Genomic DNA, 131,917 nt, shown 5'->3' with positions numbered 1-131,917 from the left:
AATATTGCCTTGAGGCTGGGCTGTGATAAACAGTCACCAACAAAGCCCATCAACAATTCCCTGGGAGTAAAAGTAGAATCTGGGTAATAAAATAGAGTGTTACCTTTTATCTCTCCCTTTGTGCTGAGTTGAGTTTCACTTGCTCACAGGGTGCCTCTGCAGAGGCCTCTCACCTGGCCCTTGAGACAAGACTCCCTGGAGTGAAATAGCTCTGCCAACACCTCAGCTGGGATGGCTGTGTGTAAAATCGATGCAGTCAGGACTGTGATTCTAGATGGCAGTCAGGGGCCATGTGCAGAGACGCTGCTCCCGGCACTGTGGTCTGGAGCCACAGGCAGCACAGCTGAGCCTGTTCTTTGAGAACCCTGCCTCTTCCACCAGCCCCGCTGACAGGAATCACATATAGCAGCCCCATGGAGGACTTTTGAGGGACAGCATGTACTCTAAAGCACATTCTATTGGCACGAGCCACACCTTGGAGAGGGACTTCCCATGTGGCTCTGCGGTAAATATCCCATCTGCCAATGCAGGAAACTTGAGTTGATCCTGGGTCAGGAAGATTCCCTGGAGAAGGAGTTCTCCAGTATTCTTGCCTGAAGAATTCCATGGTATTCTGATGGGCAGCAGTCCATGGATCTGCAAAGACTCAGACATGACTGAGTGACTTACACTTTTTCACACTTGCTAACAATGAAAGCAGCTGCCATTTGGGAACAAATGAGATCTTTTGCTTCCAACATAGGTTCTCAGTTGGCTGCAGGGTGGAATCACCTGAGGGGTTTTTAAAAGTGTTGACTCCTCCTGCCTCCCCTCCTCTGAGATTCTGATTTAAGTGAGATGAGGATTCAGCACTGGTATTTGACAGAGGTCTCCTGGTGTTCTGAATTTATAGCCAAGTTTGCAAAACACTGACCTTTGGCATATTTAAAATATAAAGGATTATACCTGGATGAGGAAACAGTGATTCTGCAGGAGCAGAAGTGTGCGTTTCTGGGTGAAAGTGTAGATGTGGTGGATGAGGTCGGGGCCTGCGACCCTTCTTGCTTATCCTGCTGCCTTCCTGGCCTCTCATTCCGTGGCCTTTCCACGATGCTTACCTGGACGCCTGGAGTCTGCTGCCCCCTCGTGGTGGTTTTCAGAATGGCACAGCTGTCCCTGGAAATTTCATACAAGCCCAGCCTTACTTCAGTTGTGTCAGACTCTTTGCCACCCAACGGACTGCCGCACACCAGGCCTCGCTGTCCTCCACCAATTTCCAGAGCTTACTCAAACTCATGTCTATTGACTGGATAATGCCATCCAACCATCTCATCCTCTGTTGTCCCCTTCTCTCGCCTTCAATCTTTCCCAGCATCAGGGTCTTTTCCAATAGGTCAGTTCTTCACATCAGGTGGCCAAAGTATTGGAGTTTCAGCTTCAGCATCTGTCCTTCCAATGAATATTCAGGACTGATTTCCTTTAGGATGGACTGGTTTGATCTCTTTGCAGTCCAAAGGACTCTCAAGAGTCTTCTCCAAAACCACAGTTCAAAAGCATCAATTCTTTGGTGCTCAGCTTTCTTTATAGTCCAACTCTCACATCCCTACATGACTACTAGAAAAACCATAGCTTTAACTAGACAGACCTTTGTCAGCAAAGTAATGTGCTTTTTAATATTCTATCTAGGTTGGACACAGCTTTTCTTCTAAGGAGCAAGTGCCTTTTAATTCATGGCTGCAGTCACCGTATGCAGTGATTTTGGAGCCCCAAGATGTAAAGTCTCTCACTGTTTCCATTGTTTCCCCACCTATATGCCATGAAGTGATGGGGCCGGATGCCATGATCTTCGATTTTTGAATGTTGAGTTCTAAGCCAGCTTTTTCACTCTCTTCTTTCACTTTCATTAAGAGGCTTTTTAGTTTCTCTTTGATTTCTGCCATAAGTGTGGTGTCATCTGTGTATCTAAGGTTACTGATACTTCTCCCGGCAATCTCAATTCCCGCTTGTGCTTCATCCAGCCCAGCATTTCTCATGATGTACTCTGCATAAGTTAAATAAGCAGGGTGACAATATACAGCCTTGACGTACCCCTTTCCCGATTTGGAACCAGTCTGTTGTTCCAAGTCCGGTTCTAACTGTTTCTTCTTGACCTGCATACAGATTTCTCAGGAGGCACATCAGATGGCCTGGTATTCCCATCTCTTTCAGAATTTTCCACAGTTTTTTGTGATCCACACAGTCAAAGGCTTTGGTGTAGTCAATAAGACAGAAGTAGATAGTCAATAAGACAGAAGTAGATGTTTTTCTGAAACTCTCTTGCTTTTTTGATCATCCAATAGATGTTGGCAATTTGATATCTGGTTCCTTTGCCTTTTCTAAATCCAGCTTAAACATCTGGGACTTCACCGTTTTTGTAGTCTTGAAGCCTCACTTGGAGAATTTTGAGCATTACTTGTGTGTGAGATGAGTGCAGTTATGCGGTAGTTTGAACATTCTTTGACATTGCTTTTCTTTGAGATTGGAATGCAAACAGACCTTTTCCAGTCTAGTGGCTGCTACTGATTTTTCCATGTTTGCTGGCATATGGAATGGAGCACTTTCACAGTATCATCTTTCAGGATTTGAAATAGCTCAACTGGATTTCCATCACCTCCACTAACTTTGTTCCTAGTGATACTTCCTAAGGCCCACTTGACTTCACATTCCAGGATGTCTGGGTCTAGGTGAGTGAGCACACCATCGTGGTTATCTGGGTCATGAAGATCTTTTTTTACATAGTTCTTCTGTGTATTCTTGCCACCTCTTAATATCTTCTGCTTCTGTTAGGTCCATAAAATTTCTGTCCTTTATTGAGCCCATCTTTGCATGAAATGTTTCCTTGTTATCTCTCATTTTCTTGAAGAGATCTCTAGTCTTTCCCATTCTATTGTTTTCCTCTATTTCTTTGCATTGATCACAGAGGAAGACTTTCTCATCTCTCCTTGCTATTCTTTGGAACTCTGCATTCAAGTGGGCATATCTTTCCTTTCCTCTTTTGCCTTTAGTTTCCCTTCTTTTCTCAGCTATTTGTAGGGCCTCCTCAGACAACTATTTGCCTTTTTGCATGTCTTTTTTTGGGGATGGTCTTGATCACTGCCTCCTGTACAATGTCACGATCCTCTGCCCATAGTTCTTCACATACTCTATCAGATCTAATCCCTTGAGTCTATTTGTCACTTACACTGTATAATCATAAGGGATTTGATTTGAGCCTTAGTTCATCACAAACCTATAGCAGTATTCCCAAGGTGTGGTTTGCTGGGAGAGAAATCCTAGGAACTATACATGATAAGCAGCTCGGCGGTAACTTCAGAAGTTGCTCCAGCAAAGGGAAGCTCAGGAAGCCCCAGGCTGCTGGCCAAGCACGGGTGTGTCACACGGCTGTGACTGGAGCCTTCCTGTGCCTGGTGTCTGAGGGGTGTGCGTGTGTGCTCAGTCGTGATGACTCTTTGGGGCCCCATGGACAGAGGAGTGGGATTCTCCAGGCAGTAATGCTGGAGTGGGTTGCCATTTCCTCCTCCAGGGGGACCTTCCAATCCAGGGATCGAAGTTGTGTCTCTTGGGTCTCCTGAACTGGCAGGTGGGTTCCTTACCACTAGCACCCCCTAGGGGTTTGAGGAAATTGGTCTTATCAGCCAGGTGCTTCCCAGGTGGCTCAGTGGTTTAAAAAAAAAATAAATCTGCCTGCCAATGCAGGAGAAACAGGAGATGCAAGTCCAATCCCTGGGTCAGGAAGACCCCCTGGAGGAAGAAATGGCAACCCATTCCAATATTGCCTGGAGAATCCCTTGGACAGAGGAGCCTAGCAGGCTATAGTCACAGAGTCGCAAAGAGTCAAACATGACTGAGCACAGACAGTGACAAGGGCCTATGATATCGAGCATCAAGAAGTGCAGAGGTGTAATGTAATGAGCGTCCCCATAAACAGCAACCGCCCCTTATTCTGCTCTGCATGGTAGGATGTGTTTTTATTTAACTATCACGTTTAATTTTTTAGTATATAAAAATTTATTACTATCATGCTTTCATCATCAAAATTCATGATCTTGGTCTTTCCTTTTTGTCTTTGTATAAGGCCAAAAGAGAGATACTGGCTACTTTGACAACCTTAAAGTGAACTCCAGGAATGTCACCATCAGCACGACCTTGGTGACTACATCCAGTGACCAGAACTTCATCGTTTTCCTCAATGAAATTTAAACAACTATCATTGGGTACAAAGGATGTGATTTTTTGTCATTCTTGATGAGCTGAACCCTGATGGCAGAATTTGGTTGTTTGGCTTCAAACTCTACTTTTTCAAGTGCAATTCCCTTCTCATGAGAAGAACCTCCAAAGGGGTTGGCCCTCAGGGCTGTGCCCAAATGGGCTTTCTTGTACTGTTTATCATGACCAGAAGTGTCTGGTCTCGTCAATGGCTACAGAGCTTCCTGGCAGTATGAAGATCGTGACACTTGCCCATCCTACCGGTGCCATGGGCCTAAGTGAAAGACTATCACGTTTAACTTTAATGCAAGCTCAGAGGGTATTAGGACCCCTATCTTACAGACAAGGAAACAAGCCTACAGAGCTTAAGGACCTTGATCAACATCATACAACTCCTAACAGATGACTCTGAGCCCAGGCTTGTGGGACCACAGTCTGTCCCCACTCCTCCTGTGTCCTGTGGGACCAGGAGGTCTCCCTGCCCAAAGACCTGCTCAGTGGCTTCAGCATGACCCCCTGGTGGGTCTGTGTGGTCCGTTCAGGTGCCAGCAGTCCCTTTGCTCCTACTGCCCCTGACTCGGGTTCTTCCTTCTGCAGAGCAGCCCTAGAGCCCCACGGTCGGCAGGAGGACACCCTTGCCCCATTCTGGCAGCTTCTCCCTGCAGCCAACTCCCAGGGTGGGGTCAGGCCAGGTTGTGAGGAGAATCAGGAGAGAAGCAGGAAGATGTGAGCTCATGGTCAGCACTTTCCTCTGACCTGGAACCTCCCTCTCTTCTCCGTGACGCTTCCTGCCCCTCGGGGCAGCTCCTCTCCACGCCCCCCTCCCCCAATTACAAGTGCTCCTGTAGCTCTGCTGTGGGTCAGAGTCACCAGGGGAGGGTCAGAATGCAGAGTCCTGGGCTCCAGCCCCAGTGGATTCTGATGCAGGGGGTCCTCTGAGCATATTCTGAGAAGATTCTAACAGATCTGCCACTCGCATCTGTGGGCCCTGGGTCAAGAGTATAATGAAGCCCATCCTATATGTTTAAATATTTTAAAGTTATAAATCAAGCTAACACACTATCAAGTACACCTTTGTAACCACCTGGCAGGCTGGGATTCCTGGACCCTGGAGTTTGGAGCCAGAAGGCAGGAGAGCAGAGCGACGGGCTGCCCCAGCCCCCAGCCCCCAGCCCCCAGCCCTCAGCCCCCAGCCCTCCCCCTGCTCTTCTCACCTCTGGCTGTGACCCTTTCTGTGCCCTGAGCAATCTGCTGCTCAAGCAAAAGCATCACAGCCTTCAACTTCAAGCTCAGACTACCCTCTTCCACTCCACAAACAGCTGTATCTTGACCACCTGTCGGGCTGGGAAATGGGCCCCAGAAGGGGGCTGGCATGGGCTCTGAGAGCAGGGATTCTAGGGTCCAGGTGCTCAGAGCAGGGTCTGGGGGTGGGGGGCTCCAGGTGGACACACCCCCTTGTCCTCTCTGGCAGCCTGCACCTGGGGGAGGGTGCAACCACAGGATGACCCGAGCAGGGCCTCTAAATCAGTTCTTCTCTAACTGTGCTGTGAGCAGAACTCACCTGGAATCTGGAGATTCTTGAGTCTGTAGGTCTGGGTTAGAGACACAATTCCATGTTCCTAACAGCCACCCAGGCCAAGCCGACTCTGCTGATATACAGGTCACACTTAGAACAACAGAGCTCTAGGGCAGGGTGGGCAAAGTGTTTCTACAAAGGACTAAGTACATTTCCAGGTGTTGTGGGCCCCACAGTCTCTGCAACCCCTCAGCTCTGCTGATGGAGCACAAACGAGGCCACAGACAAATGTCAGTGAATGAGTGTGAAGTGAAAGTCATTCAGTTGTGTCCGACTCTTTGCGACCCCATGGACTATACAGTCCATGAAATTCTCTAGGCCAGAATACTGGAGTGGGTAGTCTTTCCCTTCTCCAGGAATTCTTCCCAACCCAGGGACTGAACCTAGGTCTCCAGCATTATAGGCAGATCCTTTACCAGCTGAGCCACAAGCGAAGTCCAAGAATACTAGAATGGGTAGCCTATCTCTTCTCCAGCGGATCTTCCCGACCAAGGAATCAAACCTGGGTCTCCTGAATTGCAGACAGATCCTTTACCAACTGAGCTATCAGGGAATGAGTGTGGCTTGAATACTGAAAATAGAATTTCATACCATTTTACTATAAAACAAAATATTCTTCTTTGGAATCCTTCAACCATTTAAAATATAAAAACAATTCTTGACTCATGAGACATAAGAAACAGATCATGGGTCAGGCTTAGCCCCAAATCTTTAAAATATAAGGATGTTTTAACAAAACCACAATACCAACATCACACCTAAAAATACTTAGCAATAATTCTGTAATATCATCAAATACTTTCAATGCTTGCGTTTCTAATTGTCTCATGGTAGATTCACCCCTGTTCTTAATAGAGAATCACTGTCTAATATGTCCTTTTATTCCCTTCCCTGCCCCCCAGTAGCTCAGTGTCTCATAACCTGTAAACGTTGTCATACTACAATTCACCAGTAGATTGCTCTAGTAACCATGACATTTGCTAACTTCACTTGGCATTTACACACAACACCAGTTGTATACAATTTGCAATTATATATGAATATCTGAACACAGAAATTGAAAATAGATTATTTGCTCTGCATAACATGCATAAAACATCACTACATCCCAATTTCAAGGAAAAATTATTGATGTCAAACAAATTCCAATTTATTTTTTTAAAACAATGAACATGGGAAGTTCATGTCACTATGTTGAGCTTTACATTTATTATGTCAACATTTTTAGTGTTAATGGAGGCCCTTATGTATTTATATTCTTCTGCTTAAGAAAAGAACAAATTGAATCTATTTGCATAATTGATCTGTGTTAAATACTGATTGCAAATGTATAGTCTGAATTGTTGCAGTTTATGGGGTTTGCAAAGAGTTGGATATGACTTAGTGACTGAACAACAACAAAGATGTTCAATGTCACTAGTCATTGAAAGTGAAAGTGAAGTTGCTCAGTCGTGTCTGACTCTTTGCAACCCCATGGACTGTAGCCCACCAGGCTCCTCAGTCCATGGAATTTTTCAGGCAAGATTACTGGAGTGGGTTGCCATTTCCTTCTCCAGCGGATCTTCCCAACCCAGGGATTGAACCCAGATCTCCCACAGGCAGGCAGACGCTTTACCGTTGGCCAGCAAGGAGATCCCACTAGCCATTAATAACATGCAAATAAAAACCAAATGAGATGCCATTACACATCCATTAGAGTAGCTAGAATTAAAAAAAAAAAAAACTGTTAATACCATTGGTGAGGATGTGAAGGAGATGGAATTTTCACTCAGTTCTTAACACAAGAGAGATTTATTTTCTCACAGTTCTGAAGGCCAGAAATTCCAAATCAGGCTGCAGACTTCTATGTTTACTATACACACCAGCCATGATGAGAAGGCAATGGCACCCCACTCCTGTACTCTTGCCTGGAAAATTCCATGGATAGAGGAGGCTGGTAGGCTGCGGTCCATGGGTCACTAAGAGTTGGACACGACTGAGGGTCTTCACTTTCACTTTTCATTTTCATGCATTGGAAAAGGAAATGGCAACCCACTCCAGTGTTCTTGCCTGGAGAATCCCAGGGACGGGGGAGCTTGGTGGGCTGCCATCTATGGGGTCGCACAGAGTCGGACACGACTGAAGTGACTTAGCAGCAGCAACAGCAGCAGCCAGCCATGATGCTTCCTTATAAAGTTCACTAGTGGCAGAGTCAGAGCAATTCAACCAGCTCATTAAGAAAACTAATGAACGGGAGTTAATTGATCTTCATATCAAAAAAGGACATACTGGAAAGAAATTTGATTAGCACATCTCCAGGTAGAAATACATATGTATCACAGAGAAAAGAGAGAGGCTTCTGGAGAAAATAAACTTACACCAGAGCACACAGTCTGGGGGCATCTACAGCACTTCTGAGCAGCAATAAACCACGATTTGTGTTTCAAATGCCCATGGAGCCTCAAGCATCCAGTCCTCACTGCAACTCCACTATTGACAGAACCTCTACTCAGAACACAGGGGGATCCCACCGGGGCCCCTCCCTCCAACAACAGTGAAGTGAATGGCAGTCCTGGGAATCTGGCTCACAAGTGAGTCTGCATTTGGCATTGTTACACCTTTAAAAAAATCACCTAATGCTGTATCCCATTTGTGTGAAAACTAATTTTGCTAGCAGTAAGCACTTTGGGTCCACATGTTCCCAGGCATGGTTGTGCATGTTTCCGTGCTTTCACCCCAGGCTAGACCAGAGCCATGGAGCTTGCAGGGAGCTGTGCACATGACATTCACAAAATTAAAACTCGTCTAATGAGCTAAAACTTGCCTCCGTCTTTGTCACCAACATTTTTAAAGAGTACAGGCCCATTGTTTTGCAGAGTGTCCTCTATTTGGGTTGTCTGTTGATTTGACTCAGGCTGCTTCTTTCTTCTTTGGAGTGGGGGTAAGAACATCATAGAAATGATGTATTGTTGTCACATTGAGAGCCAAATGATGTATTGTGTCAGTAGGTCCATTACTGGTAATGTTAACTTTGGTCACTTACATAGCCTATTGTCTGCCAGATTTTTCCACTTTAAAAATACCATTCTCCCCTAAGAATTAATCTAGGAAGATACTTTGAGTCTATGAAAATTCCATTTCCCTCAACCCCCCAAACACTCAGCCTATATTCATTTATCAGGCAATGACAAATTTTGTCTGAATTATTTTATGACAACTATGGCTGCCATGTGGTACTTTTCTATCAATCTTTCTACACTTGTAAGTTAGCATTCCACTGCAAACAAGTTTAGCCTTCTTCCTATCTATCTTATGTCTTATCAGAAGTAGTATAAACTCATGGATTTTTTTAATCCATTGTTATAAAATATAAGGTTTAAAATCCTCAGTTCTCTATTGACTGTTACTTTCTTACTTACAACATTTCTACCTGATATATAAACTCTTTCTCAGAGACACACTTTTTGCCTAGGTAGTCTTCAAAATTTAATTAAATTTTTTTTCACATAATATCCTCCAAAACTAAATATGATTACCTTTTGGATCAAACACTGGTTTGGAATACCCAAAGCTTCCACCTATTAGGATGGATAATTGTAACTTGGCTTGTTTTACAAGCATGATTGCTGAGTGAAAGAGATAATTTAGTCAAAATTGTCTGATGAAAGCTTCCTGCAAATCTTAATGTATCTAAATCTTAATCTTGGTTCTCCTTTAAAAAAATCATACAATCTCAATTTGACCCCCAAGACAGGTTAGCTGATCCTGGGGTAGTATAAATGAAGGTTTCATAGGGCTGGGGCATGGTATTCCTTCTATTAATGTTATTTTTCACTTGTAAATTCAAACAAATTGTCTATTTCTCCCAGCTTTTCAACATACATTGCCATTTTAGTTTTTGGGGAAAATGAGTTTATTGTTCCTGGACTATTAGGCTTAAAGATAAAAATCTCAGCTAATTCATATTCTTTCTGTTTTTTAAAGAAAATTAAAAAACTTGCACAAAAACACTGTTTTAAAAACCTCTGAAGGGTTTTAAAGTGGCCTATTGTGTTTCCAGGTACCTTCTTCAACATTAGGACCATGCTGCTGATTCAAAACCAAGAATGAGTATAAATACACGCACAGTATTGTTTCCAGACATGAGGGGGAAAAAGCCCTCTAAACTTGAATAAGAACCTAATTATTTCTAAGTTTTAATGCTATTAACAATAGTGTTAATGTATAGTAAGGCATTTTGAAGCCTGTATGGTCTAATTTTAAACATAAATATCATGGTAAGTCCTCCTCAGACAACCACTTTGTCTTATTGTATTTCTTTTTCTTGGGGATGGTTTTGGACACCATCTCCTGTACAGTGTTACGAACCTCCCTCTACAGTTCTTCAGGCACTCTGTCTACCAGATCTAGTCCCTTGAATGTTCATCACCTCCACTGTATAATCATAAGGGATTTGATTTAAATCATATTCGAATGGCCTAGTGGTTTTCCCTACTTTCTTCAATTTGAGCCTGAATTTTGCAGTAAGAAGCTGATGACCTGAACCACAATCAGCTCCAGGTCTGGTTTTTGCTGCCTGTGTAGAACTTTTCCATCTTCAGCTGCAAGAGAATCTAACAAGCAGAAGAGATTAAGAAGAGGTGGCAAGAATACACAGAAGAAATGTATAAAAAAGGTCTTAATGACCCAGATAAGCACAATGGTGTGATCACTCACCTAGAGCCAGACATACTGCAATGTCAAGCCAAGTGGGTCTTAGGAAGCATTACTAATGCATGCACGCTTAGTCATGTCCTACTCTTTGCAACTCCATGGACTGTAGCCCACCAGGCTCCTCTGTAAATGGAATTTCCCAGGCAAAAATATTAGAGTGTGTTGCCATTTCCTCCTTCAAAGGGTCTTCTCAACTCAGGGATCAAACCCTAGTCTCCTGCATTGCAGGCAAATTCTTTCCCACCTAACCCACTGCAAACTAATCAATGATCCCACTGTGCTCGGCTAATGTGCATCTCAATCATGTGTATCTTCCCTTTCAAGTACAGCACTCACACTGGTCTCTGGCCTGTTCGGGATCCCAGCCATCATGAGTGCGTGGGTGTCACTGCTATAGCAGATTGCTGCACATGTCTATCTTTCTTGAATTTCCTGTATTTATTGCAGACCTAGTTACAAATAGTTCATGGACCAGCACTAATGCACAAACTACATTGTGTCACTGTCCTATTTAATCTTTGCAACAATCCTCCAAGATTGTGCTGTTCTTATCTCAACTTTCAGACAAAGAAACTGAAGCACAGTGGGCTTTTCAAACTTAAGAGCTCATGATTAACAGGTAGCAGTACTTGTATCCAAACCCAACCCACAGTGCTGTTATTGTTCAGTCTATCAGCCATGTCCAGTTCTTTGTGACCTCATAGACGGCAGCATGTTATGCTTCCCTGTCCTTCAATATCTCCTAGAGTTTGCTCAAACTCGTTCATTGAGTTGGTGATGCCATCCAACCATCTGGTCCTCTGTCATCCACTTCTCCTGACTTCAATCTTTCCCAGCATCAGAGTCTTTTCCAATGAACCGGCTCTTCGCATCAGGTGGCCAAAGTATTGGAGCTTCAGCTTCAGCATCAGTCCTTCCAGTGAATATTCAGGGTTGATTTCCTTTAGGATGGACTGGTTTGATTCCCTTGCAATACAAGGGACTCTCAAGAGTCTTCTTCAACTCCACAGTTCAAAAGCATCAATTCTTCAGCACTCAGTCTTTTTTATTGTCCAGCTCTCACACCCATACATGACTACTGTAAAACACATAGCTTTGACTATATAGATTTTTGTTGGCAATGTCTCCAATTCTTAATATGCTGTCCAGGAGCCAGTATTTGTCCCTGGAAGGCTGATTCTAGAGCTTGTCCTCCTCCCTCTGTGCTTATGTTAACTACATATGAAGGAAGAACAGTTTGGTTTAGGCCATCAGATGACGACTGTCTCAAATACACCTTCCTGGTCTCCAACCTACTTTCATCCACACATATCCTGCTCTCCTCCAGTAGAGACTAACAATCAGTGTAGTCAAAGACTCCACTCTGTGTCTTTGGATGCTGTTGGTCCATCTACCATCCCAACCAAAGAAATGATTCAAGGGCAGGAACTGTATTCATTTTCCTGGTGAAGAAGCTAAAATTCAGAGGTTGAGACACTTACCCAAGCATGTACCTAAGGTTATATGGCTATAGGGTGACCAGAGCCCATTTTGCCAAGGATGGTGCTAGCTTATTGACCTGATATCTTGGCTGGTTACTGCTTTCCTTTCACTCTCAGGTGTCCCACTTTGGACAATACATTCTTTGGACACCCACACTGCTAGCAAGCGACAGAGAAACAACTAACATGCAGATCTGTATGACTGACTCCAAAACCAGGGCTTTCTGTTATCCCAGGCTACCTCTTAAAATTTAAAAATCATAAAGTTTAGAAGGAAGGATTGTTCTTAGTTAATAGTCATTCAGCAAACATTTATTGATCACGCCCAGTGTGACAGACACTGTGCTGCAACATGTAGTTAAAAAGTGAAAAGGTTTCAAGTCTTTATTTAGAAGCTCATGGTTTATGGAGAAAATGGACCACCTAAGAACTCATAGTCAGGACAGACTACATAATTTAAAGGGCCCAGTACAAAATGGAAAGAATAGGGTCCCTTGTTTAAAAGTTAAGTATCATAAGATAGCAGTAACAGGCCACCAAATCAAGTATAGTTCTTTTAAACAAAAGACATATGGTAAGGTATAACAAAAATACAAACTACCTAGGATGAGGACTGATCTTCAGGTGACTTCCTAGAAGAGGTGACACCTGGACTTACACTAGACAATGAGGCTATCTCTCCTATATGGGTCTCCTGCTCTTTTTTAGACCACAGGGTATTGAAGAGAATCACTCAGTCATCATTTTGACTTAAACATCAATCACTAAGTGTTTCCCACCACAGTAGATTCTAATCACCTACCTCTGGAGCTGTGATACATGGCATGGGGAGACATGGAGACATGCTGTCCAGACTCCCCTTCAAGGATTCATTGTTCAACTGCTCTGGAAGCGCTGCCAGTGGGCAACCTTAAACTACTAGCCCCTCTGGGGGCAGACCGCGTTCAATGACCTATCCAGGTGGAGGCATAAAGGCCTGGCCAGTGGACATGTCAGGACAACCCTGAAGGCCATCTTCACTCCAGACACCACATGGAGTCCGCTAAGGTCAGCTGGTCAGTGATTCAGCTTGATGTTTTCCTCTGCCCTAATCTGTCCTCCCTGATTCTACAAATGCTGAGTCTAAGGGCACCTCTAATACACATCCCAACACTAAAGTCTGTCTGAGTCTGCATCCCAGAGAACCAGTCTGCAGTACATTAACAACAACAACAAAATCCTAGTATTTGAGAAGTTTTATTTGAAAATTACTGGTTATATACATATAACATTTCAACCCCCCAAATAGAATAGAAAATGGTAGAAACAAGGACTTCATTGTGAATGTGGTTACCTTTGGTTTAAAATCCTTAATCTAAACCTCAATTTAATGTTCTCTGGTCAAAATGAAATTGTTATATATTAATAACAAAAGAAATCAATTATGTTGAACTATATTAAACTGCCTTTTTATAGGTTACAAAAAAAAAGATTGAATGTAAACAATTCACTTGGTTAAGTCTAATAGAAAAAAGTCATTGAAATTAGGTTTAGAGAGCATTATACTTATGAATAATTCATGGGTAAAAGATGTATTTAATTAAATTAGAAATTAGAAATACACAAAATTATGATTATTAGTTCTAAGTACCAAGACTTATAGATTACAGCTACAAGACTTAGACTGTATGTACTCATATAGGAAAAAAATTAAGTTAAAAATTAATGTTTCCAATTCAAAAATTTAGAGAAAAAAATCTCAAAGAAAAGCTGAAGGAAAGAAAACATAATATGATGAGTTAGAAAATAGAAAACCATAAAAGGTCAATCAAGCCAAAAAAATGGATACTATGAAAATTAATAAGAAAATGTCATGCAAGCTTATTCAAGAAAAAAAGAAAACCATTTAAAAGAAAATGAAAAAGCAAAAAAGAACACAATTATAGATGCTATAGAAATAAAACACATAATATAAGTAATATACCAATCAAGCTCAAGACTCACAGGGTATAGATTAATTCCTAGAGAAATAAAACCAAAAATGACTGCTGAAATAACAAACTGAATACTCCTAGAATAATTACCAAACACAAACTAGATGGTAATGGTTGCATAGCAGTATGAATGTGATTAATGTACCTGAATTATATGTTTTAAAAGGTTATAATGGCAAATTTTATGTTATATATATTTTACCACAGTAAAAAATATAAAAAAATAAAATATAATAAAATCTTCCATCCAGAAGATGATCAATGATCATATAAATGTCCATTACCAAATCACTTATAAGGCTCCTGATAGCACATTTCTCTATTTTCTATTCTGGAACATATAACCAATTATTGTTCTTCTGTATTTTAACTACATCTTTTAATTTGGTGGAGAGAACCTCTCTCCTCTCTTACTTAAACTAAACCATAATTATTCTTTTTCATATTAGTTTTATCTCTACTATTTTATTTAGAGGTCTTTGGATAGAATAACACAGCCTAATTCTGTTAAAGAAAATGATGAGACAAGATGGCAATTTTATAGTCTTCTAATAAACATAATTCCTGATACAGTTGGAAAGTAATGTATAATTTTGGAAAGAATAAAAATATCTGTGATAACTATGTATTATACCTTAGAAAGTGAGTTTTGGTTATAAAGTCTCTCACAGTACAAAACCTGGTAGACAGCTGAACTGGTAGCCTGAATATCTGATTTGGGTAAGAAAACAAATAGGTTAACATGTAAATAAAAGGCTAGAAATAATTGAGTGAAGTTGGAGCAAAAGGTCCAAACAAACATTTTTTTGTGTAACTATTTGTTACTGTTTTTTTTTTTTTTAATAAGTACAATATAGCTTATGAAGTGCAAAAACTATTGGGAAAATGTCTTTGAAATAAACTTGACATCATGGTAGGATCATGGTGCTGACGTGAAAATTGTTGTGGTTAAGGGTCATCCACTGGAAGCATTCATAGCCACAAGTTCACTATGATATCTGGCAATTTTTTTTTTTGAAGTGTATCTGAAGGGGGAAAAGACAAATAAAAACAACATGTTTAAAAGTTTTAAAATCCTCCATCCTAAGGCAACGCACATCTATCTCCATGTCTTCATGTGAAGCACATACCACTAGTGGAGGCATAATTGAAAAAACCAGGCATTTATTTATTCTGTGGAGGAAGAAGCTCCATTAAAAACGTCAGTGGGGCTGAGCTTAATGTCAAACAACCTGTAGACTGACTAGAGTTCTGATTGTTCTGATTCACAGATATGCTTTGTTACTAGATTAATTAAAAAGCAAAATCATTTTACTGACTCAAAACCTGGAGATAAGTTATAAACAGGGTGATAAAGAGGCTGGGAAAGCTGCATAAAAGTTTGTCATTTTCACACAAAAATGAGCAATAATCGATTTGGATGTTAACATCAGAATGCAATCCTGTATTTTGTAAAAAAATCTGATTGATAAGCATTGAAATGCTGGCAAATATGTATGAAATATCCTGGCATTTAATTTCCATTGAAAACAGGTATGGGGCCTTCAGAATGTGATCTGTGGATAGTGGGTCCCAAGAATGAAAAGAGAATCAAAATCTTTAACAATGACTCTACCAAACAACTTCTCTAAAACGGAAGATGATACCAAATAACAGGGCAGGTCCTTGCCAGGCCTCTGAGTTCTTGAATTCTACCAAATTACTAGCTGAACTGGAAGAGATATGGGTTTTCTGACAAATGCATCACCAGAACATAAAGGAAATGAAATGTTGTCAAGTTTCTCTGCTCACAATCATCAGATTTTAGTAACTGTATCATATCTCAGTTTCTTGACAGATGTACTGAACAAAATGAAATGATGTCAAGGTTTGTGAGCTCTTTCTTATCTCAAAGTGTGTTTGGTTGTAAAAGCACTTCAATAGTCATTTTATTCCCCCAAACAAGAATGTGAAAAGCTTTGAGTCTTTAAAATGTCCTGTCTATCTGAGGCTGACTCACATACCAAGCTGGGTCGCTTGGACATAATGATTCTAGATTTATTTGATAAAATCTGGCTCCAAATACATTAGTAAGTCCTATCAACAAAGTTATCATGAGAGACAGTGGATATCATACATGAAACAGAATAGCACTAAGACATCCACCTTCATAATAAGTATACTTTCTTTTTCTCTTGTTGCTTGCATATTTGCTACTGCCCAAGCAACACTGTATATGAAATGTTAAATATTAAAATGTCATTTAAAGAGAAAAATCAGAAATTCTGCAAAATTTCTTTTACCTACTGGATGATCTGAGGCTATTTCCATTATAATGCAAGGGTTTAAAAATAAGGTCTTCTGGTGGCTCATTGCATATTATCTCCCTCCTCCTCCTTTTTTTTTTTTTTTTTTTTTTTTAAGCTAGCCGCATTTTGTGTTGTTATATATTCATGTACTCTCTTGGTGAAACTAAGACCAGCCAAAAGAACAAAAGGAAATACATTTCACTTTCTACTGTTTGAAAGTACTCCCTAAATCAGTTGATTCTTTTCCCCATAGCCCTTCTCAATGTAATTTTTTATAAAGAAAATGCTATTCTTAGCAACTTCTAACCAAAATGGCCCTTACTTGGCAGTCTGAAATACTTGAAACTGAATGCTGAGACCTAGCTTCCTGTTTGTAGAGCCATTGTTCTGACCTTTCTTTCTCTCATCTGTTGCCAAGGTGTAGACCACACTGGCTGACAACACAAGTGAGAGAAGACATTTTTTCCCCACAGGGCAAGTTATGAAGGGAGTTGAGACATCTGAATGGTTACTAGCAGAGTTCTTGTGGATGGGCTGAGCCTGGGATGGACCAGCCCAGTCTCACCTCTCTCTCCTGGGACCACTGCTGACCCTGGAAAAAATCACTTAAATTCTCTCTGCATCAGCTGCCTTATTTGTGAAATGAGACAATGAAACCTCACAGGAATTAACTGATGCTACAAACTGCAGGTTGAAAGCTCACTGAGCTAAGTGTTGGACATGATTATGTAATGCTGCCCAGAGATGTGGTCCCTTAGTAGCAGCACCACCCTGCTTGAAAGATGAAAACAAAACCTCTTGGAGTCCCGTTTGTGAATCTTCTGATTTTATCTTTAAAGAAGCCCAGGGTCGAAGATGCTGCTGCTGCTGCTAAGTCACTTCAGTTGTGTTCAACTCTGTGCAACCCCATAGATGGCAGCCCACCAGGCTCCAAAATCCCTGGGATATTCTAGGCAAGAACACTGGAGTGGGTTGCCATTTCCTTCTCCAATGCATGAAAGTGAAAAGGGAAAGTGAAGTCGCTCAGTCGTGTCCAACTCTTAGCAACCCCATAGACTGCAGCCCACTAGGCTCCTCTGTCCATGGGATTTTCGAGGCACATTTAATTCAGTGAATATGGTAACTCAGGAGGCAGAGAGGTTATTAATTAAAAGATTACTAACATTTTCTAACCTGGGACTCTGAGAAGTTACTTAGGTTCTTCTGCCTCACTTTCTCAGATCCCTTCCACCTGGGACCTATTAAAACCCAGTCATGAGGCTTTTGTTTCTGGAGGCTTCTGATTGAAAGGGCACAGAGTCCTTGTTATCAGACCCCTAGTGGAGATTGTGAGAAGTGAACCCTGGAGACAAACTTCAACCACAACTCCCTGCAGCAGGCTCACCTGTTCTGCTCTTTCAGTAAGAGCAGCGGCCTCGGCCTCACCCAGTTGTTGCACCATCTTATAAAACAGACTGTTTGTGTTTTGTAGCAAATCATACGGACGGCCATATTCTTTCATTCTCCCTGAATCCAAAACCTGTTAGTCAGCAGAAAGAAACTTATTAGTGTACAATGTTTTGCAGTAATATAGTTCAGACAATATTTTGCAAAGGGGCAGGAGAGGAAGAATTAGAATCAATTTTGGTGGTAGGCCTAGCTGGTGTTTAAATGGTTTGCTTACCCAGTTTTACTAAGCAGACCTAATCTAATCTTTTGTGTTATAATGTTACAGGAAAAGGACGAAAATGAAAGTTTTAGACTATGGTTACAGGCCCTCAGAAGTCTGTAGTATTTTATATTCTGCCCAGGGTATCTGGGGTTGTAATTATTAGTGCTTTTAGCTCAGACTCTGAGCTCTATTTATATAGACATTCAGAGTTGGGAAATTTCTTGATTTAAAAATATCAGACAATTTAGCTAAAAAGTAGGTTGATGTCATACAACCAGATGGCAGTGACTTGATAGCAAATTAATTGTCAAGTTGGTCTGACAGAACCTGAGCAACATTAGGGGTAAAAGTAAATGCTCCTGGAATTTCTTTAGAGTCCTCGATTATGTTAGCTGCCAAGAGAGCCAGAATCCCTAGAGAGATTAAGATGCTTCTTGAAGTTGGCTGTGGTTGTAGTTTATTCTTCTGAAAGTGAAAAGTTGGCAAAAAAAAAAAAGAACTGCTATCTAAGAAGCTTTAGCAGAATTTCTTTACACAGAAGAAATCTCTAGAAATCCAGTTTTCTCTTTGGATAAGGCTAAAGACACAGTTAAGAAATTGAGTTTCAAATTTAGTGATCACGGCCTGCAGAGCACACAGGTGCAGCCCAATCTGAGCTCCGGAGGATCTGAATCATTTTCAAAAATTGTCTTTCTTTGTTTCTGTTCTTTTCTTCAGTTGCCTGCCTTTCACTTATATTATTGCTCATTAATCTGTCCACTAATTGGAGGAAAAGGAAGAGACTCATAACTCTGCTTTTCTACTAATTAGTGGCTTTGGTTCACAGTTTCAGAGGGAAGAAAGAATTTGAAACAATTGGCCCAAATGATGTACCTACGAAAACAGTTCTGATATTAAGTGCTACTCCATTAAGATCATCTTTAGAGTAAATGCACCTTAAGAGAAAAACGTGAAACTGTAAGCAAGACACAGGTTGTTTTCTACATCTAGGTATTTAAATTAGTTCTGTCTCAGGGCAGTTAGAAATGTTTATTAAGTGTCATAAAGGACATTTTCTTGTTATTTATTTGTTTACTACTGTGAATCACTGCTAACAGTGACTTTCTCAAAGGAATCCAAGAATAATTGAATCTGCCACATCCACATAATATTTTAAATGTCCTATAATTTACTGCATCAGTTTAGATGTCCTGAATATGCAATTTACTTAAGCATAGCATGACCATCCAGGAGTTGGTGGTGGACAGGGAAGCCTGGAGTGCTGCAGTTCATGGGGTCGCAAAGAGTCAGACACGACTAAGTGACTGAACTATACTAGTATGACCAAACATAACTACTCCTCCAGACGATGAAGAAGAAGAAATGCAATTTTAAAACATAGGTCTCTCTCATGCTGAAGACTAAGTAGCAATAAATAAGTAAATTGAATTATTTCATACAGTGAACAAATTTACCTTCAGCAAAAGTAACAACTTTAAAAAATCTCGTATTGAGAGTTGGTGGAAAAGAGTTTTCTGACCATAAAGATTTTATATATATCTTAATGGAAGCATTACTCATATATTATCTCTGTCCAACTTTTTATTTATTTAAATTTGAATGAATACAAATTTTTCCATTTCTCTCATATTGTCTAAATCACATGAATGCCACTGAGATGAGTAGTTCTCATCATCTCAACTAGTTATTTAAAAAATCAAAGCCAGAAAAAAGTTAATACTCTCAAAAAGCAATAGGACTAACAACATAATGGCAGAAAGATCATTTGGTCAAAATAGTTTGAGCTTTATAAACCTTAGTAACTTAAAGGCCTGCATTATATTTTCAAGGGGAGTTTTCAACATTGGAGGGGAGTGGCAAAATTGTTATAATCTATTATAGGGCTTGAAAATTTGTTAGAACTTAAATTTTAACTTCTAAAAGATAACACTTTAGAATGTAAAACACAATATACCTCATTGATACTCTTTTGATATGCAGTGAAACAAATATAGTACTTTAAAGTGAACTGCATTATGGATACACCCCAAATGGACAGACTCAAAAGTAACAAACACCATGGTGACTATAAGGTCAAGGAAAGCACCCCATTATTAAAATAGCAGTCTTTGGATTTGAAAAGCAAGATAAAATTAGCTGTGAACTGAGGATTTATCATGTAACATGCTTTATAACTGTTACTGTTAGTTCTCAAGATAGAGTAGACAAACAATGTACAAAATTTCCATGAATCCACTCTTCCATTTATTATTCCTTCCTTATTTCCTTTCATCCTCCTCATCCATCCATCCTGTAAGTACTGAGTATCTATCACTAGAGCACTGCTCTAGAAATGGGAGACTCAAAGGTGAACAAGGCAGTCTATTAGGAAGTTCACAGCCAAAAATGAAGACTGAGTAACTCAGCCAAGGCGACAGAATCAGTCGATGGCATAGCTGGGATTTGAATGCAGGTCTGAACTTTCATTCCTTCTTTCCCATGTAAACTACCAGTGAAAGATATCATTAGATAACTTATTATCAGAAGTAAAAGAAGGGGCATGAAAATTTTAACGTTCAATTTTCTAAGATAGCCTTCTAAATAAATACTGTATAGTATTCTAAGATATCCATATATTATAAGGTATCCCTACTTCAGGGAATCTTCCAACCCAGGGATTGGACCCAGGTCTCCTGCATTGTAGGCAGATTCTTTACCATCTGAGCCACCAGGGAAGCCCTATATTATTATATACCTTATAAATAAATATAGTTTTTTTAAGAAAATATGCCTACAATCGTAAACATTTCCTCTGTCTACTTTCCAGTGCAATTTTATTATATTCAGGCTCAAATTATTTATTGAGTGCCTTGTATATACTCACAGAAAGAGAAAACCAATTTTATTTAACTTTTAAGATTATTAAAGAGCAAGTTACATAGTATTTTGGATGTAATGTAAGTAAATTTTCATTAATCTCTGAATTTATTCAGTAAACATTTTATATTTAACTGCATTGATGGCATTACACACGGTGCTGTGGAAGAGACAAACACAAGTAAGTCACAGCCCCTGCCTTCAGGAAGCCTGTACTGAGAGGAGAGCAAGAAGCAAATCTTCAAGTGTCTATAATGCAAGATAAAAAGCACCACAAGGAGGAATCTTGTAGTAAATGTGATTACTTCTGGCCAGAGGCTGTGAGAATGAGCTTCAAGAAAGACAGAGGTCAGTGAACTGGGCCTTGAAGAATGTGTAGATATGAACATGCAGAAAGGAGGGTAAGTGACTGAACAGAGCTCATTCCAGACAGGGAACAACAAGGACCTACAGAAATGGAGGTGAGCCTGGCAGATCCTCAAGGGCAGGGTTATATGGCTTCCCTTGCTCACTGTTGCAGCTCAGGGCCCTGGCATTGTACATGGGAGGCAATAGGCATATAATATATGCTGGTTAAAAGTTAAATATAAAAGAAACTAAATTCAGGGCATGACTGGGTAAGCGCCCAGTGCTGTGGTTTGTCAAGACTACAGGGTGAGCTCAAGGAGGGAATGAGTCCAGCTATCACAGGAAACAGTTAAGGCAGGGGATACAGGGATTACAGGATGAGGGATGTGGACCTGGATGACCACATGCCTCAGGTTGATGGCTGAGGACAACAGGGAGAGAGGGGAAAAGAAGGAGGGTCAAACCAGGGCTGGAGATGGAGGCTTCAAACTCATTTATGGAAAATACCAGAAAATAGAAAGGAGAAAAGGGACAGTCAGAGAGGAAGGGGAGTTAAAGCAATAGAGTGCAGTGTGGTCAAGTCTCATCTCAGGGGATACAAGAGCTGCACTGAAATACAGACTTTACAAAAGGCCAGGAATAGAATTTTACCAACTCAGCCTATACATTTACTTGTTTGATCAAAGATTCTAGATATTTCAGAACAAGTAAACATAAAGCAATTTCAAATTATCTTTATGTACAGAAAGATATATAACTTTGAATTTTAGCATCCTTTATACCTATAAAAAGTGAAAGTCATTCAGTCACGTCTGACTCTTTGCAACCCCGAGGACTATAGTCCACAGAGTTCTCCAGGCCAGAATACTGGAGTGGATAGCCGTTCCCTTTTCCAGGGGATCTTCCCAACCCAAAGATCGAACCCAGGTCTCCTGCATTGCAGGCAGATTCTTTACCAGCTAAGTCACCAGGGAAGCCCACCTGTAAGAAAATTTCCTGTAATCTCCCCCTGTGTTCCCAACTCTTCTTGTAACACAAGTTAAACTATAAACTAAAGCACACACTCACATTGTTGTTATAGCAATCCCTCAACCCCAAGATCTCTCTGGAAATGCCAACCTCAAATTCCTTGTCACTCTCCAGTAGGTTAAAACACACACACACACACACACACACACACACACACACACACACACACACATTCTATTGGATGAGTCAGCCAGTTATATAAACTCGGTGGAGATGCGTTTACCATATCTGTGGATCTGCAGATATTCCAGGTCCTAGACATAAAAATTAAATAAACCCACTGCAAAATAATTTAATCCATTTTCATTGGCAGAATGCCATCAGTGATAATGGGGTGGCTGAAGGGTGATGTGGTGAGGAGGACAGGGTGGAGGAAAATCCTGATAAGAAAGAGATGTCAGGCACAGTTTTCAATATGGCAACAGGCAATAAAGGGAAGTCCCACTTAGGGATAGGTAGAATGGAGACAAGAAGATCTGCGCCTCAGATCTCTGATTTTGGCTGCCAGATGACACAGGGAGAGTTATCCAATCTTGGAAGCTGGGCCCCTCATTGGTAAAATGTGTGACTGTGGTCTTCGCAGTGACTGCAGAGTGTGGCAAGTATTAATTTAAAATCCTCTCTTAGGTCTTGAAATAATAAATCATTCTTCTCTACCAGGAAATGATGAAGACTGGGTCACAGTCACCTCCACAGCCACTCTCTCAAAGTTGTTGTGTTTGCACATTAGCAAAAGTATTTTTTCTCCCTGACTGGGATTTCTACCTCCACGTTAGGTATTGTTCCCTCTGAAAACCTGAGTGAAATCTCTTGGCCTGTTTTTGAAGGAGCTTTTCTCTTCTGAAATGTTCTAACTTGGCTCAGCTGGTAAAAAATCTGCCTGCAATGCAGGAGAACCCAGTTCAATTCCCAGGTCGGGAAGATCCTCTGGAGCAGTGATAGGCTATCCACTCCAGTATTCCTGCCTGGAGAACCATCATGGACAGAGGAGCCTGATGGGCTACAGTCTACAGCGTGCAAAGAGTTGGACACGACTGAATGACTAAGCACAGCACACAGGCTTATGAAAGCAAAGTTCCTTGCAGGTGAAAAAATAGAGTTCAAGTAAACCTCTGGGTAGGTAATAACTGTTTTGTGCATTTCCAGGTGGGTATGCTACAACAGCTTCTGGCTTTGATTCCTCTGGAAAAAACTATACTAAGAAGAGGTTTCACTTGAGCAGGAAAGTAGAGATTACAAAACCATAAGATTGCCTATGAACAGAAGAGTGGGATCTGAGTTTCCTGGCCCTGCTTTTGGTTCTTTGACCACAGGCAAGGATACTGATAGAGCAATTGCAGATTGTCACGTGCTTCCTTTGCTCACACTTCTAGAGACTCTGCAATGTTACAAAGACTGTAGTGAGCAGGGACTGGAGGGAAGACCTATGCTACTGGCTGAAGAGAAAACAGGTCACAAGCCACCAGCTAACCCTAAAGAGCACAGGAAGAAGCCCTTAATGTAGACACAGTAGCAAGTCTTAGAAGAAAGAGGACTTCTAATTTGTCTTGTTCCACTGTTTTGTGGCAGTGGAGCCAGTAAAATTAAATTAGCTATCATTGTGACTTTAATTATTAAACACATCCTATTTAATAAAATTGAAAGAACATCCTTGTAAAATAGAATTCTACACCTGACACATTAATGGTGCTTAATGAATCAAAATTGGGTAAATCCCTCTAGAGAGCCAGCACATAAACAAAGTCACAGTTGTTTCCCAATAAATCTTTTGCTTGATTTGGTAGTGCTAGTGGTAAAAAAAAAAAAAAAAATCTGCCTGCCAATGCAGGAGAAGCAACAGACGTGGGTTTGATCCCTAGGTAGGGAAGATCCTCTGGAGGAGAAAATGGCAATCTATTCCAGTATTCTTGTCTGGAAAACTCTGTGGGCAGAGGATCCTAGAGGGCTACAGTCCTCCTCCCCGTATCACCTTTCAGAGTCAGACACGACTGAGCACAGCACAGCAACAACACACAAAATTACATCCATCTATCTTTGCACAGAAGTATTCACCAGTGCAACAAAATGTTATTATGTTATTATTACTCTTTAAGCACTTGTAGTTACATGATTCTATGAGGATAACACTGTTGGTTATGCCCTTCATCAGCATTTGTCACTTCACAGCCCCTTCCCAATTCTGACCATTCATCCTCTGAAGCATTAGACTTTGTAGCAGATTGACTTTTCTTTCTGTCCTTAAAGCTTTGAGAACAATTTTTTGGTATCGAAAGATGTATAGGCATCCCTCAGAGGCTTGGGGAATTCAGTTTCAGCACACCACAAGGATGTCACTATCACAATAAACTGAGTCGTGCAAACTCTCTGGCTTCCCAAGGCATACAACAATTATGTTTACACTATACTATAGCCTGTCAAGTGTGCAATAGCATTATTTTTGGAAAAACGAAGTACAGACCTTAACAATAATTAATTGCCAAAAATGCTAATCATCATTTTAGCCTTCATCAAGTCACAATAGTAACAACAAAGATCACTGATCACATCACCAATATTGATAGCTGATTGTGAAAAAGTTTGAAATACTGTGAGAATTTTCAAACTAGCAAATGCTATTGTAAAAATGGCCCTGAAAGACCTTCAACACTGGGTTGCAATCAACCTTTAGTTTGTTTAAAATAAAGAAAGCAGTATATGCAAAACACAGTAAAACAGGGTATAACTGTATTTCTAAAGTAAACAAGAAAAATGCCTTAAAAAAATCAAAGGTTTGACACAGAACATTACTTCCAAGTGATAATCAGAAAATCTAGAATAACATATAAGGTTTACACCTGGGGAAGATGGATCACAGAGGATAAATCCCCAACTCAAGCTGGGAGATGCATGCCTGTTGGGCCCCTTATGTCTAATCCTGCTGTTTCTACCAGAGGAGTCAGCAACTACAACCAGCTCAGACCAAGATGTAAACAAGTGACCTAGTTTATATCTCCTGGTGGGACTTCCCCATGACCTCACTGATGACCTCAAACAGGGAGCCCTAAACTGAAGCCTCCCAACAGGAGTGGGAAGGGCAGCCCCACAGTGAAGGGCAAGGTCCACCATGGAAAACAAGGTTGGTCGTCGAAAAATCGACAGGCTCCAAAGAAAACCCTTACCTCTTCCTTCTCCATCAGTCTTCCCTGTTCACCCAGATGCTCAGTCTCCAGACCTAGAAACCAGCATTGACTCCTCTCTCTTCCCTCAGAAAAGTGAAAGTGAAAGTCATTCAGTCATGTCTGACTCTTTGTGACCTCATGGACTGTATGATCCATGGAATTCTCCAGTACAGAATACTGGAGTGGGTAGCCTTGCCCTTTTCCAGGGGATCTTCCCAACCCAGGGACTGAACCCAGGTCTCCCATATTGCAGGTGGATTCTTTACCAGCTGAGCCACAAGGGAATCCCTCTTCCCTCAGGTCCCATGTTCAATCCATCACACAGTCCACTTGGTTCCATTTCCTTATCTATCCCAAATACAACCATTTTACCATTTCCACTGCTTTTTGTTGTTCAGTTGCTAGGTTGTGTCTGACTCTGTTACCCTATGAACTGTAGACATCAGGCTTCCCTGTCCTTCACCATCTCCCAGAGTTTGCTCAGGTTCATGTCCATTGAGTCAGTGATGCTCTCTAACCATCTCATTCTCTGCTGCCCTCTTCTCCATTTGCCTTCAATATTTCCCAGCATCAGGGTCTTTTTCAATGAGTTGGCTCTTTGCATCAGTAGCCAAAGTATTAGAGATTCACCTTCAGCATCAGTCCTTCCAATGAATATTCAGGGTTGATTTCCTTTAGGACTAACCATTTTGATCTCCTTGCTGTCCAAGGGAATCTCAAGAGTCTTCTCCAGCACCACAATTTGAAGCCATCAGTTCTTCAGTGCTCAGCCTTCTTTATGATTCAGCTCACATCTATACATGACTACTGGAAAAACCATAGCTTTGACTACACAGATCTTTGTTATCACCTTAGTCTAAGGCATCAACAGTCTAGAAAGAAGGCACAGTTGCAAGAAAGAGTGAACACTGCATTTGGAGAACTGAAAGACCATCAGTGTGGTTTTAGCTGTAAAGGAAGGAGGGAGAGCAGAGTGGGAGAAAACTAAAATGGTTGGGAGGGGCTGGGTTGTAAATTGCTTTGTAAAGCAACTTTAAGGTTTTATTCAAAGACACTGACCAAGAGGGAAAAATTTCAGGCTACAGAAATTTACCAGGAGATACTGGTGGTAATGCATTAAACAAATGACATATTTTGATGATAGCAACAGAGCTGATTGGTTAAGGGGATAGATACAAACTTTTACATCTGTGGATCAAATGCTGAGTGATAAGACTTAGGCATGGCTGACACATCTGCCAACTTCTGTCCTTTTTCACTGTTTCCTTAACCAATTATACACTCCAAGGTGACAGCATTTCAAAGAATTGGATAATAAAAGGAAGCTGCTACCATCAATGTAGTAATACCCAAAACCAAACATTATCTCTGGCATACACTTAGTCCTATTTGAACAGACCCCGAATGAGTTGGAGATAAAGCCATCTGTGTTCTGCTGCCTCTAAAGCCTGACAAAGGACTCAAAAAAGGTAAACTTCACAACATCACTCATTTTTTGTGAAAGAAGGATGCTTCTGGGACAATCTGTGAAATAAAATGCTGAGAGGTGAGGGCAAGAAAACAACAGCTAAAAAGTAGAAATAAAGGTTACTTTTCCAGTAAGCATTCAAGAACACAAAAGGGAGTAAGGATGTTCAATGCTGAACATTTCTGGAATTTGAGTTTCTGTCCTGCAATCTTGAAATGTCACCCCATCCCTCATGAAAATAAGTTTGTTTCCTATTGAAATGCTCTAGTCCAGCTGACCAGACACATTGCTTGGAGCCTAGAGCATCTCTTTGGTTAGGGATGTCCCATTCTTGTTGTCTGTCTCCCCAGAGCTCACTCCAGTGAACGTCCAGCTTAGAGGAGTGAGGCTACAGGCACTGTCTCAGTGCTGACAGTCTGGTATCTACTCAGTGTCCCCACTGATGATTACATCTGACAACACATGAAAAGTAGGGTAGTAGATGATATTCCAGAAATTGCCTAAATCAAAAGAGGCAGTGGATATAAGGACATTTAGGTAATTCTGACTGTTTATTTTGGATTATTACCTACTTAGTATGGACTATAAAAATCCCTGTTTAACTCTATCTTTTGCTTTTTATGCATTTTGCAGATCTCTATATATTTGCTTCATCACTAATCAGCATCGCTGGATATGGTGATAATAGCATTTGTAAGATTGTCAGGAGCCACGTTAGGCATTACTGACAAAATGGAGGCACGGCCCCCAACCCCCTCTCCTTGTCCCGCAGGCATGGACCTGGGTTGAAGGAGTTAGCTCTTGTGATTCTGACTTGTTCTTTCTTTTCTTCAGTTGAGTTGGCTGGAAAGAATGTTAGGGTGTTTATTGTTCTTGAGAGAAGCATGAGAAAGCAAAAAGCCTTCTGCAGTTGTGCCCAGAAAATAATCTAAAAAGAAACCATTGACATTTGTTCAAGGATCTTTACAAAGAACGTTCCAGGATAGGCACATAGGCCACAACTTGAGGCCATGGGAAGGATTGTTATCTGAGACCTGTTTGTGAGGAAAGTATTTATGGAAAAAGAAGTTTGCTGAGTTTAGGGTTTAGGACTAATTAAGAATAGCTAGAAGCCTTTTTGGAGAAGGCAATGGCACCCCACTCCATTACTCTTGCCTGGAAAATCCCATGGATGGAGGAGCCTGGTAGGCTGCAGTCCATGGGGTCGAGAAGAGTCAGGCACGACTGAGCGACTTCACTTTCGCTCTTCACTTTCATGCATTGGAGAAGGAAATGGCACCCCACTCCAGTACTCTTGCCTGGAGAATTCCAGGGACAGGGGAGCCTAGTGGATTGACGTCTATGGGGTAGCACAGAGTCAGACACGACTGAAGCGACTTAGCAGCAGCAGCAGCAGTAGAAGCCTTTTTAGGAGATAGTGATCTTAAGATACTAGGAGCAAACAGGATTTAGAAAGACAAGAAATAAACTGAGGAATTCGGCATGAGTTACAATGTAATCACAAGTTAAGTATAGTACACATAAGAGAAAGTAAATAATAGATAGTAAAGCTGATTTTGAGAGAATCGCTGAAGCAGGAACTCTGTTTGAAGGGCAACAATGATTTCTGGAGACAATAAATTTGGGTGGGGGGAACTGAAAATGTCACACTTCTGACCTAATGCTTTTGTAAAAGTATAAAAGAAAACCCGAAGCTTGAAATAAACATGTAGTCCCATACTTTGAGTCAGAGGCTATATCATTTTTCTGCCGACACCACCAACCCTTTCAGGCTGATTCCCTGGCTGCCAGAGCTGGACTCTGGCATAAGATGAGTGAAATCAGCTCATTGTCACAGGCTGAAGATTATCTTGAAAATACCTTGCATTCCTTTGGGATTATTTGCAGCCAAAGGTTTTTACTTTAATGGATGACTTCCTTAGCATTGCATAAAGCCACACCCTAAGTTTTATTGAAACTCAGCAGGTATTAGAGGGAAAGGACAAAAGGACAGAGAAAAAAATATAGAAAAGAAAAGGATGGACAAAGAAAGGGAATTAAGCTAAGGAGGAAATATTAAATTACTAAGAAGAAAGAGCCAATTAAGCCAGGAAGAAAGATACTAGACTAAAATCAGAGACTGAAGCTTAGAGCCTGCTCTCTGTGCAGAGTCCAGATTTACTGTGTGAGATATTTGCTAATTGCTTATCTACAGTGTCTCAGCCCCTCATCTACTTTTCTTTCTGCACTTTCATTTGTGATGCTGAGACTAATCTCTGCAAATCACATTTCAGAGGTTCTTTGGCCAGCTTCCCTTTGTTAGGTTCTGCCAGTAGAGAGTACTAGAAGGAGATTCAAAGTGAGAAGCAGAGCAAAGGGTCCATGTGATATCTGCTACTCCTGCAGCATCACCCTAGCAATGGGACCTGACTCCAACTCCCAGCTTTTATCAGCTCAGGAATAACTAGCCTCATCATGCTCCCTCACAAATATAACCAGCAACTGGGCAGTGACCTCCTCCTGGAGGTCTGAGCACTAGCTCTTTAAAGCCTTGCTTCTAAGTTCTTAGTATTGGAAATCCTAGGACGTGGTAGCTATGTCCTAAAATTACTACCCTGATGTTTCCTTTCACTTTCCTAGCCCTCTGATTCCTATGTAGCAAGTTCCCTATATTAAATCCCTTCTGCTGAAATACCTTGTTTTTCTCACTAGTTTTTTTTTTTTTTTGTATCGGCCCCTACAGCAACAAATATGAAATCCTATAACCTCAGCCAACAACCTCGTGGCAGTCTAATTTTTGATTAAGGGAATCCAAAAATGCTGAAACAACCATGACATAAAGAAAATGACTATGTCCTACCACTCTGAAATATGGAGATGTATCTTGGATTTGCAATATTTTCATGGTTGGCCATCTTAAAGTATAATGACAATTCAAATAAACTTTCAATATGACAATATGAAATTACTGAATATATTATTTAGTAGCACATTCTTAAAGCATAAATAAGTACCTGAGTTATTATCAGGAATGAGAGGAAAAATTAAGAGAAAATTAACTTATTGGAGATTCCTATCAAGTTTTACAATGATAGATACTTTGAAAAATTGAACATAAATGGAAATAAACTGAAATTCCACAGATGAGGGTCTTACCATTATCCATTCACTGTCAATAATGGTACTCAACCTGTGTGCAATGGTCAGTACAGTGCACTGGGCAAATTTCTCACGGATTTTTTTTATTAACTCATCAGTTCTAGAAACAAAGAAGATGAATTTAGTTCAGTAAATAAGAGTAGACTTAAGGCTTAAAAATATCACATGATATTTTTGCAATGCTTTTTATTAAAATCAATACATTAAGATATAATCACATTCTTCAAAAACAAAGTATAAAACGTCTCCTTAGAAATTTACTATTTTTCACCAAAAAATGGGAAATTAATTGAAGCTATCAGGAATTATCCAGTTCCTGATCTAGCTCTCTTAGGATGCCTCATAATAACATTGACATGATGTTTTGGTTTCTTCCTTTGTTTTCTGGAATTAATGTTATTAAGAGTCTGTGGGGGCAAAGAGAGTACTTAGAAACTTCTCTCAGAATCACTAAGTGTTTCATTTTTATCATATTTAAAATCCAGATTCCAAGTTTTATCGATCTCAGTTCTATACCTTGGATCCATGTGTGATGTTGCTTTGTCAATAATCAATATCCGATTTTTCCTGAGAATAGCCCTGGCAAGGCACACCAGTTGTTGCTGTCCAACGCTAAAGTTCGATCCATATTCTGCTAATTTAGTATCCATTTTACCAGGAAGATCTCTGATGGCTTCTTTCAGTTGTACCTGTGGATACAGAAAGAATGACGTTTTCCTAAGCTAACTACTACTGAAGTAGACAAGCTTTTTAGACATTAGACCTTTGAAGTCTTCAGGACTTATATGTCTTACATATACAGTCAAGTGATGGGGAGAGCTCCTTCAAATTAGTGTTCACTGAGAAAGATGGTGTAAGCAGCTTTTGACAGGAAAGAGTTCTCTGTGGGTGGTTCCTCTGTCTTATCACTAACCTTGAACCAGGAACCCCCATGCTAGCATATTTTTCAAACTTTTTGATCACAGGATACTTTCCCTAACTTGTTGGTTCTTTCCATAGATCAAAGAGGTAGGACAAGTAATTAACAAGTAAAGAACAAGTAATTAACAGATGACCAGATCTCTTTCCTAGCTTCCCATTCAGTAATCTCACTAAGAAATTGTGTGAACAAGATAACATCTTTAAAAAGATCCCAAGAAGTTCACAAGCCTGCACACAAACCTGTAAACAGTGGAGAATGGAATGACTTTGACTCTCATCTCAATGATTAACTGGCATTACTTTTCTTTTTAAAAATAGATTTAAGCTGAAAAGAATCTTCAGAAGTGGCTTTAGGGGGCCAATGAGTCAACCATCTCCCCAGATTGCCAGGATTCCAATTAAAACCAACTTTCCTTTCTACCAACAATAGTCACTCTTTCAAGTATTGATTTTTGAGTGGTGAGCAGCTGGACCTGATTAGGTAAAAATGGTAGAGTCAACTCAGGACAGAAAAATCCAAGTGTCCCTCATTCCTGCCACCTGAAATCCACCAGAAACTCCACTAAGGAATTAGTTAAGGAAGTCTCTCAAAATAATAAAGCTATTTCTCCCAGTGTGGTCTAAACAAAAGAGTTGAAAAGGATCTTCGTGGTTGAGTCACACTTCCCAAAGTACATTCTGCATAGGAGTTGTTACAATAAAGGGGGAAATTTTCTTTTTAATTATTGTAAAAAGTGTGGTTCTCTAAAGATACAATTTATCAGCATTTTTTTTCCCTTTTGGAAGATCTAAAGGTCTTTAAAAAACAAATACAAACAAGGCAAAGTGCATCTCATACATTAGTGAACCTGGGGCTTATTTTGGCAATGGTTCTTTCCCAAGTTTAATCTAATAACTACTGGACCACTCAAGTGCATTTTATTCAATGTCATAAATGTTTTGCAGTGAATGAAAACTCAGGAAAAACAGGACACAACATAACATCCTATTCCCCCAAGACTACAGGTATAGATGGTGTTTATATTAATCTATCTTCATAAAGTTGTCACCACAAGATCTAAATAAACTAAACTTAATTGCCAAAAATAATCTGAAATTACATTGGGTGGCAGGGATCAATTCAATGAATATCTTTTTTGAGAAATATTATACAGCAAGAACCAAACTCAGGATATACTTGAAGTTAAAGAACAAAAGGTAAATAAACTTCAAATTAAGAGTTTAACAGGCTTCTGGTTCAAGATGGCAGAGTAGAAGGACATGGGCTCATCTCCTCCTGTGAGAATACCAAAATTGCAACAAATTGTTGAACAACCATCAACAGGAGGACACTGGAGCCCACCAAAAAAAAAAGATGTCTCATGTCCAAAAACAAAGAGGAAGCCACAGCAAGACCGTGATCAAATCAAATACCATACCCACTGGGTGCGTGACCGATAGACTGGACAAAAATAATATCAAAGAAGTTTTCAAACTATTGTAAAGGTTCTGAACCCCATGTCAGGCTTCTCAGCCTGGGGACCTGATAAAGGAACTGGGAATCTAGTCTTGAAAGTCAGTGGAATTTGATTATAGGCCTTCCAGAGGACTGGGGGAAAAAGAGACTCCAGTCTTGGAAAGCACAAACAAAATTTTGGGCACACCAAGACTCAGAGGAGAGGATCAGTGGCCCAACACGAGACTGAACAAAAACTACCTGCTAGTGTTAGAGGGCCTCCCATTGGGGAATGGGTCAGCAGGAGCTTACCACAAGGATGGGCACACTGGAAGGTTCCCTTGGTGTAAAAACTCTTAGAGGTAGCCATTAACCCTAGCATAGAGCCCAAAGAACCCAGGGCTGAGGAGCCTTGGGCCAAACAACTACCAGGGAGGGAGTGCAACCCTACCCATCAGCAAATAATTGGATTAAAGCTTAACCTAGCAAGGCCCTGCCCACCAGAGCAAGACCCAGTTTTTCCATATCAGTCCCTCCCATCAAGAAGTTTACACAAGCCTCTTAGTGTCATCCATCAGAGGGCAGACAGAAGGAGCAAAAAAAAAAAAAAAAGAAAGAAAGAAAGAAAGAAAAAAAGCACAGTCTTATAGCAGCTAAAATAAAAGCCATATTACAGAAAATCAATCATGATGCAAAAGCAGACAGTTATGTCCCACATGAAGGGACAAGATAAAGTCCCAGAAAAACAACTAAATGAAGTGGAGATAAGTAACCTTCCAGAGAAGGAATTCAGAATGATAGTGAAGATGATCCAGGATGTCAGGAAAAGAATGAGAAGGGCAAAAGACTTCTCAGGCAAAGACTGAGAAGATGCAAGAAATGTTTACCAAGACCTAAAAGAACTAAAGAACAAACAAACATAGATGAGTAATACACTAGAAGGAATTCATAGCAGAATAACTGAGGCAGAAGAATGGATAAGTGACCTGGGAAACAAAATGGTGGATATCACTGCCACAGCACAGAATATAGAAAAAAGAATGAAAATAAATGAAGACAGTCTAAAAGACCTCTGGGACAGCATTAAAGGCACCAATATTTGCATTATAGGGGTCTCAGAAGGAGAAAAGAGAGAGAAAAGACCTGAGAAAATATTTGAGGAAATAATAGCTGAGAACTTCTCAAAAATGGGAAAGAAAACAGTCAGCCAAATCCAGGAAGCACAGAGAGTCTCAGGAAGAATAAACCCAAGAAGGAACACACCGAGACACATAGTAATCAAACTGACATATATTAAAGACAGAGATAAAATATTAAAATCAACAAGGGAAAAATGACAAATAACATACAAGGGAACCCTTATCAGGCTATCAGCTGATTTCTCAACAGAACTCTACAAGCCAGAAGGGAATGGCATGATATACCTGAAGTGATGAAAGGGAAGAACATAAAATCAACAAGAATACCCTACCCAGCAAGCCTCTTCCTCGGATTTTATGGAGAAATTAAAAGCTTTCCAGACAAGCAAAAGTTAAGAGAATTCAGCACCACCAAGCCAGCTTTACAACAAATGCTAAAGGAACTTCTGTAGGCTGGAAACAAAAGAGAAGGAAAAGTAGACAAAATAAACCCAAAACAATTAAGAAAATGGTAATAGGATCATACATATTGATAATTACCTTAAATGTAAATGGACTAAATGCACCAACCAAAAGACATAAACTGGCTGAGAAGATGAGAACATGTATGAACGCACTTCCACTTACTATGACACTCTGCTTGATCCCCTCAAAGTGTATGTAATTATTTCATATTGTTAAGTTCATCATGTTCTCATTATGGCTTACAATTGTAATTATTTCTTATTTTTGTCTGGCTATTGATTGTGAAAACTGATAAACATCTTTTACTCTTGTGATTATGTAACTATTCCTCACTTAATACCATTGTATCATGATTGGTCAAGGAAACATAATAGAACTTTGTATCACCAAAACTGGGATTGAATAGAAAAACCTAGAATCACTTTTTAAAATCCAGATGCATATCAGAATTATCTTGGAATTTTTTAAAAAATTGAATGCTCAGTTCGGTTCAGTTCAGTTGCTCAGTCATGTCCGACACTTTGCGACCCCAAGGTCCACAGCACGCCAGGCCTCCTTGTCCATCACCAACTCCTGAAGTATACCCAAACTCATGTCCATTGAGTCAGTGATGCCATCCACCCACCTCATCCTCTGTCGTCCCCTTCTCTGGCCCTCAATCTTTCCCAGCATCAGGGTCTTTTCAAATGAGTCAGCTCTTTGCATCAGGTGGCCAAAGTATTGGAGTTTCAGCTTCAACATCAGTCCTTCCAATGAACATTCAGGGCTGATCTCCTTTAGGATGGATTGGTTGGATTTCTTGCAGTCCAAGGGACTCTCAAGAGTAATCTCCAAAATCAAAGTTCAAAAGCATCAATTCTTCAGTGCTCAGCTTTCTTTATGATCCAAATCTTACATCCATACATGACTACTGGAGAAACCACAGCTTTGACAAGATGGAATTTTGTTGGCAAAGTAATGTCTCTACTTTTGAATATGCTGTCTAGGTTGGTCATACTTTCCTTCCAAGGAGCAACCGTCTTTTAATTTCACGGCAGCAATCACCATCTGCAGTGTTCTTGGAGCCCCCCAAAACAAAGTCTCTCACTGTTTCCACTGTTTCCCCATCGATTTCCCATGAAGTGTTGGGACCAGATGCCATGATCTTAGTTTTCTGAATGTTGAGTTTAAGCCAACTTTTTCACTCTCCTCTTTCACTTTCATCAAGAGGCTCTTTATTTCTTCTTCACTTTTGCCATAAGTGTGGTGTCATCTGCATATCTGAGGTTATTGATATTTCTCCCGGCAATCTTGATTCCAGCTTGTGCTTCTTCCAGCCCAGCGTTTCTCATGATGCACTCTGCATGTTAGTTAAATAAGCAGGGTGACAATATACAGCCTTGATGTACTGCTTTCCCAATTTGAAACCAGTCTGTTGTTCCATGTCCAGGTCTAACTCTTGCTTCTTGACCTGCATACAGATTTCTCAAGAGGCAGGTCAGGTGGTCCGATATTCCCATCTCTTTCAAAATTGTCCACTTTATTGTGATCCACACAGTCAAAGGCTTTGGCATAGTCCATAAAGCAGTAATAGATGTTTTTCTGGAAGTTTCTTGCCTTTTTGATGATCCAGCAGATGTTGGCAATTTGATCTCTGGTCCCTTGGCCTTTTTTAAATCCAGCTTGAACATCTGGAAGTTCACAGTTCACGTACTGTTGAAGCCTGGCTTGGAGAATTTTGAACATTACTTTACTAGCATGTGAGATGAGTGCAATTGTGCAGTAGTTTGAGCATTCTTTGGCATTACCTTTCTTTGGCATTGGAATGAAAACTGACCTTTTCCAGTCCTGTGTCCACTGCTGAGTTTTCCAAATTTGCTAGCATATTGCATACTGCAGCACTTTCACAGTATCATCTTCCAGGATTTGAAATAGCTCAACTGGAATTCCATCACCTCCACTAGCTGTATTCATAGTGATGCTTCCTAAGGCCCACTTGACTTCACATTCCAGGATGTCTGGCTCTAGGTGAGTGATCACACCATTGTGATTATCTGCGTCATGAAGATCTTTTTTGTACAGTTCTGTGTATTCTTGCCACCTCTTCTTATTATCTTTTGCTTCTCTTGGGTCTATACCATTTCTGTTCTTTATTGAGCCCATCTTTGCATGAAATGTTCCCTTGGCATCTCTAATTTTCTTGAAGAAATCTCTAGTCTTTCCCATTCTGTTCTTTTCCTCTATTGCTTTGCACTGATCACTGAAGAAGGCTTTCTTATCTCTTCTATTCTAACACATATATATGGAATTTAGAAAGATGGTGGCGGCGGCGGTGTGCCAGTGCACTAAGCGCAGCTGAGAGTTACCCCACGTCTGAGGTCAGGGCAGCGGCCTAGAGTGCCAGGCTGCGATCGCACATGAGCGGCCAAGAGGAGCTACCCCATGTCCAAGGTCAGGCGCGGCGGCTGAGAGGAGCTACCCCACGTCAGAGGTCAGGGGCAATGGCCAGGAGGAGATACCCCATGTCTGAGGTCGGGGGCAGCGGCCAGGATGAGCCACCCCACGTCAGAGATTGGGGCAATGGCCGAGGCCAAGGGTGGCAGCAGGAAGGAGCAGCCCCACTCCCGAGGCCTAGGTGGCCACCGGAAGCAGAAACCCCTCGCTCAAGGCTAGGGGCAGCGGCCAGGAGGGGCAACCCCATATCCAAGGAGTGGTGGCTGTACAGGCACAGGAGGGCCTAGAGAAGCCATCCCACGTTGAAGGTCAGGAAGGGTGGCAGGAGGAGATACCCCTCATCCAAGGTAAGGAACAGCAGCTGTGCTTTGCTGGAGCAGCTGTGAAGAGATACCCCACGCCCAAGGTAAGAGAAACCCAAGTAAGATGAGAGATGTTGCAAGAGGGCATCAGAGGGCAGACACACTGAAACCATACTCACAGAAATCTAGTCAATCTAATCACACTAGGAACACAGCCTTGTCTAACTCAATGAAACTAAGCCATGCCCGTGGGGAAACCCAAGATGGGCAGGTCATGGTGGAGAGGTCTGACAGATTGTGGTCTAATGGAGAAGGGAATGGCAAACCACTTCAGTATTCTTGCCTTGAGAACCCCATGAACAGTATGAAAAGGCAAAATGATAGGATACTGAAAGAGGTACTCCCCAGGTCATTAGGTGCCCAATATGCTACTGGAGATCAGTGGAGAAATAACTCCAGAAAGAATGAAGGGAGGGAGCCAAAGCAAAAACAGTACCCAGCTGTGGATGTGACTGGTGATAGAAGCAAGGTCCGATGCTGTAAAGAGCAATATTGCATAGGAACCTGGAATGTCAGGCCCATGAATCAAGGCAAATTGGAAGTGGTCAAACAAGAGATGGCAAGAGAGAACATCGACTTTCTACGAATCAGTGAACTAAAATGGACTGGAATGGGTGGATTTAACTCAGACGACCATTATATCTACTACTGTGGGCAGGAATCCCTCAGAAGAAATGGAGTAGCCATCATGGTCAACAAAAGAGTCCGAAATGCAGTACTTGGATGCAATCTCAAAAACTACAGAGTGATCTCTGTTCGTTTCAAAGGCAAACCATTCAATATCACAGTAATCAAAGTCTATGCCCCAAAGAGTAATGCTGAAGAAACTGTAGTTGAATGGTTCTATGAAGACCTACAAGACCTTTTAGAACTATCACCCAAAAAAGATGTCCTTCTCATTATAGGGGACTGGAATGCAAAAGTAGGAAGTCAAGAAACACCTGGAGTAACAGGCAAATTCGGCCTTGGAATGTGGAATGAAGCAGGGCAAAGACTAATAGAGTTTTGCCAAGAAAATGCACTGGTCATAGCAAACACCCTCTTCCAACAACACAAGAGAAGACTCTACACATGGACATCACCAAATGGTCAACACCGAAATCAGATTGATTAACTTCTTTGCAGCCAAAGATGGAGAAGCTCTATACAGTCAAAAACAAGACCAGGAGCTGACTGTGGCTCAGATCATGAACTCCTTATTACCTAATTCAGACTGAAATTTAAGAAAACAGGGAAAACTGCTAGACCATTCAGGTATGACCTAAATCAAATCCCATATGATTATACAGTGGAAGTGAGAAATAGATTTAAAAGCCTAGATCTTATAGATAGAGTGCCTGATGAACTATGGAATCAGGTTCGTGACATTGTACAGGAGACAGGGATCAAGATCATCCCCATGGAAAAGAAATACAAAAAAGGAAAATGGCCGTCTGCAGAAGCCTTACAAATAGCTGTGAAAGGAAGAGAAGCGAAAAGTCAAGGAGAAAAGGAAAGATATAAGCATCTGAATGCAGAGTTCCAAAGAGTAGCAAGAAGAGATAAGATAGCCTTTTTCAGCTATCAATGCAAAGAAATAGAGGAACACAACAGAATGGGAAAGACTAGAGATTTATTCAAGAAAATTAGAGATACCAAGGGAATATTTCATGCAAAGATGGGCTCGATGAAGGACAGAAATGGTATGGACCTAACATAAGCAGAAGATATTAAGAAGAGATGGCAAGAATATACAGAAGAACTGTACAAAAAGGATCTTCATGACCCGGATAATCACGATGGTGTGATCACTCATCTAGAGCCAGACATCCTGGAATGTGAAGTCAAGTGGGTCTTAGAAAGCATCACTATGAACAAAGCTAGTGGAGGTGATGGAATTCCAGTAGAGCTGTTTCAAATCCTGAAAGATGATGCTGTGAAAGTGCTGCACTCAATATGCCAGCAAATTTGGAAAACTCAGCAGTGGCCACAGGACTGGAAAAGGTCAGTTTTCATTCCAATCCCAAAGAAAGGCAATGCCAAGGAATGCTCCAACTACCGCACAACTGTACTCATCTCACACGCTAGTAAAGTAATGCTCAAAATTCTCCAAGTCAGGCTTCAGCAATACGTGAACCGTGAATTTCCTGATGTTCAAGCTGGTTTTAGAAAAGGCAGAGGAACCAGAGATCAAATTGCCCACATCTGATGGATCATCAAAAAAGCAAGAGAGTTCCAGAAAAACATCTATTTCTGCTTTATTGACTATGCCAAAGCCTTTGACTGTGTAGATCACAATAAACTGTGGAAAATTCTGAAAGAGATGGGAATACCAGACCACCTAACCTGCCTCTTGAGAAATCTGTATGCAGGCCAGGAAGCAATAGCTAGATCTGGACATGGAACAGCAGACTGGTTCCAAATAGGAAAAGGAGTACACCAAGGCTGTATATTGTCACCCTGTTTATTTAACTTATATGCAGAGTACATCATGAGAAACGATGGGCTGGAAGAAACACAAGCTGGAATCAAGATTGCTGGGAGAAATATCAATAACCTCAGATATGCAGATGACACCACCCTTATGGCAGAAAGTGAAGAGGAACGAAAAAGCCTCTTGATGAAAGTGAAAGAGGAGAGTGAAAAAGTTGGCTTAAAGCTCAACATTCAGAAAACAAAGATCATGGCATCTGATCCTATCACTCCATGGGAAATAGATGGGGAAACAGTGGAAAGAGTGTCAGAGTTTATTTTTTTGGGCTCCAAAATCACTGCAGATGGTGACTGCCGCCGTGAAATTAAAAGACGCTTAATCCTTGGAAGAAAAGTTATGACCAACCTAGATAGTATATTCAAAAGCAGAGACATTACTCTGTCGACTAAGGTCCGTCTAGCTAAGGCTTTGGTTTTTCCAGTAGTCATGTATGGATGTGAGAGTTGGGCTGTGAAGAAGGCTGAGCGCCGAATAATTGATGCTTTTGAACTGTGGTGTTAGAGAAGACTCTTGAGAGTCCTTTGTACTGCAGGGATTTCCAACAAGTCCATTCTGAAGGAGATCAGCCCTGGGATTTCTTTGGAAGGAATGATGCTACAGCTGAAACTCCAGTACTTTGGCCACCTCATGCGAAGAGTTGACTCACTGGAAAATACTCTGATGCTGGGAGGGGCTGGGGGCAGAAGAAGAAGGGGAAGACAGAGGATGAGATAGCTGGATGGCATCATGGACTCGATGGACGTGATCTGAGTGAACTCCGGGAGTTGGTGATGGACAGGGAGGGAGGCCTGGCGTGCTGCATTTCATGGGGTCGCAAAGAGTCAGACACAACTGAACGACTGAACTGAACTGAACTGAACTGAATGATAACCCTGTGTGTGAGACAGCAAACGAGACACAGATGTATAGAACAGTCTTTTAGACTCTGTGGGAGCGGGAAAGCGTGGGATGATTTGGGAGAATGGCATTGAAACATGTATATTTTCATATACGAAGCGAATCGCCAGTCCTGGTTTAATAATACATGATACAGTAGGTTCTGGGCTGGTGCACTGTGATGACCTAGAGGGATGGTATGGAAGCAGATGGGAGGGTGGTTCAGGATGGGGAACACATGTACTCCCATGGGAGATTCATATCAGCATATGGCAAAACCAATACAACATTGTAAAGCAATTAGCCTCCAATTAAATTAAATAAATTTATATTTTTTTACAAACATATTTTAAGTGTCTAATGCTACATATATTCTAAGCACTCCTGTAAAAACACAGAGAGCTATGTTAATATTAGCCTGGCAAGCCAGTTGTTAATCACATAGTTGAGGACACAATAACATTGTGATCTCAAGGTAAGAAAGAGAAGAAATTCTAATTTCTAGACACTGGATTTCTCCCTGCTTAACTTCTCTCAAGTAGTAAGTAAAGCCCAAGAGAAGAGCAGTGTGGCAAAGGAGAATTTGCATACCTGCGAGGGAATAACTATTCGGGACACTTGCTGCCAAAGGATTTCATTCAGGCTCAATAAAAGACACAGTTTATTCAGAAAGAATTGGAAAGCAGGATGAGGATCCATTTCTAATCCCCTTGCCCATTCATATAATGATGTAAGTTTTAGCTAAAACCACCTATTATAACAGACAATAGCACATATTTCCAGTGCCTGATTTTCTCAATGTGGAATTCTGGTTTAACTACCAAAATCCAGTATAGAACAAATTAAGAATCTTCATGCACCCTCTTTCTTCTAGTAGATTCTAAATATAATCATTCTAATTAATTCACAGAGTAAATGCAACTCAGACTCTTCATCTGTTAAGACATTACATTACTGAATTACTCCTGGGAGCTCTAGTTGTTCACACAGGCTACTAGTAAATACCTCATACTCTAGTATAACAGACTAGATGATTTACCTGAGTAAGCGTTAAGTACCAGTCAGGATCAGGTATCTCATTCATCCTTCCATTTCCAGATACCAGGACATATAGAGTACTCTGTCCATTTGCCCTAAGGAATAGGGAAGAAAAAGAAAAAATATTATGCTCTAGATAGAATTTAGGTAAATCAGAAAAATTAACCTTGATTTAGGACACATGTTTTATGGTGGAAAATGGTTCCCAGCTCACCTGGCCCTATGTCCAACTACCTTATAAAAATTCCATTTGAATCACAGCTCTCAGCTCTCAAGACTGTGAGGAAGCTTCTGATGGCCAAATATGGGGAAAGTTGCACTCCACCAGCCAGAACTTTACTTCTTTTTCAGAGAAACTGTGAGGGTCAGAAGAGGAGGCTGAACAAGTTCCACCTATCCCCTCTGCTGTGGGAAAGTGAGGCTTCATGTAAATTTCACAGCACTTTGGCTCAGACCAGGAATCACTCACCAATATGCAAGCCACCAGTCCTGCAGGAAGTAGGCAACCTGGAGCAGGAAACAACAGTCACTAACACACTGACATCACTAAGCTTCACACCCTGCTCACCAAGATGGGGGATGGAAAGGCTCCAGAGCACAGAGATGGTCCTTCTGGCTCAGGTCTGCACCAAGTCCCACACCCCAGATGACCATAGGTCAGGGGAGGGCATGATACATTTTAATATCTTTCAAAGACATTCTTTTTCTTCCTAGACTCTCTCTGTATATAACACCAGTAAGCCTCACTTATTTTCCTCACAGATTTCATTCAATGCAAACCAAAATGGACTGCAAAGCATAATAAAAACAGCATAAAAGTCAGGACTTTTCAAGGAAAAAAAATTTGATAGAAACTCTGATAATCAAGTTTCTGTGTCAGCTTGGCCAGGCCAGTCTCTAGTGGTTCAACCAAACACTGGTCTAGATGTGGCTGTGAAGGTATTCTGTGGATGTGGTTCACATCATCCTCAGAACTGAAGTAGAGAAGATCACCCTCAATACTGTGGTGGCCTCATCCAGTCAGTTAAAGGCCTGACGAGCAAAACCTGAGGCTTCCTGGAGGAGGAAGAAATTCTGTCTCAAGACAGCAGGGTCAGCTCCTGCCTGAGGTTCCAGCTTTCAGGCCTGCCTTTCTGATTTCACATTCACCCAGCTAGATCCCACAACCTCACGAGCCAGTTCTCAGAAATAAATCTTGTAATATATATATTGAACAAGATAATATTAATAAATTAGATAAATACAGTATAAACAATATGTAAATACCAAGAAGAGGGCACAAATCAAAACAAATGTTCCTATTTACTGAGCTACAATGTTCACTAGAATAAGAAAAATGATGATAAACCAGTGAGCACCAGCTGTGAAGTAATTCTCATAGCTCTTAAAACCAACTCTTCCAACCAAACGGTCCTCCAGTGGTCATGTAACCTGTATATTCTCAGTCTTGGGGAGAAAATGGCAGTGAAAACAAAATTTTAAGTAGGGAATGCCCAAATTTCAAAAGTTTATAATGCCCTCCATTGCAAAGCTGTGGGGAAACAGACACATCTCACATACTCGTAGAAGTGCAGGATTGTCTATTTCCTACAGAAAAGGCTGTGAAAATGTCTAGCCAGACCACATATGCATTTACCCTTGGACCCAGCCATCCTACTGTCAGAAATCTATTAGAAATAAGGACATAATTTGCACGAAATTATTCACTGTTGGGTGGTTTTGCTTAAAGTTGATCATGACTCTTGGCACAAGTACAATTACTTGTACAAGCACAAATGCAGAAGCTTCTTGCAAAATAATATACAAAATAATATGGCACTAACATATCCCTCTAAATGACTTGTATCACTTCCAATGATAGAAATATAAAACATACTTGGTGCTCAAAATCCTAGACAAATACAGTAAAATGAGTTCACATAGGAAGTTGAAATAATCTGGATAGCACAGGACAGCATATGACCCAACCTATTTAGTTCCTGAATTTCAGGGAGTGATTCCTGAGTGTAGAATGTGAAGGACTAATCTGAATATTTATCAGAATCATCCAGGTTCTTAGGTCTGGATATTGTGGGCTTGGATATCAAGTAGTACCTGTGTATGTTTTTAAGAGAGAGCTAATGCTTTTCTTCATTTCTGTCTGTAGGGCCTAGAATGCATTATAGACTCATATGAGCCAAAGATGTACCTAACTCTATGCTGACCATTGGGCATTCAAGGTGAATAAGATGTGGCTCTAGGTCTCAAAGGGTAATAAAAAAGGAAAACAAGAACTAACTCTAAAGTGTCTGGCCTACAACAAACGATCTGACAAAGGAGCAAAATATTACCATCATTCACCTGCACTGCCAGAACATTCCAACATATAGGAAAAGTAGCTGATTTAATGTGGTCACAAAAAGACTCAGTCTAAGGGGGTCTTCATATTAAACCTCTGGATGCATACGGGAAGTTGGGAGCCACCAGAGCACGTAGGATGCAACTATGCTGAACTGACAAGTCTGCATATCAGGGTAAGCCACAAACAGCTGAAAATTCATAGCAGTGCACCCACTACTGAGCTCCATAAGATTCTCCATCCTACACCCAAAGGAGAACACCAAGCAGGCTTGCTCCTAATGCTCTTCTAATTCTACCAATTCCATGGAATGAGGCTTGAAATCTTAGGATACACTTTCAGATAAACAAAGAAGTCATGAGAGAAGCAGACTGAAGGTCCACAAGGCCACCAAGAGCAGACAGATAAGGGCATGTTGCAGGATGAGAAACTCACATCTTGGTCCTCTAGAGCTGCATCTTTCAAAGAGGGCCTGGAAGACGGTTGAGATTGAACCGAAGACTCAGAGATCAGAGTGAGTGTTCCTGGACCTGGAGATGGTTCAGCCTCCTCTATCTCCTTCCTTAAAATAATATCTTCAAAATCTACCCCAGATTTTGAAAACTCAGCAAAAGTACCCTTTAACATAACTTTGCCCTAAAGTAAAGAATTTGAGAGAAATTCATTTATATTTGATAATATTAATCCAATCACATACTAATTAAGAAAAGTTAACTAGTCTTAAATTATTATTTTCATAAGAAAATTATCTCTAGGTTCAGAATTCTGGTGAAAATATCTAGTTCAGTTCAGTTCAGTCACTCAGTCATGTCTGACTCTTTGCAACCCCATGGACTACAACACGCCAGGCCTCACTGTCCATCACCAACTCCCGGAGCTTGCTCAAACTCATGTCTATCAAGTCAGTAATGCCATCCAACCATCTCATCCTCTGTCATCCCCTTCTCCTGCCTTCAATCTTTCCCAGCATCAGGGTCTTTTCCAAGGAATCTGTTCTTCGCATCAGGTGGCCAAAGTATTGGGGTTTCAGCTTCAGCATCAGTCCTTCCAATGAATATTCAGGACTGATTTCCTTCAGGATTGACTGGTTTAATCTCATTGCAGTCCAGGGGACTCGCAAGGTTCTTCTCCAACACCACAGTTCAAAAGCATCAATAGTCAGACATGACTGAAGCGACTTAGCAGCAGCAGCAGCAGCTTTCCTTATGGTCCAACTCTCATATCCATACATGACTACTGGAAAAACCATAGCTCTGACTAGTTGGACCTTTGTTGGCAACGTAATGTCTCTGCTTTTTAATATGCTGTCTAGGTTGGTCATAGCTTTTCTTCCAAGGAGCAAAATGACATGGTGTTCACTGTCAAACCCTATGCTAGGTGCTGGGGGATATGAAAGAAATGTATGTTCACATTTTTAAAATGTAGGCCATTGACATAACTACCATGGGAACTCAGGGATGCTAAAACTACAGATGTGGGTAGAAGTATCAATACAATATCTTTGGACAACATGGAAATTGAGAGAAGCATCATGTTAAAATGCAAACAAACAGTTAATTGGGGAAGATATTCCAGGAAAGAAACTTAAGGCTGACCCAGATGTGGCCACAGGCACATCTCCAGAGGTAATGGTCTCTCATCAAATCTTCACAGACCATTGTTATAGTATGTGCTCCACTGGGAGAAAGACATGTAGGAACCAGCCATAAACAGAGAACCCATGAGAGACCCATCTTCATGGTCTTTACCACTTCCCCACAAATGCAGGAAGTTCCCAATTGAAAATTCAATATTCTACCTGTCAAAGTATTGAAGTAAAGAGGCCATGAGACTGGGGTGGCCCTAAATCCTTGACCTCCCATACCAGTAAATCAACACCTAAGAACCAATGCACTCAGATCTAACAAAAAAAAAATTAAAAATAAAAATTTAAGAACAACCAGTTAACAAGCAGTCAACAAGCTATAATCTACTCAGGCAACTGTTTAAGCTACAGTCAATCTAATAATTTTCTTTGAACACATGTGACACATCATTGTAGTTTCCTTCCTTTTGTTGTTGTTCTGTTGCTCAGTCATGTCCAACTCTTTGTGACCCCATGGACTGCAGCACACTAGGCTTCCCTGTTCTTCACTATCTCTCTGAGTTTGCTCATACTCATGTCCATCGAGTCGGTGATGCCATCAAGCCATCTCATCCTCATCCCTCTCTTACAAAGTCCTATAAAATAATGTGCAGATATCTTCACTATATTCTGACCCCACGAAATAAGGCTCAGCTCATTCACCCAGTGTCAAACAAAATATAGGGAAAAATCACAGGATGCAAAACTAAACAGAGGAGGGCATCTCTGGTTACGGCAGGTCAGATGGAAGAAGTTGCCCCAGGACCCTACCTGGGACCTATCTCCTGAGGTGGTCCATTGTGAGAAACTCAATGAAGCATTTGGGTACTGTCTATACTACAGAATTAGAAAATTATTCAGGATATACTGTGCCTTGTTCCACTTGGGAAGCAAAACTCAAGGGCTCTATTTAATGAAATTACCATTTCCTACATAGTACCTATAAGACACATGAGGAAACAAGTAGTGTGGTACAAGGATAGGAATTTCACTGAGCAGCCAAGCACAGACAACTCTGAGAGGTTGAGAGGGGAACCATTCCCTTTCTGCTGTTAGAGAGGAACCAGACAAACAGTAAGGATGGACCCCAACTCATCCATGGTTGCTCATTAGTGGACAAATAGTTGTTCTGATAGTACTAAAATCAGGGGTAGTGTCCTCAAAAGAAGCAATAAGGGACCCTAAAAGATATAGGGACAGACTAAATAAGTTACTCTGTCTCCCATTGATCCTGTGCTCATAATACTGTCATCATTGGGGTTTTAAACACTAGTATCACTCTCTTCCAAATATGAAATTAACTGCTATCAAATCTGAGAAACCTGAACTCCCCATTCCTGAAAGAGTGGTTAATAGTTGACACAAGATATTGCTTCTAGAGAAGCAGAGGTTCTGCATTTAATAATCTTTCTTAGGACAGAAGTTCATTTGATAAATGGGGGATCTGACCAACCGAGACAGCATATTAAAAAGCAGAGACATTACTTTGCCAACAAAGGTCTGTATAGTCAAAGCTATGCTTTTTCCAGTAGTCATGTATGGTTGTGAGAGTTGGACCATAAAGAAAGCTGAGCACCAAAGAATTGATACTTTTGAACTGTGGTGCTGGAGAAGATTCTTGAGAGTCCCTTGGACTGCAAGGAGATCCAACCAGTCCATCCTAAAGGAGATCAGTCCTGGGTGTTCATTGGAAGGGCTGATGTTGAAGCTGAAACTCCAATACTTTGGCCACCTTATACAAAGAACTGACTCCTTGGAAAAGACCCTGATGCTGGGAAAGATTGAAGGCAGGAGGAGAAGGGGACGACAGAGGATGAGATGGTTGGATGGCATCACCAACTCAATGGACATGACTTTGAGTAGATTCTGGGAGCTGGCAATGGACAGGGAGGCCTGGTGTGCTGCAGTCTATGGGGTCATAAAGAGTCAGACAACTGAGCAACTAAACTGACTGACCAAGGGCCTGTGGAACATACAAGGGTTAATGACGGAGGTGCTGAGGCCCAGAGACAAAGAAGCCAAAGTCTGAAGCATCAAACAACCAGTAAGCCTGAAATATTCTCACTAATCTCCACCCCATCCCCAGCCATACTAGGAGTTGGGGTTGATTGGTAGCCCCCCAAAAAGTAAGTTCAAGCCCTAAACATGATGCCTGTGAATATGATCTTGTTTGCATTCAGTGTCTTTGTAGATGTAATGAAGTTAAGATTAGGTCACACTGAACAGGGTGACCTTAAATCCTATATGAGTGATATCCTTATGAGAAGAGACTCAGACATGGGGACAACGGCCATGTGACATCAGAGGCAGAGACCACAGTGCTGCAGCTGGAAGCCAAGGAACACAAGGAAGGTCCATGAACACCACCAGCTGGAAGGAAGGATTCTCCCCTGGAGCCTTCATAGAGAGCATGGCCCTGCCAGCACCTGGATCTGGGATCTATAACCTCCAGAACAGGGAGATGATAAACTTCTGTTGTTTTAAGTCACCCAGTTTGCAGTGCTTTGTTGCAGCAGCTCTAGAAACTGATACCCTATCCTGAGCCCACACTTCTGTCTCCTCAGCTTTACTAAGACTTGTAACTGCTTCTGCTGTCGCCACTCCGGTGACCATAAGAAGACTCTCTTAACTCCCACATCAGACCACATCACTTCTCTGCTCTGGACTATCCAAGGCTTCCATCCCACTTCCAGGCTCACTGCCTACTGCTCAGAGACCAGCTCCCTCCATGTCCCCCTGCTCACTCTCCTCAGACACACTGGTCTTCCTGCTGTTCCTCCAACCTGCCAGGTCAGCTCCTTTCTTAGGACCTCCTGCCTCAAAACCCCTCCCCCAGGTGTTGCATGGCCCCCACCTTCATGTCATTCAGACCCCATGAGGCACCAGCTCCTCAAGGAGACAGCCAGGATGTCACCCTCTTTGTCACATCCTCCCCATAAGAACAGGAGTCCTGTGAAGGCAGGGCCTTGTCTTCCTGCTGCACAGCCTCCCACACATATTGAGCACATAGAGACCTGGGCAGGGAGACACGCAGAGTGGGAGTCTCTGACCCAGGTGCTTGGCTACCCAACCTCGCTTCTAGTGTTAATGGAAGATGCTCTTTAGGCAAATTGTGCTTGACAATCATATGGATACAAACAGGTCTCAGTAGCTCTAATTTCCAAGTAAAAAAACTTTGACTTAAGTTGTATAAGGGGAAAACACAAGTTATAAATAAAATAGCATCATATCCTTAACAAATTTCAATAGAACAGTAATATTTCAGTAGTCCTGTGGTAGCACTCCTATATGCTTTAGTGTTTATGTGGCTTCAAGTTTAATAGTGACACTTTACAGGTCTTTGGATTGATCCTCAAAGACATGAATAGCATCAGCTCTGAGAAAAAGAGAGAGTTAAATTGAGGAGAAGAGGACATTTACCATGAATCCAAGGAGAGTGACCTGCTGGGAGGTCTGGCCTTCAACACACCTGAGTGCTAGCAATTTCATAGGCTTCTAGAAACTACTTACATCTTTCATTATCAGAATCTGACTTGCATCCTTTAGGTACTGCAGCTGATGAGTCATTAAGATTGTGATCTTCTCCTTCAAGGCCTGACAAATACACCTACAAATGTAAAAGGTACAGTATGCAAATACACATTAGCGGGGGTGCTCCAAACTGAAAACACATATTCTGAAAACATAATGAGACAAAAACAACACAGCAAAGGTCTATAGTTTAAATAAAACATAAATAATACAAATTAAATCCAAATATGTCAATGACCCTGAGTAGGTCCTCAAATTTATATAGCAGCAAATGTGAACCCAGCTCTGCTAAAAAAAATTCTAAAAAACAGTCCAGTGAAGGAGGCACTTGCTAAACTTTTTCTAAAAACTCAGCTTAACAGTAATTTACATTTCATAATGAAAAATAATTGAGCAATACTGAGATTCCAAAACTTGACTGAACTTAATATTTTATCACTATGTGGGAAGGGGAAAAGAGGCATCTATGTTATATAAAATGATTTATGGTATATACATTAACAACAAAAAAAGTAATAGAATCTTGGTAACCTTTGCTAGAATGCCTTTTCTTGACACTTCTTCCCAAATAATATTAAACAGAAAATGAATGCCAACGTGGCCTCCATCAGTCTCCACAACAGTCCCAGTCCCATCCAGGAAGCCAGTCTTCTATCATAAGGACTGAACACCTTTCAAATATGAAAATTAAATAACAGAATTCAGATGGCCCAAATCACAATGGGAATCATCCAATGGCCAAAAGACACACCGGTTCTCTTAACAAAGACCCTTATGTGATCAGGCCACCCAAAATGACTCTTCTCTTGCTCTCTATACATCCCCTGCTAGACCAGTATCTGCTTCACTTACACCTGCTTACATGACTGACCTTCCTATATGTCTGTCCCAGGGTCCAGCTAATGATGGCTCTAGCTTCAGATCACAACCCTCCACGATGCTTGTCAAAGGGGCAAGAGGGACATGACCCTCTGCTGGTTTTCACGGTGACCAGTGGCCCACCCTGACATCAACTTCCCCTATAACAGGTAATGTCCCCCCTCTCCTGCCCCCTTTCTCTGGGAGCAAAGACTACCACCATGTCCTGTTCCAATGTGGGCCTCAAATGATAGGATGCTCTTCCAGGATTTCCTTTACACGTGAAAGTTGGCCCTAATCATTAAACCATATGTGTGTCTGTCACTGATTCTGGGCTCTTTTTTAAGTCTAACCTGGGCAAGTAACAGGCCTGGCAGGTCTGGAAGGCCAACAACCTCTCTCAGTATCCAACCTTAAGTGTGTTTTTACAGTAACTTCTCCAACTGCTTCACATTTTTAAGGCAGACCCCTAGGAACTCAGCCCCAGTCTCATCCCACAAGGTCCACAATCCCTCCAAGGAAGCAAGTAGTTGGATTTGGGGTCCTGGTGACCATAGTCAGGGCTGCAAGCAGGTATTCTGGGTGCCCAAGTCCCTCACAGAGCAAATCTCAGGAACCTGGGCCAGAGCTCAGCCTGTGAGTGAGTCAGATAAAGAGTGTGAAGGCAGAAGACTGCAGCTCAGTCCCTCTCACGAGCTTGATGTCAGATGAATGACAAAACCTCAGTTTCTTCATCTCAAAACAAGGCCAAGGACAACTCACCCACGGGTTCTGAGCACTCAAACCACCAGTCCACTCAGTAACTGTCAACCCCCTTCTTCACTCCTCTCTAACCATGAGCACTCATGTGCTTTGGACTCATGACAGAAAAGTCCTAAGGGGACACTCTGGACACTGGGTCTGTGATCAGAAGCAAGACCCCAGGATGTAGATATATACACCATTGCTTCATTAAGTCCAAAGGGATTCATTTTTCCCTTTGATATGTCTTAGTTCAGCATTTGTATCTAAGATTCCTGAGTGAATAAACCTCTTCAGACTTAGTACTAAAGCTTTTAATGGAACTGTTTCTCCTTAATTCGTAATTACTTGCCAACAGTCCCTGAAGGCAGATGTTAACCAAATAAGATGGGTTTCTATGTCCAAGTTGGAGCAATCCAAAAGTGGTAAAATGTTTGCTTCCTAACATTCCATCAGTTCAGTTCAGTTCAGTTCAGTTCAGTCGCTTAGTCATGTACGACTCTTTGCAACCCCATGAATTGCAGCACGCCAGGCCTCCCTGTCCATCACCAACTCCCAGAGTTCACTCAGACTCACTCCATAGAGTCAGTGATGCCATCCAGCCATCTCATCCTCTGTCGTCCCCTTCTCCTCCTGCCCCCAATCCCTCCCAGCATCACAGTCTTTTCCAATGAGTCAACTCTTCGCATAAGGTGGCCAAAGTACTGGAGTTTCAGCTGTAGCATCATTCCTTCCAAAGAAATCTCAGGATTGATCTCCTTCAGAATGGACTGGTTGGATCTCCTTGAAGTCCAAGGGACTCTCAAGAGTCTTCTCCAACATCACAGTTCAAAAGCATCAATTCTTAGGCACTCAGCCGTCTTCACAGTCCAACTCTCACATCCATACATGACCACAGGAAAAACCATAGCCTTGACTAGATGGACCTTTGTTGGCAAAGTAATGTCTCTGCTTTTGAATATGCTATCTAGGTTGGTCATAATTTTCTCCCAAGGAGTAAGCATCTTTTAATTTCATGGATGCAGTCACCACCTGCAGTGATTTTGGAGTCCCCAAAAATGAAGTCTGACACTGTTTCCACTGTTTGTTTCCCCATCTATTTGCCATCAAGTGATGGGACCAGATGCCATGATCTTCGTTTTCTGAATGTTGAGCTTTAAGCCAACTTTTTCCTCTCCACTTTCACTTTCATCAAGTGGCTTTTTAGTTCCTCTTTACTTTCTGCCATAAGGGTGGTGTCATCTGCATATCTGAGGTTATTGATATTTCTCCTGGAAATCTTGATTCCAGCTTGCCGGAAGCCAGCAAGGGAGATCCTATCCATGGCAAGGTCATGAGAAAGTGGCCTGATGGGCAAAGGCGGGTCAGGACTCAAGGGACTCCCTGACTCCACCCATGACAAGGTCATGCGGAAGAGGCCTGACAGGCAAGGCGATCAAGACTCAAGGTGTCCCCTAGATCTGCTCGAGCATCTACCCCTGAAACCAAAATCTGTCTGTTATACTACACTCTTCTGCTATTAACAGGGGCTATCCCCAACCACCTTTCTCTGGAAAATTAACTTAGAGCTCCAGTTAATAGTCTCCTGCATATAAAAGGAGTGTCTCAGCTGAAACCTCTATGCTGGAGTCTAGCTTGTGTGACAAGTTGATCTACACTCCTGCTACTTCGCACATGATTGTTTACAACCTCTCAACCATAAACAGCACAGAGAGTTTGGAGTAGTTTGAAAGTCTTAGTTAGCATAGGGTTTTTCTAAAGATAAAAATCATTGGTGAAGGGTTCCATTGCTGAGTTAATGATTGCCGCCAGGCCTCCATATCCTTAGGCATCTGGGAGTATGTTAATCAACGTAATTGGAACGTAGAAAAAGAAATATAGTAGTTTTGATGTTAGAAATACTAGACTTTTGAGTTAATGATTTTCTCTTTGTTATAAATCACTGTACTCCTCTTTCTTTGTTATAAATCATTGTTTCCTTGCTATGTAAGAATGTAACTTTATCACTATATTAAGACTAAGTAGATCTTAAGGGAAAACAAGTTTTCTGATTGACTAACCTTTATCAATAGAAAGAAAGATGGGGCTATAAAATGTTAATCGGTCTCCAGACCAGAAGATATTGTAAACAAATGTAAGACCCTGTAAGAACAAAGGTATGCAAAGAACACTCTGTCTTTAGATAAGGGTCAGAGCAGCTGACCCTGCATGACTCTATTTCTTACATTTATCTCTATGTACAACTTAAAGTATAAAAGCTTCCCTGAAAAATAAAGAGATGGACCAGGATCAGTTCCACTAAAGCCTGGTTCCCCCGTGTCATCTTTCCTTTCTTACTCTCCTTTTCAGGTTAATTCCCATCTGGAGCACAGAGGTCTGCCATGTTTACTTATTTGCCTGGGCTTCTAAGACCTGAACAGGAAGGCGCCCTCTGTCTTCACTCCCTCGGGAGACCAGGAGGGCGCCTGCGGCCTACGTAAATGCTGCAAGTCTCTTGTCTCGAGGCTTTATTGACTTTCTGTGTAAACCAAGGAATATAAGCCTCTTTCTCTCCTCTATTCTCTTAACTGCAAATTCTTTCCTTATCTCTCTCTAAATTTATATATCTCTCTTGCCTTGCCATACACGTTTCGGATACCATGGATCCAAACGGGGCGGGACCCCGGTACCAGCTTGTGCCTCTTCCAGCCCAGCGTTTCTCATGATGTACTCTGCATAGAAGTTAAATAAGCAGGGTGACAGTATACAGCCTTGACTTTCTCCTTTTCCTATTTGGAACCAGTCTGTTGTTCCATGTCCAGTTCTAACTGTTGCTTCCTGACCTCCATATAGGTTTTTCAAGAGGCAGGTCGGGTGGTCTGGTATTCTGATCTCTCTCAGAATTTTCCACAGTTTATTGTGATCCACACAGTAGTCAATAAAGCAGAAATAGATGTTTTTCTGGAACTCTCTTGCTTTTTTGATGATCCAGCAGATGTTGGCAATTTGATCTCTGGTTCCTCTGCCTTTTCTAAAACCAGCTTGAACATCTGGAAGTTCATGGTTCACGTATTGCTGATGAAGTAACATAAATAATTACAACAAAGTGGCCAATTAATGACTTGAGATTTTCCTAAATACTGCTTTTTATTCATCTCTAAGAAGATAGTCTATTTTTCAAGTTTCAGAGTAAAGATTTCCAAGTTATGTCATAAAAATGATTGATTCAGAAACAAGTTAACTGTTAGTGTTATATAAGAGCTGTGTTAATTCTATTTTTTGGGTTGGCCACAAAATTCCTTTGGGTTTTTCCATAACATCTTAGAGAAAAACCCAACTGAACTTTTTGGCCAATCCAGTATCTTTCTCTATAGGAGCTGTGTTAAGAGGAGACACATTCCATGGTAGAGGTGATACAAATAATTCAGAATCTGCACCTTCTTCCATTCAATCAGCAGAGATTTACTGAGGTGCCACTCCCTTGTACGTTTCAGGTCAAGAAAGCAGACATTACTTTGCACCATGTAAAAGGGGGATACACTGAACGAGTATAGGACATGTACTATCAGGCCATGATGTGTGCTCTGAAGAAAAAGCAAAGATGCTGCTGTCTTAGTTGGGGAGACACGGGAGCCCTGGGATTCTCTGGGGAAACATCCCTGGAAGAAGACACAGCAGGTGCAGGGGTCTGGGACAGAAAATGCTGGGCTGAGGTGCTTTCATGCATTCACAGGTTCTAGGGGGTGGGGAGACTCATAAATGGTCAAGTGCACCCACTGAGGGCAGTGAGAAGACAGAGGGCATGGGCACCCCCTGGAGGAGTGGGAGGGAATGGCAGCTCCCATCTTCCATCTTCCTTCTGTGTCCTGGCACACGGCTTCCTGGCTCTGGGACAGAGGGGCCAGTAGGTATAGACAGACAAGGGTGAGAAAGGACCCCCACAAAGCCCGCACAGTGGATTACTAAATAGGTGTGGGGAAGAGCTAGAAAGGCTGATGGGGGCAGACAGCAAAGAAGCCTGTTCTCTGAGGACCTAGAGCTGCTTCCTGAACATGGGAGGAATGGGAGGGAAGGGCAGGGGGAGGTCTATGAAGGGCCAGAGCAGGAGGGTGAGCTGTGTAGACAGCAGCATGGGAGTCTGATCAAGACAGACCTGAAAAGCTGATGACGTAGGAGGCAGGGGTCTGATGATGTGGGGCTGAACCAGGAGAGGATCCATGGCTGGAGACAAGTGAGACTGCATCAGTTCATCTAAGGACTCTCATCTTCTATAGGTAATAGAACCCACTTAATCATCACAAAATATAGTTATAAAAACCACAAACATTAGTAACCTGGTATATATTAATATACTCATGACTAAAGAAAGCTGATAATGGCAAGTAGTAGAAGTGTGATTCATTCACTTTTAATAGAAAATATTCACCACGACTAAGCTTCAACACGACCACCATCTCTCATAGCATATTGTTCTGTCCAATTGCCTAACTCATTGAGAACACTCTCAGTCGCTGTTGAGTGATTTCCTAAATTGCCTTTGTGATCCCTGCCCTAAGTTTCCCTAGAGAATGTGATTCTGATTAGCATACAAATCTTAACAAGCTTGCTTCTATTAAGTGTACATCTAAGGTCATTAAACCAAAAGGTTGGAGAGTACTTTATAAACATGTTATAAACACCTCACATTTATAAACACCTGAGAGAGGTTTTGTGTTCAGCACACTGATACATGGCAATCAGTAAACTTTCCCTTCCCCTCCCTGTGACACAGACACAAGAGCCAGCAGAAACTGCTCTTGTAGCAATGGGGAACTTTTGCAGATAGCAGACATTTGCAAGTTCAGAATGGAGTGCTGGGAACAGGGAGGCTGAGCTACTCATGATGCCAGGAGAGTGGGGGATGGAAATTCATGTCTCAGTATTAGTATCCCATCATTGAACTCATGACAAGCCACAAGGCACTTCCTAAGGGAAAAGTCATCAGTGAAAGTGTTGGTCACTCAGTCATGTCTGACTCTTTGCAACCCCATGGCCTATAGCCCGCAAGGACCTTCTGTCCATGAGGATTCTCCAGGCAAGAATAGTGCCGTGCCCTCCTCCAGGGGATCTTCTTGACCCAGGGATTGAACCCAGGTCTCTTGCATTGCAGGCAGATTCTTTACCATCTGAGCCACTAGGTGCCTTAAATAAGAGAAAATTTATCAAATCACAATCAAAAGAGGGTAGGAAAGGAGAGGGTGTCAGATCGGAGAGTGGGAGGCCATGCCACATGTCAGCTGCCCTGCTCTCTTTTGTTCTGAAAGATTCAATGCTAATGTGTAATTTTTGTGTGTGGTAAAATATATATAACATGAAATCTACCATTTAACTATTTTTTATGCATACAGCTCAATGGCATTAAGTACATTCACATCATTGTGTAACCATCACCACCATCCATCTCCAGAGCTCTTTCATCGCCCCAACACTAAGCGCCGTTCACATACAGCCTTCAGTGGTACCTGCCTCATGACCCCTGCTTAATGGATTTTGAATCCCAGCTCCTCATATCCAGAGCTCAGAGCTCCTCACATATCTCTCTCACTCATTCCACTGATCTGCTTAAGTCTCTTTACTTTGCTATTTAGGACTTGCTGTGAATGAATTCTGTTCCCCCAAAATTCATATAATGGCGTATTGACGACCAAAACCTTAGAATCTGGTGACAGAACCTTTAAAGAGCTAACTGTTACCCTTAATTACAGTGGACCTAATCCAATCTGACTGGTGTCCTGAGAAGAGGAGACTAAGACATAAGGACAGAAACACAGGCATGTGCATGAATGGAGGGAGGACCATGTCCGAGGACACAGTGAGGAAGCTGTCATCGGAAAGTAAGGAGAAGGTCTAAGGAGAAACCAAACTGCCCACACCTTGATCATGAGAGTCTACCCGACTGTGAGAGAATGAATTTCTATTATTTTCACACTGCTCCCCCAGCACTGTCATCTCTAACAACCTGCTGTGACTGAATGTTTGTGTCCTCAAAATACATACATTGAAACCTAATCCCCACTGTGAAAGTACTGGAGATGGGGCCATTGGGAGGTGAGGTCGTGAGGGTGGAGTCTGCCTGAATGGGACTAGTGCCCTTATAGAAGGGACCCACATGGCTCCTTCACCCCTTCCACCACATGAGGAGACACGAATTGGGTCCTCACCAGACACCAACTCTGCCAACACCCTCACATGGACTTTCCCAGGCTCTGGCCTCTGTGAGAGCAGCCTGGACAGACACAGCCCCAGCAAACTAACACAGGACCTGACAGCAAGAATTCCCAAACAGCTTCTCTCTGCTGTACAACCCGCCTCCTGCAGGCGAGGATGTGCTTTCTGTTCTCACAGCCTCGCTTCCTGTGCTTCTACTCATCCTCCAGCAAAGGGAACTGGGTCCTATTTTCAGCCTCTACATACACACCCAGCCTGCACACCCCCAGGGCACTTCCCGCCCAGCCCGGGGCATAGGGAGCTTTCCAACATCCACTTCCATTCAGCACTTACTATCCTGTACGGAAACCTCTAAACCCTGACTCAGCTGACCTTTTCCCAGGCATCTGTCTTAACAAGCTCCACATTAAGACAGGTTCCTCAGAGACAGAAATGAGAGCTGAGCATCCTAGTCTCCCTTATGCTGCCTAGTGTGGGGCCTTCCTCTCTCCTGGCTCTCCATCCTCCTTGTAAACTAAGAGGTTTTGTGCAGCGACATCTGTAAGGGCATTGATCTCAGTGTACACAGCAGGGCATTAATAAGTGCAGCTGGAAGGCTCATTGGCCTTAACAAGGTGGACAACAGCAAGGTAAGCAACCATGGGGTAGATGAGGACGCTATTTTAGCAAAAGCAAGCTCATGCGGCTTTCAAAAAGGCCAGTCTAGACTCCATCAGAGGCTTCAGTCAGCGTGTATTAGGACACGTTATTCACAGAAAAGCATAAGAGTTGTTCTACTTCAGTCATTCTGTGGCCAGCCAAGAGCAATATGTATTCCAGAAACACAAAACTGAGAGTCAAGATTTCCATCAGATTCTAGATCTCTAGTTCCACATTCAGGCTAACCCTACATCATGGGTCTAAGTATTAATTCAAATAAGCATCCGTGAAGCAATGCTAAACGATTAAATTCATACTTAGATGTGGAATAAGTTAGTATTAATTCTAGGCCTTATTAAGAATTTCCAAACCTACAGAATAATAAGCATAAACCAACAGGGCCTTTAGACAGACGCCCTGTGTCAGTACCAAAAATTTTGCTTCTAATTTGCCTTAAACACATGATGGAGGAAAAAGACTGGCACTAAGTACTAGATTATGGGGTCCAACTCTATGATTTAAAAACCATTCATCATCTTTCTTATTTAAGGGTATGGATCCATCACAGTTATCTGGTTATCAATTGCAGGTCACAGGGAAATCTCCCATCTATTCCTCACTCCTTAAAGCACAGATCCCACTGTCCTTCACACATTGGACGCACCTTCTGTATTTTCCTGTCCTGACCTCATTGTGATGCAAAATTTCTCTACAATGGATCTTCTGTTGGGGGGAAGGGAGGGAAGAGAGAGACACCAGGGCAGACCAAGCTGAGTCTCCTGAAGCACAAAAGCTTTCCTGAGCTCTCTTCCCCAATCTCTACAGGGTTCCTGGAAAGCAGAGATGATAGAAAACAGGAGAAAACTCACTGTTCAAACAAGTGTCTGCTGACTCCTGCATCCACTGCACTGAGCGGATCATCCAGGAGGTAGACGTCTGCGTCCTGATACATGGCTCTAGAAAACACATAGAGACGTTAGGAGAGGACACTTCACACTCCCTGGTTCTCATCCCTGAATCATGATGGCATCCAACAACCCCAGGTTCATTCCAAGAGCCCAGGGAAAGAGGCAAGACCCTGCTTCACACAGGCCTACCTTGTGAGCGGGGTCTGTGTGCTCACATCCACTAGGAGCTGTGGAGGACGAAGGGCAGGATGGCAACTGAAACCCCATTTACCTGGCGAGGCTGACCCGGGCTTTCTGTCCTTCACTCAGTGGGGTTCCCCAGTCTCCTATCTCAGTTATATCATTTTCCTTCAAAAGCTGTAAATCCTACGTGGAGATAGAAAAGGAGAAGAAAAAAGAAAAAACAGATCTAAAATATGTTCTCCTCCTACCATCCTAACTATTTAGCATCAGTTCTCCCCACAGTGTTTGATCAACAACAATGAGTATATTTCATAGTGGCTAAACCACACACTGAGCAATTTAAAAAATCCTCAGTTTCTTTTTGTTTGTTTGTTTTCATTCTGTAGTTTTTTACAACATTTATGCATCTGACCATTCTAACAGATATTTATTGTGGATCAATATACACCAGGCATTGTTCTAGGCACAATGAATTCAGCCATGAGGAAACAAAGCGCCTAGAATTTCTCTCCACAGTGGGGGGTGAACAATAAGGGAAATTAACCTGAGTGCACTTACTGAGGATGAGAAGGAAAAGAAAGCCGGCTCAGGGGGGTGGAGAGTAAAGGAGGGAAGTGAGTCCACACTGGCGCCTGAGGGCTCTGCTCAGAGTCGGGGGTGAGCAGATCTGGGTAAGTGGGAGGGGCTCCGGCAGACCTGGAGAGGCTGCTCCACACAGAGGGAGGGCCGAGTGCAGGGGCCACGGGGAGGTGCCCAAGGGGTTCAGGACAAGCAAGGAGGCAGGAGACCAGAGCTGAGTAAGAATGAGGGGAGTGAGGGCAGAGACAGCAGGAGGAGCCTGGGGTCACTCCAGTAACAGGAGGAGAGGGAGAAGGGAGGACTGACCTGGTCTGAGATTTTTACAGACTCACTCCTGTGCTTTGCAGAAAACAAGCAGTAAGGGAGAATGAGTGAGAGTAGATACAAGTATGGAGGCTACTTGCCAGGGTCCAGACCCAGTGAATCCAGGGAATTCAAAGAGGGGATGGAGTCGGTGAGGAGAGACTTATTTATTAGAGATATAAAGAGAGATTAGCAAAGAATAGTGTAGAAGCAAAATTAGTTGAGAAAAGAGGCTGAATAACTTTGTTTAGGGGGAAAACCAATAAAACTCTGAGACAAGGAGTTTGCATCATCTACATAGGCCACCGGCGCCCACTTGAATAGCAGAGGGTGCCCTGCCTTGGGCTCTGTCTCATGTGGGTCTTAGAAGCCAGGGAAAATAAGTAGACTTTGTGAGCCTCCACACTCCAGATGGGAATTCAGCCAGTAAAACGAGAAAAGACGACACAGGGGAGCCAAGCATCAGTTCCAGACCCACAACTTTATTTTCGAAAACAGCTTATATACCCCAAGTTGTACATAAAGAAATAATGGAATATGCAGAGTTAGGCAGGGGCAGCAGTCCTGACCCTTATTGAGACCAGGCTTCCTTTTTGCATACCTTCCCATATACAAAAGGTCTTAGGTGGTTTTACATCATCTTCTGGCCAGGGGGCCTGTTAACATTTTTATGGCTCTTTTCCTAGATAAATGTCTATCAACCAGAAAACTCTTTTTCCCTTGAAGGGTTTTTTCTTTAATCTGCATCACCCTCAAAGTACTAAATAAAGTTACATTCCTGTAGAACAAAGGTGCAGTGGGTTATAACAAAGAAAGTACTTAACTCAAAGATCTAATGTTGCTAATACCAGGGCTACTACCTGTTTTTTCTACATGCCAACTATATCAACAAATAAAAGATATGAAAACTTGGCAGCAAGTATTGGCTCAACAGTGAAACCCTTAATCAGTCCTATTCTAATGATTTTGACTCCTTGGAAGCCCCTACATTCCTAGAATGTTTTAAGCTTCCCATGCCTCTCACAGTCGGGAGGCCACAAACAATCACATGCACAGCTGTAAGCGTCCAGCAGGCAGGCTAGAAAGCCATCAGAGGGGTTTTTGGATTGAAACACTCTTATTATGCCCAGGAGACTTATTATCTAAAAGCTCTGGATTAACTTTTTCCAGAAAAAGGTGGTGGGGGGACAGCCCCCTGTAATGTCAGAAGAGTAGGTGAAAGGCATAATATAGTAAGGCAGACAGACTCTAGTTTTGGGGCAGATGCATGAGCAGATCCAGCGAGGCTCCCTTAAGGCCCAACTCGGCTTTGCCTGTTAAGCCCCTTAACCTCATGACCTTTGCCATAGGCGGGACTCCACGTGCTGGCAGCTACTAGAATAATCTAAGTGAGAGATGACAGTGGCCAGGACCACAGTGGGAGCAGCAGGGATGGAGAGATGGAGCACACTCCAGACACATTCTGAAGGCAGAGTCTGTAAGACCTACTGATAGGATGCGTGTGGGTTGTAAGAAGAGAACTATGGTGTTTGGAGCATGAGGAAGAACAGGGTCATCGTTTACTGAGTTGTTACTGATGAAAGTCAAAGTGAAAGTCGTTTAGTCATGTCTGACTCTTTGTGACCCCATGGAATTCTCCAGGCCAGAACACTGGATTGGGTAGCCTTTCCCTTCTCCAGGTGAACTTCCCAACCCAGGGATCAAACCCAGGTCTCCCACATGGCAAGCGGATTCTTTATCAACCGAGCTATCAGGGAAGCTCTGCTACTGATGACTGATGCCAATTTTCTCATTAATCCAACAGGGGGACCCCATTCACAGTGTGAATCACAACATGCAAAGTTTGTGACCATACCATGAGGACAAGAAAGAGAGTGTCTCCATCATAACCCTCCCTGACAGCCACAAAGACATACAGACACACACAGGTTCCCTGCTCACTCAAAGCTTAACAAGGGAGGATCAAATGAAAAGCAGCAATTGTTCTGTCATGAAAATTCATTATTTCATCTCATTTCCTCATCAAGCTCAGAGGTTAATACCATCTCTCCCTCCTGGTTTTCATACCATTTTAAGATAGGCTCCAGCCATACATACACACACACTGTTTTCTGGATTTCCGTTTCACTGTTGACAGTCCTTGCAAACTGTTATTAGTTTTTTGTTTTTGTTTTTTTTTTAAGATGTTAAATTTTCTTTTTTATATTTATTTTTATATATTTTTTATAATTTTTTATTTTTACTTTATTTTACTTTACAATACTGTATTGGTTTTGCCATACATTGACATGAATCCACCACGGGTATACATGCGTTCCCAAACATGAACCCCCCTCCCACCTCCCTCAATATCCTTTAATTTTATTAATGTATTTTTCTGGTTTCCTTCCCCAAATAGCATTGCATTATAGCACAGCAATCGCAACATGCTCTAGAAAAGGCACTGACGTTCACTCTTTCACTTAGCACAGTTCGAGCATAAGAAATGGGCTCTCTTCAACTCTGGTGGTAGGACTTTGAGTGTGTTGCTGACTTTGTAAATTATTAATGGACAAGTCCCAGATGGGAAGAACATTTTAAAGGATTTGAGGTAAAATCTAAGTCAGGCTAATTTCCCAGCCAGGATTTTCTGATTAGGTTAAAGGGAAAAGCCTGACTTGAGCATATATTACAGTTCTTCCCACTGACAGGAAAGTGTTCTTGTTCATGTTATTTTCCTCTAAGTTAAATTTAACCTGAATTTCACTGAATTTTAACCTCAATTTTAACCTCAATTTTCACTGAACAGCCGATACACAAACTAGAGGCAAACTAGGAAATGAAGAAGCTGGTTTGATACCATCTACCAGAAACATACCAAGGACCCTTCCGCAATGGTGGAGACTTAACAGTAGAAACGCTATGGTGCAGAGGTTGAAACCGTTGATGAGCGCCCTGGCAGAGGAGGCTGGATTCCGGAGTCAAACAATGGAAGGCCATACCTTCCTTTACCGCTTGTCTTCGGTTTGGAATTGCCCCTCCTCTCATGGCCTGTCAATATCCTGTCCATCCTTCCAGGCTCAGCCCAAACACACTCTCCCATGAAACCATCCTGGACTCAATCTCTTCCTGCTGGGTTCCTAAGGCTTTGCATACATTTCTTCTGAAGGACCTGTCCTATTCTGCTCAATAATTTGTATGCATGCACATAGCTTCTCTCAGCTCCTGGTGGGTAAGATCTGTGCACCAAGCACTGCGTTGCACCCTAACACTGATTATCTTTAATCTTTGCAACAAGCTACCTGATAAGTACTGACCCCATTTCCTAGACGAGGAAACTGAGACTAAATGAGGTTACATCACTGTTCTGGGGGTCAGTTGAGTTCAGCTGCTCAGTCGTGTCCAACTCTTTGCACCTCATTGACTGCAGCAGGCCAGGCCTCCCTGTCCATTGCCCACTCCTGGAGTTTACTCAAACTTATGTCCACTGAGTCGGTGATGCCATCCAACCATCTCATCCTCTGTCATCCTCTTTTCCTCCTGCCTTCAGTCTTTCCCAGCATCACAGTCTTTTCTAATGAGTCAATTCTTCATATCAGGTTGCCAAAGTATTGGAGTTTCAGCTTCAGCATCAGTCCATCCAATGAACATTCCGGACTGATTTCCTTTAGGATGGACTTGTTGGATCTCCTTGCAGTCCAAGGGACTCTCAAGAGTCTTCTCCAATGCACAGTTCAAAACCATCAATTCTTCAGGGCTCACCTTTCTTTATAGTCCAACTCTCACAGCCATACATGACTATTGGAAAAACCATAGCTTTAACTAGATGGACCTTTGTTGGCAAGTAATGCCTCTGATGCTAGAGCTGAAACTCTAGTACTTTGGCCACCTCATGAGAAGAGTTGACTCATTGGAAAAGACTCTGATGCTGGGAGGGATTGTGGGCAGGAGGAGTAGGGGACGACCGAGGATGAGATGGCTGGATGGCATCACTGACTCGATGGACGTGAGTCTGAGTGAACTCCAGGAGGTGGTGATGACCAGGGAGGCCTAGCGTGCTGCAATTCATGGGGTCACAGAGAGTTGGACATGACTGAGCGACTGAACTGAACTGAACTGAACTGAATTTCATGGCTGCAATAACCAACTGCAGTGATTTTGGAGCCCCTCAAGTAAAGTCTGTCCCTGTTTCTACTGTTTCCCCATCTACTTGCCATGAAGTGAGGGGACCAGATGCCATGATCTTAGTTTTCTGAATGTTGAGTTTTAAGCCAACTTTTTCACTCTCCTCTTTCACTTTCATAACAGGCTCTTTAGTTCTTCACCTTCTACCATAAGGGTGGTGTCATCTGCATATCTGTTTTTCATATTTCTCCCAGCAATCTTGATTCTAGCTTGTGCTTCATCCAGCCCAGCATTTCTCATGATGTAGTCTGCATATAAGTTAAATAAACATGGTGATAATATACAGCCTTGACGTACTCCTTTCCTGATTTGGAACTAGTCTGTTGATCCATGTCCAGTTCAAGCTGTTGCTTCCTGACTTGCATACAGATTTCTCAAGAGGCAGGTCAGGTGGTCTGGTGTTTCTACCTCTTGAAGAATTTTCCAGAGTTTCCTGAGGTCCACACAGTCAAAGGTTTTGGCATAGTCAATAAAACAGAAATAGATGCTTTTCTGGAACTCTCTTGCTTTTTTAATGATCCAGCAGATGTTGGCAATTTGATCTCTGGTTCCTCTGCCTTTTCTAAAACCAGCTTAAGCATCTGGAAATTCACAATTCACGTACTGTTGAAGCCTGACTTGGAGAATTTTGAGCATTACTTTGCTAGCGTGTGAGATGAGTGCAATTTGTGTGGTAGTTTGAGCATTCTTTGGCATTGCCTTTCCTTGGGGTTGGAATGAAAACTGACCTTTTCCAGTCCTGTGGCCACTGCTGAGTTTTCCAAATTTGCTGGCATATTGAGTGCAGCACTTTCACAGCATCATCTCTTAGGATTTGAAATAGCTTCACTGGAATTCCATCACCTCCACTAACTTTGTTCATAATAACACGTCTTAAGGCCCACTTGACTTTGCATTCCAGGATGTCTGGCTCTAGGTGAGTGATCACACCATCATGATTATCTGGGTGGTGAAGATCTTTTTTGTATAGTTCTTCCATGTATTCTTGCCACCTCTTAATATCTTCTGCTTCTGTTAGGTCCATACCATTTCTGTCCTTTATTGGCCCCGTCTTTGCATGAAATGTTCCCTTGGTATCTCTAACTTTCTTGAAGAGATCTCTAGTCTTTCCCATTCTATTGTTTTCCTCTTTTTCTTTGCACTGATCACTGAGGAAGGCTTTCTTATCTCTCCTTGCTATTCTTTGGAACTCTGCATTCAACAGGTATATCTTTCCTTTTTGGCTATTGAACAGAAGAGCTAGAATCTGACCCAGCTCAAGTCAGTTCAGAGACTTCTGCTCTTTCACATCATACTGCCTCTAGTTTCCATGCTTATCCATGGTGTTGTGCTGCCTCTCAATTGAGGAAGTTTAGAAGTAAGAATTTCTTAAAAAGTGAGCAATGGATGAAGGTGTAAGGGGCATGTAAGCAGAGACCCTGACCAGGGTGTGCCTCTTTCTTCACCAGAAAAGCAAGGTCACGAAAGAAACAGGCACACCCTGGCTGGGTCTCTGGAATTTGTTTTTTTCCCAGCTTTATTATTTATTGAAGGTTTTTCATGTTAATAAAGTCACATACATTAGATGATAAGACTAGAAAAAACAGTAATTAACAGATTCATAATTAGCCATGTGCACATATGCATGTGGTCATTCTTCAATGAAGCTCTAAAGCTCTTTTTTTTTTTTTTTTAGGGATTATCACTTTATTATTTATTTTTTTATTTTTTCACTTTACAATATTGTATTGGTTTTCCCATAAACCCTGTAGTTAGCACCGACTACATAGGAAAGGGCTTATAGACCTTGAGAAGTACAAGCTGGACCAACGAACTATCTGAAAATGAACTGACCCCACACTGTCCACAACAGCTCCAGAGAAAGTTCTAGATATATTTTTGCTATTATAATTTTTTAAATTTGAACACATTTTTTTATTATTTTTAAGCCCCCCATTACTCCTTTAATTTTCATTTTTATAACGTTCTCAGTTCAGTTCAGTCACTCATTTGTGTCCAACTCTTTGCAACCCCATGAATTGCAGCATGCCAGGCCTCCCTGTCCACACCAACTCCCGGAGTTCATGCAGACTCATGTCCATCGAGTCAGTGATGCCATCCAGCCATCTCATCCTCTGTCGTCCCCTTCTTCTCCTGCCCCCAATCCCTCCCACCATCAGAGTCTTTTCCAATGAGTCAACTCTTCTCATAAGGTGTCCAAAGTACTGGAGTTTCAGCTTTAGCATCATACCTTCCAAAGAAATCCCAGGGTTGATCTCCTTCAGAATGGACTGGCTGGATCTCCTTGCAGTCCAAGGAACTCTCAAGAGTCTTCTCCAACACCACAGCTCAAAAGCATCAATTCTTCAGCTCTCAGCCTTCTTCACAGTCCAACTCTCACATCCATACATGACTACTGGAAAAACCATAGCCTTGACTAGACAGACCTTAGTCAGCAAAGTAATGTCTCTGCTTTTGAATATGGTATCTAGGTTGGTGATAGCTTTTCTTCCAAGGAGTAAGCATCTTTTAATTTCATGGCTGCAATCACCATTGACCTTGAAAAAAAAAAAGACCCTATTTTTAAAGCAAACTTCATATATATATATATATATATATATATTTTATAATTTTTGTGACTCTTTTTTTTTTCTTTAATATTGTATTTTTAAGAATCTAACTTCTACTCTAGATTTTTAATCTTTGCTTTTTGGTATTTGTTATCAACTTTGTATCCTTAAGAACCCAATCTTCAGTATCCATTTTTACTTGGGAGAGAGAACACCGGTCTCTGGAATTTGATCTGGGTGTCAGGAGCTGGAAGTGATTAAGGTAAAGAGGAAATGCCCAAAATCTGTTTACTCCATACCCTACCTTCCATGGAATCTAGGGTTATGCAGAAACAGATCTGAACTTGAGCTGCAAATGCAGAGATGAGCTGTTTGACCCCCTCAAGTCTCAGTTTCTCCTACTATAAAATGAAGATAGGAACATCAAGGACATAAAGAATTAATAAATCATATCCCTGTTTATGTGTGTGCATGTGCATGTGTGAGAGACAGATACAAAAATGATTTGCACATGGACTCTGAATAAATAGAAGCTATTGTCTCACTGTTTCACGTTTGTTTCTCCTCTTCTTCTCTTATGCAGTCTATGCACCATTTAATAAAAATCCTAACTTCACATCATTTCTGCAAAAGCACAATCTCCCATTAATACAAGCCCAGGAGAAAGAAATAGCAGCCATTAAATGAATAATTCTGTTCTGTCCATATTATCATTAAATGCTGCTCACCTGATACCATCTATGATGTTCAAGCCATCGTTCAAGCAGAATTACTATTTCGTCACAAAGAGAGTTTGGAGCCTTTAACACCAAACCTTTGGAAGTCTGTCCCAGCCTTTTCCTCACAGTATAAAAGAATAGTCAGATGTCCAAACTGCCCTGAAGAGACCATCAGGAGCCCTTTGAAACTGTTTTTCACTGATGTTTATAACCCAAGAGAATAACAAACTATCGATTGGTATTTACATTATTCTTTCTTTCTGCCAAATTATATTCTATCAGATAAGTTTAGTTTTCCTCATTCATTCACTAATTTCATCTAAATCCTAATATAGAGTTAAACATTTCACTTTGCCATTTTCTGTGAAAATTGATGCACTTTCTAAAAACAATCTCTTCTCCAACAAAATGATGCAGTATTAAGAAGAAACATAAGTATTCTATTTTCTTTAAATAATAAATTATAAATAAAAAATGAAGTAAAGAGGGAAACCTACAGACTGAAAGGGATCAAGGAGGCAACAACTAAGGAATCTGATTCCAACAATAGTGAACAAGATTTCTCAGTGAGATGTCTAACAACATGTAAACTCAGATTAAAAGGTTGATGACATTCAGGAATTCGGGTTATTTTTCAGGTGAAATAATGTGGTGATTTTTTTCCAAAGAGAAAAGATTTTTTCTCTTAGACAAAACTAATGAAATGTAGACAGATGAACTAATATGATCTCTAGGATCTGCCCCAGAATAATCTAGGTTGGGGGTGGGGCAGGCAAAGCCCAGGGGTAGAGATGCAGCAAGACCGGCCACCAGCTGATCCTGGCTGAAGCTGGGAGTGGTGCATGAGGATTCATTACACCGTGCTTGCTATTTTAGAAATTTCTATTAATTGTTAAAAGTGAATGAAACTTCATAGAATGGACTGATCCCCTCAAGGGGGAAAAAACAAAACAAAACAAAACAAAAAACAAAAAACGGCGTTCTGTAAGTGTTATCACATCAAGATTAAAACATCAATGTGTATACCTGCATGTTTACCCAGAAGATCAGCTTCAAATAATCAGCAACAATCAAAGATATTTTTCAAATAAAAATAAATAAATAAATAAAAACTCTCAACAAATCTTGTAGGTTAAACCAATACTATCATTATTTAAAATTCAAGTATATCCAACTTAGGAGTCATTACCTCTTCCAAAGCACAAGCCTTTATTACTTTTTCATATCGTTCTTCTTCATATTTCTTCCCAAATAAAATGTTACTCCTCACAGTTCCTGAGAACACCCAAGGCTGCTGAGAAACATACACGATCCTTCCATGCACGCTGACCTGTCCCTGGCTCGGGGGCAGCTCCCCCAGCAGAGCACGTAACAGTGACGACTGAAACAGACGGCAACACACACATGTGAACAGGCAGCAACTCAGGACGGAACAATGCCTCAGCACAGCTGACCCCACCCTGGCACTTGATACATGATAGAACGCTTGTGTTTAGAACAGGATAAAGTATGGTTCTGGCTGCTGCTGCTGCTAAGTCGCTTCAGTCGTGTCCGACTCTGTGCGACTCCATAGATGGCAGCCCATCAGGCTCCCCCATCCCTGGGATTCTCCAGGCAAGAACACTGGAGTGGGTTGCCATTTCCTTCTCCAGTGCATGAAAGTGAAGTCGCTCAGTCGTGTCCAACTCTTAGCGACCCTGTGGACTGCTGCCCACCAGGCTCCTCTGTCCATGGGATTTTCCAGGCAAGAGTACTGGAGTGGGGTGCCATTGCCTTCTCCAGTTGCAACCAAAAAGTTGAAAATAACACTGTTGGTCAACATAAACCCACAGTTGACAAGAAATACTAATAAAATGATATAACAATCTACTGTGCCCAAGAATTTCCCCCAAATGAAGCGCTATACTCAACAAAGACTAAATAAGAATGTTTAATATTCTTAACTAGCAGAGCAGCCCAACAGGATGCGTATTTCTTGCATCTGATGCTTATGCAGCTGTTCCTACATCTGGGTGTCCTTCACTTGACAAATACTTACATGTGAACACTATATCTAAAGATGATTATTAAAAGAACTCTGAAGTGAGTTGTGTCCAAAGAGCAATAGTCCATCACAGAAAAAATCATCAACCTCTCATGTACACACTTAATGTTTAGATTTCTGTATTTTGTTGTACAGAACACAAGAGACTAAGTGCATGTACACATGTCCTGCAAATCTTGTACACCACACAGATGTGGTGTGTCTGTGTCCCCACATAACAGTGCTAGGGCACTAGGCTAAAATAATCTGCCTGCATATCTGTCTCACCCCAGAACCTGGTTGTCTCTGGATGGCAGAGGTGTCAGGGCCTTGCTCACATCTATTCCTTTAGCTCCAGCACGTGGCTGCACATTCACTACATGTGCACTGAGAGGATCAAGTCAAGTCATGTGAGAAAACACTCAAAGCTTCCTGGAAGAGCCTTCACAACCTCCAGACTTCCTGGAGGGATCACCATCACAAAAAGAAGTCCCCACTGTCTCATTCTGTCCTGAATAGATGTCATAAATAATTTCCTTCACTGAGATGTCCAAACATCCGAAAAGCTGTTCCCAACTCTGCAACGTGAAACACGAAGAAGGAAAACACAGTGTGCATTTACCCAGATTCATGTGGCCACGAAACCTTCTTGCAAAACGAATGTCCCATGGAACACACTTAGAGGAAAGCGATTCTAGATTTGCCCAGTTCAAACTGTGTTATACACGGCTTTATGCTCAACTATTAAGAATTTTTAAAAATATTTATTTATTTATTTTTGGCTGAGTTGGGTCATAGTTGCAATACTTAAGATCTTTCCTTGCAGCACATAGGTTTAGTTGCCCCGAGGCATGTGGGATCTTAGTTCCCCAACCCATGTCCCCTGCATTGGAGGGCAGATTCTTAACCACTGGACCACCAGGGAAGTCCCTCAACTCTGAGAATTTAACAGGGGCTGTGGCGTTGCAGCAAGCTGACCAAGGTATCATGACTTACCTTTCCTGCTCCCACAGGTCCAACCACAGCTAACAGTTCACCAGGTCTGACAGTAAATGAAAGGCCTTGTAGGGTTGGGGTTTCTGATTCCTGCAAATTAAAGCTTATAAAGATCTGCCCATTTCAATAAAGTAACACATATTACTTCAGAAAGTGGAAAAAATAACAAAATAGTCATTGATATGCTAAATATAACCCACATTTTTCTCCTTCCTATTTTAAGTTAATGTGTTCTACAGGACTTTTCATCCAATTTTTTCTCTTCCAGGGTCTGAAACAACTTCAGTTGCTTTTAGAAGGCTCCTTTTACCAACTATCCATATGGACACAATATTAGATAGTCACAGAATTTAGCAGTTGAAATGACAAGCTGAAATTTCAAATGCGAATTTTATGATGTATACTAACTTATTAAAATAACATACTGATATATTGGAAATGTTTGCTTAAACAGCAACAAAAATCTTGACTTGGTGCAAATAGCAAGTTTCTCAAATAAAGTATAAATGATCACAGTTACAAAATTTTTAGTTTACAGAGAACTTTCCCAAAATGTTCCTGATGTTTCAGGGGAGGTACACACCATGGTACCGAGTGACACTCACCTTGCGGTAGATCATATGACACACGGCTACTCTCAGCCTCATCCCTACACGCTGAATGTGATAGAAGTACAAGTGGTGCAGAACAGCCCACACCAGCACACTGGTGCTCAGCCCTGCCGCGTAGCCGTAGGCTTCATGCAAAGCAGCAGAATCTGTGCGATTGGAGTTTTCAACATAATTAATCATTTTCCCCAAAAATATGGGCTGAACTACTCTGGTGCCTTCCTAAAAGGAAAAAAACCCTTAATTAGAAATGCAAGCTCTACCAGTTTTCTTAACACAAGCTTTACTTTTACCATTAGCATATTAAAAGGGCATTTTTGGCAAAACACTACATTTATGATTCACCTGAAAGAAAATATCTATCTCCTATTATACAAGCAGACAATAGTTTTAACCTTAAGCCAAAATTTTACATTCAAAGACAATGAAGCCTTAGTACTTCGTAGTCACTACACTCTAGAAGTTCAATAAATACTACAACCAGCCTTAGAATCCATTTGGCAAAATACCAAGTGATTCTCAGGGCGCTGGTGCTAAGTAGCTTCAGTCACGTCCAAGTCTTTGTGACCCTGTGGACTGTAGCCCACCAGGCTCCTCTGTCCATGGGATTTCCCAGGCAAGAATACTGGAGTGGGACCATTTCCTTCTTCAGGGAATGTTTCTCACCCAGGGATCGAACCCATGTCTCTTTATGACTCCTGCATTGGCAGGCGGGTTCTTTATCAGTAGCACCATAAAAAGGGTAAGAAATTTGCTTTCATACGAAGCGATGGCAGTCCATCCTTGTCCCCCTGTTCTTTCAACATCTCAGCCTAACAGAAATTCAAAATGGTTCATGTATGGGAGACACACTCTTATCACCATCTTAAGAATCTTTATGAACTGAGACACTGGGACAAACGCATTCACTTGTACCCACCCCAAACTTCACACATCAGTACAACAAGAAAACAGAGCCCAGACTCTGTTGGAACATCACAACGAAACCAGGCTGGGGAGGTTCTCAGGGTCTCAGCCCCGAGGGACACTGTGTCAATATGTCTCTACCCTCTAGAAGCTGGGCTGTTCCTTGGAATCAAGCTAAAAAACAATTTTTGTCCACAGTTTGCCATCAGCCACTTATTGAAGGTGCTGGTTTGGAAGAAATGTTACCAATCATCTCTTCCCTAAGGCAAAAGTTAAAATCCTAAACCAGTGAGGTGGGGGACACTGAGCCTTCTCCCTTGAGTAAGACTTAGGGAAAGCAATTTTCTTTCCCCAAACTAAAGGTAGAAAACTGCAACACTTGCTCACCCTGCCAAATGGCCACTCCACGCCACAACCTACTCCTTCCCTCTAGTCACCCCTTGAAGGTCCCCTTCTCTCCCATCAAAGAAAACCAAACACTCAACACAAATCCAAGTCATCAAAAGTAAACGCCATGACCCTCAACATCATGTCCTCCACAGACTTCTCAAAAGACAAAATGTCAAAACTTTGGAAATCTTTCAGGAGCTTGACTTTGGAGCAAGCTTTTCCTTTTAAGCAATCCTTCCTTATTAACACAGACAGGATAAGCCACTGACAGGTTTTCCCTGATAGCACTCTTCTGTCTGTCTGAAGTTGTGGAAAGGATATGCAAGAGGAAGGGAAGGAGAATCCCAAACAACAAACACAAACAAAACTAACAAACATTTTGTGCTCAACAAACTAGTGCCTGGTGAAGATATATAGAGAAAGTCGTCCCCATTCCTCAAATGTCTATAACATTAAACCCCGACACCCCTGTCTTGATATGCACCCACAGGTTCACGGGCTAACCCAACTGCCTCACCTTCCTCAGGGTAATAGAAAGCTTCATCTATTACAGAGAAGAAATCACTGTTAAGCTGAAGAATTATGCATAGGATGATCAGATCAGAGTAAGAGGATTCATTCTCAAGAACACAAAGTTTCACTGCTACATTTCCAGCAAGCCCTATCATTCACCCCTAGAGATTCTAAGAGCTTATAGAAAAGCCCCTCAGATTGTACACTGTAAAACAGGCTTTGTATAGACTTCACTGAGATAGAAATATGTAGGCTCACACAGAGAAACAAGAATATCAGCCCAGGTATGACCAAGTGCAGTCCGGTGCTGCAGCCTGCAAACCTGGGGCTCTCCATCAGAAGCCCAGCACTAACACCTGCCATCCCAAATGGTCCTAAAACTTATGATTTTCTTAGGAAATCATTGTTGCCTGTTGCTCAGCTCTCCTTTTGAACCTGATACTGTTCTAATTACAGTAAGAGTAATGTCACCCACCAAAGAGAATACTGATAGATGCAACAAATTCACCAAAAAGTAGTATAAAATAAAGGTACCTCATTACTATCTGATCGGATTTTTTCTGCTGCAAGATAGTATTTAATAACCCAGTTGAGCAGATAGCCTCATTAAGGAGTAATGCCATGAACTTCCCTAGTGGTCCAGTTGTTAAGAATCTGCCTGCAAATGCAGGGGATACAGGTTCCATCTCTGGTCAGGGAAGATCCCACATGCCGTGAAACAACTAAGCCTGTGGACCACAACTACTGAGCCCATGCGTGCTGACTACTGGAGCCATCACACCTACAGCCTGTGCTCCGCAACGAGAGAAGCCACTGCAGTGAGAAGCCCACACACTGTAACCAGAGAAAAGCCCTTGCTTAGCAGTGAAGACTCAGTGCAATCAAATTTAATTAAAAAAAAAAAAAAAGAGTAAGTCCAGTGGTGAAAGACAGGGAAGCCTGGCATGCTGCAGTCCCTGGGGTGGCAGACACCAACACGACTGAGCAACTGAACAACAAATGCCAGTCCTGGCTCAGAGCTTCCACTCCTCTGTCTGCTCTTTTTAAAATTCTTGTTTATTTATTTATCTTTGACTCTGCTGGCTCTTCCTTGCTGTGTGAGCCTTCTCTCGTTGCAGTGAGTGAGGGCTACTCTGGTTGTAGTGGTCGTGCTTCTGGTTTTGCTGGCTTCTGTTTTTGCAGAGCAGAGGCTCTAGAACACACAGGCTTCGGTAGTTGCACCAAGTGGGCTCCGTAGTTGCAATTGATGGGCCCCAAGGCATGTTCCTGGGATCTTAGTTCCTGGACTAAGGATCAAACCCATGTCCATTGCACTGGCAGGAAAATTCTTAACCACTGACCACTAGGGAAGTCCCTCCTCTGTCTATTCTTGATCCTAATCTTCAATGAGTAAGAAATAAAACAACTGAGAAAGTGTTCATTAGCAAACTTGAAACTAACCAAATGAAATCCTCCTGGATAGCAGGAACAATATCAAAAATTGTTCCCATAAAGCCTTCATCTTTGACACGAACCTATAACCCAGTGAATAGCCTTCCCACAAAACAACTGGAAACATAGTACTTCTTTCACAAGAATTCTGCATGACTGTGAAACTGTAAACGATATTTTTAATAGTCCATTATAATACCACAACAATCATTTCAAAGTTCTACGAGAGTCTCAGAGTCTCTGAGGCAGACATCTCTTGGTGGAGTCCTTGTTAGTTAATCTCCTGCAAGCACTTGACATTCCGGCTCACCTCTTGCTTCTGTTCAGTTCAGCTGCTTAGTCCTGTCCGACTCTTTGCAACCCCATGAATCGCAGCATGCCAGGCCTCCCTGTCCATCACCAACTCCCAGAGTTCACCCAAACTCACGTCCATCAAGTCAGTGATGCTATCCAGCTGTCTCATCCTCTGTTGTCCCCTTCTCCTCCTGCCCACAATCCCTCCCAGCATCAGTCTTTTCCAATGAGTCAACTCTTCTCATGAGGTGACCAAAGTACTGGAGTTTCAGCTCTAGCATCAGTCCTTCCAAAGAAATCCCAGGGTTGATCTCCTTCAGAATGGACTGGCTGGATCTCCTTGCAGTCCAAGGGACTCTCAAGAGTCTTATCCAACACCACAGTTCAAAAGCATCAATTCTTCAGCTCTCAGCCTTCTTCACAGTCCAACTCTCACATCCATACATGACTACAGGAAAAACCATAGCCTTGACTAGACGGACCTTAGTCGGCAAGGTAATGTCTCTGTTTTTGAATATACTATCTAGGTTGGTCATAACTTTTCTCCCAAGGAGCAAGCATCTTTTAATTTCATGGCTGCAGTCACCATCTGCAGTGATTTTGGAGCCCGAAAAATAAAGTCTGATACTGTTTCCACTGTTTCCCCATCTATTTCCCATGAAGTGATGGGACCAGATGCCATGATCTTCGTTTTCTGAATGTTGAGCTTTAAGCCAACTTTTTCATTCTCCTTTTTCACTTTCATCAAGAAGCTTTTTAGTTCCTCTTCACTTTCTGCCATAAGGGTGGTGTCATCTGCATATCGGAGGTTATTGATATTTCTCCTGGCAATTTTGATTCCAGCTTGTGTTTCTTCCAGCCCAGCGTTTCTCATGATGTACTCTGCATATAAGTTAAATAAGCAGGGTGACAATATACAGCCTTGACATACTCCTTTTCCTATTTGGAACCACTCTGTTATTCCATGTCCAGTTCTAACTGTTGCTTCCTGACCTGCATACAGATTTTTCAAGAGGCAGGTTAGGTGGTTTGGTATTCCCATCTATTTCAGAATTTTCCACAATTTATTGTGATACACACAGTCAAAGGCTTTGTTTCTCTGCTATATTTCCACACTATGTGAAGTGTTTCTGGCCCAATTCTACAATCTTCAAGAAAAACTAAGTAACTCCCTGAGATGGCCTAAGCCACCACCTTAAATACCATCTCCAGCTAAAGAAAGGTTGGTAGGGACACATATGAGAAGTTAATAGGAGAAGCAGCTAAAATTAAATTGGCTGGGTTTGTTACAGAAATTTAAGTATTCTCCATTGACAAGATTCTTCTCTGATTTAGAGACATCCTTCTCTTTTTGGTACTGGGAGGAAGACACCTTCACAAATGGAGATTTCCCTCATCAGTGTAAATGTCCCTCACAGAAGGGCGACTTCTGCTCTGTCTTTACAATTTCTCCTGTAAAATACAGTTTCTCAAATAAAATTTTAAAAATCAGCTAAAAATAATCTTTGTGTCAAAAATACACATTCTCAGGTGACACTTGCTACTACCCTTCAATCATATTCAATGTTTGTGGTTTTGAAATATTTGTAACACCTACAGGAGAAAAGAAAAAAAAAAAAAAAACCCACCTCTGCAGGAAGCAGGTAACAGAGGAGCACAGAGCTATTGTCAGAAAAACATCTCTTGACTCTGAGTCTCAGTGGAGGCTGTGAGAGGAGAGGAAGCCTCAGGAGAAAATGCAGAGAACACTGGCCTGGGAGTCCGAACACTGGGCTTCAGAAACCAGGTCAGCCACCTGAGAGTCACATGACCCTAAGCCCATCATGTGCCCACCTGACCTACATGTCTTTGTTTACCTCGAGGAATTGTGGGACAACTAAGAGGCACAACAGCTCAAAGTACTCAAAAACCAACACTAAAAAACAAGTGTAAGCTATGACCATTTTTATGATACAGAAGTCCTGGGAAGAGACCTGCTCTATTAAGGGCAGAGGCTGGTTTCACAAAGGGCTGGGAAAACTCAGTGCTGCTCACAGGCCACCATGCAGAACAACTCTTGGGAAAAGTCATTTATAAAAGCCAACATTTCTGGGTAGCAATTAAAAGTTTCACTGCTAAGCAGAATTTTTTTTAAAATTTTTAACCATTATGAATGCAACCTTTAAAAAAGAGGCACCTACTTCCCTGACTTCTAAAACAAAATGGAATAAGGGAGGAGTGGGGAGAATGAGTGAAATAGGTGATAGAGATTAGAATGTACAATCTTTTAGTTAAAAAATAAATAGTGAGATGTGATGTACAACATAGGTAATACAGTCAATAATATTGGAATAACTTTGTATGGTGACAGAGGGCAACTAGACAGGGAGTGATCATTTTATAATGTATACAAATATTGAATCACTATGCTATATACATAAAACTAATATGTCAATTGTACTACATTTTTAAATTTTTAATGGGAATAAAATTTTTTTATGCTTTTTAAAAAATGAATTAAAAAGCATTTCCATAATTTATGACTCAAGGTCATCACTGTGGATATCACTAACAACTAATGGCTAATGCTATGCTCTCAAGATCCAGCAGAGTGCACACAGCAGGTCTGCTCTGCAGGTCCCTTTCTGCTTGGCTCAGTGCCCCCTCCTCCTCTCCCTTGCTGTGTAGACTTCGGTGGTTGCTCTCAGCCCACAGTAACTTTGCCACCAAAGCTTCCACTTTGCCACTTTTCAGCCTCCTACGTTGAGCAGACTCAAGGGACACTTGGAAGAAAGGGTTGGGAAATAAAGGCAAAAGCCCAATATAGCTCTTGAGGAACCAGCCCTGAGTCAAGGCACAAAACCCACTGTAGGACTCAGAGGATTCTTTTTACCTCCTACCCATAAGCTGAGCTCCAAAGTGAATATTTACACAAACGTGTGCCTCCTTCAGCCTCCACCTAGGCCAGAGACCATCAGCAAAAGTGGCCTTGGACAAACAACAAATGACTGGATAAGGCCAGGCCCTTTCTAATGTTCCTGGGAACAGGACATAAACCCTGGTCACTCTGCTCCTCTCAGGAGAAGGGACTGGGTGAACCCACTCTGGTTCTCTGAGGTCACCCACTTACACACCAGCAGGTGGAGACCTCCTCTCAGAGAGAAACCCTAACGACCTGGGAGGGTGGTGTTCTCTGTGTCTCTGGTCCAGGCAGAGACTTCAGGCTCCTCTTCCCCACTCTGAGGGCCCTGGGCAGGCAGAGACCTGTCCTCTCCCCCCACATTCCCCTTGGAGGTGTACAAAGGGGCGGGGCCAGACATGCTGAGAACTCACTGCCTGTTCTATTCTAATTAGGGGTGACCTGTAAATGCCCCAGGCTCAATATCAGCCTGGTACTTGTTTACCCAAGCATTACTGTCACTCCTCAATTCTCATGGGACAGAGGTTCACATACCTTGAAATTCTAACCCCAAAATCCTCACCCTAGACTGGCATGGCCCTGTTTCTTCCCACTGGTACTGCCAGGAATACCTGTGTTGTGGTTGGTCAGAGCACTGTCTGGGAACCACAGATAATCCATGAGTCATCCTGTGCACCAGAGGAATTTTAAAAGGGCTGGAGGTCACAAAATAAATGTGTTCATGTTTTAGAGAATCCTGAGCTGAGTTTAGATCTTCCACCACATAAAATAAAAAGCCACTTAGGGATGGTAATGAGGAGAAATGTGGTTTCTTAAAGGGCTCCTGGGTCCATCTGAACATAGCATGATGCTACTGCTAATGTCAACATCCTAGTCACTTCTGGCACCCAAGGTACATGGTCACCTGGAATCTACCCTCAGTTACAATCCCCAATCTGACTTCCTGCTCTAGGAAGTTCTTTGCATCCTATTTATTAACTTCAGGCCAAGTTCAGGATGCATGTGTGTTGAGACCGTAGACAAAGCTCTCAAGATGAGTTTTCCTGGGAATTCCCTGATGGTCCAGTGGTTAAGATGTTTGCTTTTATTCCATGGTTGAAGTTAAATCCCTGGTTGCAGAACTAAGATCCCATAATCCACACAGTCAAAAAGAATTTTTAAATAATTTTTTAAAATGAGCATTTCTGACACTGGACAAGCTATAAGTCATTGAGATGATCAGAATGGTAAGTCAGAGTGCCTGAGACATAATGTCCCTCTGTCCTTTATGCTTTGTGAGACCATGGGCACATTATGGAATTACTTGGCACTCAGTGTCCTCTACTCTAAAACCAGGATAATATTAAGTCAGGAAAGTGGATTCCTCCAGCTCCATTTCTTCTTTCTCAAGACTTCTTTGGCTATTCAGGGTCTTTTGTGTTTCCATATTAATTGTGAAAATTTTTGTTCTAGTTCTGTGAAAAATGTCAGTGGTAATTTGATAGGGATCACATTGAATCTGTAGATTGCAATTGGTAGTATAGTCATTTTCACAATATTGATTCTTCCTACCCAGAAACATGGAATATCTCTCCAGCTGTTTAAGTCATCTTTGATTTCTTTCATTAATGTCTTACAATTTTCTGTGTACAGTTCTTTCATCTCCTTAGGTAAATTTATTTCTAGATATTTCTCTCTCTCTCTTTTTTTTTTTGCAATGGTAAATGGGATTGATTCTGTAATTTTTCTGATTTTTCATTGTTAGTATATAGAAATGCAAGTGATTTCTGTGTATCAATTTTGTATCCTGCAACTTGGCTAAATTCACTCATTAGCTCTAGTAATTTTCTGATACTATTTTTAGGGTTTTCTATACAGTGTCATGTCATCTGCAGTGAGAGCTTTACTTTTTCTTTTCTGATCTGAATTATTTTTCATTTTTCTTTTCTGATTGCTGTAGCTAGGATTTCCAGAACTATGTTGAATAATAATAATAACAAAACACCCTTGTCTTGTTCCTGATCTTAGGGGGAATGCTTTTCAGTTTTTCACCATTGAGAATAATGTTTGCTTTAGGCTTATCATATATGGCCTTTACTATGTTTATGTAGGTTCCTTCTATGCCCATGTTTTGAAGAGTTTTAATCATAAATAGGTGCTGAATTTTGTCAAAGGCTTTTTCTGCATTTATTGAGATGATCATATGGTTTTTATTTTTCAATTTGTTTATATGGTGTGAGTCTTCCCTGGTGGCTCAGATGGTAAAGCGTCTGCCTGCAATGCGGGAGACCTGGGTTCGATCCCTGGGTTAGGGGAGCCTGGAGAAGAAAATGGCAACCCACTCCAGTACTCTTGCCTGGAAAATCCCATGGACAGAGGAGCCTGGTAGGCTACAGTCCATGGGGTCGCAAAGAGTCGGACACGACTGAGCGACTTCACTTTTCACTTTATATGGTGTATCACATTGATTGATTTTCATATATTGAAGAATCCTTGCATTCCTGAAATAAACTCAACTTGATCATGGTGTATGAGCTTTTTGATGTGTTGCTGAATTCTGTTTGCTAAAATTTTGTTGAGGATTTTTTGCATCTATGTTCATCAGAGATATTGGCCTGTAGTTTTCTTTTTTGTTGTTGTTTTTGTCTGGTTTTTGAATACCAGGGTGATGGTGGCCTCATAGAATGAGTTTGGAAGTTTTCCTTCCTCTGTAATTTTTAAAAAGAGTTTTAGAAGGATAGGCATTAGCTTTTCTCTAAATGTTGATAGAATTCTCTTGTGGAGTCATCTGGTCCTGGGCTTTTGTTTTTTGGGAGATTTTTGATCACAGCTTCAATTTCAGTGCTTGTAATTGGGTTGTTCATAATTTCTATTTCTTCCTGGTTCAGTCTTGGAAGATTGAACTTTTCTAAGGATCTGTCCATTTCTTCCAAGTTATCCACTTTATTGTCATATTATTCATATTATTCATATTCATAATAGTCTCTTATAATCCTTTGTATCTCTGCATCCTCTGTTGTAACCTCTCCTTTTTCATTTCTAATTTTGTTGATTTGATTCTTTTTTTCTTGATGATTCTGGCTAAAGGCTTGTCAATTTTGTTTATCTTCTCAAACAACTAGCTTTTAGTTTTATTAATCTTTACTATTGTTTCTTTCATTTCTTTTTCATGTATTTCTGCTCAGATCTTTATGATTTCTTTCCTTCTACTAATTTGGGGGTTTTATTGTTCTTTTTCCAGTTGTTTTAGGTGTAAAGTTATATTGTCTACTCAATGTTTCTCGAGGTGGGATTATATTGCTATAAACTTCTCTCTTGGAACTGCTTTTGATGCATCCCATAGGTTTCAGGTTATTGTGTTTTCATTGTTATTTGTTTCTAGAAATTTTTGATTTCCCTTTTGATTTCTTCAGTAACTTGTTTGTTATTTAGAAATGTATCGTTTAATCTCCATGTGTTTGTGTTTCTTAGAGTTTTTTTCTTTTTTTGTTTTCTTGTAATTGATATCTAGTCTCATAGCGTTGTGGTCAGAGAAAATGCTTGATATGATTTCAATTTTCTTAAATTTACTGAGGTTTGATTTGTGACGCAAGACGTGATCTATCCTGGAGAATATTCCATGTGCACTTGAGAAGAAGGTGTATTCTTCTGCATTGAGATGGCATGCCCTGAAGATATCAATGACACCCATCTCATCTAATGTATCATTTAAGACTTGTGCTTCTTATTAATTTTGTGTTTTGATTATCTGTCCATTGATGTGAGTGGGGGGTTAAAGTCTCCTACTATGGTTGTGTTAGTGTCAATTTCTCCTATTGTGTCTGTTAGCATTTGTCTCATGTATTGAGGTACTCCCATGTTGGGTGCAGATATTCACAATTATGTCTTTCTCTTGGATTGATCCCTTGATCATTATGTAGTAACCTTCCTTATCTATTGTAATCTTCCTTTTAAGGCCTATTTTGTCTGATATGAGGATTGCTACTCCTGCTTTCTTTTGCTTCTCATTTGCATGGAACATATTTTTCCATCATCTCACTTTCAGTCTATATGTGTCTTTAGGGCTGAAGTGGGTTTCTTGTAGACAGCATATATATGGGTCTTGTTTTTGTATCCATTCAGCCAGTCTGTGTCTTGGTTGGAACATATAATCCATTTACATTTAAAGTAATTATTGATATATATGTTCTTATTGCTATTTTCTTAACTGTTTGGGGATGAGTTTGTAGATCTTTTTTCTTCTCTTGTATTTCTTGACTATATAAGTTCCTTTAACATTTGTTGTAAAGCTGGTTTGGTGGTACAGAATTCTCTTAACTTTTGCTTGTCTGAAAAGCTTTTGATTTCTCCATCAGTTTTGAATGAGATTCTTGCTGGGTACAGTAATCTTGCCTGTAGATTTTTCCCTTTCAGTACTTTAAATATAGCCTGCCATTCCCTTCTGGCCTGCAGAGTTTCTGCTGAAAGATCAGCTGTTAAGTGTATGGGGTTTCCCTTGTATGTTACTTGCTGCTTCTCCCTTGTTGCTTTTAATAGTCTTTATTTGTGTTTAGTCTTTGTTAGTTTGATTAATGTGTCTTGGCATGTTTCTCCTTGGATTTACCCTCTATGGGACTCTTTGTGCCTCTTGGACTTGATTGACTGTTTCCTTTTCCATGTTTGGGAAATTTTCAAGTATAATCTCTTCAAAAACATTTTCATGCCCTTTCTTTTTCTCTTATTCTTCTGGGACCCCTATAATTTGAATGTTCGTGGGTTTGATATCGAACCAGTGGTCTCTGAGGCTATTCTCAGTTCTTTTCATTCTTTTTACTTTATTCTGCTCTTCAGAAGTTATTGCCACCATTTTATCTTCCAGCTCACAGATTCATTCTTCTGCTTCATATATATATTCCTTCTAGACTATTTTTAATTTCAGTATTTGTGTTGTTTGTCTCTCTATGTTTATTCTTCAATTCTTCTGGGTCTTTGTTAATTGATTCTTGCAGTTTCTCCATTTTGTTTTCAAGGTTTTTGATCATCTTTACTATCATTATTCTGAATTCTTTTTCAGGTAGCTTGCTTATTTCCTCTTCATTTATTTGGACTTCTGTTTTTTCTAGTTTGTTCCTTCATTTGTGTAGTATTTTCCGGCATTTTCATTTTTTTTTTAAACTTATTGTGTTTGAGGTTTCCTTTTCCCGGGCTTCAAGGATGAATTATTCCTTCCTTTTGTTCTCTGTCCTCCTAAGGTTGGTCCAGTGGTTTGTGTAAGCTTCATATAGGGTGAGATTTCTGCTGATTTTTTGTTTGTTTGTTTTCCTCTGATGGGCAAGGATGAATGAGGTGTTAATCTTGTCTGATGATGATTGTGTTTGTATGCTTATTTTGTTTGTTGTTTAAATGAGGCATCCTGCACATGGAGCTACTGGTGGTTGGGTGATGCTGGGTCTTATATTCAAGTAATTTCCTTTGTGTGAGTTCTCACTATTTGATACTCCCTAGGGTTAGTTCTCTGGTAGACAAGGGTCATGGAGTCAGTGCACCCACTCCAAAGGCTCAGGGCTTGATCTCGAGTTTTGCATGGGTATATATATTCTTATTCACTGGTCAGGTACTCCTGTCCACTCTCAGCTGGTATTCTGCATACACTTCTGTGTCTGAAGGTGTATTCCTGATGTATCGTGGAAAGAGATGTACTCCAGGCCCACCTACACCTCCACTGTCTTGTTATCCACTACTAGTACTTCTAATACTACAGAAGATGAGCCCCCACATCTACCAGGTCCGAAACTTCCCACTTCTCTGCCATGACTGCCCAACAACCAACCTCCTGAAGGAGGGGCCAGGGCTCTACCAGTTTCACCTTCCTAGATCGCCAGCAGGCAGTATTACTGGGGCTGGACAACTTTGAAATCAACACTCCACCCTGCCCTCACAAGGCACTGCAGTATCTCAGTGGTCAATGCCCTCTCAAAGGTGGCACTCCACCCCACAAACCTGTCCCCACTCTCTGACACAATGGTCAACCCACCTTTGTCATCAAGGACTCCATCTCCCAGGACCACTCAGTCTCCTGTGAGTGGACAGACTCTCTGGTCTCTCCAACTGTGTTGGGCAGACTTCACCTACTCTGCTGCCTGCTGCCCACAGTGCCCTTTGGTACAACACAACCTTTAAACAAGAGCCACACCCCCCAACTCTAAACCACCTTGCCCACCCACTTTATCCCCAACACAATGGACTTATGACAATTCACTACATTCTCCACCTCTCTCATAGCACCTGCATCTTCCATCCCTTCTGCTCTCACACACTCACAGGCCACCCATGTCCCTATGGCAGCACTAAGGGACCACTGAGAGCACAACCCACCCAAGTGGGTCTGCAGCAGACATTGAGCAGGCTCAGCCAGAACAGATGGGCTGATGGCACTGTGTCCCCAGGTTGGAACTGTCTCTCTGGGGGATCTTGACCTGGGATCTTCAGACTCATGAAGGTCACTGACCTCACCACTTTCTGTCTCTGGTTTTCTACTGCACATCCCCTCCTACACCTTCTGCCAATGCCAGGCTACCAGGATCTCCCTTTAAACAGGAAACCACCCCACATCCAGGGACAGAAACCAGCATGGATGGTGCATGGAGTCTCTGCAATTCAATGATGAAGCTGGAGGTCCTCATCACAGGGAGCTCTGGCCTGGGTGACCCAGCCTACAAGGAAGGAGGCAGCCCAGGGAAGGGTGTACTCTTGGGAGCTCTGGTAGCTCCAGCCCAAATGCAGGGCCATGGGTTCGGTGTCACAGGAAGGGGAGAGGTGACGATCCCTTCTTAGGAAAGTGCTTATCAGATGTGAATTGGACAATTTAACAATTACTTGCTGAGCACCTGTAAAACGTCTTATGTTATCCAGGCTCTGGTCCAAGTTTACTTCGTCCAAACCACATTTCTTGAGTTTGTAGTATATTCTTTTGGTCAAGGATCACTTTCAGCATTTATGTTATTTACTGAGCTTCAGTAATATCCTAATATGGTATAAAATGTCTTTTCCACCGTACTAGGTATATGGTATAAAATGTCTTTTCCTTCCACAACACTATGTTTTAACCTGTTAAAAGGAAAAGAGTTAATCTCCGGAGGTCCAGTCCTTTAAGCATCTATCCATTCTAAAGATAAACACAACTGCTAGGCTACATCATGATCTCTAGACATTTTATCCTCTAATCTTAAAATACTGGCCTCTCTCCCCACAGGTCCCATCCATCTCAGTACTGACCTGCATATAGTAAAAAGCAATGCACAGTATATAAAAGCTTTTACCTCAAGAAGTAAAAAATTCCCAAAACTAAATAGGATTTCCTGTGACACTTTAAGATTGCTTTCATTAAAGAAGGCTCCCGTGCATCTTTCTCACCTCTCAGAACTTCTTGATGCCAGTACCTGTGATGAGAAACAAAGTACAGTAAAGAACAATGTGTTCACCAGACAAAACAGGGAGGTGGCAGACTGGAGGAAAAGCCTTTACTACAGGGCACTCTGTCGATGCCCCATAAATGCTAACTAATTGCTCATTGGATGCCTGAAAGATGAGTGGTACAGACCCTGAAGCACCAGAAAAACAGGCCTTGAGGGAAAAGTTTCAGTCTCAGGAAACAAGTTCCTGCCAACCCTTTGCTGGATTCACAGGGTCATGAGCAGCTCAGTAAAGCAGACACCTTCCTCCAGGGACCCCACCTCAAGGGACAGAGTTCAGCTTCCAAGTTCTTGGCTGCAGGTTCTCTCTACTTCCACAAATACACAGAGAATATAGGCTCCCCAGCTTCCCAAGTGTGTTAAGCCCAGGGTCAGCCTGAGGGGGGTGAGTGTACCATGTCAGGGGAAGGAGGCTCAGGAGAACCCAGAGGAAGGCAAAGCTCCCCACAACACAACGTTAGCCACACGTGGAAATTCTCAGTCTTCCTCCCCTTCTCCCTGCTGCCTGCACTCACCCTTGTAGTTCTTCTCTAAGGTGCTGGGAGCGATCTTCCAGAAGCACAGAGTACATGTCATCTTCTTCTAATTTTCGTTTGTAACCAATTTTAAACAAGGGGTTTAGCCAACTGTTAAAAATTAAGAGAAATGGAGAGTCACAGATATACAAATTACACATATCTAATTAAGTTCTAACTCTTGAGCTGTGTAAAAAAAGAAGAAAGAGAGAAATGGAAGAGGAAGAATCAATATAGTGAAATGAGTATACTACCCAAAGCAATCCACAGATTCAGCACAACCCCTATTAAACGACCAATGGTATTTTTCACAGAACTAGGACAAATAATTTCAGAATATGTATGGAAACACAAAATACCTCAAATAGCCAAGTCAATCTTAAGAAAGAAGAATGGAACTGGAGGAATCAGCCTGCCTGACTTCATACTACACTACAAAGCTACAGTCATCAAGACAGTATGATACTGACATAAAGACAGAATTATAGATCAATGGAACAAAATAGAAAGCCCAGAGATAAATCCATGCATCTATGGACACTTTATCTTTGATAAACGAGGCAAAAATACACAATAGAGAAAAGACAGTCTCTTCAACAAGTGGTGCTAGGAAAACTGGTAAACTACATGTAAAAGAATGAAACCAGAACACTATCGAACACCATACATAAAAATAAACTCAAAATGAATTAAAGGCCTAAATGCAAGACCAGAAAGTATAAAATTCTTGGAGGAAAACATAGACAGACTCTCTTTGACATAAATTACAGCAATATCCTCTATGACCCGCCTCCCAAAGTAACAAAAATAAACAAAAAGGACCTAATTACACTTTAAAAATTTTGCACAGCAAAGTAAACTATAAGCAAGGTGAAATGACAGCCTGCAGAGTGGGAGAAGATAACAGCAAACAAAACAACTGACAAAGAATTAATCTTTACGGTATACAAGCAGCTCATGCAGCTCAATATCAGAAAAACTAACAACCCAACCAAAAAGTGAGCAAAAAGACCTAAACAGACTTTTCTCCAAAGAAGACATACAGATGGTTAATAAACACATGAAAAGATGCTCAACATTACTCACTGTTAGAAAAAGACAAATCAAAACCACAATGAGGTATCATCTCACACAGGTCAGAATGGCCATCATCAAAATATTCTACAAACAATAAATGCCGGAGAGAGTGTGGAGAAAAGGGAACCTTCTTACACTGTTGGTGGGAATGCAAACTGGTATAGCCACTGTTTGTGGAGAACAGTGTGGAGATTCCTTTAAAAACTGGAAATAGAACTGCCATTTTGAGTGAGTTAAATTGAGTGAAGTTTCTCGGTTGTGTCTGACTCTTTGCGACCCTGTGGACTATAGCCCACCAGGCTTCTCCATCCATGGGATTCTCCAGGCAAGAATACTGGAGTGAGTTGCCATTTCTTTCTCCAGGGGATCTTCCTGACCCAGGGATCGAACTCAGGTCTCCTGCATTGCAGGCAGACACTTTAAACTCTGAGTCACCAGGGAAGCCCAGCAAACTGCCATATGACCCAGCAAATCCCACCGCTGGGCATACAACTCAAGGAAACCAGAACTGAAAGAGACCCATGTATCCCAATGTTCATTGCAACACTGTTTACAATAGCTAGGACATGGAAGCAACCTAGATCTCCATCAGCAGATGAACAAATAAGGAAGTTATGGTACATATATACAGTGGAATATTACTCAGCTATAAAAAGGAACACATTTAAGTCAGTTCTAATGAGGTAGATGAACCTGAAGCCTATTATACAGAGTGAAGTAAGTCAGAAACAGAAAGCCAAATCCTGTGTATTAACACATATATATGGAACTTAGATGGTACCAATGATCCTACATACTGGGCAGCAAGGGAGACACAGATGTAAAGAACAGACTTTTGGCCTCAGAGGGAAAAGGCAAGGGTAGGATGACTTGAGAGAATAGCATTGAAACATGTATACTATCATATGTAAAACAGATGGCCAGTGCAAGTTCGATGTATGAAACAGAGACCCAAAGCCAGTGCTCTGGGACAACCCAGAGGGATAGGGTGGGAAAAAAAGTGGGAGGTGGGTTCAGGATGAGGGGGACACATGTATACCTGTGGCCAATTCACGTTGATGTATGGCAAAAACCATTATAATATTATAAATCAATTATCCTAAAATAAAAAATAATTAGGCATGTGTTTACACACACACACACACACATATGTATACACCCTAATTCTATACAATGAGCGGCCCTAGAGTAATGACATACCGGTAGCAAAGAGCATTCTAGTCCTTAGATCTTGGGGTTCTGTTTTTTTTAACATACACAATTACATTTCCTTTCTTGTGGTGAGAATTTTTAGGGTCTAATCTCTTAGCAGCTTTCAAATATGCATAGAGTATTACTAACTATAGTCACCACACCAGACATTACATCTCCATAGCTCATTTATTTTATTACTGAAAGTCTGCATATTTTAAGCCCCTTCACCCAGATCGTAACTTTCTGATACCCTTCTTCTCTTAAAGGAGCCAAAGCTCCTTGAAGAAATAGCTGGTTCCAAGGTTGGGGCAGTTTATGTAAGCACCTGATAATTAGCTTTTTTGATTATAATATAAATGCCAGACATTACGCTTTGGAGACATCCTTGTCGAAGACAGCCACCTCCAATGAACACGTGCCAGCTACACAACTAGATAAAGAGCCAGGCCACCCCACCCATGATGTTCCCACTTGGAGAAAGCTCTGGTTGACCTGATAACAGAATATCTTCCTGACTGCTTGGTTCTCCCTTTTCACATTTTATTTCCCACTCTTGTGTTTTAAATTCACCAATAAAGAGTGAACCTTCAAAATCCTAGACATCCCACCTTCAACCCCCAAAAGGCAGAATCTCAAGTCCAGACTTATTCATGTGCCCTCTCTCTATTCAGGACCTGGCTGTGTCACCCCAGGTATGTCTGGTACCCTCCACGACAAGTGAATGAGTGATAAACTTCATCATTTCAAAGTCCCCGGATGGTTGCTGCTGACACGTATCTAACAATCATAAGAACCACAAGAGCCAGTCAAGTCTCAACACTGGCTCCAAAAGGAGAATTTCTGTGGGGGCTGCTCATAACTAGTATGAGCCCTGGTAAGCAGAGCCCCAGACAATCCCAGCAAAAGCCTCACTGTCTACAGCCTAAGAACTACAGGCAGAGAAAGTCCAAGAAGGAATAACTTGCACCATAAAATAAGGAAGCCCTGAAAGAATCATGAGGTTGTATAGAAAGCACGGAGAAGCCAGCTTGAATGACTCTTGCTAGACAAATCTAGGATACATTGAGAATCAAAGCAAATAAATGGCAATGAATAACAACAAATTAAATAAAGAAAGGATCTCTGAATCCATGTTGTTACACTAACAGGAAAGAAAGGAATGCTCTTAAAAACAGAGGCAAACAAACACAAAAGGAGTGATGGAGTCAGAAAATTATCAATGGAACTTAAAACCAGTGGGTGAAAGTTTGATGTGGAAGATGGTATCCATATAATCTCAAATTCTCTCTCTGTAAATTGCTTATTATAAAGGGAAAAAAGCAGTTAACTGTACACAGGATACCCCTCCAACCCTGTTCAAATCAATTAGGCATTAATTTAAATGATAATAAAATGTAGTGATAGCTCAGAGATTAATACCATTAACCTGACCTTGCCAGGGTAAGGAAATTTTCAAGGTCAGACAATAATAACCAGTGAAAGCAGAGATCATACTTCTTTTATTTCATTATTCCAAGGAGAGTATGTGAACAGAGGTGATGCTTAAGAATTATTTATTGCATGTATGAATGTCCATGAATCATTAAGCAATAAGAGAAGCTGAGCTTCAGCTTTTACAAACTCTAATGGGTTGTCACCTCAAAAGAACCCCAATCCAGGAGACAGAAGACTGGATCCTAATCAAAACAGGGGCATTAAGGACCCAGGGCCTTAACTGTACTCTCTCCTCCACTCCAGGTCAGCATCTCAATGACCCTTAATATGTTTTCAGTTTGGTTCAATTGCTCAGTCATGTCTGACTCTTTGCGACCCTATGAATCACAACATATCAGGCCTCCCTATCCATCACCAACTCTCAGAATCTACTCAAACTCACATCCATCGAGTTGGTAATGCCATCCAGCCACCTCATCCTCTGGTGTCCCCTTCTCCTCCTGCCCCCAATCCCTCCCACCATCAGAGTCTTTTCCAATGAGTCAACTCCTCGCATGAGGTGGCCAAAGTACTGGAGTTTCAGCTTTAGCATTAGTCATTCCAATGAACACCCAAGACTGATCTCCTTTAGGATGGACTGGTTGGATCTGTTTGCAGTCCAAGGGACTCTCAAGAATCTTCTCCAACACTACAGTTCAAAAGCATCAATTCTTCGGTGCTCAGATTTCTTCACAGTCCAACTCTCACATCCATACATGACCACTGGAAAAACCATAGCCTTGACTAGACGGACCTTTGTGGCAAAGTAATGTCTCTGCTTTTTAATATGCTGTCTAGGTTGGTCATAACTTTCCTTCCAAGGAGTAAGCATCTTTTAATTTCATGGCTGCAATCACCATCTGCAGTGATTTTGGAGCCCCCCAAAAATAAAGTCTGACACTGTTTCCACTGTTTCCCTATCTATTTCCCATAAAGTGATGGGACCAAATGCCATGATCTTCGTTTTCTGAATGTTGAGCTTTAAGCCAACTTTTTCACTCTCCTCTTTTACTTTCCTCAAGAGGCTTTTTAATTCCTCTTCACTTTCTTCTATAAGGGTGGTGTCCTCTGCATATCTGAGGTTATTGATATTTCTCCTGGCAATCTTGATTCCAGCTTGTGTTTCTTCCAGTCCAGCATTTCTCATGATATACTCTGCATATAAGTTAAATAAGCAGGGTGACAATATACAGGGTGATATACTACTTTTCCTATTTGGAACCACTCTGTTATTACATGTCCAGTTCTAACTGTTGCTTCCTGACCTACATACAGGTTTCTCAAGAGGCAGGTCAGGTGGTCTGGTATTCCCATCTCTCAGAATTTTCCACAGTTTATTGTGATCTACACAGTCAAAGTTTTTGGCATAGTCAATAAAGCAGAAGCAGATGGAACTCTCTTGCTTTTTCTTTGATCCAGCGCATGTTGGCAATTTGATCTCTGGTTCCTCTGCCTTTTCTAAAACCAGCTTGAATATCTGGAAGTTCATGGTTCACGTATTGCTGAAGCCTGACTTGCAGAATTTTGAGCATTACTTTACTTGCGTGTGAGATGAGTGCAATTGTGTGGTAGTTTAAGCATTCTTTGGCATTGCCTTTCTTTGGGATTGGAATGAAAACTGACCTTTTCCAGTCCTGTGGCCACCTCTGTGTTTTCCAAATTTGCTGGACTATTGAGTGCAGCACTTTTGCAGCATCATCTTTCAGGATTTGAAATAGCTCAACTGGAATTCCATCACCTCCACTAGCTTTCTTCGTAGTGATGCTTCCTAAGGCCCACTTACTTCACATTCCAGGATGTCTGGCTCTAGGTGAGTGATCACACCATCATGATTATCTGGGTCGTGAAGCTCTTTTTTTGTACAGTACTTCTGTGTATTCTTGCCACCTCTGTCTTGCTATGCCTTAATTTCCTTCCAAAACAAAAGTATAAGTCTGTGAGCTTTACCACTAAACAGGTTTGAAACATGTTAAACCATTTATCCTACAGTCATTCCTCATAGAAAACACTCAGGGAATTAGCACTGGAACATGCCAAGATGATGACACTCTGTCCCCACACTAGTGCAGGATGAAAAGAGTTCTGGAAATTGTTTGCAAAATAAGGTGAATGTACTTAACAATGCTAAACCATATGCTTAAAAAGGGTCAAGATGGTAAATTTTATGTTGTGTGCTTTTTTCCACAATTCTAAAAAAATGTAATGAGAAAAAAAATTGCACATGATATGCCTCAGTTGGAAATCTTCCTGTGCTAGAGTCTAGACTTTGTCACTTTCTGGTTGTACGACGACAAACTAACAACATACTACCTCAGTGCTGGCCCCTGGAAACTGAGGAGAACATGTGGACATAATGCCTCCCAAGGCTCTTGAGGTGTCACCAGAGAAGATGGTGCTCTAAACAGAACAACATCTCACTAGACAAAGAGTAGCCATCACCATGACAGACCTCCTTAGTAATCCCATTGGGCCCCAGTAGAAAACCTCTGATAATTTTGATATATGCAGTTACAATGGCAGAGACTGACAGGAAGAACAAAGACTCTGCTTCTTTCCTGGCAAGAACTCAGGCAGTGAAACGCCATGAACTCATTGCTTAACAAACCTGCCAATTTCTTTTCCCCTCTATAATAATGATCTCTTTCCCTTGCTCTTCGAGGACTTGCAAGTAGCTCCCCGCAGTTGTAAACATTGAACTACAATTCTCCGCTGATCCCATGAGCCTATATTTGCCAGAGAAATGTCTAATACCCTATTTGTTTCATGCCAACAGAGAGGAAGGGGGTTAACATGATCGGGAGACCTCTGGAAGACTCAGAAAGGCAAATTATTCCCTTGTCACATCTGAAAGGACTCTAATTGACACCTCTCAGGGTGATGAGGTAGCATGACCAAGATCCAAACAAAATCAAGAAAGAACTACAAGTGACAAATTTGTTAGGCAGTTTAGTTTTCCACAAGGACACACCACACCTCTGGGATGTTATACATCTAGCTTGAGGCTTTAGTTATTATATAAAATTACCAAAGCTCGTCAAACTAAATGCTTACAGGGAACAGATCAAGGCCAGAGAAAGAGCCCTGCAGAGGTCACCCAGCCTCAATCTACAACATGGGGATCTCTGATTGTTAATGAAGAACAAGTGGTATTCTGAAAATGTTGAAAAGAATCCTAGTTTGAAATTAAACATTTCTATGTAACCGTGAACTTCCAGATGTTCAAGCTGGTTTTAGAAAAGGCAGAGGAACCAGAGATCAAATTGCCAACATGTGCTGGATCAAAGAAAAAGCAAGCGAGTTCCAGAAAAACATCTACTTTTGCTTTATTGACTATGCCAAAGCCCTTGACTGTGTAGATCACAATAAACTGCGGAAAATTCTGAAAGAGATGGGAATACCAGACCACCTGACCTGCCTCTTGAGAAACCTATATGCAGGTCAGGAAGCAACAGTTAGAACTGGACATGGAACAACAGACTGGTTCTAAATAGGAAAAGGAGTACGTCAAGGTTGTATATTGTCACCCTGCTTATTTAACTTATATGCAGAGTACATTATGAGAAGCACTGGGCTGGAAGAAGCACAAGCTGGAAGCAAGATTGCCAGGAGAAATATCAATAATCTCAGATATGCAGATGACACCACCCTAATGGCAGAAAGTGAAGAGGAACTAAAAAGCCTCTTGAGGAAAGTAAAAGAGGAGAGTGAAAAAGTTGGCTTAAAGCTCAACATTCAGAAAACGAAGATCATGGCATTTGGACCCATCACTTCATGGGAAATAGATGCGGAAACAGTGGAAACAGTGTCAGACTTTATTTTTCTGGGCTCCACTGCAGATGGTGATTGCAGCCATGAAATTAAAAGATGCTTACTCCTTGGAAGGAAAGTTATGACCAACCTAGACAGCATATTAAAAAGCAGAGACATTACTCTGCCAACAAAGATAAGTCTAGTCAAGGCTATGGTTTTTCCAGTGGTCATATATGGATGTGAGAGTTGGACTGTGAAGAAATCTAAGTGCTGAAGAATCGATGATTTTAAACTGTGGTGTTGGAGAAAACTCTTGAGAGTCCCTTGGACTGCAAGGAGATCCAACCAGTCCATCCTAAAGGAGATCAGTCCTGGGTGTACATTTTAAGTACAGATGCTGAAGCTGAAACTCCAGTACTTGCCAAACTTGACTCATTGGAAAAGACCCTGATTCTGGGAGGGATTGGGGGCAAGAGGAGAAGGGGACAGCAGAGGATGAGATGGCTGGATGGCATCACCGACTCGATGGACATGAGTTTGAGTAGACTCCGGGAGTTGGTGATGGACAGGGAGGCCCTGCATGCTGTGATTCATGGGGTCACAGAGTCGGACACGACTGAGTGAATGAACTGACTGACTGACTGATGCATTCATAATCATTAGTTACTGAGGGCCTAATAGCACCAACCTCCCTGAACCATCTCAACAATCGACTAGTTCACATCCACCCCTCACGCCATCAGCTTCTCTGATCAGAGTCCCTGGAGAGTCTGACTTGACACCAGTGGCAGTTTCCACATCCGCACTCACTTTTCCAGGGGACAGTTCATTGACTGAGACATGGCCAGTGTCAGTGGAATGAGGATGTAACCATTCCCTGATGGGTCAAGTGCAGCTAATCTAAGACCCTGCCCCACGCTCATCTCTAGGGACAGGCCCTGCACCAACCCCCAACCTGCTGACTTCTGGAATGAGGGGGGAAAGAAATGCAGAGCTCATCTCCAAGGCTGCAGTGCAGGGCAGCAGGGACATTGCCAGGGAAAGTCTCAGCAGACTGGACATGGTTCAAAAATTGTGCCACTGATTTCCAGTAATGGGAAAAAGGAAGAATCAGTCAATAAACCATGATAGGAATATGGGCTATTTGGGAAAATGGGATCTATCTTATGTCAAATAAAAAAAAAAAAATTCTAGTTGTCTTTTTTGTTAGAAACTAAAAAAGAAAAGAGAGCCAAAACAGAATGCTTACAGAGATTTAGAGGATGTTAGGATTTTAAAAAAACATTATGAAAGCAATAGGAGAAACCAAAAAGAAAAGTTCAATTAATGATATTTAATTTAAAACCTCTAAAGAACAAATGAAAATCTGAAAAAGTATTATATGCACTATTGCAAATTATTCAAATATAAAAATGCCTCATGAGAAAAAATGTCTACGAAGAGACAATTCAAAGAAAGACAAATAGTCAATAGACATAAAGTTACAAATTTAAAAATCAAATAAATTCTTATTAAAACTGATACTGGACTTCCTTGATGGTCCAGTAGTTAAGAATCCATCTGCTAATGCAGGGACACAGGTTTGATTCCTGGTCCAGAAAGATTTGGAGAAGGCAATGGCACCCCACTCCACATGGCATGGAACAACTAAGCCCATGAGCCACAACTATTGAAGCCCACCTGCCCTGGAGCCTATGCTCCATAACAAGAGAGGCCCATGCACCACAACTAGAGAGTAGCTGCCGGTCACCACACAACTAGAGAAAAGCACGAGAGAGGCAATGATGGTCCAGCGTGGACAGCAATAAATAAATAACTGCTTGACATTTTTAACCTCAGGCCTATAAGAAATGTAATTCAGGCACTCACAAATAGCAATGAAATAAGCACACAAGCAGTTTTTAAGCAGGCAAACATGATGGAACAGAATTCAGCTTTCACGAGTTATTCTACTTCTAAGAAACAACCAAATTATCAATAAGTGTACATGACTATCAGAAATAAACTTTTATTCATTTCTCCTTCTGTAGTTTTAATTTTATTAGAGAAATAGTAAAGCATATATTATTTTCTAAAATCCACAATAAATATGTATAGCCATAATGCATGCCTTTTTTTGACCCTAAGTCCCATCTGTGCTTTGAAAACACAAAAACTCCAGTGAGATCATTTGTATAAACACAATAAGCTAGTTACTGACATTATTTACAAGTTTAGAAAGCAGGTGAAATACGAGAAGAAAAGCAAACACCCAATGAGAAGATGAAAACTCAGTTTTTCTCTACAAGGTGGACTTTGTCTCTGGGCAGTACTTCCTGCCTGGGCTCATGTCAGCTTTCCCCAGGGCAGCAAGTGGGGGACACAAGGAAATCACGAGGGTACCTCAGACTTTACGTACAGGCTGGAAATTGTGGTCAACAACTAACTTCACAAAGTCCAGGCCCCTTTTAAAAATTAACATTGAAGTAGTAATGGCAGTGGGAGGGGTGGCTGAAAGCAGAAGCCAGTCTTAACCTTCCATCAGAATCACCTGGAGCTTATTTAACCCCCACCCCCAGAATTTCTAACTTTACACAATTGGTCTACAAAGATCTTGTGCAGGAGGATTTGCATTTCTAACAAACTCCCAGGTGACGAGGATGAGCAGGTCTGAGAATAGTCACCCTAAAGGTTGATTATAGAGATGTTTCACATGCATCATCTCCAACAGCAAGAACTTTAAGAACTTCCCTTGAGTGACTCCTGCCAATAAGACCAAAGGTGTGTCTGGAATCAGCTTCTCTGTGCATTTACAAACAAGTACACAAATAGAACCTACTCGATACAGCAGTTACATACACAGGGAGCCAGACTGCCTGGTTTGGGATCCAACTCTTTCACTTTCTAGCTATGTGCTCATAGACAACTCACTCAACCTCTCTGCTTCAGCAACTTCAAGTGTGAAATAAGAGGTAATAGCTTCTCTCCTTCCAGTAGGAAAACTGGAAATGGGTGTCTACCAAAATCAATGAGAAATCTTTATCTTCCCATTTCCACACACACATTTTGAAAATCCACAGACAGAAAGTGACTGGAGAGTTGCTTGCCCTGCCTTAAGCAGATGATTGACTGTTTCAGTATTATTTAGACTAACCACACCCACATTCCTTCTTCTAAGCCCCTCTTTCCTTAAGGGCCACCAAATGACCAAGAGATGTAACTACACACTGAATACACTACCATCAGAACAAGCATAGGAGCTTCCATTCCCTGGGAATCCCTTCAGTTCAGTTCAGTTCAGTCGCTCAGTCCTGTCCGAGTCTTTGCAACCCCATGGACTGTAGCCCCCCCAGACTCCTCTGTCCATGGGATTGTCTAGGCAAGAATACTGGAGTGGGTTGCCATTTCCTCCTCCAGGGAATCTTCCTGAACCATGGATCTAACCTGCATCCTGCTTCACTTTGCATTGGCAGGTGGATTCTTTACCACTGAACCACCTGGGAAGCCCCTCTTACTTGGAGAAAAGCTTTAATCTCCCAGGCCTCCTCTGAGCCACAGAAGGCTGGCTCAAGAATTAATGATTGAAAGAATGTGAATGTGTAGTAACAACAACAACAAAATATGAAACAATAGATCAGCCATATAGCAATCACAAAATCTTTAGTCCTTCCCTGAAGGATTTAGATCATATAGATGACAGTGTCTGATGCACATTCCTAGGCTGTTCTGCAGATACTAAAAGCCTCACCAGATGGAAGAAGTTAACTGCATGATGACCATGAGCAGGGAGCCCCCACACCAGCTGGAACCTGGGACTTAAGATGTTAAACCCCATGACACAACCCTGTTACCTCATCATCAACCAACCAGAGAATAATGCTGAAGGTGATCACCTACACTGCACTTTCTCCCTCACCTTCCCTGTAAAAACTCTCCCCTGAAATCCATCAGGGAGATTGGATTTTTTTTAAGCATGAACTCTTTGCTTGACTCTTGCAATAAACCTTTCTTTGCTCCAAACTCCAACAGTTTTTTTGACCTCGGACAACAACAGGGTCTAGCACAGATTATGTTTGTAGAGCTGCAAGACCTAATGAAAAGTAACAGAAAGTTAGAGGAAATCAGATGATTTTTGGGAGATAAATGCATGGTGTTAATGGGGACAGGTTTCTGACATCTTACATGCTGCATTGTTCAGGGAACCTCTGTGAGCTTGTTGCTGCCCTCTTAGACTAGGAAATGGAAATCTGAGGGGAGGGATACTGTCTGATGATTTCTTTCATCATGAGTTCAGGGCCTAGACAAGTAACAGTGGCATATGTTACAGAACACAGGTAATCTATTCCTGGTGAACTTCCCTCACCTTTAACTCTAACAACACCCTATTCAGCAAGGTATTATCCCTGTTTTATGGATGAGAAAGATGAGGCTCAAGGACAGCACTTGTCCAGGGTCTTTGAATCAGTAAATGATGAATCCTGATTTGGACTCAAGTCCAAGTCCAGCATGACTATCTCACTGGTGGATGGACAGTGTGCATCAAAACTGCCTAGAATGTGCTGTTTAAAAGAATGAATGACTGTAGGACTGAATGAAAAAAATGCTGGGCTCCCACCCAGAAGTATGTAGCTGTTTGTGTGTCCATCTTATCAGCTCAGCAATTTTCTTCCCTTCCACCCTAAATGAAGAAAGATCAAAATTTGTGGAGCTTATTACAAGATCATGTTGCTACTCTTTGATAATTTCCCTTTTTAATGGCTTTTGGCTTCAGTTTCAAAAGGTGAGTAAGTTCTGGAGAACTGGTATACAGAAATGTGGCTCCAGTCGACAATTATGTACAGTGAAGTTTCAATTATCTGCAAGAGATCTTGGAAGTTCTCAACATTAAAAACACAAAAGGAAAATGGTTAAGGTGTGAAGTGATGGCTATGTTGATTTCCTTGGCTGTGGTGAGTCCATGGGGTCGCAGAGTCAGCCATGACTTAGCAACTGAGCATATATGTGTATCAAGTCATTAGGTTGTATCTTAAATAGTTACATTTTTAATTGTCATTTATACCTCAATAAAGCTGGAGGGAAAATGATATTAAAGAAAACCTTAATGTATTCAAATATTTTCTATAAGTCAACTTGTAAGAATGGCAGAATGTTGATCATTTTCTATCGATGGGCATTATGAGGATTCACTATACTATCTTTTTTGATATTTCATGCATGTTTAAAATTTTCTATTGGAAAAAATGAAAACAGAGCTGAAATTTGTAACAATTACCTACTTTCTGGTGTTAGCTCTTTCTGAGATAATGCAGTCTGCAGTCTACATAACCAGACTTCACCTGATTTATAGCCCTCTTAAATCTCTTGCTGCAGTTGGAAGCCTAGTGACTTCCCTTATCAGGCTTCCCCAGACTTCTCTCCAGTCCCCACAAACTATCTCAGAACCATAATTAGCATCTCCAAACTGCCAAAACACTCAGTCCCTTCAGCTTCTGCTGTCCTTTTTACTTTTAACTAAGATCTTTTGAAATTTCTTAGCATTCTTTTCTGAACATTAATATGATATTTAGAAAGTGAAAGACAGTGAAGTCGCTCAGTCATGTCTGACTCTTTGCGACCCCACGGACTGTAGCCTATCAGGCTCCTCAGTCCATGGGATTTTCCAGGCAAGTGTGCTGGAGTGGATTGCCATTTCCTTCTCCAGGGGATCTTCCCGACCCAGGAATTGAACCCAGGTCTCCTGCATTGCAAGCAGACACTTTACCATCTGAGCCACCAGGGGATATTTAGAAGAGATGTTAAAATCCAGCACTGAATTGTATAGAGAAGACTCAACATGAAGCCAGGGGACCAGAGCTTTGCATGCTTCACTTATTACATAACCTTTCTGACCTAACCCATCTCAGGTCTAAAATGGGAAATTGCCACTCTTTGTACTCCCTGTAGGTTTATTGTGAGTCTCATAATTTGTAAATGCACTTTTTAAAACCTAAAGCCACATACAAATAAAAAGATTTCCATTTACTGGAATGGAAATTCCATCCATTCCATTCATGTTTAGCTACATGACCACAAGGCCAGGCGTGGAGCTTACAAACACAGACAAGTTGTATTAAGGTCTATATCTGCATGTGTTTTCTGATTTTTAATGTTCAGTACTATAACTAAAAGACAATAATAACGTGTTGGAGAGGATGTAGAGAAATTGGAACTCTCATACATTGCTAGTGGGAATGTAATGTGGTACAGCCACAAAGTTACCACATAATCCAGCAATTCTACTCCTAGGCAGATAAATGAAGCACATGTCCACATGAACACTTACATATGAATGTCACAGTGGCACTATTCATAAAAGGAAAAAATGAATTGGAGGCAAGGGGATCCAAGGGTACATAAACTGATAAATGGACAAATAAAACATGGTATTTCAGGCTATGGAATATTATTTGTCATTTTATAAAATACTGATGCATGCTATAACATGGATGAATGCTAAATACATTATGCTGAGTTAATGCAGCCAGCTATTGATTCTAGTGAGGATGATGAGACAGCATCTAATGAGAGATTCAATCTTGTTGGACTTCATTCATTCTCAGGCAAACCTCAGAGACATATGATGCAAATTTATAACTGTGTGAAAACATGTTGAAGCTAAAACTCTAGTACTTTGGCCACCTCATGCAAAGAGTTGACTCATTGGAAAAGACCCTAATGCTGGGAAGGATTGGGGGCAGGAGGAAAAGGGGATGACAGAGGATGAGATGGCTGGATGGCATCACCAACTCGATGGACATGGGTTTGAGTAGGCTCTGGGGTTGCTGATGGACAGGGAGGCCTGGCATGCTGCAATTCATGAGGTCACAAAGAGTCGGACATGACTGAGTGACTAAATTAAACTGAAGAGAACTACAAATTGTTAAATGATCTACTGTATCTCTGTCAAATAGTCAAAAAGTCAAGCATTAAATCTGCAGCAGATATAAGAGCAGTACTAAAATGGTTCAGCTGAGACAGTGCTGGTCTTCAAACATTTTTCTATCAAGATATATAGGACAAATGGGATTCACAATTTAAATACACTCCAGCGAGTATCCATAGTCTGAATATGGTTAAAATTTCATTGTCACTCCACCTTCCCATAATATATCCACCTCCGTAACCTCAGGAATGGAAATCTCATTCAAATCTAGCCAATAACAATATGCTATGTCTGTGTCCAAAGGGTTTGGCCCAGAGGTAAACTCAAGGCCCATGTCAGGCCAACTGGCTTTCTTATTTGAGGACATTTTTGTTGTTCTTTTTTTTTTGTTTTTGTTTTCTTTTGTTTTTCCTGGAGTTAGAAAGGGTCAAACCTCACTTTCCTTTCTGGTGAGGGAGTTATAAAGATATGACCCATGACTGCTGCTGACTATGTGCCCCATTTACATGAAGAGGCCCGAAAGAATGAAAGAGCTTCCCAGGTGGCCCTGGTGTTAAAGAACCCACCTGCCAATGCAGGAGACATAAGAGATGCAGGTTTGATCCCTGGGCTGAGCAGATCCCCTAGAGGAGAAAATGGCAACCCACTCCAGCATTCTTGCCTGGAGAATCACATGGACAGAGGAGCCTGGCGGGCTCCATCCATAGGGTCAGAGTCAGACATGACTGAAGTGACATAGCATGCACACACATGCCTAAAAGAATAAAACACTTGTGGTGGATTCATGTCAATGTATGGCAAAACGAATACAGTATTGTAAAGAAAAATAAAGTGAAAAAAAAAAAAAAAGAATAAAACAGGTACCCAAAGGAAAATCAACAGCTATTTATTAAACACCTACTTTGTGGCAAGACTGACCAAGTATCAGGGACAGAATAAGTAAAGAGGATGACTGATGTAAACAAGTCTTAGCATCAGGCCTCCAGGGCTCCTGAGACTAGCAGGATCCCTCCTTGGATGGTGTGACTGCTGGAGCAGATGTCACTTTCCAGCTCCTATCCTCTGACATTCCTCCAGTATTAAGACAGCTCACTGTTTTGGGAGCTCTCTGCTTGTCAAACACGTTGGGGCCATGTGCAATACAAGCCAAAACCCCTGGATTCAACCCTCAACCATCACTCAGTGGGGAGGTGGTGGATAAATACTTCAGTGTCTTGCCCGTCAGTTGAAGCAATTCCCTCTCCCATGGTGGCCCAGCAAGAAGGAGTCCAGTAGCTCAAGGGGTAACTTGCTTGTTAACACACTTTTTATTGACTTCGTTCGCTTCTGTATATCACTTTTCCACTCCCTAAATGTGCTTCCCTGGGATCACTACCAAAATAAACTACTTCCACTCAAATCCTTGCCTCAGGGTCTGCTACTAGGGAACCCAAACTAAGACAACTACCAGAGCCATCCTTCTAATTACTGAGAAACGTATTCACTCCCTTGCACCCATAGAAGTCCTAACTAATAATACTGTAAACCCTGGGTTGTCGAATATAGTTGAAGACTTCAAATGCATCTGGTCAAAACTGAGGTGTGCTGTATGTATACAATACACAATGGATTTCAAAGACAGTGTAAAAATATTTTTCTCTCATTAATGATTTTTTGCATTGATTACATGATGAAATGATATTATAGTGAACATACTGGTTTGAAAATATCTTACTAATATCAATTTCACTTGTTCCTTTTTACTTTTTAACATGACTACTACAAAAATTTTAAGTTATAGTTCATGCTCTATTTCTGTGGATGCAAGATAAGGCAGTAGCTTTGGATAAGAAGCAAATGAGAAAGGGCACTTGGCCTTTGGCCCAAAGCTGGGAGTTTTGGTCAGAAAGCTTGAGGTGTCACCTCTTCAAATGAGCTGGTCTGCAAGGATACATTTAACCCCATGTTATATATCCATGCAAAGTTCAGAATTAAGCTATAAGGTACAACTTGCTTGTATCCTGTGAGAAATGCCACTCTGTAAACAAAGACCAAATTCTGGACCAAAAGTTTTCTCCCTTTTACCAAGTGGGGAGTATGTGTGTGTCAGTTATCATTTTTCAATGTCCAGGTGACTTAAGTCTTTACTTTTTAAACAACAGCCAAACTATTTCTAGTACACATCTGTATGTCCTATAAGACTGCAACTTTTCCTTGGCTACCATCAAATCATTATTCTTATTTCAAATTTAGACTTTCATCCAGCAACTGACTATCAAGTATTGCCATCCATCTCTGTCTATCAGTCAATGTGTTCAGTTTCCACAGAACAACCATCCCTGTATTGTGATGGCACTTATTTGTAGATCCATTTGGGTGTTTTATTACACTTCCCTGAATTGTTCAAAGTAAATGGAAGATGGAAAGAGTAAACATGTTAATACTGAATATAATGTAATTAATGTAAATACAGAGAAAGCATGAAGTAAAAGAAAGGAGGTAACTATTTAGTCTGGTTTGCATGCATATTAGAAGTAATGGTTCATTATATGTTTAACTTTGAAGGAAGAAAAACAAAATTTTTAAATCTGTCAAATACATATAGCAGGTTTATTCATAATTACCAAAACTTGGAAGCAACCAAGATGTCCTTCAATAGATGAGTGACTAATTAACCTAGTTCATCCAGACAATGGAGAATTATTCAGCACACACACACACACAAATGTGCTACCAACCCATGAAACAACAAGGAAGAAACATAAATGCTCATTTCTAAGTGAAAGTAGTCAATCTGAAAAGGCTACATACTGTATAATGCTAACTATATGACAAAAAGCCAAACTATGGTTGCCAGAGAGTGGAGACGGGAGTAAGGGATGAATAGGTGGAACACAGGGGATTTTTAGGACAATGGAAATACTCTGAATGATACCATGATGATAGAAATGTCATATATTTGTCTAAACTCACAGAACGCACACCAGGAGTGAATCCTAATGTAAACTATGGACTTTGGGTGACTATGATGTGTCAGTCTAGATCAGTCAGTTGTAGCAAAGGAAGGGATGTGGGTCCTGGGAGGCTCTGGAGTGTGAGGGCAGGGGCTATATGAAAAACCTCTGCAATTGCACCCCAAGAAAAAGAGTCAATGAAATACTGATAAGATATTGATGAAGACTATATATCCAAATGATGAAATGTTATAATAGAAGAAATAGAGAGGGGTTTTTTTTTTAAGTTATAGACTGAGATTCTATAGTACTAATATATCCTGTTGATATCATAGAGAATTTCATAGGCTTACACATTATCTGATACAGATATAGCTTTCTTCAACTCAATCAAGAAAATTAGAAGGCTAGACTTGGCCTTTCTGTTGTCAGTTTTTAAAAGTAATTTTTAAAACACTACCAGCATTATCATCATAGCCTTCTTTCCATCTCCTGCAAATCACTAAGTGAATCCAGTTCTTCTTCATTAAAATATTTTTATGTTTATTAAATGACTTCCATTTAACTAAGAGAAGCAGGATTTAAGAAATACATTTATAAAATTAACTTGCATTGCATATTTTTCACATTTAATCTCTGTTTTGAACAAACATAGGTAGGTTATATGATATTCAGGGCTAAAACTGAAGTGCTGTTCCTGAACATGAAGAACTGCAGGCATTTTTTTATTTGTTTGTTTTCTGAGAAGAGATTTCCCTTCATTCCTTTTAGATGGTCTCCTTTCAACTGCACTCTCAGGGAAGCTGCAGGTATAAAAGCAACAAACTGAATCTAAATGAAATGTATGTTTCCTACCCTCACAGAGCTTACAACAGACACTGAGTGTGCAATTCCCATCCTTAGAGTCACACCGTCTCATGAAGTCTTTATTATAATGTGGACAACAGAAATGAAGTCCATTATGTTTCAATATTAAAAAATGTTAACTTTTTTGATGGGCATTTTCCTAAAATGTGTTGCTGATGTCCCTCCATTCTTAGAGTTTGTAAAACATAATGACAAATATCATTTGGTATCATTACCAGCATGTAGTGTTGTGCCATTTAGTACTATAGCCTTCCCTTTAGCACAAAAGTTTCCCCTTGTGGCTCAGCTGGTAAAGAATCTGCTGGCAATGCGGAAGACATGGGTTTGGTCCCTGGGTTTGGAAGAACCCCTGGAGAAGGGAAAGGCTACCCACTTCATATTCTGGCCTGGAGAATTACAGGGGCTGTATAGTCCATGGGGTTGCAGAGTCAGACATGACTGAGTGACTTTCACTTTCATTAGTCTTACAGGCTAACAAAACATGGATATATGGATTTATGGATTTACTAACACACTATTAATAGCTGTGATTTAACTTTTAAATTATAATGTCTGTTTTTAAAATATATTTTCTTCTCATGTTTCTAATAATATTTTACTTTTGCCACTTTTAAACTGGTTTTTAAAGTAAGATTCAATAGGCTTTAAGGTAGACATCTGAGAGTCTCCACTTGGAATAATAATGATGCCTTTGGACATATAATTTTTTCAACTTCATTGACAAATGAAGACTTAGATGCCTCTTGGTCTCAGTTGCCTTCTGTGAGACTGAAACTGTCCAGAGAATGACAGCTGGAGAAGTGAATGGTATCAGATGCTCTGGTTTGCTAATGGTTTTATAGTGTCCCCACATGGTTAGTAAATTTCTATTTTCTTTAATATGAAGTATTTCAAACTTCTAAAAATACCAATTTTTATTTTTAGCAGTATCTATATCTCAAGCAGATTACATAAAATACTGATATTTGCCTACTTGCTTAAGATTTTTTGTTAAAGAAATAAGACTTATGGAAATGAAAAAGAGGAAGTAACATCAAGAGTGAGAGAAGTCAGACTGAGCCCTGAAGCCCTCCAACAGCTGCAGGTAAAGACTCACCCAAGGAGACTGAGAGGGGAGAGAATGAACAGTCACAGAAGTGAAGAGAGTGCTTCTAGAAGAGAAGCTGGAGATCATGCTTCTGAGAGGCGGGTAAGATAAAGACGAAACAGTAATGATTGGATCTCGCAAAGCAGAGGTTTTTGGTGACTTAGCAAATGCAGCATTTTAAAGAGAGAGAGAGAAACCCAAATGGCCCAGGACCTCAGGGCAGTCAACAAAGCCAAGGACACCCATCCAGTGGTCCCTAATTCCTACACCCTACCTATAATCCCTACAGAGTTTATTTAAGCAAGAATACCCTCCCAGAGGAATAGCAGTCACACAGGTGAGGAGCTGCTGTCCTGGGTTTCTTTGGCAAACTGTTTATGCCAAGATTGCTCAGTTATGTCCAACTCTTTGTAACCCCATGGACTGTAGCCTGCCAGGCTCCTCTGTCCATGGGATTCTCCAGGCAAGAATACTTGAGTGGGTAGCCTTTTCCTTCTCCAGGGGATCTTCCCAACCCAGGGATTGAACCCAGGTCTCCTGCATTGCAGACAGATTCTTTACCAGCTCAGCCACAAGGGAAGCCCATGAATACTGGAGTGGGTAGCCTATCCCTTCTCTAGCGGATCTTCCTGACCCAGGAATTAAACCAGGGTCTCTTGCATTGCAGGTGGATTCTTTACCAGCTGAGCTATCAGGGAAGCCCAACATGAGAGGGTAAGCTGACCCTAAGTCAGTTTGGTAACAGACGGACACCTAGGAGGCCATGTGTGGGTGCATGAATGCTCAGTTACCAGTTGTAACTGAGTGACCCCATGGACAGTAGTTGTAACTCTTTGCAACTCTATAGATAGTAATCCATCAGGCTCCTTTGTCCTTGGAATTCTACAGGCAAGAATATTGCAGTGGGTTGACATTTCCTACTCCAAGGAGGCCATGGGAGGCTAATGAACATGAGCAATAATTTTTGCTCCAAACTTCAGCTTGTCAAGCCACCAGGCAGACTCATAGGAACTCACTACAGGAGGGAAGTTCTGTATAATTGGTTAATTGAACTCAAAATAACTTGTGGCATGAAAAGTATAGCCAGTCCAATAGTGGAGAACTGCATCATCTACACAGTGAACACCCCCAACATCAGACTCCCAGGTCCTCCAGACAAAACCTATTCAGACCAGAGGGATTTATCCTAGAGAAGACTGACAGACTGACCTTATTGTCATGCTGATAGCACAGGGCAACTCAAGTATTCCTAGATGCTAGGGGACATGTTTTCAAGGTGGGTAGAAAGGCTCCCCAGTAGAACTAAAATGGCAAACAAAGTGGCTTAAGAGACATAATTCCCAGGTTTGGGCTCCCAGGATCCTTATAAAGTGATAATGGCATAGCATTAGTATCTCAAGTGACAAGTGCCCTGGGCATAAAATGGACTTTTCACTAAGCCTCAAGACTCAATCATGAGGGAAAGTAGAGAGATTCAATCACACTTTAAAAGAAACCTTAGCCAAGCTATGCCAGGAGAAAATGTTACATTACTCCCACTTGCCCTGATCTGCATGCTGTTAGCCCCAAGAAATAAATTAGAATCAAGTGTGTTTGAGTTCGTAGTAGACCCACTCCCTAAGCCAAGAGAAGGGATGCTTTAGTTCCCTTGAAGTGGGACAACTCAAGTGTGCCCTCCTCGTAGGAGAAACCAAGGTAACTAGGTGATGCCTGTATCTATGGACTTGCCTGCCACTCCTTCTAGCCAGAGGACCAGGTGGCTCTGAAAACCTGGAAAAGCAGCAGCCCTCAATCCCAGTCACTCCTGAGAGGAATGGACCCCACTTCGTGATGCCAACCACCCATCTACTCCGAAGTTGCAAGGGGTTATTCTGTGGGGACATCATACTCAAGCCAAGGGGGCCTTGAGCCCTATCCTTTGGAGAGACAACCTAGGTCAACCGATCCCCTTGAATACTCATGTGAACCTCTCTCGGACCTGAAGTTTCCCTTCCAAAAAAAACCCAAAAGTGTGTCCCCAAAGAGCAAATGACGGTGTTCAGAGGAGAGCTAGTGACCTTGGTTGGGAGAACAAACACAACACTGTCACCATAAAAAAAGGGAACAGCCACGCTTGTAGCAGTGACCAACAAGAACAGCCTGGGCTTCCAACTGTGATGCAAGCCCACTGCCTCCCAGACAGGGATGATCCTGGGGGACCAAGTTGCCCTTGATCACCTCTTCATGCCTGGGGAGGGGTCTGTGCACCAGACAGCATGTGGAGATGTTTTCACGTGGATGCAAGTGGTTTCATTGAAGACGACTGAGAGAGCTGCTGGGCTGCATACACCAGGCCACCTGATCCAAGGAAAAATCTGAGGCCAGGGTTATGAGCCCACCAGAGAGCCCCTGGGTTTGTGCCTTTCCTGGGCCCCTTCATGACCCTCAGAATCTAGAAAAACAGACAGCAGTGCCTCAGAGACAGAGCAGTTAGGGCCAAGGCCCGGGAGCATCAGACACTTCCACACGCACCAGAAGTCCCGCTCCTCCCCAGGGCCTGATGACCCCACACTCAGCAGGAAGGGGCAGCCCCAGGAGCTGGGTGTATGCCCTCAGCGCCCTCAGGATGAGGAGCAGGACAGGGACAGGGGAGGGGCGTGTCATCCACAAAGCCTATCAACAGTTGCCAGGGAGGTAACATGGAATCTGCTCATAAAGTCTAACCTTTTATTTCCTTTGTGCTGAGTTGAGTTTCACCTGCTCACAGTGCATGTTGTGTGGAGGCCTGGCACCCAGCCCTTCAGACTAGGGTCCCTGGTGCAAAATGGCCACACCTCAGCTCAGACAGCCATGTGCAGAGACATTGCACCCAGCACTGTGATCTGGAGCTTCAAGCAGCAAAGTTGAGCCCTCCCGTGAGAACCTTACTCCCTCCCAGATGACAACCCTGTCATATAAATCATATAAATTTATATTTATACTATATAGATCATATAAACAGCCCTGCTGTTGTCGGGGAGAGCATGTACTCTAGACCACAAGCTCCTAGCTCTCATGCTTTAATGGGAATAAAGCTCCTCTCATTCTGAATCAAATTTCTCCTTCTATGGGTGCAAGGGACACCTGACAAAAGGACCCTTGCTGAAGTCTGACTAAAGAGTCTAGGTAACAGAACAAGAAAAAATAAAACCCTCTTCTGCCCAATAATGGAGTATGATTCTCCTAGAGACCTAGATAAGGGGAAGCACCGGACTAGCCAAGGAAACTCTTTGATTCTTAACTACTAGTGTGATCTGCATCACTACTTTGAAAAGCAATGTTTAGCCTGGGAAATTCATTGTCCCTCCCACCCTCCCCACCTCCCTTATAGAAGTCAGGTGAGGTTTGTAGGCCTTGTTCTATCAGGTCAAAGACTTAACCTCTCTGAGTGGGATTCTTGAAGGAAATCCATTGTCTGGGTGACCCAGGCTCACACTAGAGCCAGAAGCCAAAAAAGCTGAGCATTTTCTCCTTCAGTTACACACACCCTTCTGACCAGAGCCCCAAGAAAAACCACTGTCACTCAACCGAGTGATTTATTTATTTTACTTTTTATTCTATATTTGAGTATAGCCAATCAACAATGTTGTGATAGTTGAGATGCATGGCAAAGGGACTTAGCCGTACATATATAGGTACCATTCTCCCCCAAATTCCTCTCCCATCCAGGCTGCCACATAACATTGAGCAGAGTTCCCTGTGTTATACCATAGGTCTTTGTTCAACAGAATGTTTTAGACTTGAGACTTGGAGACTGGTTTTAAGCATGGTTATGTATTTAAGGTACTGCAGGGTGACTGGACGGAGAAGGCAATGGCACCCCACTCCAGTACTCTTGCCTGGAAAATCCCATGGACAGAGGAGCCTGTAGGCTGCAGTCCATGGGGTCGCTTAGAGTTGGACAGAACTGAGTGACTTCACTTTCACTTTCCACTTTCATGCATTGGAGAAGGAAATGGCAACCCACTGTAGTGTTCTTGCCTGGAGAATCCCAGGGACAGGGGAGCCTGGTGGGCTGCCATTTATGGGGTCACACAGAGTCGGACACGACTGAAGTGACTTAGCAGCAGCAGCAGGAACTTACCAAAGGCCTGGAGTGGCAGAAGGCACTGCCACATAGAGGTAATGCTGACAAAGATAACTTTTTCTCCCTATCACAGTTATTAAGGGACCTGGTTTGTTGCAAATACTGTGATGTTTGCCTTTGCTGCCTTTTACATGCCCACAGCCTAGTTTAAAAGCAGAGAGAAAAAACCAATTAACACCTCAGACCCTATTGCCTTTTCTACCTTCCCCCTCCTCCTTTGTCCTTCTGAGTGAAGCCACTCAAATATCAAAAGATAAGCTTTTAAACAAGTGGGAAGTTGGCTTGAGAAAGATTTCAGCTCTGAGACAGAACTCTGGGGAGCCCTGAATAGATGTGAGGGGAAGTCCAAGGGCTTCTCTTGGCCTCAGACCTTATCAACAGGAAGTTGTACCTTTTCACCACCTTCTTCAGTTTCTCCCACCATCCACCCTCTGCCTCTGGGAACCACCAATCTGTTTGTATCTATGAATTTGGTTTTGCTGAGGTTTTTGGTTTGTTTGTTTTCAATAAAATGTTTTAATCTTCAGACTTGGGCACCACAACCACAGTGCGGAGCCTGACTGCACAAACCATGATGCTTAGAACCCAGGGCTCCCTGGGCATTGATTGAGTTTCTCCTCCCTACATTCCTGAGACCTTCGTGTATGTTAACACCATAGAGGTTCTCACCACATTTGTTCATTTACTCATTCAACAGTCATTGGGGAGCTTTCCGCATGTACAGGTCTGTGTCCACACCATGGGCAGTGTGGTGGGGACCAAGTGGGATGAGAGCCAGGACATGAAAGAGCTGGAAACCAGCTGCTCTCCCCTTTGTGCAAGAAAGGCAGAAAAGGAGCCTGAATAGCCCCAGAACAATTGCAAAGGCACCTATACAGATAGATGAGCCTCTCCTGTAGACCCTGAATGTGGGGCCCCCACCAGCAGGGGGTAGCACCTGGGAGCGTCCTAGTGATGCTGACCCTTGGCCAACCTGGACCTCCTGAGTTTGAATCGGCAGGTTAACAGTGTCCCCAGGTGACCTGTAGGCATGATCAAATATGGAAAGTGCTGACCCCAGCTACAGATAGACCTATGAACACATGGAAGAGAAGAATATGTAATTAGTTAGGAGGGCTACCTATTGGGGTAGATAATTCTGAATTGGTTTATGAGCATGGTTGCTGAGTGAAAGAGTAATTTTAGTTAGAACTATCCAATGTAAGTTTTCTGTAAAACATTAAAAGTGTATCAAAGTCTATATCTTGGTTCTTTGAGAGCTTGAACTCCTCCCTCTGTGCTTGTGTCATTTTAGCTACATGTGAAGGAAGAACAGTTTAGGCCATTGGATGAGGACCTTCTCAAATACACCTTCTACAGTCTCCAACCTACCTTTGTTATTGTTGTTGTTGCTGTTGTTTTCCAGTTGCTCAGTTGTGTCCAACTCTCTGCTATCCCATGGGCTGAAGAACTACAGGCTTTCCTGTTCTTCACCATCTCCTGGAGTTTGCTCAAACTCATGTCTATTGAGTTGGTGAGGTCATCCAACCATCTCCTCATCTGTCATCCCCTTCTTCTCCTGCCTTCAATCTTTCCCAGCATCAGGGTCTTTTCTAATGAATCAGCACTTCATGTCAGGTGGCCAGCCTACCTTTATCCATGCCTATCCTGCTTTCCTCTCCTGGTGTTTAAGAATCACCAAGGTCAATGATTCCAACCTGGGTCTTTGGGTACTCTTAGTCAATCCATCATCCCAACCAAAGCAATGACTCAAGGGCAGGAATTATATTCATTTTCCAGATGAAGAAGCTAAGATTCAGAGGTTGAGACACAAAGGCAAGTAACTAAGGGAACAATAGCCCATTTTGTCAAGGACGATACCAGTGTATTGTTCTGGCATCTTGCTGGTTATTGCTTTCCTTTCACTCTCAAGTGTCCCACTCTGGACAGTACATTCTTTGGGCACTCACATTTCTAGCGTGTCGCAGAGAAAGAACTGGCATGTAGATCAGTATGACTGACTCCAAAAGCAGGGCTTTGTGTTATCCCAGGCTACCTCTTAACATTTCAGAATTATAATGTTTAGAAGGAAGGTTTGTTCTTTGTCATCATTCATTCAGAAAACATTTACTGAGCATCTCTTACGTGACAGACACTGTGCTGGAGGATGTAACTAAAAAGTGAATAGGATCCAGTTCCAAGTCGCGAGAAGCTCATGGTTTACTAAGAAAACAGACCACCTATGAGAGGGTATTAGAGAAATATGAGTTACCCAGGATGAGGACTGATCTTTCCAGAAGAAATAACAACTGGGCTGATCCTAGAGAATGAGAATATCTCCCCTGTCTCCCCATGGGGCTCCTGCTCTTTTTCAGACCACAGGGCACTGAAGAGAATCACCAAGTCATCATTCTGACTTACACATCAGTCACCAAGAGTTTCCCCCACAGGACATCCTCATCACATACCTCTGGAGCTATGGCATGTGCCGTGAAGACTTGGAGATGTGCTGTTCTGACCTCCCTTCAAGGGCTCTCCCCTTAGTTGCTAGAAGTGCTGCCAGTGGGCAATCTTCACCCTCCAGAGCCTCTGGGGAGGGCAGCCTGTATGTAATGACCCATCTAAGTGGAGGCATAAAGGCCTGGTCAGTGGACATGTCAGGATAACCCTGAAGGGCCATCTTCACTTCAGAGCCCTCATAGGGTCAGCTAAGGTCATCTGGCCCATGATCCAGCTTGGTTTTTCCCTCTGCTCTATCCAGTTTCTTCACTCTTGATTCCACAAGTGCTAATCCTAACAATACCCCTAATAAACATCCCAACACTAAACTCCATCTGAGTCTATATCCAAAAGAAGCAATCTGTAACATAGATCAAAAAATTCCAGAATTTGGGAAGGATTTTTATTTGAAAATTTCTGGTTATACACATAACATTTTAAAATCTCACAAATAGAAAACAAAAATGGTAGAAACAAGGACTTTGTGTGTCAGTATTTTAAATCTTTCTTTTTCTTTATTTTGCTTTACAATACGGTATTGGTTTTGCCATACATTGACATGAATCCACCACAGCTGTACATTAGTTCCCAATCCTGAACCCCCCCCAACCTCCCACACCATATCGTATCTCTGGATCATCCCCGTGCACCAGCCCCAAGCATCCTGTAACGAACATAGACTGGTGATTCATTTCCTACATGATAGTATACATGTTTCAATACCATTCTCCCAAACCATCCCACCCTCTCCCTTTCCCACAGAGTCCAAAAGTCCATTCTATACATCTGTGTCTCTTTTGCTGTTAAACCTTTGGTTTAAAATCCTCACTCTAATGTTCTCTGACCAAAATGAAATTGTTATATATTAATATCAAAAGAAAACTGTTACATTGAACCATAAGAAACTGCTGTTTTATGGGCTAAAAAAAAAGTTTGACTGTTAGCAATTTTACACAGCTAATATAATATAAAAATAGGTATGAGCATTTGGAGTTTAGAGAACATTACACTGATGAATAACTCATGAGTGAAATATATAATTAATGAATCAAATTAAAATTTGGAAAATGCAGAACACTATGATTATTGATCAGTGCTCAATACCAAAACTTTTAGGCTGCAGCTAAAGTGGGCCATTAGGTGGAAGAAAAAAGTAGGTTTTATGTACTTGCATTAGGGGAAAAAAAATTTAAAAATTAATCTATTTCTAATTTAAGAATTTAGAGAAAAAACTCAAATTAAGAAAAGCTGAAGGAATGGAAGAATATGATGAGCTAGAAAACAAAAAATCAGAAAGGATCAATCAAGCACAGAATTTGATTCTTTGAAAATTCATAGGATAAAATAAAGCAAGATTATTCAAGAAAAACACAAGGCTCAAAGAAAATTAAAAACCAATACAATATTGTAATTAGCCTCCAATTAAAATAAATAAATTTATATTAAAAAAATGAACCAGATGGTGATGGTTTCATGACACTGTGAATGTGGCTACTGCCACTGAATTGTATGTTAAAAAGGTTATCATAGAAAATTTTATATTATAAATTTAAAAGTGTAAAATATAGAATACAATACAATTCTCCATCTGGAAGACAGTGATCACCTAGAACGGCTCCTATTTTGAGAAAACGTATTTTCTCTTTCTTCTGTTTTAGAACATATAATCAAATATTATATTAACCTATTTTAAACCCAGTATCTTTTAAATTTGGGCAGAGGATACCTCTCTTTCCTATTTCACATAAACTAAAGTATATATTTTTTTGTTTTTTCGCTGTACTATTTTAATCAGAGATATTTGGGTGCAATAATGGATCCTAGCACTGTTAAAGAGAGTGGTAAAACAAATGGTGACTTCACATGGTCTTTAAGTAAACAGAACTCCTAATAAACGTGGAAAGTAATAAGTAATTTTAAAGAGTAGAAGACATCTGTGACAACTTTTTTTAATATCTTATAAAATGAGTTTTGGTTCTGGAGTCTCTCAAGACACTAAACCTGGTAGACAGCTTTTACTTGTGGCCTTCACCTCTGATTTGGATAAGAAAAATTAGAATAACATATAAATAAAAATAGTAAATCATTTTGTTAGAGCTTGAAATCATTGGGTAAAATTGGAGAAAATAAATCCAAATTAACATCTATGTGTAAATATTTGGGACCGGTGTAAATATTTGGGACCGGTGTAAAAAGAGTATAAAAAACACTTTTTTTTAAGTTCAAAAAGTATGGAAAAACACCTTTGCAACAGACTTGACATCATGGTAGAATCACAGCATTGATTCAACAATTGTTACAGCTGAGGGCTGTCCATTGGAAGCATTCATAACCACATCACCACTGTGAGTAACACCTGGTTATTTCTTTTTGGTGTGCACCTGAAGGGGAAAAATGACAAATTAAAAATTAAAAAACAAAATGTTTAAAGCATTTTAAAGTCCTCCTTTCTAAGGCAATGCATTTGGAATACATGTGGAAGATGTCCACATCTTCATACTAAACAATCACATAGCTACCCGAGGCACAATTTAAAAACCCAGGGATGTGCTTATTCTATGGAGGAAGTAATCCCATTAGAATCCTCAGTGGGGCTGGGCTTAATGCCAAACAACCTGCAGATTCACTAGATTTCTGATCATTCTAATTAACAGATATGCTTTGTTACTATAGTAAATTAAAAAGCAAAATCATTTTACTGACTTAAAATCTAAGAGATAAATTAAAAACAGGGTAACAAAGAAGCTAAGGAAACCCAGCGTCTGCACAAGCGTTTCTCATTTTCACACATAAAATGAGCACAATAAATCTATATGTTGATATTCAGTTGTAATCCCTATATTTTATAAACTTTGACTGATAAGCATTGAAATGCTGGCATATAAAAATATATGAAATATCCTGGCACTCAATTTGTGCAGCAAAGCCATTAGCGGGCCTATAGAAATGTGATCTGTGAATAGTTGTTCCCAAGAATGAAAGGAGAATCTAAAGCTTTAACAATGACTCAACAAAGCAACCTCTCTAAAATGTAAGATGAGACCCAAAATAGGACAGTTCTTTGCCAGCTTGATTTTTTGAATTCTACCAATTTCTAGCTGAACTGGAAGAGATACAGGTAATAAAGCAAAGACTGAGCAAGCAGACAGTATCATCACAGGAAAGGAGACCTCTCGAGTGCTAAATAGAGGTTTTGGTAGAGCAAACAGAACAACACTCTAACTGGACGTAATACTAAACAACAAAGACTTATGGAGAAAATGATATTAGTATCACGTAGGATTTTTTTCACAAATTAGAAAACAGAGGTGACCTACACCTTTCCCCAGTAGATATTTCTAGATCCAATGAACAATATGCCACCTTTCTCCCCTCCAACTCTCAAATTTCCTAGCTGTTCCTTGATAGCACTTACATCCAATATGTACTGATAACCAAAACAATCGTGAGGAAGAATGGAACTGGAGGAATCAACCTTCCTGAATACAGTCTATAAAGCTAAAGTCATCAGACAGCACAGTACTGGCAGAAAAACAGAAATACAGAGCAGTGGAACAAGATAGAAAGCCCAGAGATACACCCAAGCACCTGTGGACATCTTATCTTTACAAAGGAGGTAAGAACATACAATGGAGAAAAGACAGTTTCTTCAATAAGTAGTGCTGGGGAAACTGGACATCTATGTATCAGTTCAGTTCAGTTGCTCAGTCGTGTCTGACTCTTTGCGACCCCATGAATCGCAGCACGCCAGGCCTCCCTGTCCATCACCAACTCCCGGAGTTCACTCAGACTCGCATCCATCGAGTCAGTGATGCCATCCAGCCATCTCATCCTCGGTCGTCCCTTTCTCTTCCTGCCCCCAATCCCTCCCAGCATCAGAGTCTTTTTCAATGAGTCAACTCTTCTTATGAGGGGGCCAAAGTATTGGAGTTTCAGCTTTAGCATCATTCCTTCCAAAGATATCCCAGGGCTGATCTCCTTCAGAATGGACTGGTTGGATCTCCTTGCAGTCCAAGGGACTCTCAAGAGTCTTCTCCAACACCACAGTTCAAAAGCATCAATTCTTTGGTGCTCAGCCTTCTTCACAGTCCAACTCTCACATCCATACATGACTACTGGAAAAACCATAACCTTGACTAGACGGACCTTAGTCGGCAAAGTAAAGTCTCTGCTTTGGAATATGCTATCTAGGTTGGTCATAACTTTTCTTCCAAGGAGTAAGCGTCTTTTAATTTCATGGCTGCAATCACGATCAGCAGTGATTTTGGAGCCCAAAAAATAAAGTCTGACACTGTTTCCACTGTTTCCGCATCTATTTCCCATGGAGTGGTGGGACCGGATGCCATGATCTTCGTTTTCTGAATGTTGAGCTTTAAGCCAACTTTTTCACTCTCCTCTTTTAATTTCATCAAGAGGCTTTTTAGTTCCTCCTCACTTTCTGCCATAAGGGTGGTGTCATCTGCATATCTGAGGTTATTGATATTTCTCCTGGCAATCTTGATTCCAGCTTGTGTTTCTTCCAGCTCAGCGTTTCTCATGATGTACTCTGCATATTAGTTAAATAAGCAGGGTGATTATATACAGCCTTGATGTACTCCTTTTCCTATTTGGAACCAGTCTGTTGTTCCATGTCCAGTTCTAACTGTTGCTTCCTGACCTGCATAACAGAGTTCTCAAGAAGCAGCTTAGGTGGTCTGGTATTCCCATCTCTTTCTGAATTTTCCACAGTTTATTGTGATCCACACAGTCAAAGGCTTTGGCATAGTTAATAAAGCAGAAATAGATGTTTTTCTCGAACTCTCTTGCTTTTTTGATGATCCATTGGATGTTGGCAATTTTATCTCTGGTTCCTCTGCCTTTTCTAAAACCAGCTTGAACATCAGGAAGTTCACGCTTCACGTATTTCTGAAGCCTGGCTTGAAGAATTTTGAGCATTACTTTACTAGCATGTGAGATGAGTGCAATTGTGCGGTAGTTTGAGCATTCTTTGGCATTGCCTTTAAAAGAATGAAAACAGAACACCCCCAAACACCATACACAAAAAGAAACTCAAAATGGATTAAAGACCTAAATGTAGGACCAGAAACTATAAAAACTCTTAGAGGAGAAACGTAGGCAGAACACGCTTTGACAAGATCCTCTATGACCTGCCTCTTAGAGTTATGGAAATAAAAGCAAAAGGAAACAAATGGCACATACTTGAAAGCTTTTGCTCAGTGAAGAAAACTGTAAGCAAGGTGAAAAGTCAACCCTCAGAATGGCAGAAAATAATAGCAAATGAAACTATCGCCCAAAATATATAAGCATCTCATTCAGCTCAATAACAAAATAAATAAATAAATAAATAAATAAACTTCCCAATCAAAAATTGGGCAGAAAACCTAAACAGACACTTCTCCAAAGAAGATATGCAAATGGCTAATAAACATATGAAGAGATGCTTAATATCTCTCATTATTAGAGAAATGCAAATCAAAAGTACAATGAGGTATCACATCACACTGTTCAGAATGGCCAACATCAAAAAATCTACAAACAAATGCTGGAGAGGGTATGAACCAAAGGGAACTCTCTTGCAGTCTTGGTGGGAATGTTAACTGATATGTACTATGGAGAACATTATGGAGATTCCTCAAAAAACTAGGAATAAACTACCATATGACCCAACAATCTTACTACTGGGTATATACCCTGAGGTACAGTTTCATCATTGAAAAAGACACATGTACCCCAATGTTCACTGCAGCACTGTTTACAATAGCTAGGACATGAAAGCAACCTAGATGTCCATCAATGGATGAATGGATATAGGGGTTGTGGTACATATACACAATATTACTCAGCCATAAAAAGCAATGCATTTTATTCAGTTCTAATGAGGTGGATGAATCAAAAACATATTAAACAGAGTGAAGTAGGTGAGAAAGAGAAAAATGAATATTATATATTAGTGCATATATATGGAATCTAGAAAGATGGTATTGATAAACCTATCTGCAGAGCAGCAATGGAGACACAGACATAGCCAGTGGAAATTTGCAGTATGATGCAGGGAGCTCAAAGCCGCTGCTCTGTGACAACTTAGCAGAGTAGAATGTGGTGGGAGGTGGGAGGGAGACTCAAGAGAGAGGGGACATATGCATACCTATGGCTGATTCACGTTGATATACAACAGAAATCAACACAATATTTTAAAGCAATTATCATCCAATTAAAAATAAATTTAAATTTGAAAAAATGTACTGAACACCTATCAGAAAGAAATGTAAAGGATCTGCAGGGTGTTCTATGCTCTGTAAGAATCTACAGCCAGAGTCCAACCACCTTGACTCTGCAATACAAAACCTCTCTCATGCACACATGACTGCACACATTCTGACCCCGCCCCCAGCACTGCTGCAGATTCTCAGCAGACCTGCCTTCAACCTGCAAAGTATTATTAAGACTCAGTCAAGACGCTTAGTCTCCAGAGGCTTCTGATTGAAAAGGGCACAGAGTGCTTGTTAGCAGATGCCTGGTGGAGACCAGGTGCTGAGTGTGAACCCTGGAGACAAACTTCAATTACAACTCCTTGCAGCAGCCTCACCTGTTTGGCTCTTTCAGTGAGCGCAGTGGCCTCAGCCTCACCCAGTTGTTGCACCATCTTGTAAAATCGGCTCTTACTCTTTTGTAGCAAATCATGTGGTGAACTATATTCTTTCACTGTCCCTGAATCCAAAACCTGTTAATCAGCAGAAAGAAACCCGTTAGCAGCATGCAATGTATCCCAGTAACATACTGTAACTTACACAATATTTTGGAAAGGGGCAGGAGGAGAAAAATGGAGAGAGTCTGTTTAGGTGGTAGGCCTTGTGGTGTGTAAATAGTTTGATTACTTTGTTTTACCAGGCAAAATCCTAATGAAACTGTGCAACCTCAGACTGGGACTTGAACCCACTGTCTTTTAATTAGAATCACTCACCTGGTGTCTGGATGTACTGAAGTTCAGGTGCTTTATGTCTCAGCTCAGAAAGAATTCAATGAGAGATAAACTGATAGGTAAGAAGTGCATTTATTTAAAGAGATAAAGATTCTATTGTATCTCTATTGTATACTTGATAAAAATGTGTTCCAATAAAACACTTATTAGTCAAAAATGTCACTCTCAGTACTTATATGGTATGGAAGCCTTAAGAATATGTACTAGAATATTGGTCCACAGATTTCTTCTTCACCTTATTGTAGTAAAAATCACGAAGTCTTAGGAAAACTACCTTCTTACAGTGTTTTCATGACAGATTCTTCTATTTCAGCTAAATTTTATTGAGTCCTCTTTTCAAAGAATTCACTGATTTAGCTATTACTATATTTTCTTTCCCTGGAGAAGGAAATGATAACCCACCCCAGTATTCTTGCCTAGAAAATCCCATGGACAGAGGACCCTGGTAGGCCACAGTCCTTGGGGTCACAAAGACTTGGACATGACTGAGTGACTGGACACACACATACAGATTCTATAGACAGACTGCAGGCCATCCCAAAAGGCAGGAGTGGCTATAGCAGAAACACACTCAAGGGACAGAGTGTGGATCATCTCAGAAGGCGAGAGGCCCTGAAATTTGGTGGGATTAGTTTTTATGGTCTGCCTAATTTTATAAGCTAATGAGTGGGAGGATTATTCCAACTATTTTGAGAAAATGGCCAGGAAATCCAGATACCGGGCAACGACCCACCTTTTTTTCCTTTTATGGTCAGCCTTGTAACTGTCATAGCACCTGTGGGTGTGTCAGTTATTACTAGCACACCAGTATTACAATGAGCATATAATGAGGTCAAGGTCTACTAAAAGTAAAATACTCCGCCATCTTGTACCTAGTTGGTTCTGACCAGTTTATGCCATATCCTCAAAGGCTACCTCAATCTTTTAAATGTTCTGGCCTGTCCCCTTCCCTCTTGTTCCACTAGTTTGACCTTTTATTATTATATACTATTAATATATTAGGAAAGGAAGAAAATGAAAGCTTTAGACTATGATTAGGGGCACTCGGCAGTCTGTAGCATTTTATATTTGCCAAGGACATTTACAGTTAATATCATTAGTGTTTTTAGCTCAGATTCTGAGTGTTGAGGGCTATTTATACAGACATTCAAAGTTTAGAGATTCCTTGATTCAAAAAATAAAACACAATTTAGCTAAAAAGTAAGTTTACGTCATATAAACCAGATGGCAATGATATGACAGCAAATTAATTGTCAAGTTGGTTTGATAGAAACTGAGAAATATTTGGGGGGAAAATGTTTTTGAAATTTCCTTAGGATCCTGGAGTATGTCAGCTGCTAAAAGAGCACCCAGATAATCATGATGGTGTGATCATTCACCTAGAGCTAGACATCCTGGAATGAGAAATCAAGTGGGCCTTATGAAGCATCACAATGAACAAAGCTAGTGGAGGTGATGGAATTCCAGTTGAGCTATTTCAAATCCTGAAAGATGATGCTGTGAAAGTGCTGCACTCAATGTGCCAGCAAATTTGGAAAACTTAGTAGTGGTCACAGGACTAGAAAAGGTCAGTTTTCATTGCAATCCCAAAGAAGGGCAATGCCAAAGAATGCTCAGACTACCATACAATTGCACTTATCTCACACGCTAGTAAACTAATGCTCAAAATTCTCCAAGCCAGGCTTCAATAGTACATAAACTGTGAAACACTAGATGTTCAAGCTGGTTTTAGAAAAGGCAGAGGGACCAGAGGGCAAATTGCCAACATCCCCTGGATCATTGAAAAATCAAGAGTTCCAGAAAAACATCTACTTCTACTTTATTGACTATGCCAAAGACTTTAACTGTGTGGATCACAATAAACTGTGGAAAAGTCTTCAAGAGATAGGAATACCAGACCACCTGACCTGTCTCCTGAGAAGTCTGTATGCAGATTTTTATGTACTTTTAAGAAAATTAAACGTGCATTAATTTTTTTAAACACCATGCAGGTCAGGAAGCAACAGTTAGAACTGGACATGGAACAATAGACTGGTTCCAAATCAGGAAAGGAGTATGTCAAGGCTGTATATTGCACCCTGCTTATTTAACTTATATGCAGTATACATCATGAGAAAAGCTGGGTGGATGAAGCACAAGCTGGAATCACAATTGCCAGGAGAAGTATCAATAACTTCAGGTATGCAGATGACACCACCCTTATGGCAGTAAGTGAAGAAGAACTAAAGAGCCTCTTGATGGAAGCAAATGAAGAGAGTGAAAAAGTGGCTTAAAACCTAACATTCAAAAAACTAAGATCATGGTATCTGGTACCATCACTTCATGGCAAACAGATGGGGAAACAATGAAAACTGTGACTGACTTAATTTTTTCAAGCTCCAAAATCACTTCAGATGGTGACTGCAGCCATGAAATTAAAAGTCGGTTGCTCCTTGGAAGAAAAGTTATGACCAATCTAGACAGCATATTTAAAAGCAGAGACATTACTTTGCAACAAAGGTCCATCTAATCAAAATATGGTTTTTCCAGTAGTCATGTATGGATGTGAGAGTTGGACTATAAAGAAAGCTGAGCACCAAAGAATCGATGCTTTTGAATTGAGGTGTTGGAAGAGACTCTTGAGAGTCCCCTCAACTGCAAGAAGATACAACCAGTCCAACATAAAGGAAATAAGCTCTGAATATTCATTGGAAGGACTGATGCCGAAGCTGAAACTCCAATACTTTGGCCATGTGATGGGAAGAACTGACTCATTTGAAAAGACCCTGATGCTGGGAAAGATTGAACATGGGATTAGAAGGGGATGACAGTGGATGAGATGGTTGGATGGCGTCACTGACTCAATGGACAAGAGTTAGTTGCTCCAGGAGTTGGTGATGGACAGGGAGGCCTGTGTGCTGCAATCCATGGTGTTACAAAGGGTCGTCCATGACTGAGAGACTGAACTAAACTGAAAAGAGCACTGAGTCTCTTGTCAGAGAGTTTAAGATGCTTCTTGAATTTGGCTGTGGTTGTAGTTTATTATTCTGAGAGTGAAAGGCTGGCAAAAAGAGCTGCTACTTAAGCAGCTTTAGCAGAGCTGCTTTGCATAGAAGAAATCTGTAGAAATCTAGTTTTCTCTTTGGATAAGATTAAAGAAGCAAGAAAGAAACTGGGCTCCAAATTCCAGTGATCACAGCCTGGCAGAGCACACAGGGAAGCCCAGTCTGAATTGCTGATGATCTGAATCTCTTTTGTCACAATTTATCTTTCCTTGCTTCTTTCTCTTTTTTCAACTGCCTACATTTCAGCCACTTTATTGCTCATTAATATGTCCACTAACTGGAAACTGAAAGGGAGAAGAAGGGGCTCTTAACTCTGCCTTTCTACTTGTTAGCGGCTTTGCTTAATAGTTTCAGAGGGAAGGAAGAGTCTGAAACAATTGGCCTAAGTTATAAACCTAGGAAAACAGTTTTGATGTTAAGTGGTTTCCTGGTGGCTTAGACAGTAAAGAATATGCCTCCAGTGCAGGAGAGCCAGGTTCCATCCTCTGGTTGGGAAGATCCACCAGAGAAGAGAATGGTTACCCACTTCGGTCTTCTTGCCTGGAGAAATACCATGGACAGAGGAGCCTGGTGAGCTAAGGGGTTGCAAAGAGTCAGGCATAACTGAGTGACTAACACTACTACTACCACTACTAGAATAAATGTATCTTAAGAAAATATGCTGAAACTAAGCAAGACACAGGTTGTTTCTCACATCTAGGTATTGTACTTAATCCACCCCATGTTATTTAGTGGGAAATGTTTTATTAAGTCTCATAAAGGCCATTTACCCACTAATCTTTTGTTAACTGCTAAGGGCAGACTTTATTTTGGGGCTCCAAAATCACTGCAGATGGTGGTTGCAGCCATGAAATTAAAAGATGCTTACTCCTTGGAAGAAAAGTTATGACCAACCTAGATAGCGTATTGAAAAGCAAAGACATTAACTTTGCCAACAAAGATCCATCTAGTCAAGGCTATGGTTTTTCCAGTGGTCATGTATGGATGTGAGAGTTGGGCTGTGAAGAAAGCTGAGCGCTGAAGAATTGATGCTTTTGAACTGTGGTGTTGGAGAAGACTCTTGAGAGTCCCCTGGACTGCAAGGAGATCCAACTAGTCCATTCTAAAGGATATCTGTCCTGGGTGCTCATTGGAAGGACTGATGTTGAAGCTGAAACTCCAATACTTTGGCCACCTCATGTGAACAGTTGACTCATTGGAAAAGACTGATGCTGGGAGGGATTGGGGGCAGGAGGAGAAGGGGACTACAGAAGATGAGATGCTGGATGGCATCGCCGACTCAATGGACATGAGTTTAGGTGAACTCCGGAAGTTGGTGATGGACAGGGAGGCCTGGCATGCTGCAATTCATGGGGTCACAAAGAGTCAGACCAACTGAGCAACTGAACTGAACTGAAGGGCAGCTTTCTCAAAAAGAGGTCAAGAATAATTGAATCTGTCACATCCACCTAATTATCAAAATGTCCTATAATTTGGCATGCCAATTTAGATGTCCTGAATGTGCAATTTTACTTAAACATAGAACATATTACTACTCCCCTTGACACTGAAGAAGAAAAAACACAACTTTAAAACACAGGTCTCTCTCATGCCAAAGACTAAGTAAATAAGTACATGAAATTGGGGCAGGAGACAGATGGTCGCCAGGCTGCCCAGCTGGAGTTTGTCCTCTCTGGACAGATATTCCAAGAAGAAGACAATCGCAGGAGAGAGGAGAAGTTGATCTCTGCCCAAATAAAAGTTAAATAGGCCATATTTTCTCATTCTCAAGGTCAAGGAGACCTTCCTACCTATACATGTGCAGAAATGTTCCTTGGAGGTCAAAAAGGGAAAAGTCACCACCCCATTGTATGTGATGTCAACCTACCCACAAGCCTTTTCTCTAGGTTCCATCTTGGCTAAGGGATATATGCACCCACATGGGAGGACCTTGAGAAAAACCAAGTACAGACTCAGAGTCAGATAAAACAAGATGATTGGCCAAAGAAAACCCAGAAAAAAATGCCCCATATAAGTGATTTTACCTATCACAAGTGTACCACTCTTTTTCTGAGCCTGCCCATGGGACTATCTACACGTTATCATTTTCCCTCCTACTGAGCATTTTACTTGTTTCACTACTTTCCATCTGCTTGTGTAAATTCATTTATACAAAGTCAGAAGTCCAGGGCCTTGTCACGGGCTACTGGTCCTCGAGGTCTAGTACCTGGGATTCAGAGCTTTCTATGCCTCAGTCTGACTTCAATCTCTGTCCAAGGAACCAAAATCCTTCTTCAAGCTGCTGCAGGCTGAGGCAGCCTGAGTTCAAAAGGTTCATTACTTCATACAATGAACAACCTTACATTCTGCAGCAACAGCTTTTAAAAATCACCACTTTAGAGTTGGTAAAAATGAGTTTTCTGACTATAAAGACTTTATATATTTTAATGAAAATATTATTAATATTTAGTCCTTGTCCAACTTTCTACTTTATTTATTCAAATTCGAATAAATAGTAAATCTTCCAATTTCTCTCACATTGTCAAAAACAAATAAATGCCACTGAGATGAGTAGTTCTTAGAATTGGCTAATATCTAAAATACTCAAAGCCAGAAAAAAAATTTAATGATCTCAAAAAACAATAGGATTAATAATATAAATGGTAGAAAGATCATTTTGATCAATGTACTTTGAGCCTTAACCTACTAAAACTTGGCACTTGCCTTCTGCTTCTACAAGAACTAGGTCACAAACCAATTCAGCCACTGACCTTCAACACATCCTAAAAGGAGTACAGGGTGGAGACTCGGAATGAGACACTCTGTGCCCTAGGAAAAATTGGCAGGATAGGCCTTCAGATACTTAGGTACTTTTAGGAGAAGATTTTTGTGACCCCAATTCTTGCATCTTCTCATACCTTTCCCAATTCTTGCATCTTCTCATACCTACCCCAATTCTCGCATCTCCTCATATCTAGAAAAGCACTAAAATCATTAACAGCAATATCTGCTCTTCATGATTAGCAACAAGCCTCTGTCAAAATGTGTACTTGACTGCACATACTCCCTTTCAAAATCACATATAACACTGACACTCTACTCTTTGGAGTAGTTTCTCAGAGCAATCTGAAATGCTGTCTCCTGGGCCAGAGTCCTCATTTTGCCCCATATGAAACAACTCACAATGCTCACATTGTACATTTTTTTGTTGTTGACATTACTAACTTATTATATTTTATAAGGGGAGTTTTCAGGTGGGGGAATGACAGAAGTGTGACAATTTGTTGCAATGCTTGATAATGTATAAGAACTTAGAATTTAACTTTTTAAACACTTTAAAAATGCAAATACAATATACTTCATTAAAACTCTTTTAATAGGCATTAAAACAAAATACAGTATCTTAAAGTGAACTGCTTTATGAATACAGCCTCAAGTGGACAGATTCACAAGGTTTGAGAGATGGGATGCCCTCGCATATAAATGGAGTGTAACAAAGGCTACAGGGACCATCAGATCCATGAAATAATCCCATAACTACAACAGCAGTCTTTGGATTTGAAATGGAAAATAAAAATAGCTGTGAGTTGAAGATTTACTGTTTCATATGCTTTATAATCATCATTGTTAATTCTCAAGAATAGACAAACAAGGTTCATGATTTCCATCAGTCCATTCTTCTATTTATTCCTTCCTTTTTTCCTTCCATCTTCCCTATCCATTCATCCATCCTGTAAGCACTGAATATCTATCACAAAAGCACTGTTCTAGGAATGGGAGATTCAAAAATGAGCAAGACAGTCTATCAAGAAGTTCATGGCCAGACACAGATGAAGACTGATGCAGTTAATACTTTGGCCAAGGCAGTAGAATCAGCACATGGCAGAGCTGGGATTTGAATCTAGGACTGAACTTTCATCACTTCCTCTGCATGTGAGTTACAAGTAAAAGACACTGTTAAATAACTTACCATCAGAAGTAAAATAAGAGGCATGAGAAGTTTAATATTCAATATTCTAAAATATCTTTCCATATGGATAATACCTTATATTAACTTTGTTTATAATTTAAGAAAATGTGCATGTAAACATAAACATTTCTCCTGTCTACTTTTCAACTCTAATTTTATTATACTCAGGTGTAAATTATTTTCTGTGTGCCTGGTATATATCCACAGAAAAAGAAAACTAGTTTTATTTAACTTTCATGATCAATAAATATGAAATGGCACACAGTCAAAACATATTTGAGGAAAACTTAAGTCAATTTTCACTAGTTTCTAAATTTATTCAGCAAACATTTACAGCATATTTAACTGCATTGATAGCACTATGTTAGACGCTCTAGAAGAGGAAAACACATATGTCAGGGAGCCTACACTGAAAGGAGAGAGAGAAGAAAATCCTTAAGTGTCTATAATGCAAGAAAAAAAATGCACAACAAGGAGGAGTTGAGTAATAGAAGAGATGATTTTTAGCCAAAAGTTTGGAGGATAAGCTTCAAGGAAGACAGAGGGCAGAGAGCTAGGCCTTGAAGAATGAATAGCCTTGACATGCAGAATGGAGGTGGGTGGGTGGTCAGTGGTTATTCCAGACACAGGCAACCAAATGGACCAAGAGGGTTGGTCACTAGCCTGGGATCTCCTCCAGAGCAGGTTTATATGGTTTTCCACATTCACTTTGCATCTCAGGGCTCTGACATTGTACATGACAGGAATCAGGCACACAATACATGCTGATTAAAAGAAAAAAACAAAAGAAACTTAATTCAGGGTGGGACACGGTGACTGCCCAGTGGTGTAGTTTGGCAAGACTGTAGGGTACGGTCAAGGAGGAACTGAATATAGCTGGCAAGGGAAGCCACTGAGGCAGTGGGATACAGGGATGACAGGATTAGGGATGTGGACTTGGAGGACCACATGCCTGATGGTTGTGGGCAAAAGGGAGAGTGAAAGGGAAAATGAAAGACAAACAAGCCAGTGGTGAACATGAAGGCTTGAAATGTATTTATTGTAAAACGTTGGGAAAGAAGAAAGAAAAGGGGCAGTCAGAGAGGAGGGGGCACTGACAGGAACAGAGTGCAGTGTGGTCAAGGCTCAGGTCAGGAGCTACGAGAGTTGCACTGGAACATAGACTGAAAAAAGGCCAGGAATAGAACTTTACCAACTTAGCCTCTATGCCTACCAGTTTTGTCAAAGATTCTAGGTATTTCAGAACACATAAACATATAGCAACTCTAAATTTTATATGCAGAAAGATAAGTACAATTTTTAATTTTTATTTTAACATTTTATATCTATAAGAAAATGTTCCTATAATCTCTCACTCTTTCCCCATTCTTCCTGTAACCCAAGTTGAACTAAACTGAACCACACATTTAAGTTAGTGTGATAACAATCCCTTGATCCCGGAAACTCTCTAGGAATGCCAATCTCAATTCATGGGGTCGCAAGGAGTCGGACATGACTGAGAGACTGAACTGATTGCAAAATAATTTGATTCATTTTATTTTTTTTAATTTTCACTTTATATGGGAGTATATTTACTTTTAATTTTTTATTATATTGGAATATAGTTGATTAACAATGTTGTGGTAGTTTCAGGTTTACAGCAAAGTGAATCACTGATTTTATACACACACACACACACACACACACACACACACGTATCCATTCTTTTCCAAAACTTTTTCCCATTCAAGTCATCATAGAACATTGAACAGAGTTGCCTATGCTATACAGTAGGTCCTTGTTGGCCATCTTTTTAAAATAGAGCAGCATGTGCATGTCATTCCCAATCTCTCAATCTATCCCTCCCTGCACAATTCTCCTGGGTAACCATAAATTTGGTCTCTGGTCTCGATGTTAGTGAGTCTGTTTCTATTTTGTAAATAAGTTCATTTGCATCACTTTATTTTTTTAAGATTCTGCATGTAAGCCATATCATATGATATTTGTCTTTCTCTGTCTCACTTACTTCATTTAATATGATCATCTCCTGGACCATCTATGTTGCTGCAAATAGCATTATTTCACTCTTTTTTATATCTCAGTACTATTCCATTGTGGGCTTCTCTGGTGGCTCAGACGGTAAAGAATTTACCTGCAATGCAGAAGACCAGGGATTCATCCCTGGGTTGGGAAGAACCCCTGAAGGAGGGCATAGCAACCCACTCCAGTATTCATGCCGGGAGAATCCCCACGGACATATGAGCCTGGCAGGCTACAGTCCATGAGGTCACAAAGAGCCAGATACGACTGAGCGACTAAGCACACCACAGCACAGCACAATGTTCCATTGCATATATGTATCACATCTTTATCCATTCATCTGTCAATTGACATTTGGGTTGCCTCCATGTCTTAACTATTGTAAACAGTGTTTCAGTGATTACTGGGGTGCAGATATCCATGTTTTTCTCTGGGTATATGCCCAGGAGTGGAACTGTTGGGTCATACAGGGGCTGCTTTTAGCTTCTTACGGACCCTTCATAGTTTTTCTTCATTTGTTTCTTTGTTGCTGTGCTGGGTCTGAGTTGTGGCAGGAGGGATCTTCGTTGTGATGCATGGGCTCAGTAGTTGTGGCGTGTGGGCTTAGTTGCCCGCAGCATGTGGGACTTTAGTTCCCCAACTAGGGATCGAACCCAAGTCCTCTACATTGGAAGGCAGATTCTTTACCACTGGGCCACCAGGAAAATCCTTCCAGTTTTTTTATAGAGTCTGTACAAACTTACATTCCACCAACAACTTAGGAGGGCTCCCTTTTCTCTACACCCTTTCTAGTATTTATCTGTAGATTTTTTGATGATCATCATTCTGACTGGTTTGAGATCTCACTGTAGTTTTGATTTGCATGTCTCAAATCAGCAGTGTCCACCAGACTGGAAAAGGTCAGTGTTTTTTCTAATTTCAAAGAATGGCAATGCCAAAGAATGTTCATACTACCACACAATTGCACTCATTTAACATCCCAGCAAGGTCATGCTCAAAATCCTCCAAGCTAGGCTTCAACAGAATGTGAACCAAGAAATTCCAGGTGTTCAAGCTAGATTTAGAGAAGGCAGAGGAACCAGAGGTCAAATTGCCAACATCCACTGGATCATAGAAAAAGCAAGAGAATTCCAGAAAAACATCTACTTCTGCTTCATTGACTACTCTAAAGCTTTTGATTATGTGAATCACAACAAACTGTGGAAAATTCTTAAAGCAATGAGAATACCTTACCTGCCTCCTGAGAAACCTATATGCAGGTTAAGGAGCAACAGTCAGATGGACATGGAACAACAAACTGGTTCCAAATTGAGAAAGGAGTACGTCAAGGTTGTATATTGTCACCCTGCTTATTTAACCAATATGCAGAGTACATCATGTGAAATGCTGGGCTGGATGAAGTTCAAGCTAGAATCAAGATTGTTGGGAGAAATATCAATAATCTCAGATATGCAGATGATACCACCCTAATCACAGAAAGCAAAGAGGAACCAAAGAACCTCTTGATGAAAGTAAAAGAGGAAAGTGAAAAAACTGGTTTAAAACTCAACATTCAAAAAACTAAGATCATGGCATCTGGTCCCATCACTTCATGGCAAATAGATGAGGAAACAACAGAAAAAGTGACAGATTTTATTGGGCTTCAAAATCACTGCAGATGGTGACTGCAGCCATGAAGTTAGAAAACGCTTGCTCCTTGGAAGAAAAGTTATGACAAACCTAGACAGTGTATTCAAAAGCAGAGACATCACTCCGCCAACAAAGGTCTGTATAGTCAAACCTATGGTTTTTCCAGTAGTCATGTACAGATGTGAGAGTTGGACCATAAGGAAGACTGAGTGCACAAGAATCGATGCTTTCAAACTGTGGTGCTGGAGAAGACTCTTGAGAGTCCCTTGGACTGCAAGGAGATTAAACCAGTCCATCCTAAAGGAAATAAACCCTGGATATTCACTGGAAGGACTGATGCTGAAGCTGAAATTCCAAAACTTGGCCACCTGATGCAAAAAGCTGACTTATTAGAAAACACCCTGAAGCTAGAAAAGATTGAGGGCAACAGAAGGGGACAACAGAGAATGATTCGGTTGGATGGCATCCCTGACTTGATGTACATGAGTTTGAGCAAATTCTGGGAGATAGTGAAGGACAGGGAAGCCTGGCATGCTACAGTCCATGGGCTGGCAGTCAGACACAACTGAGTGGCTGCACAACACAGAAAGCACTTAGAAATATATGATGATAGGGACAACACTGTGGATTATGCCCTTCATCAGCGTCTATCACTTACCCAGCCACTCCCTCAAGCTGGCTGCCTCCCCTATCGAGCACTAGGCTTACAGCTCATTGAGTTAACTTACATCCTCAAAGCTTTTAGAACAGATAATCACTTGCTTTCTGCAAAGAAAACTTGGAGATATTGCAGGTTCAGTTTCAGAACACCACAATGAAGTGAATATCACAATAGTCACATAAATTTCCTGGTTTCCCAGAGCATAAAGAAGTTAAGTTTATACCACACTGTAGCCTATCAAGTGTATAATAAATTTATGATGGAAAAAAATAATGTGCAGACCTTAATTTTAAAATATTTTACTGCTAAACAATGTTAAACATCATCTGAGCCCTTAGTAAGTTATAGTAGTAATATTAAAGTTCACTGGTCACAGATCACCATAAAGAAGTAACGATAGTGAAAAACTATGAAATATTGTGAGAATTAGCAAAATGTGACACAGAGACTTAGGGTGAGCAAATGTTGTTTTTAAAAAATGGCACCAATAGACTTACTTGATGTAGGGTTGTGACAAATATCCAATTTGTTAAAAAAAAAAAAAAGTCAGTATCTGTGAAGTGCAGTAAAACAAGATATGCCTGTATTTCTTTTTACTTTTTTTTAAACTGAAGTATAGCTGATTCATAATGTTTAAAGTATACAGCAAAGTGATTAAGTTGTACATATATAAATATATAGAGAGACAGATTATATACATTTTTTTCAGATTTTTATCTATTACAGGTTATTACAAGATAGTGAAAACAGTTACTTGTGCTATAGAGTAGGTCCTGTTGTTTATATGTAGTAGTATGTATCTATTAATCCCAAATTCCTAATTTATCCATTCCCCATATTCCTGTATTTCTAAAGCAATCAAGAAAAAAAGGTGCCTTGAAAGTCAAAGTTTTGAGAAAGAACAATACTTATGGTGTTTTTGCTGATTGAAAGTTGACTGGTAATCCAAAGCTCTAGAAAAAATACAAGGTTTACACCTGGGGCGGGTGTAGAACAGAGGACAATTCTCCAGCCCTGAAGCTGGAGGATGCATGTCTCCTGTTGCTATTCCTAACAGAGGAGTGAGCAGCTGCAACCTGGTCAGACCAAGAGGTAAACAAGTGGCCAGGTTTACATCTCCTACTGGGATCTCCTTGTGACATCACTGATGACCTTGACCAGAGAGCCTTAAACTGAAGGTCTCCCAAAACAGAAGCAGGAAGGTCAGCTCCACAGTGAAGGGCAAGGTCATCATGGAAAACAAGGTCATCATCACACAGGCTCCAAAGAGAACCCTTGTATTTCCCTTCTCTTCCCTCAGATCCCAACTTCAGTCCATCACTTGGCTCCACTTCAGTATCTACCCCAAATCCAGCCATCTCACAATTTCCACTGCAGGGACATTAGTCTAAGCCATCAACAGTTGAGAAAGGACGCACTGTAAGAGACTGCATTTGGAGACCTGAAAGACCATCAGTGTGGCTTTAGCTGTAAAGGAAGGAGGGGGAGCAGAGAGGGACAAAACTAGAAAGGTGGGCAAGGGCCAGGCTGTAAATTGTTTTGTAAAAGTAAGTTAAGGACTTGTTGAACATAATGACAAACAGGGAAAAATCTGCAGTTACATCATCAACTCAATGGACATGAGTTTGTGTAAACTCTGGGAGTTGGTGATGGACAGGGAGGCCTGGCGAGCTGCAGTCCATGGGGTCGCAAAGAGTGGGACACGACTGAGCGACTGAACTGAACTGAACTGACTGTTAAGTAAAACATTAAACAAATAATGGCAACAAAGATGATTGATTAAGGAGGTACTTGTGAACTAGACGTTTACAACTATGGATCAAGTACTGATAGATAAAGACGTAGAACTAAGCAACTGACACGTCTGCCAAATGCTGTCATTTTTTACTGTTTCCTTAACCAATCATACATTCCAAAGTGAAAGTATTAGTTGCTCAGTTGTGTCCAAATCCTTGTGACCCCAAGGACTGTAGCCTACCAGGATCTACTGTCCATGGGATTTTCCAGGCAAGAACACTGGAGTGGGTTGCCATTCCCTTTTTTAGGGAATCTTTCTGACCCAGGGATCAAACCCAGGTCTCCTGCTTTGCAGGCAGATTCTTTACCATCTGAGCTACCACAGAGGCTACATTTCAAAGTGACAGCATGTATAATAATTAGGTAGTACCAGGAAGCTGCTTCCATGAATGCTGTAATACTGAAACCCAAAAATACATCTCCAGGCTACATTTAGAAGCAAAGAATTTATTCACATCAGAGATCAAGTCATCTTTCTGTTGCTGCCTCTAAAGCTTGACAAAGGGTTTCAAAAGGGAAATTTCACAGCATTAATCATTCCTTGTGTAAAAAGTATGCTTTTGGGGACAGTCTGCAAAATACAATGCTGAGACCTGAGAATAACAAAGTGACAGGCAAAGAGTAGAAACAAAATGTTACTTTTACAATTAGTATTCAAGAACAAAAACAAAGGACTAAGGATGCTTGATGCTAAACAAAGTTGTTGGCATTTCAAAGTCACTGTCCTAGAATCTTGGAATGTCACCAGGTCCCCCACAAAACTCTGCAAGAGAGGCCTGCTTCCTACTGAGACATTTTAGCTCAGGTGACCAGACAATGCTTGGAGCCTAGAGCATCCCTTTGGTTGCAGATGCCCCACTTTTGTTGTTTGCTTCTCCAGAACCCACTCTTAAGTATGACCAGCTCGCAGGAGTGATGCCACAGGCACGGCCTCGGTGCTGACAGTCTGGTATCTGCTCAGTGTTCCCACTGGTGATCCCACCTGACAATGCATGGGGAGTAGGGAGGGAGGTGATATTCCAGGAACTACTCAAGAAGTCAAAATAGACAACTCCATTATCCCTGGATATAAGTTTGAGTATTACTGACCATTTATTACTGATTATTACCTGTTTAGTATATACTGACTGACCTATTTAGTATAGACCATTGAAATAAAAGTTGACTCTGCTGCCTCTTAAGCACTGCGCAGGCTTTCCTTATCTATTCACTTCATCTGTAATCAGCAACACTGGATACTGCAGGATCTTGTGACAGTAGTTAGCCTCTGTAAAATGAGTAATATAAGCTTGTTTCCACAGGCTGGGAATTAGCTTGAAAACAACTTTAATTCCTTAGGGCTTATTTGCAGCCAAAGATTTCTCTTCGAGGAATGGTTTTCCTTGTCATTTTATAAATCCACATCCTAAGATTTATGGAAATTCAGCAACAGAGGGAAAAGAAAAAGAGAGAGAGGTAGAAAAAAAGAGAAAAAAGGAAAGGAGGAAGGAGGAAAACAAAGCTAAGGAAGGAAATACTAAATTTCTGAGGAAGAAAGAACAAATCAAAATTGCAGGAAATATACTAGACAGATATCCAAACACCAAAGCTTAGAGCCTGCTCTGTCCTGAGTCCATATCTACT

General features: G+C 41.2%; 1 protein-coding gene and 1 pseudogene across 1 annotated transcript; both read right to left on the bottom strand.

The window, feature by feature from the left end:
• LOC108637290 lies at window positions 4,057-4,480 on the bottom strand (annotated as a pseudogene).
• LOC108637253 (multidrug resistance-associated protein 4-like) lies at window positions 10,330-92,768 on the bottom strand. The gene is given in 17 exon segments (XM_018056296.1): window positions 10,330-10,380; window positions 17,619-17,753; window positions 29,880-29,982; window positions 30,399-30,571; window positions 41,026-41,119; window positions 42,331-42,470; window positions 43,798-43,998; window positions 48,497-48,593; window positions 57,811-57,897; window positions 58,121-58,215; window positions 67,536-67,727; window positions 69,366-69,455; window positions 69,971-70,184; window positions 71,184-71,195; window positions 83,684-83,803; window positions 84,352-84,462; window positions 92,656-92,768. Coding segments are annotated over 17 exon segments (2,028 nt in total).

This window comes from Capra hircus, chromosome 12 (assembly GCF_001704415.2).
Source record: "Capra hircus breed San Clemente chromosome 12, ASM170441v1, whole genome shotgun sequence".
In the NCBI taxonomy this organism is placed as follows: domain Eukaryota; kingdom Metazoa; phylum Chordata; class Mammalia; order Artiodactyla; family Bovidae; genus Capra; species Capra hircus.
This window is presented reverse-complemented; position numbering and strand designations above follow the sequence as displayed.